Source organism: Clinocottus analis, unplaced genomic scaffold (assembly GCF_023055335.1).
Source record: "Clinocottus analis isolate CAN_PGR_092001 unplaced genomic scaffold, fCliAna1.0.p SCAF_17, whole genome shotgun sequence".
Taxonomy (NCBI): domain Eukaryota; kingdom Metazoa; phylum Chordata; class Actinopteri; order Perciformes; family Cottidae; genus Clinocottus; species Clinocottus analis.
This window is the reverse complement of record NW_027175898.1, coordinates 15,587,825-15,728,142: the sequence shown is the minus strand read 5'-3', so window position 1 is coordinate 15,728,142 and position 140,318 is coordinate 15,587,825. Positions and strand designations below refer to the sequence as shown.

The window sequence follows — 140,318 nt, the reverse complement described above, 5'->3', positions numbered from 1 at the left end:
TACATATATATATTTACATATATGTATGTATAAATTATGTAATATTATATGTATACATTAATATATAATAAAAATATATATAAATATACATATATGTTAGATATTTATACACATAAATAAAGGTAAATATATATACACATAAATAAATGTATAAACATATATATATATATATAAATTAATATATATACATACAACACACACATATATATAAAAAATAAATATATATTAAAATATCTATATATAAATATATTTATATAAATAAATTAATATGTATATATATATATATATATATAAATTATATTATATATAAATATAACAAAAATCTCTATATAAATACATATATATATTTAAACAATAAAGATACAAATATATATATATATATATATATATATATATATATATATATATATATATATATATATATATAAATTAAAAAATATATATATATATATATAAATTTAAAAAAATATATATATATATATATATATATATATATATATATATATATATATGTATATATGTATATCGATATAGATATAGATAAAATATAGTTTAACGGACGAAACGGGACGTTGACGTTCTCTCTCATCGAGGCAACCCCACGCGACGTCGCAGGTCACGTGCTCTCTGACACGCCCACCCCCGGAAGAACAACAACTCCTCCGGTGAGGCAGGTCTGCGCTAAACTAAACTAGCTCACCGGGAAGAAAAAAAAACCGAGAGCCGCGCTGTCCCGGCGGCGTAACGCCAACACACCTCCTCCTCCTCCCCGGAGACGAGGCGAGAAACGCAACATGCATGACGTCACCAAGCCCCGCACGAGCTATCCCGCACGAGCCCGCTTCAGCCGGGACTGTTTAAGTGCAAGAAAACAACAACAAAAACACCACTAAATAGAGACTCCCATGTCTGATAGCGCCCGCTGCCCGGGCTCCACACAGCGGCGTTACCTCCCCCCCGCACGGGAGACGAACAGCCATGTTCTCCGGTCCCGCGGGACGCTCACGCCGGCGAGGATTTGCCCCGAGACATGACACGAGGAGCGGGAGTTGGCGCGAGCCGGTGTGTCTGTACACCTGTGACTTTACCGACGATGCCCGGGACCGAGTTCCAGCTGCTGGACGAGGGCCACAGCTGGGCTGCTGAGCCCCGCCATGCACCAGCAGTCCGGCATAAACCATATCATGTTGCAGTATATGTCATGCGTTTTGCGTTTACTATCATATTTACCTGTATGTTCTGCAAACTTCAGTTTCTACGACAGTAAAAAAGCTTGTAGATTTGAAGTAAATACACTTGTAATAATTATGCACATATATATTTGCACAGCTGAGTATTGTGCATATACTTAATTATTAATAATGTGTTGTATTGTATGATTTTTTTTAGCTCCTATCTGTTTCCCACCTTTTTGTTGACCTGTTTCTTTTACTGCAGTGACACGTTAGGCATCTATTAAGTGTTATATACAGCGATGATATATATATATATATATATATATATATATATATATATATATATATATATATATATATATATATATATATGCAAAGTTTACCATTTTGCCTGTGGCACATCATAAAAGAGAGATATCAAAGAGTAACCTGCAACCTCTTGTATTGTCTGTAAATTGTTGGTATAATGGTTGCAATAAAGAATTAGTGATAAAAAAAAGTGGGCTAAGTTTACTTTTATTACCCACAGCTTTAAAAAAAAAATCAATGCAGTCTAAATATTTAGCGCTTAAAAAGTTATATTTTAACCTCTTCAGACCTCAAAATCAGCAAAAAAACAAGGTTAAACACAGCTAAGTGAGGTCGTAGTTCACCTGGAAGCGAAGGATGATGGTCCAGATGAGGCCGAGGATGAGGCGGTGGTTCCCGTCCACGATGTCGTGGGAGCCCATGTTCTCCAGGTGGACCCTCTGCTCTTTGAGGAACTGCAGAGCCTTGTCCACGTTCTCCAAACAGTGGATACGCATGCGTCCTTTGGTGGGTTTCGGCTAAAGACAGGAACGAGAAAGTGACCATAAGGGTGATATATATATATATATATATATATATATATATATATATATATATATATATATATATATATATATATATATATATATATAAAGATGTCAGAGTGAGAGACTTGGCCAGGGAGCTTCTTACGAGTCGTTCTCCGGACAGAACCTCCAGCAGCTTGATGAGCATGCGTCCGTCCCGCAGGTCCAGGTAGAGGTCGGAGATGCGACAGCCGACCCGGGACAAGATGGAGTTGACCCATTTAGTGAAGGTCTTCTTCTGAACCGCCTCGCGCTCATCTGAAGGGGAAAAAAGAAACACCATGAGCCCTCCATGAATAATGAAATAACTTCCCATCTATGGCGGGGGATTAACTGTCCTGCTCAAGGGCTTCTTCAGATAGACGGTGGACCCCTTGAGTTGAATTTACTCTGGAAACTGAGCAATCTTACTGGTTAAATTAATCCTCGGTGCAGACTTAAGCTGTGCACTTCTCGCCACTTACTGAGAAAATACAGCGCGGATATCCCCAGATATCTGTTATATTAACCAGCGAGCTTCGGCGGCGGCGAAAAAAAAAACATAAAAATCTCAAATTATTCGGCGACTCCACTCACCCAATAATAGTATTTCTAACCTCACATCCAAGGATTACGCTTTCCACGTCCATGGGATGGTTATGAGATGTTTCACATCAGTGCAAAAAAAAAAAATCACTTTTAAAAGATATTTTGATCGTAACTATGAACATCCAGCATGATACATGCAAAAATCCCCAAAAATGCCTCCTAGAGCGTCGATAAGACACCTTTTTGGAAAGATTAGGACCTAAATAATCTGAATATGCAACAAAAATCACAATAAAACAAAGTCTTGTCCTGTTAGGAAGGAGTTTCAGTAAAAAAAAACTGTGTCGTTCGTTTACAAAATGGAAAAAAAATTACGTATTTTATGCTGAAAGATTGTCTGAATGGGGCATGCTGGGACTTAAAATGGGAGTGGGAGGATTTTCGCGCACGGTTTCCAAAAAGGTTAATAGGAGGCCGCTCAAACACAAGATCTGGACCCTTCGAGGTTCGACACTGAGCACCAAGAAGTCTGCGGCGCCTGAACTTAAGTATTTACTTTGCGCTGGAGAGAGAAGCAGCAGAGCCGCTCGACACGGAGAGCATACGAAATACGACCAGAATATTATAGAAAAAACATGAATGGAAACCATCGACAGGAGACACGCTGGACATCTTACAGCCGAGCTGCTGTTCTTCCTGTAACTGCAGCGTCAGCACGCTGTGATGCTGGATGACCATATTAAACGACTTCACTGAGCCGTGACCTTCAAACTAAAAAACATGAGCAGTCGCTTGAGGTTCTGCATCCGCTTGATCCTCCATCACAATATCGGCCATTATACATCATCAAATAGCATGTTTGCTTGGAGTTCAAGAAGAAATAAACACTATTTTCTGTACTCTGGCTGTTGCTACTTGATACTTAAGCGTGAATATATAAAGAAAAATACACAAACATGTGTCCAGCTGTACACTGTCAACATGCATGCACACATTGCAGTTGTTTCATTTAACTACATTCAATCGAGATATGAGTCCGTTGACGGAAGATCAACTATCAGACTGAGGCGATTTATCAATGTCCAAAACTAAAACTTCAGCTGAAAGTCAGTTCGATGGTGAAACCTCGTCTCGTTAAAGACGAGGCCACTTTTCCAAAGATGTGCTCCACGTTCTCCTCGCTGTGTGTTTGCTCTCCTGTTGGATTTACAGCAACATCCCCATCAATAAAATACTGAAAAGTTTTGCTGGATTGTCGCCTGCAGCGCTCGACACGATTACTAATAAGAACCTGAGTGTTTTCTCTGCATGTCTGAACCTCCCCCGAGGGGGAAGAAGCTCGACTTGAATGATCCTCATCCTCCTTCAGAGAAGCCGAGCTGCTGCTGCTGTTGCTGTTGCTGCTGCTGCTGCTGCTGCTGCTGCTGCTGCTGCTGCTGCTGCTGCTGCTGCATGACAAACACCACGTGCACAGGAGCTACACAAGGCCTCTGCACGAGCCGAGCGTCGGCACATCGGCGTACAGCGCTGAGGCCGAGCGCCGCTGCCCCCGCGGTGACGCATCCCGCCGGGACTCACACTTAGAAACTCGGCAGATGCGCCTCCTACTCGGCAGCGAAAAATAAAACCCCCCCCCTTTTTTTTGTGTGTGTGTCGATGACACCGTACGTCGGCGTGACCCGATGTACTATGCGGTGTTTGTTTAGTTTGCGGACACGCCTGACGTGGTGGAGGGAGGTGGGCGTGCGCTGGTGACGGTGTCTGGGTTTAGTAGAAGCGTGCAAAATGCAAAATGGTGGAAACCGTCTCTTGTTACCAAGCGAAGCACCGAGGACGAAGCAGTGGACGTGTGGGACGCTCTATAATTAAATCAACTCGCCTGTGAACAAACTATTTTTGCAGCAGCACTGTTTCTAAATTAACCTTAAACGTATTATTGGCATTTCTAAAATGCAATTTCTGGTTCCCCGTTGGCCTCCAGACGCACACACACAAACACACACACACACACACACACACAGCGACGCGTCTGTGATGAGTTTGGTTATTGATCCATCGCTCTAGAAATGAGACGCAGAGACAAAAACATCATCTGCACGTGATCTTTTAAACATATTTCTGTGCAACATATTAAACAATTCTCATTGCCATATCGATCATGTAAAGGTGATTTAAGGGCTGGCAATATCGTTGAACTATTAAGCTATAATGATTATAAATGAATGTATCGTTAAACTGTTAAAACAAGTAATGTGTGAAATGAAAACTTTATTTTATTTCTTAGTTTATCGAACCAGCATCAAAAGATAACTTGCAGTTTTATTTCAAATTAGCATCAGAGTTTTGAACGTATCACGATCATATAAACATGACTCAATGTCAATAAATGACAATATTACACTTATTAATGATAATCAATATTAAATCACCACGTCTCACACACCTCATCACTTTAACAGTAAGTTTTTTTTACTATTTTGGATATTAAGATCCGAAATGGACATAAAATTCATCAGAAAACATAATATATTGGCTATTTCATGTAATTTCTTATGCAGAGATTCACTGCTCCTCTGCTTAAAGATATTGATCAGAACAACAGGACGTCGCTGTGACCTTTGGCTCTAGAAACTCAACACTTTCAACAACTTTCTGACATTTATTCACGACAACAATCACGAGTAGTTTTTTTGATTGAAGCTCGTCGTTGAGTAGTCTAGAATAATCTGGAGCAAGGACGAGGGAAGGACGAGGCCGACTCCGGGATGGCAGCTCCAGCCCGACACACACACACACTCACTGTGTACACACACACACACACACACACACACACACACACACACACACACACACACACACACACACACACACACACACTCTCACTGCTCCTCAACGTTTATCAGGTCAACCGCTGGCGATGAGACATTTTCCCCTCCGCCGTCGCATCTCGCGACACGTGACTTCCCTCCTGCTGCCGCTCGCCCTCTTTACTCCTCAACCCAAAACTACGGAGTGCAAAGGATTGCATCCTTAATGACTCGTGTAATAAATGATTCAGGCCCCCGAGGCCGGTGGAGAACAAGCAACGAACAGGCTGAAGGGGAGGAACAGAAGAGAGAGACGGAGATGAAGGAAGGAGAGAGAAGGAGTTAAAGGTTACAGAAGGAGGCGGAGGAGGAAGGAAGGAGGAGAGACTGGAGCAAAGGTGACGAAGGATGGAGGGCGAGATGGATCAGCAAGGGAGGTAGTCGCAGGTTTTCAGGTGTAATCTGCAGAGACAACTAGGAAAATAGAACAAGATATATTACCTACAATATCTAAAAAAAAAGCTCCAGCTTTGTTCTCATCACAGAGAAAGAGAAACCAGCAGTTATTGTATGTAAAACACACGCTGCAGCAGAGTACGGTAAATAAATCATGCCGGTTCTGCTCCCCTCAGCAGAACAACGGCACGCAGCGCTGCAGCGTCACGGGTTGCCACGCCATGAAAAAGTAATGGCAATTACAAACATGCAAATAAATCAAAAGCTGCAACTGGAGTGTCGGAGTAGATTCAGCACAAAGCGCCGTAATCTGTCGGCAAGGACGCAAAAAAATAAAATTAAACCAACAAGACACAGCTCAGTGTGTGCATAATGGTTTGCAGTGCAAGACAGTGGAGGGCAATTAAAGTGCATCCTTCAACAAAAAAAGAAACACATGGTTCTCCGGTATCGTCTCACATGGAGACCTTGAGTGCACATCGATGCTCGTGGCCTTTCAGGAGGCCTGGGCCAGCAGAGGGGGGGATGCGTCCCGCCGAGCCGGCTCCACACGAGGAGTTCAACAAGCTCCAATGTGACAACGGCTCCGTGTGTTCACTCGCTGCTGAACAAAGCCTTCAGCGGTAAGTCTGAAAAAATAAGTTTGAGTTAAAGCTCAAAATGACTTGTTCACCGTTTGCTGCTGTAATCCTGCAAATGTCCCCACTGCGGGAATATTAAAGGAATTTCTAATTATTTACCGTGAAAGTCGGGTCACAAGCCGCTACTACCTTCGGTGGGTGTCCCAAGCTAGCTCCCCGCTGCAGCCAGCTAGCGCTGCTGCTAACTCTTCTGCTAGCTCCCCACTAGTTTCCCCACATCCACCGAAGGTAGCGGGACCAGCCTCGACTTGACGCCCGACTCGGGCAGCGGGGACGCGGACAGTAGCAGCAGCAAGCTAGCGAGGAGTTAGCAGCAGCGCTAGCTAGCTACTGCAGGGACGAGGGCAGTGGCAGCTAGCGGGAGCCGCTAGCAGGAGCAGCTAGCGGGAGCGCTAGCTTGCTGCAGCGGGGATACCCACTAGAGGTAGGAGCGGCTCGTAACCCGACTTTTACGGTAATCTTTAATTTAAATGAAAGCTGAAATGTTTTTTTTTTTTAACTTGTACGGTTTTCACCTCAGTTGTGGTTGTTTTTTGTACACGTTGCATATTTAGGTGCGGTTCATAAATAGGAAAGTAGCGGGAATATTTCATACGAAGGGCTGACCGCTAACTTGACTCGATGTTTGATGTTCGGTTGTACTTTGTGTTGCGGCAACAGAAGCTACGATTGTCATGCAGCCTTTTTTTTCACATGAATTAAACATTTTGGAGTAAGTGCAGCAGTCATACACAACTTCCAACTTCCCGGACGCTGTTGTGCTGCTTTTCCAGCTTCTTCTCTCTGCATATCAATGCCAGCTTTCCTAAACATTCCCCTGTTTCACATGCTTTTACCGTGTAATCCCTCCTTCACTCCGACTCCAGTAAAAAGCCCCAATGACTTATTCATGCTGATGGATTTTCCCTGTATACCGCCCGATCCGTCTTTTCCCACAATCAGCTCGTACCGGATGGGCCCCCGTGGGTGCAGCAGCACCTTCTGTTAAACGCTACCTGAGTCACGGCGCTGTCTGTCAGAGCCACCTGTCCTGCAGCCACGACACCACGTCTGTATTAACGAGCCGGAGCTTAAATGAAACAGCTCCTCTGTCGGCTTTGTTTACACGCTTCCTCGGGATGAATTGCACGAGCTTTCGCTAAAACGCACTCGCGTTCTGCAGCGGATAAACATCGGATCCATGCACGTTAGAGGCCGTCAAGGTTTCCTGATGTTGAGCCAAACATACCAGCGTTTTGACCGGTGCGGATTAAAGTTGAGCTCCGTTGAGCCTGTTTACGCGTGCTGGAGAGCACTTTTTGCAAACATGAAGGAAAGAAACATGTATGAACCCTAATCTGACAAACTGCCTCGAATGATGTCACTCGAGTCAGTCGGGGGCGAAGACTACAAGTTTGAACAAAGAAGAAAAAAAAGTGCTGTTAGGAAGAAGTGAGTGGACCAGGCCTCTGGAGCCAGCGCCATTCAAGGCTACATTAGCCGCTACTAGCGTAACACACCCAGATCTCCAACTAAACGATCAACGATATAGTTGAATTGTGGGTAATGTAGTCGTCAAAGTTATCGAAGAAAGAGGGAGAATGCGTGGAATGAAAACAGCTTCTGCTGCATCAATTTTGATCCAACAATCTAAAAATGGTCGCATCTTTTCACAAGAGTTCTTGTGAAAAGATGCGACCATTTCAAGCTAGCGCTGCTGCTAGCCCCTCATTAGCTGCTGCTTCTACTGAAAGGGGAAGGTTAAAGGTCAACGACTGTAAACACAGCAGAAACCCTCAACACAAACCAGTGTGTCAAACTCCAAGAAAGACATAAGAAATGGATGAACGCTACAAATCAATAGACGCAAAGCGCCGACTTGTTTTCCCCGTCGTGTTGTTTTTTTTTTTCCTCTGTTATTGTTGTTCTGTCTAACTTCATTCTGCTGCAGTGAGTCGACCGGATCTCCCCGATAACGGGGTGAAAGAAAAAGTAAATAAAATTCCATGACATGCGATGGGCGGATCAATACGCTTGGCTCCGAACAAGCACTCTAATTTGGGAGAGCTTCAGACGTTTACCGCTTCCACGTATCCGTTGACTCTGCAGTCTTCAGAAAGCGTCTGTACTTATAATCTAGCAGAGGCAGGAGAAGAGAAAAGAGATGGGAGGAAGGAAAAAAAAAGCATGTTTCCCTCTGTTCCTGCACCGTCTCCTCCATTTTCCTCCTCTCGCTAATGCACTCCTGTCATCGGGGGAGTTGGATAGCATAGTGCAAGCTAACGAAGATCCACAGTGACGGCGAACCTCTCACTTAAAACCTTAATAACGTACTCGGGGAAAAAGAAGTTAAACCGCCAGAGAAATTGATTCTCTTTCAGCGCACTTCATTCAGGTAAAAAAAAAAAAAAAAACAGGAAAGAAAAAAGGAGGTTAGGATGAAAACACACTTTCTGCTTTGTTCTTTGGAGCAGTTTCTGAAGGGTAAGGGCCAAAGTAAGTAGAGGCGACAAGCGAGGATGATGAATATGTTTGTTACTTTAAGGAAAAGAAGCACGCGAGTGCACAACGCTACCTTGTGGAAGGGAAAACATCGCAACCTTTTTAGGAGTTTGCCTATGAATTATTCAAAGGCAAGTCAGTGAACAATTGGGGCAGAGCCACGGCTTCCTGGAAATAAATAAATGACTCCTCTATACTACACAGTCAACAAAAGGGACACCTCTTTATGGAAGCTCAGACTCTACTCGCTGGGACCTTTTTTCTTCTTCTTCTCTCTCTTTTAGTTCTCACAACGAACGCTCGCTGGCGTCTCAGCTCGAGCGGCGCTGCGATCGCGTCCCGAACAAAAAGAAAAGAAAGACACAAAGTTGGGGAAGGGAGGGGCATGATTGGAAAAGTGTTATCTCTCTTTGTCTCGCCAGTGAGGCGGCGGAGGGTGGACAAACTCTCACGGACGCACAAACACACACACACACAGACACACAGACACACACTGCTCCTCCGTCAGGACCCCTTGTACCTTGCAGCTGCCTGAAGCGTCCATCCAGGATGGAGTTGAAACAGATGTTGGAGGTGCTGTAACTCAGCCAGCGCGCCCGCTTCATACTTTTAGCTGAGGAGGAGGAGGAGGAGGCGGCGGTGGTGGTGACGGAGAAGGAGGAGGAGGAGGAGAGGAGGGCGGGTGGAGGTGGAGGGTGAGAGGGCCGCTGACGGCGGGGGGCGCAGGAGGAGGGCGACGAGAAGGGGCAGAGCCCGCCGGGCGCCGCCGGGATGTGCAGGAGGCTGCCGTTCCTCTCCGGGTGGCGCTCGGGCGTTTGCTGCTTCCTGCCGCCGCCGCCGCCGCCGCTTCCCCTCGCCGCCTTCCTGCTCTCGGTCTTCTGGGTCCGGTGGTGGTGGCCCGGCGGGGTGCTCCGGCTCCGGCTGACGCTCACGCCGACCCGAACGGCGGCGGCGGCGGCGGCCTCCTTCTCGGCGGCGGGGCGGCCGGCCGCCTCCTTGGTCCCTCCGCCGCCGCCGCCGCCGCCAGCGCTCCGGATGACCGCCGGCTCCCTGCCGCCGGCCTTCAGGCTGATCTTGACCTCTCGGAGCCGGGGTTGGCTGATCGGGGTCGCGCGCAGCAGACACGGGCTGCTCATCTTGACCTCCTCTCCTCCACCTCTTCCTCCTCCTCCTCTTCCTCCTAGACGACAACAACACAGCCAGGAGCCGGCGGAGGAGCTTGGCACGTCTCTCCTCTTCTCCGTCTCCTGGCACTCTGTCCTCCTTTCCAGATCTCTCTCTCTCTCTCGTGTTCCCTCCCTTCCCCTCCCTCCCTCCCTCCCTCCTTCCTTCCTTCTCCCTTCTTCCTCACTCTCTCCTCACTGCTGCCGTGATGATGCCATGCCTCCACTCACTTCAGAGTGGTTTCTCTTCAGCCCCGTCCATGCATACAATATGTTTCAACATGTCCACGTGCTCACAGGACGTGCCTCCTCCTCCTCTTCCTCCTCCTCCTCCTCCTCCTCCTCTTCCTCCTCCTCCTCCTCCTCCTCCTCGCGGCGCTCTCCCACTCAGTCGTGACATCACTGGAACAGGGAAGTGTAACTCCCGTGACAATAATCCAAACACTCGCAAAAGGAGCGTGTCTTTCTCAGGTTTGTGTAGCAGGACGTCATGAGCTTTGAGGGCGAGCCGGCTGCACGTTTCAGAGTTTCACGAGATGCAAAAAATCGTCACGCAGAGGCTCTCTCATCCCTCTCATCCCTCTCATCCCCCTCTTCTCTCTCTGTCTCTTTTCCTCTCTAACAGGAAACACTGATTGCATTACAGAGACATCAGCGCGGCAGCACTCTAACACAATATCACCAGCACCCACACAGAAGCCTCCATCGCTTAAAGAGACAGCGAGAGAAGCGCCGAACGCGCAATAAACGCGACTAAATATTTGATGCCAACCTCCCCAAAAAAAATGTTGTGCTGGATATCAAACCTCAATACTCTGTGTGATGTCTTCATGGACAGAGATGTGCTGAAAGCTCTTTAATTATACTGTCTGGCTGGCACTTTTTTTAAAGGAATACTCTTGTAGTCTGGACCTGCTTCTCCAATTTCAGTCAGACACTTTTACACGTCGAGTTATTGGCCGTTAACAGCAAATCTCTTAATAAAAACAAAATAGAAGGTGCAGATCTCTGCCAGGTGTGTGTGTGTGTGCCAGGTGTGTGTGTGTGTGTGTGTGTCACCAGCACTGCCGTGAGGTTCGATTGAATGAAGACACTAATGACTGAACCCGTCTAGACTGAGGTTGATGCTCAGTAATAAGTGTGTGTCTGTGGCCACAGAGCTGCACCTGAGCGGCGATGATGAAGCAGTCAGCAGTGTGTGTGTGTGTGTGTGTGTGTGTGTGTGTGTGTGTGTGTGTGTGTGTGTGTGTGTGGTTGTTTTAGTGGTCTGACAGCAGTCAATCAATGGCCTCTCAGGTGTTTTTGAGAAAGCGTGAGTCACCGCGACCCGGGAAAAGGTCCTCGAACACGCGAGATCTTAAAATATCCGGCGAGATTAACCTCGATATCACACGCGCTCGGCTCGCTCGGCTCCATCCTGGAGGCTGATTGGATGACGCCAGTCAGCTGACCAGTGACGACGAGGCACGACTGACGTGCAATCAGTGTTTTCGGGGCCTGAAGCGACGTAAATGCTCCATAAAAAAATGATCTAATAGAAACCAAACCACAAGGGGACTCACAGGAAACCGTGCATGTGTGATTTCATGTACAAAGTAAACAGCAGTCGCTGTTTTTGCAACTTCACACACCTGAAACATCCTCTCATGACCTCAGGAAACCACCCAAACGATCAGATTGTGTTGCCTTCATGCTTATTGCTTCCTAAAACAACTCGGCGCTGCAGGGTTTTGTTTTAGCAAATGTTACACAAACAAAACATTTTTTATTTCCAGTGGGAGACGTTTGCCTTCTGGGCTTTTCCTCCAGAAAAAAGGGTTTTACGTTGACCCAGACGATGACCTTTACCTTTCTCTTTACCTTTTCCTTTTCCCTGAACCTGAACCTGAACCCAGGCGGTTTGTTGCTGAAAACCCAAAAGAGATTTACGGCACTAAAAGCCCCTGAAGGCAACGCTCCTCCCGTGTGCACAGGATGGTGTGTTTGAGGTCAACTCAAAATAAACCACAGCGCTCGTGGTGATGAAGGAACACGCCACTCAACGGGCTCATTGATGTGTGTGTGTGTGTGTGTTTAAGGACAACAATGCAGCTCCATTGTTTTCTCTCAGGTTTCACTCGCTGGAGGTGTTTTGGTCTTTTTAATATGTAGATTATCACCAGAGATGTTGCTTCTTTTGCATGTGGAGTGGACTCAGGACTTCTGCCTCCCTCCTTCCAGAAACACATCATCAAACTGTAAAGCTCAGCGGCTGAAAATCTGCCCCGAGACAGAGATATAAACAAGAAAATGAACGCAAAACCACTGGAAGTGTGACGTGAAACCAGTGCCAGCTGGTTAAAAAAAAGGGGGTCTTGTAGGAAAACAAGATTAAATATCAAAACTCGAGCGTCACAGCCGCACCGGGTATGAAAAGTCTCCGACCTCTCTCGTGTCTTCGGGTTGAAGTATTCGCGGGTTCGACCCTGGACTCCGTGTTTCTGCAGAGAAACGCTGCTATTTAAAAACCTCCACCAGCAGCCGGCTCCACAGGTGGAGCGGCGCTCGGCTCACCGGCCCTGAAATGCCAGAGATCAGCTGTCCAGATCGGTCAGTCGCCGGGCATTCTGGGAATGTGCAGTTGCTTGCAAGAGGGTGCGGTTCTCAGCAGCCGGAGGGCAGGAGGAGGGAGGGGGGCGGGGGTGACACCACGAGTAACATGTACACACAAACACACAAGCACAACAACACCTGCAGGGGTGGAGCTGAGAGCGTTGGAGTGAAATCAAAAAGGTCACCGAGAGAGATTTTGTCGTTTTTTTTGTGCGCGCAAGTGAATCGACGTGAAGGTCACGTGACACACACTCCAGCTCGTTCCAAAACCTGCCGAAAGTTTAACACACACCCGTTATAGCTCGACCTTTCCGCCCCCTTTTTCTAAAAATTCCCCCCCCTGCGAAATGCCACGGGGGCGGGGCTAAGCCTGCGCGTGCACACACACACACACACACACACACACACACACACACACACACACTCTCTCACCTGCGAGGGCCTTGATGCGCGAGCGCTCGAACAGCCGGGCGGAGCAGTTGTCGTTGTCCAGGTCGTCGTCGGTGAGGTCGAAGCGCGTGTTGATGCGGCCGTACTGCTGCGCGATCTCCGCGTTGTCGAAGTCCGTGGACGTCATGGCGGCGGCGACGGCGGCGGCGGGCCGGCGATGGCGGCCGGCGGGGCGAGCGGGCGGCGTCCTCAGGTGGTCCGGTGGTCGGAGGGGGGAGGGGCGCTGCAGGTCGTCTGAAACAGAGCGAGAGGAAGAGGTGCGATGAGGATGAAGAGCCGGAGGTCAAATGAGACTTTTACAGGAGTTTTGCATTCACAGATTTTGGAGTCAAAGTGTGTTTTTTTTTTTGCTAGATTGTGACGGACAAACCACATGAGACACAAATCAATAGTCCAAGCTGCAACATCTCAGTTGATTCATGAGAGATTCCAGCTAAGAAATTGAATTTGCTTCATTTTTAACTGAAAAAAACTGCATTTGAAGAAATGATCTCGGCCTCAAAAGCATCGTAATGCACATTTTCTCACTGTTTTAAAGAAATATTAAGAACATACTAGTACATGATAAGTACTTGCTGCCCCACTGGAGGGAAGATGGTGTGAATCCAGCTTCTTCTGCGCTGAGACTCAGGTTGTAATTCGGTGTTAAAAAGTGACCTCATGCCAGCAGAGTTGTGTAGACACAATGTGTAGACATCTATGATCTCTGATGTGGGTGCAGGTATATCTTGGACACGCCTATCCAAGCTTTTTAAAATAAAATTGGACCCCATGAGCTCCTGAGCTCCGCGCTCACAATCTCCATTTTGTGCGCGTCAACTGTCACCCTGCAGAGTGTGTGTGTGTGTGTGTGTGTGTGTTCTTTGTAATGGCGGGTTGAAGGGGTAGCGGCTCAGATAGCCGTCTATCTGAGTGCAGCACAGCTCTCTTATCGAGGAGGAGGAGGAGGAAGACGAGGAGGAGGAGGACACATCGAGAAACCGGCGTCTTTTGAATGACGCAGCTCACTCCGTTTGAACTGCTAGTGTGTGTGACTGTGTGTGTGTGTGTGTGAAGAAATGAGGCGGGAAAATACAACTTGTGTTGACGCCGTCCTGCAACAAGGTGCCGGAAAAAAAAAAGGAATTGGCGTCACGCGGTCGCTGAACACCACGAACTCTGAAGTATTTTGATTCAAAATGGCGACATTAAACTACAATTAAGAGATAAAAGTAGACAATCTGCATTCATACACACATTTCTAAGATAAGAGTGGTGTAAAGTAACTAATATTTTAGTATTATAGCGGAGGACGAAGCAGCAGAACGTCACAATACCACAAAGGAGAGTCCAGGTACCTGAAACGTGTACTTTAGTGCAGTACTTGTGAGTAAATGAGCTGCTGATCTGCATTCAGAGAAGAGGCCCTCAGTGATGGGCCCCTCCAGGTCTCCCCCCTCCCCCTCCTCCCCCCCCCGCTCAGTATCAGCGCTCTGCAGAGGGCTCTTATCGCAACGCTCCACCCACCACTGGGGATCCCCTTATCACACACACACACACACACACACACACACGACCTGCACAGGAACCACCGCACAAACCCGTCTTTACGCGCAAACCACGAACCCTCTGAGAACTTTGATCGTATCGATTGAAGCTGAAACACAAATGAGGTGTGAGACGCCGGCGACTCCATTTCGGAGCCGGGCCTCTCCCACTTATAGACCGGCCCGTGACAGGAAGTTCACCGCCTGCCACAGCCAGTGTGTGTGTGTGTGTGTGTGTGTGTGTGTGTGTGTGTGTGTCTGTCAATAGGTGTCCTCTCCCGGCGTCCTTGAGCGAGAGACTCTTGCATACCTTCTACTACCAGAAGGTCACGCTGCTGCCGTAACGCAGAATGAACTTAAAAATACAATAAAAATCAGTGTAATTAGAGTAAATGTTGCGTCTGCAGATGTCTAAAATAAATAAAAACATTAGTGATCACTAGAAAACTGGCATGACAGCTGCGGCTAACACTTATTCTCATTATCTATCAACCTTTCAATCAGATTCAATGCAAAGTGAGCGGATTAAAAGATTAGTGCGGCTCCGTCAACATGAAGATAAATACATGAAATATCATACAAATAGTTCTATAGAGTCCAGCACCATGTGTGCAACACACAGGAGGGAATAAAAAGCAGTCAAATCCTCACATTTAAGAGGCTTAAAACGCTGCGTGTGGTGTTTTATTTCCTTGATAAATGACTTCAACGATTATAATTGATGATCAACATTTGACAATTAATATTCTGGCTCATAACTCATCCATTCAGCTCTAGTTTCAACGGGTCTGGATCCCGTAAAGCGAAGGTCAGTAATGCAGAGAAGTGACGTCATCCTGTTAGAAGTGATGTCATCATTGTTACTGCTGTGAGGTATTAGGACAAATAATAAAGCTTTAAGTTTTTATTAATACTTTGACTGCAGCACATCGTCCAGTAAGAGCTGATTGACCTCATTAACCCTTTCAGTGCTGCAATGACAGTGCGCCTGGTTCCTTCTGTCTTTTTTATCATTAAATATGTCAAAAAAATGTCCTTTTTTTCAGGAGAAATGTGACTTTTTAAAATTTGTCATTATTAGAAGTTATAAAGGCTTAAGACAGAGTTTGAAAACTACCAAGTAAAGAAACGTATTTTAATTTGTATCATGTTTATCTTAACCCGAGCAAAAAAACAACATTTCTTCTAATTAAAACTCTTCATTAATAAATAAAGGGTTGTAATAAAGTGTTGTGTGTCCACGGAAACGCTGTAAGTGATCTCTGTGTTTACACGTTCACTCTGAGGAGAGGAAACGAGGAGAGGAGGAGAGAGGAGAGGAGTCATGAAGATGAGAGGAGAGGAAACAAGAGGAGTGGAGAGGAGAGGAAACGAGAGACGGGCGGGATGAGTGACCTACAGAGAGTTTGTGCATGTGTGTGTTTGTTTGTATGTGTGTAACTGTAGCAGCAACTGGACTAAGGGGAGAGAGAGAGAGAGAGAGAGAGAGAGAGAGAGAGAGAGAGAGAGAGAGAGAGAGAGAGAGAGAGAGAAGAGAGAGAGAGAGAGAGAGAGAGTAAATCTGAGACGTCTGTACAAAGTGGACAGAGATCAATAAGGAAGGATAGAAGGGAGGAAGGAGAGAAGGAAGGAGAGGAGGAGGAGGAAGGGGGGCTGGGTACCGGACTGATTGACTCTCAAAGTCTGCAGCTTCATAAAACATCTCCTCATCAGACTCCTCGTGTCCGTTGAGCGTAAATCTCGTTCAGCATAATAATCCATCCTGATTATTGATTATTGGTTTTCTCCTCCAGCTCCTCCGTCCTGGTCAATAGTGTTTAGACTGCGGCGACACGGAGCTTTGGTTATAGTGAATCAATAGTAAACGGCTTCTGGAGTGTGTTTAGAAGTCCTGGCTCGTGCAGACATGGACACACACACACACACACACACACACACACACACACACACACACTTGTCCTTTTAAGGGGAACAAGAGGGGGGAGAATGTCTCTGTTATTCCATTAAGAAGGAATATGCATGTTCGGGTGCTTTAAAGAAGGAGAAAGTTGTGAAAAGTACACAAAGTTAACATCAGAGATGAAGTATGACAAAGTAAAGTAACTGAATACACATTTGAGGTACTTTTACGTGAGTATTTCCATTGTGTGTGTAACATTTGAGAGGGAAATAAGTCAGATTTGGAGTCAAATTTGACATAAAAACACATAAAATATCCACTAAAACTGTAAATGCATCAGTTATAACAATAGTAAATAGTATTATTAATAATAATTTAAAATAAATGCCAGCAGTGCAACATTCTTCTGGTATTAATACTCTCATGTTGGTACTTTTTAGTACATTTTGACATCTAAAGTGAAGTATATTTAACACATATTGCAGTATTTCTTGACGCACTGACTCTTCACTGGAGTAAAGTATCCACATACTTTTCTCCGCCATCAAGAGGCAACTTTTGGAGCGCGCGCAGTGACGTCAGCGTGCGCATTTTCCGTCCAAGATAACGCACCGATAACCTCGCAGATGCGCGTGTTCTCCCACTGACGTCGTGTTCAGCGGCATTTCATGTCAAACCAACAATTAGAAAAGCGAAAAAAAAGCTTCTCAGAGAACGACGTCATTGTTTAACACACGGCGGCGCCGCGCGCGCAACAGGTGGAGGAAACTTCTCCAAACAGCAGCCTGGAGGAGCGCGCGCCATTCCGCAAACTATTTGGCCAAAGATCAATAATGTAATTTACAACAAGCGATAGCTCTGCACTCACTTGCTTCTGGATGATAGATCCCGTCCCGAAAGTGTTTATCTTGAGTCTTCTCCGCGCCAATAAAGCAATTATAATCCCATGGAGGCGGCGGGGGTCCCGGTCAGAGCGGACGGAGGTCTCCGCGGTGCTGCGCGCGTGGAGGGGGAGGACGGGAGAGGAGGAGGAGGAGGAGGGGGGCCGCGCGCTCCACGCGCATTCCCGAAAAGAGACTGACCCTCCCAGCAGGGTTAAAAATAACGTGGGCGCGCATGCATGTGCGATGTGTGCGCGTGGGAGACGGGCATTCCTGACTGGAGCTGCTGGCTGTAAATGGCGCAGACACCTCTGGGTGCGCCACCCCGCCCAGACCAGACTGTAGAGACCCCCCCCCCCCCACACACACACACACTCCCTCCCCGGAAATGTCATGGGGGAACAGAGGCCTGTTGCACGCGGGCACGAGCCTCCCGTTATAACGCGCGTGCACCAGAGACACCAGAGAGAGGGTGAGAGAGAGAGAGAGAGAGATAGAGAGAGAGAGAGAGAGAGAGAGAGAGAGAAAGAGAGAGAGTACTTTATCGACTCGTGTGCTTTAAAGGTTCTACACACACGTTATGACTCAACTTCACTGCGTCTTAGAAGGAAATATTGTACTTTTAGTGCATCAAAGTATCTGACACATGTTGACCAATAGAGTTCATGATGACTTTACAGGACTTTAAACCACTTTTCCATGACTTTAAACCACTTTTATATTACTTTAAACCAAATTTCCATGACTTTAAATGAAATTTCTATGACTTTAAACCAAATTATTTTTTTCAAGGACTTTTCCAGGCCTGAAAATAAACAATTGTATTTAAATTCCAGGACTTTTCCAGGTTTTTAATGACCGTGAGAACCCTGGGACTGATTTAATTAACTTTTCAGATGAAGATTCAGATGAATAACAACATGCCTTAGTTTATAAAATATAAAGTATTGTTTAAATCTGTGTCAGGATTCATGTCTTTGAGGCCAGAGAGTTGTTATTTTGGGGTGAAATGTTGTTTTGGCCTTGAAAGCATCAACGAGAAGAGAAAAAGAAACACGTCGGGGTTAAACTCTGACTAAAAAAACAAAACCTTATTAAAAAAGGAGGCAGATTGCTTCGGATGAACAGCTTTTTTATCCCATTTAGTGAAAAAGAGAACAAAGACAAATCTGATCGTCTGTTCTTCAGACACGTTTAGATCCAGAGGTTCAACTCCCACGCATACTTAGTCTAACTGCAGAGGATTAAATGACGCTTCAGGAGATGATTGTGATTAAAAAAATGCAAAAACAACAATTCACTTTAAATATGTTTTGTATTCATATAAAAACAGCCACATAATGACATCGTATTAGCATCAGGAAGCAGTTTATATAAAACACATGACACATCACCAAGACATAAATAACAAGGCTTTTTTTACAAAATGAGAAAGGAACAAATAGAAACACTTAAAACAAAATAAAAAATCAGTACAAAAAGTTGTGTGTTCCTTCACTATGTGTGTGTGTGTGTGTCGTTCTCTTTGGTTCCTCTGGGAACATCTTTTAAAAATCACAATCTGATGCCCGAAAACCTTCAACTAGGGAAACTAATATGGCTTCATATCAGGATGCAGCGCCTGCATAGCTTCATTCATAAATGCACCGACGGCTTTCTGTGCAAGCGGCCGTAAACAAAAGCACCGCTGCGCCCCTTAAATATTAAAACACAACACATGCAACGGCATTTTAAAAAACACACAAAGAAGGCAAAAGAGGAACAAAAAATAAATAGAACAAACGTCAGAAACAGGTGAGAACAAAAAAGGCCATAAAACTGAGCTTATGCAGATTCTGGGTACCATACTGCGTCTTCTGCAGCTTTAATAATAATAACAATAATAATAATAATAATAATAATGCATAAAGAGCGATGTTTGTGGGACAGAGCGTCACTTCTGGAGCGTCGGCGTCTTGCTCAAGGACACTACGGCAAGCCAGATGCTCTGGCGAGACTTTTGAGTTTCTATATCCCAAAAAAAAAGTCCAGTTTTTTCACTTCTTTAACGGTTTTCTCTTAACCGTTAAAAAGTATTTAATTGTGACAATTTATGCTACGAAACAAATATACTGCAGAGAGAGAGACCTGGAATAAAAAACCAGGACAAAAAAAAGAAACTGTTCTTCATGTATCAAGGTGTTTGAGAGGTTAAACTTTGCAGTGCCTGAGGAAATACGTTCAGATGTGCCGACTAATCAGGGGTTAAACTGTTTCCTTCACGTTTCACCTCATCGGGGTTAAATAAACTCAACTGACCTTCAAATACTTTACGTACGTCTCACTGCTCCAGCTTTCATATGATCGTCAGCTGGTGAAACCGCCCTCACCCTCCTGATCCAAGTGGGCTGAAACAAAAGCATTTACAGGCGAATATCTGCAAAAAAAAACCCTGCTTGACCCAGAAACAGTGTTACCGCCACAAAGATGGCGGCGTGCATCTATCCACCTGTCATGGACGGATAGGAAGTAAACACAAGGCGACCTTTATTATCTGTTAATCGACTCTTTAAATTGAATTTAAATAAGGATTTCTAGCTGCGACGTCGACCTTGTTGACTTATTTGGCTGTCTACTTCACAATAAGGAAGAAATCAATAGAGATTAAGGGACTTAAATGGCGGATACTCAGTTTATATTAACTCCGTTTTGTGCGATAGCTTCGTAGCCTCTAATAATTAATTATTAAGCTGCCTGAACGTAGACGCAGAACACTAATAAATGTGTCATGGCAAGTCATTCCCTTGGACTTCTAATTCATCTTTGGTTACGATAGCATTATGATCGCAAATGTAAAAAAATACAGTCTCAATATTTTATCAAAAAATATCTTGTATATATTTATATATATATATATATATATATATTTAAAAAAAAAGCTGCTTCTTAGTTGCAGGGAAACAGAACAGTACTCTTAGAATTAAACATAAAAAAAGTCAAGTAAAATGAATTTCAGGTGCAAACTCCTCGCAGCCCGAGCTGCTAACGCGGCGGCGTGAGTCGAGAGGATTCGGCGAGGAACGCGTCGAGGTCGGCGATGACGGCGGCGTGTCTTCTGGCGACGGTGTTCACCAGTCGGGGAGGGAAGGACGGCGTCCCCAAGTCCACCTGCAGGAGAGCAGAGGGATGCAGCCGTGACCTCGACGCTCATGAGCGCTGGAGGAAAACCACGAACTCGGAAAGACGGATCGTCAGTTAAAGATGGAATTAAAGAAACTTTTTCACTGTCGGGGAACTTGTTCCCTACGCAGTGACACATCCTGACCAACGGGTTTCCACGACTTTAAACCAAGTATACATGACTTTAAGCCACATTTAAATGACTTTTAACCACATTTCTATGACTTTTAACCACATTTCTATGACTTTAAATCAAATTTATAGGACTTTTGACCAAATTTCCATGACTTCAAACCTAACGTCCATAATCAAACATTGTGTGAAATGTGTGTGTAAACAGTAAAAAGTGATAAAATGTAGTATTTAAACTAACAATGAGGATTCAAAGCATACAGTAAACCTTAAATGACTCAAATGAATGAGACAATAGTTTGATTAACAGAATAAACATTTATATAGATGCCTGTATGTATGCTGCTGATATTTTGAGCCTCTTTCTTTTAGAAGCAGATTCATTATTTATAACTAAATGAACGTGATGAACACATGAATATAACACATTTACACAACTTGTAGGGATTTCTATTTTTTCAAGGACTTTTCCAGGCCTGTAAATAACATTTTAAATGACCTTTCCAGGTTTTCCATGACCGTGAGAACCTTGCTTATAGCAACAGCACCTCACCTGTAGCAGGTAGATGACCCTGGTGGCTTCCCGTCCATCGCGTCTGATCGGCTGCAGGATCCAGCAGCTCGGCATCATCTCCCCGCGGACGGCGTCCACGCTGGGACGCGGCAGAGACTCCTCGAACACCGACTGCATCGCCAGCACGCGCAACCCTCCCTGAGGCCCGAGAGCAGAAAGCATCCTCCATGAAACAGGCGGCGCGGCCTTTTGACTGCACACCGACACGCTAGCCGAAGCCTCGGGGTCGCTGTTGTTTCAAAATGGCCACGCTGTTCATCATGAATTAAGATTCATTAAAATTAAAATAAAGACAGCGCTGTCTGATCCTGGTTTTCCTGCGAGCAACAACGCTAATCTGACAGTAAATGGAAATTTTCTCCTTAAAAACTGAAGTGTGATTTTTGCCGATGCTGGAAATGCTCAGTGGACCTTACACAAGGGCGACAAGCAGTAATCATCAGCGCCGCCTGGTTGATTCTGCAGCTGTGCTCTCGTACCTGTTTGGACTCGGTGCTGATGCAGCAGAAGTCGCGCGGCTGGCTGAGGTGGCAGGTGGACGGATCCGTTAGCACATAAACTAGACAGAAATACAAAAGACAACGTGTCAGATGAAGCAAAGCAGCGGGTGAAAACATGGAAATAAAAAAGGTACATTTTAAAGAATTACAGCAATGAAACTCAACGGTTATGTCTGAACACGTGAGGCCCGATGACGTCACAAAAGGTATTAAATGCTCGTCGTGCAGCTGTGAGAGCGGAGTTAGTCGTGCACGAACACAACAAGCCAGTCGGTGATGAATGTGACTGTGCACTGAGCTATACATAGATATCCAATGCACACTCATCATTTGAAGCAAATGCATTTGCAGTATCCGGAAATGCAAACGTATAAATAGTTTTGCAGAAGTGACAAAATAAATAAATAAATAAATACTTTTCTCTATTTATATTTTTGCAACAATATAAATAATATTTGCAAGGTAAACTCTTCCGTCACGTGAAGCTCACGATGCAAACGACTCGTATTTTGCCGAGCGTCCAGATGTTCCAGGTCTGCTCAAGTCAACATTACTATCTTAGTCTAAGTAGTATTGGCACAAATACTCCATCACACGTAAAAGGTACTGCGTCGTTTGCAAGTATAAACAGCAAAATGCACAGAAAATATGAAAATTAAAAGCGTTAAATGCAGAAAACCGTAATATATATCATAGAATTAATTATTACTTTTCTCGCGATGGAGCTAAAGTCAACTATTTGATAAACTGTTGCATTATGCATTATGTTCTCATGTAAAATCAAAATGTATTAAGTAGAAACTAGATTTGTTGGAATTTACAGTGAATTGTAGTAGAGTAGAAGTATCTAAAGTGTCATAAAACACGCTTGACTAAACGTCCAGCACAGGTAATGTAAAGTAAAGCGTGTGAGGAGGACGTAGACTGAACTAACTGGTCAGCTCACCCAGCTGAGTGCTGTCATCTAGTGGTCGCGTCCAGACGGAACGGACCGCCTGGTTGTACGCGTGGCTCTTGGACAGCTGGCGGACGGAGCTCCACAGGCCGTCCACAGGTCTGAGCAGCTCCCCGGCTCCGAGGAACCCGTGCACAGACGGGCTGAACGAGGGCTTGTAGTACGCCCGGACACCTCGTTCTTCTCCCTGGAACCTAAATGCACACGAGACTCGCGCACGTTAGCGGCGCTGGTGATGTTTGTGACGACGTGAACGTGTCGCTTCGCAGCTCGTTAATGATCTCAGACGGTGATGAAGTTTCTCGGCCTGAAGGGTGGAGGAGTTCATGAAAGAGAATGACTGAGCTCACCTCCAGCCTGCTGTGGCCTCGCTCATTAGCAGGTTGCTTAAATCCCCGGAGGAAGCCAGTCGCACCTGCGAAGGAAGACATTTGCAATTCAACCCGATGCTCATGTTTGAGGGAGTAGAGTCAATATCATTGGCATTTAAAGGGCTTTAATTGAAAAGTTATTTTAATCTGGTTTTCAGTATGTGAGCTCTAGGCTCAGGTGAGCGTTACCTCGGCCAGAGCGCGACAGAGGAGACTGGATGTGATGTCCTGATAGGTTGAGGTTATGGAAGAGGAGGAGCCAAAGGAAGTGGTGCGTTGACGTGAGGGTGACGGAGACGACGTCATCAAGGGCTCAAACAAGGCGACGGGAGGCTCGAGGCGGACGTCTAGAGAAACACAGTAACGTGAAATAACACAGAGAACGCACCAGGGACAGAAACATACTTTATATTATATTTAGAAAGATGTCAGTGGTCTACACAGCGGATTATGTGATAGCACAACTGCAAATGAACATTGCACATGGACTTTTTTCAACAAAGATGGACTGTCTAAACGTGAGACTGATGTGGACAGATGAAAGAAAAAGCCCTGTCAAGTTGTTTGATGTAAAGAAGAGAAAAGACCTCAGTGGTTCTTTGTATTTGAAGGGGTTGTTCTTATTCTAAAAATGTAGCACACTCTTGAAGATGTGTGCGTCATCCAAGCTGGTTTTGTGTTTTATCCTCACCGTGGGCCGACAGCCAGGCTCTCTGTGACTTCGCGCTTTGAGGACCGCACATGGGCGGACGGGTCCTGACCTTCATTCCTTCGTCCTGGAACCCCAAGGTCTGAAGGGAAAACAGTCACAGCGACACGGTCACGCAAAAGATTAAATTACAACAAACACGCTAAGATGCGGTGTAAAAAAAGAACCCAAAATATAGATACCGTAAAAGTCGGGTCACAAGACGCTACTATCTCCGGTGGGTGTCCCCGCTAGCACCCAGATGTAGCCAGCTAGCGCTGACGCTAGCTCTCTACTAGCTCTCCGCTAGTTTCCAGACAACCACCGAAGGTAGCGGGACCAGCCCCGGCTCGACGCTAGCAGCAGCGCTAGCTCGCTACAGCGAGGGACAGCCAACCGAAGGTATAGGAGCGGCTTGTAACCCGACTTTTACTGTGTACGTGGCCGTATTTTCATTCCAGTTATTCGAATCTCCCGACCTGTGCGGTGAGAAGAGGTCTGCTGCCGTGCTGCAGCGCGTTCCCGCTGTTGTAACCCGACGTCGGTCCAGAGGAGAGACTCAGGCTGGAGCCCGTGCACAAGGTGCTGTTACTGATTCTCGTCCGATGTCTGAGGTCATCCTGAAATCGTACAGCAATTCACTCGTTCACGGAACAATTCACTTCTCGTCTCTTGTAATAGATTTAAATCCACATTGAGAAACCGGTTTTGATTCGGCGAGACTAGAACTGACCGTGACCTCCTGCGACAGCGTCTGCTGCTGCAGCCTCTTTTTCTCCTGCTCAGTCCGTTCTCGCAGTCGCTCCCGGGCCTTCGCGATCTCCGTCCTGGCCTCCTCTCGGGCTCGGCCGTAGTCCCGCAACAGCTGCTCGATGTCCGACGGGCATCGTCCTTCTCCTCTCCGGGGGTCTGGTATCCTGCCGTTTGGATAATTCAGTGAAATGCATCCATCTTTCAAATGTAGGGGGGCGTTAACACGGGTACGGAGTCTCACCTGCTGCCATCGATCCCCTCTTTACGCCTGCTGGCCGTGGCGGCGGACACCTTGGAGGAGGGAACGGCGTCCTGGGGCGATGAGCGGCGGTGTTTGCTGGGACTCAGACTCCGAGCTCTCCGGTGAATCTGCAGACGTTCCTCCCTCTCCTGCCTCAGACCCTCGATGCTCCTGCGGTGTCTGAGAGGAGGGATTGAAAAGAAATGAAGCCGATCGATTTGGTATTCACGGTCAAGTTACATCGTCAGGTTTCAGGGCTGAGCATTGGACCTCAATACCTGATATAAATTAGGAAACTTTACAGTTTGAAAGTGGCAAAGTTCACTCTGCATCAGTATTGACAACCAAGCCCAAATCAGAAAGACAATTGCATCATAAATCCATTCAAATGAAGCGTTTGGGTTGTTTGCATCCTCACCTGTCATACAGCTGCTGTTTGGTAGACGTGGAGCTCGGCGGCTCCGGCTCGTCTCTGGTCCTCGGGGACAGCATCTTCAACAGCGTGTCCGTCTCCCCGAGGCCGTAGTGCAGCTTGGCCTCGGTCAGCTCCACGGTCAGAGGCGTCCGGTTCCTGCTGAGGCTGACGGTCGCCATCACCTGCTCCCTCTCCTGCCGCAGCCTCTCGATCTCTCTGGCCCTCCTGTCGGACTCGCCGTTCGAGCCGGAGCTCTCCATCTCGCACCACTCGGCGGCGGCGTTGTCGTCTTTGGGAGGGAATGCGCCCGGCTCGTCGCCGCGTTTCGATGGCTGGAGGTTGACGCCCGACCAGTCGGTGAACTTGTTGTGCATGGGCAGGTCCTGCGGGGCCGTCTGGCGGCGAGACGTGGACGCGCCGGCGACGGCTTCAGTGTTCACGAGGACGTCCGTGTTGCACTCGCTGGGCGCCAGTGACACCACGTCGTCCTCTTGGGGTTGAACAGTCCCAAAATCGACGTCAAAATCAAGGGAATCGACTGCGGGCCTTGAATAGCTTGATGTTTTCCCATGTGTCTGCGCTTTGTGCACATCAGCTGGTCTCAATATGGGAGAGATGTAGTCCTGCATAGTCCTCCACTGCTGCCGTTTGGAGTCGTTATAGGTAACATTTCTCCCGTCGGTGTCCGCATATCTATCCAGTGATGCGCTCACAGAGCCTCCAGGGCTGGAGCAACTCATTTCACTCACCTTCTCAAGTGATACAGACTCTGACGCGCAAGAGGAAACCTCACAATCGCGTCTTCGCTCGTCCTCTGATCGTTTGCTAGAAGACGCGGCGGCGATGTTGCCTTTCTCTGAATCGTGGCGCTTACCGAGCGCCGGTTGGTTCCCTCTCGGCTTCAGGCGTAAACTCGTTCCCACGGTGCGAATGGGAGACGACGCGCGGTCCGTGTACATCGCCCGTTTCTTTAAAGAAAGCATCGGGTCGTTCCTGAAAGAGGGAACGTGCGTTCCTCGATGGCCGTTTTGCGATGACCTGCGAGACGCTTCGGATGTTGTGACGCTCCTGCGACCCGGCGGCTCGAGCGTGCTTTGCTTGGAGCCTCGAGAAGAAGCGGACCTCACGCGTCTTTGACATTCGCCCGCCGGCTTCGCGGGAGGTGCTTTACCCCCCGACTGCAAGGCGGCGGCGTTAAAGCCCAAATCGGGCGTGCTCTGCATCTTTTCATCTGCACTCTTTACCTCATCTCGAAGCACGTTGACGACCTCGGAACCGATCACTTTGACGATCACGTTGACCTCGTGGGATTCGGCTGTCCGGTGAGCGGCCACTTCCTTCGCGGCCGGCGCCGAACACCTCCTTTCCGTCTGCATCCCGACGTCGATGGCCGTTTGAGTCGAGCGGTCCCTCCCCGTGCGGTCGCGAGACTCGCCGCGAGAGGCACGGCCGTACGACGCGTCGCCGCTCCCGTTCAGACCGGACGCGGCGACGTCGCCCGCCGTCCTCATTCCCTGGACGTCCCCCAGCAGGTCCGAGGTGCTGTCGATCAGCATCGAGAGGCGAGCCGACATGCTTTCCATACTGGCCCACGTCGGAGATTCTTCTATTCCCGCTTTGGTTTTCTGCGTCGCGGGTGCATCGGTGTTGCTCCTTTTGTGGCGCTCTCTCCTCCTCGGAGCGCCGCTGCCGCTGCAGATAGTCGCCGTCTGAAGGCCGTGCTCGGTTTGAGTGCCGTACTCGCAAGTCCTCCTCCTATGGGCTTGGACTTTGCTCCCCTGGGCCTCTTGCTCCGGCGATTGCACAAACATTACATTCATCAGACCGGAGTTGTTGCCACAACTGGCGTCGTTACTTGAAGAACTGTCGGTCACCGTCAGATCGTCCGAATAACCGACGACGGCCGCGTGTCGACGGGGCGCGAGCCGGGCGGCTTCCTTCCCTCGCTCCTTGCAGTCCTCCATACTGCTGAGCGTGCTGGAGAGCCCCTTGTTGGTGGCGTAGGCGCTCAGGTGGGAATAGAAAGGCGAGTCCTGCCCGTTCAAACCGTCGTCCACGCTGCAGCACCTCGTCATGCGCTTCTCGGCGCCGCTCAAAAGCGGAGATTTGCAGGAGAGGTCGGCGGCACTCCCGAACGCCGGGTTCCTGTGACACTGCGGGTTTGAGTCCCCGCCTTGCCGCTGGTGAACGAAGGGGTTGATGTCGCTGGAGGCGAAATGCATCGGGGAGTCCGGTTGCTGCGATTCACGTCTCTTCGCGTACGGGGCGATGTTTTCTACATTTGTGCGGGGCAGGATTTGTAAAGTGTGTCTTCTCGGGTTGTAATCTCCACTAGCGAGACAGATAGCAGACGCATCTGCGTCCGGACTCCTCACCTGTCTGACTTTGCCGTTACTCTGAGCGCCAAGCTTCACCCATTTCAATGCGAGCCGGCCGTGATGCACTCTGGCGGTTTGGTCCTCCTCCTCGCTCTCATCCGACGACTTAGGAGAGGACTCGGTGGAAGACGCGGGATGAGGCTGGATCTTAGTCTTTCTCAACCTCTTCGGCTTCTTAGACAGAAGAGCGGATCGACTCTGCTCGTCACCGGCTGCGTTAAGCTGAGCTTCTTTTGACATCTCGGACCCTGAGCTTCTATGTTTGACGGCAAGTGCTAATGTGCGTTGTGGCAGAATAAAATCAGAAACACTCGCCTCGTGTTTCGACTCTACACAAATCTTCGGAGTCTCTTTGTCATTTTTTATAATATAATTGTGTTGGCTGTCAATTTGAGTATCCTCAACACATTTGCACATTGAATTCGACACGTGCTGTTGGTGTTTGTTGCAGTGATTCATATTCACCGCACAAGTCTGAACCGAGGTATTTGAACTGAACGCATCCAGAGGTTCATCTCCTCTCGTGTTGCCCCTTTCGCCATTTCCATCACGGCCGGGAGAAACCGCCAACCCTTCCGTTGAGGCGCCGTCGTCGTCATCGGCGGACGCGCTTTGGCTGCTGCGGAATCGAAGAGTTTCTCCATCAGATAATAGTTTTTGCATGCCAGGACTGTTTTGGAAATGACTTCCATCGTCAATACCAGATGTGGTTTCCACACCGACACGCTTTCCATGTTCACAGCTGCGGCTTTCTTTTGCGTCAAGATTCACATCCAAAAAGCTCTGTGTGTCCGCTTCATTCAGGCGCGTGTCGATGACAGGATTCAGATGGGGTTCTACTTTTTCTTCACATGAACCATTGGTTTCCTGACACAAAGCATCGCTCACCACCGTCTTTCCTTTAGAGTCAACGGAGGATCGGGTAATCGGGGTCAAAGCGGGGTTGTCAGCGGAGCGCTCGGACTCTCTCACATTTGATTGGTCGTTGTTGTTTATGGCGGGGGACGTTTGAAGGCTTGACGATTCGTTTGATGTCACATCAGAGACGTTATGCACGCGGCCCGTCTTCACCTGCGTTACTTCAGTAGGTTTAAGCACGTCGCTCTCGCGGCTAGCCCTTAATTCGGCCGACAGATCCGCTGCCAGGTGTTCACCGTCGTCCGCTCTGTTTTCAGACTTGATCCTTTCAAGTGCAAGGTGTCCTTCGAGCATTTCTTCTTTTTTCACCTGATCGCTCGTTTTATCCCCCACATCTTTTTCTTTCCATCCCTTTTCATCACCCTCACAGCCAAAATGACACGCGGCGGAGGCAAACATGCTTCGACTCCTGCGCTTACCGTCGTCCTCGCTGTCAATCAACGACAGTTTCCCGTGCTCTTTGACCACTGCTGAGATTCTCAGGTCAATGGCGCTACAAATAGCATCTGACTTGCACCTGTGTTTATCAAATGGTGAGTCCAACGCTTTTGTTTCCGCTTCCTCTATCGTTACATCTCCCTTTTCGACTGCTTTCCTCTCTCCTGCAGAGGATCCACTCTTCACAGCACATTCAGAGTCCTCAGAGATCTGTCCGAGTTGCCTTCTCATGGGATCAGACACCGGCGACGCCTCTAAAGCCACCGCGTCTCGTCTGACGCCGCCATCGCCACAAACCGAATCAAATCCGGCGGAGCCGTTGGCTTCCACAGCAGATTGTTCCTCTTTTGAGTCACTGTTATTATTCCCATCGGGCCAAATATCTTCACGATTGTCAACCGGTTCGGAGCAGAAAGTTAGTAACTCACTGCTGTTGCTCCTTTTTGGCATTTTCAAGCTGCCCGTGAAAGCATCTCGCTGGTCTTTGTTCCTCTTCCTGGTATTTTTAAAAGCTGACTTAACAAGCTCCTGCTGTAGTGCAATAAACTGCTCAGTCAGAGCTCCTTTGGTTTCAGCCTCATCCAACATTGTGTCCCGTGTAGAAGACACATGTTTGGCGTCCCCAAGCTCATACTGGGTCCACTTTCCTGCTGCGCCTTCGAGACTGCATAGCACTTCCTCCTCAGTGGACGGTTTGAGGACATCGACAGGGTCAGACATCTTTTTTAACACTTGACCGTGGCGAGTATTCGAGAGATGCATTCCTGATTGACAACCAGACGTACATATCTCAGTGTCAGGGGACGTTGCGGCGTCAACGGCCACCACTTCAGGTTCATCCGCTAACACCTGAAGCAGTTTTAGTTGTGCCGCTTGTGGTTTAGTGCAGTGGATCTCAGCGGGTGACACACAAGCGGTTTGAGGGTCTACGGTCGGTATGATCGCTGGACTTTTGGAGCTGCAGTCTGGCGTATACATAACTGCGTTCAATGTTTTTTCTGCTTTCTCCACACAACATCCTACTTGCTCTGGTGTCGCAAGAATCTGAGAATTTAATGTGTCCGATGTGCCACTTAAACCGTGTACATTTACGCCCTCATTGCTGGTGGATGTAAGTCCACTAAGTCCACTCAGACAGTCTGAGAGGTTCATACTGACTGGACTTGAATCGCTGCTGCTGCTGCTCTCTACGCCTCTGAGCATCGTTTTTCTTTGGAAAGGCAGAGAATCCCTGTGAATCCTGGGACTGTCTGCCGCGTCAGTGGAGGACCAGGCATCGGTGAGCGCCGGCATGTTGTCTGGCTCCCTCGGGGAGCAGCGTGGGCCGATGGTCGGCGTGGTCTGCGTTTTCCCAAAGTCCTCTATCAATTCGTCTCCGCCTATGGAAACTGCTAGTGACGACTCGTGGGAAGGAGGCGTCGCTGTGGCGCCACCGTGTCTTGATTTGGGGGAACCTTGCTGGCTCCGGTACGTCCCAGCGGGGACTATCCGAGCTTTCTGACTGCCGTCCCAGTCTGTGGACGGACGCGAGCAGTCTGTCACCAACGAGTACGCTGGCACCACGGTCCGGCTGAGTTTCCCCGCCGTCGAGCATCTCCCGCTGCTCCCCGCGGCCAAGGAATCTTCAGATATCCGACTGTCGTCGCTCTCCGCGTCGCTCTGAGCCGCTTCCTCGAGCCTCAGCTGCGTCGCGAGGGCCGTCGCGTAAGCGGAGGACAGGGAGTCGACGGAGAAAAGGCTCTCGCGGTCCGACGTCGCTTCCTCTCCGTCCTCTCGCTCTTCCTCCCATCCCACCAACCCCCGCTGTCTCTCCACCCATCTGCCGGTCTGGCTCATCAGAGCCTCGGTGCTGTGCCAGCGCTTCTGCTTAACGTCCTCAAACACGGTTCTTTGGTCGAGCTCCTCGCACGAGACGGACGCCTTAACGGCACATTTACGTCGGCTCATCTTGGTTTCTTTAAGGCTCTGGTCTCTTCTTTGTCTCCAGTGAAATTTGCTTGTCGTCCTCCCCAGAGGTTTGGGGTTTCGTCCTCCAGTCACACTCGATGGCGGTTTCCTGGAAACTTTGGAAAGAGCCGTTTTCAACCCGGGCCCGACAGAACAAGAGGACGTCTTCCTCGTGGTTTCTAGTCCATTGTTACCTGCGTGTGGTTTATTTGTCTCATTCACGCGAGGGACAATCTGAGAACTGGTTTTGCAAGCTGCGGGTGTGTGTAGTTGTATATTTTCTTTGCAGACCGACTGCAACGTAGTCCCAAGCGGTGACTTCAGAGGAGCCGCCGAGTTCTGATCCGATCGGTTCTTGAAAGACAGCTCTCGGTTCGGCAGCAGAGGTTTTCTTTCTGGTCGTTCCCGGGAGGGCTGAGCGTGGGGCTCCTCCTTGGCCGTTGGTCCGACGTCTTCAGATGAGTTCACTCTTTTCCGGCCGGCTTGACTTTGTCCCGAGAAGAGCGAACCGGAGCAACTCTGGGTTCTTTCCCGAGGAAGACACTCGTCTGAAACCCACTTCCTGCCGCCGATGGAATCGGAGGTTGCGAAGGAATTTGACGTTGGTTCTGTTGATCGGTTTCTCTTGAGGAAGTGTCTACGGGCGAGAGAGAGAGAAAGAAGACTTTAAGATCTAAATTTAAGAAGAAAAAACGAGAACATATATATAAATAAGTAGATGCAAAATAGATGCAACCAACCACAAACCAGCCACATAACATAAAACAGTTGAAACATTTGGGGATTAATACAGTAAAAGCCCCTGAAGTTTGCGTCCTGCCTTCTTAACTCTACAGGTATAATTACTATGTGCTTACCTGAAGATCGGGGTGTTCTGCGGGTAGAGCCGGGAGAGAATATCTACCGAGAACGAGTGTCTGCGAGAAACAAACGATCTTCCCCTGAGCTTCGGGGGCGAGCCCCGATCGGGAGACTCGGGGCTGTCCGGCCCCGGAGGCAGGGTCCTCTCCAGCCGCTGCAACTCCCTCTTCGCCTCCAGAAGGTGACGCTTGCGGGCGATTCTCTCCAGCTGGTAGTGCAACTTTTTCCGCCCGACGCGGCTCTCGGCGCGGCAGAGGGCGTGGTGCCTCAGCAGCTCCTCCTGCACCGCCTTCTTCCTGGCCCGCGTCGCCCGGCACGGCCGATCCGCCGCCGGAGCTTCCCGATCCTCGGACGCGCGACTCGGCTCCGCCGGGATGGTGGAGGCGGAAAGAAGGTCCGTCTGAACCCCGGACTCTTGGGTGATTCTCAGCTCGAGGCGGCGTTTCTCCTGCGTGATCCACTGCTGGACTGTCGGGTGAGGATTTACAGAAGGGACTTCTTAGACGTGGACATCTTACAAACGCATATTTATACACATTTCGACTCTTTATGAAGCGCTTATCCAATCTTATACAAAACTATCTAGACTTTGGGCTTGAGAAAGTTTTTTTTGCGGAGGTGGAAAGACGACTTACTCTCGGTGTGCTGGTGTCGGAGGTGGGCCTGCTCCCTCTCCAGCTCTCTCTCAGCCCTCCTTTGTTCAGCCTGAATCTCCTGTCGCAGACTCTCCACGTAGCGCCGCTGCTCCTCCAAGCGCTGCCTCGCAGTCGGCTGCTCACCGGGGGAGAGACAGGCACCCTGCTGGCTTTGGAGCTTCACATCTTCGACACTGTAAAAAAAAACAAAAAAAAAAACACATACAGTGTAAAATATACAGAAAAAAGGGCAACTGTGAAAACCAGGAAGTAGAAGAAATCATTTCACCTCACTTTGGTAGAGTTTAATTTCTAGAATTTAGCAGTTAGGTAGGTGGCAGCAGGTTTGAAGTAAATGCAACTGTTGTCGGGTTTTTCAGTTCAGTGTATCGGCAGTAGCCGAGCAACGAGTTGAGCAACGAGCCAAGCAACGAGCCCGTCTGGTAAACAGCTAACTGGGGTTGTTCAGGAGGGTGGGAGCTTCTAGAAACACATATCGTCTCCAACTAACTGAACAGAAAAGACGCATGAAGCGGTGGCCTATTTCTGCAGCATGAATATGACAACACATGTACCTAATTATAAAATATGTATGCCGCATGTTGGCGGGTGAAAAAGAAGCTCTCTGTGCACAACACACGGTATACACAGAGGGATGGATATAGGGCGATACATGTATAGATCAAAGTCCTTTAGAAAATCTGATTATTTTATACTAAAGTTGTTAATTGAATCAGAAAATACTTATTTAAGAGTATAGAAAACCAGGTGGTGATTTAATAAAGACCGTATGTATTGAATTACCAGAGACCATGATATATTGTGATATATCATATATATACATGATATATCATATATATACATATATACATGATATATCATATATATACATATATACATGATATATCATATATATATATATATACACATATATACATATACATACATACATAACGTTAGAGATGAATGATTGATGAGTTTTTGGCCCCGGGTGGATATTGTGTTGTTCTGTGAATGTATTTTTGGCGGCAGTGTTTACCTGTGGTTATCTTTGGAGGGGCAAAGGTCGATGTAGGTGCAGGTCATGCCACCTTCACTGGCCTGGGAACATTAAAGAGAAGACCAACTTCAATATTTCAGTAGAAAATAGAAAAAACAAACAATCGCAGCCGATCGAATGATCTGAAACAATGTTGTGTTATAACCACACCAGCTTCACAGTATGTCAATGACAGCGTCTCATTCATCTGCTCATCATCAATATCATCACCACCGCCTCCGCCGTTGTCATAACCAACAGCATCCTTTTCCTTTTGCACCCACCCGTCTGCGCTCCCGCAGGACGGCCGCCTCGGCCGGGTGGTTGAAGCGGAACTTGTGCACTCCTCCCAAGGTGATCACCGTCCCTGGAGACCCAGAGACATTTTCCTTCATCACAAGCTGTCCTCACCCGGTGTGCTGCGTGTGCTGCAGTGTAGGAGTAGGACGGGTGTATACGAGTGTGTGTCTATACATTTACCCTTGGGAAGAATCTATCTGTGCACTTTTAAGTGTGTGTGCAAGTATATAATTGTCAATAATCAAATATATTCTGTTTATAGTGGGTATTTAAATGTAGATTAACACATACATACATTTTTGATATATATGCATAGAGCAACAATTACATGACTTTATGCTTTTTTATCCCTTGGCAATATATCATAACTTTCTTTTTCTGTTGTTGTACCCAAACTAAGCTTTTAAAGGCATGAAAGTGACAACAGTTGCCTCAGGATATATATAAAAAAATTAAATAACAGATATGTGTTAGCAGTCAAACAAAAGTTATATTCAAGTTGCATGTCTGCAGCACTCAGATCAGATCTCTAAAAACACACTAGGACTATAAAACGCAGTGGGAACAAGACGTTCGGTTGAGGACAGGAGCCGACCTTGAGCCAGCCTGCAGGGCTCGGTGACTTCTCGGTCGTTTAGCAGACAGACGCGACCCGGCAGCGGTCTGAGCGTCACCACACCTCCGTGGTTTTCAATCTCACAGCTGGCACTGCCCTGCAGAACTAGGAAGAGGATGCAGAAGAAACACAATCACACATAGTGGTGAGAAAGCTGCGCAGCTCCTGTATGTCGAAATATGTCCAGCGATCAGTGCGGCATTTAATTAAACGTAGACAGTCCATTTTATGATATACAGTTATATATATATATATATATATATATATATATATATATATATATATATATATATATATATATATATATATATATATATATATATATATAAAAATAATGTGAGAATGCATAATACAATATTACACTACTACTTCGCTCTGGGATGAAGCATGGTTGCAAGAGGCTTTAAGAATTTCCACTCAAACAGTCAAGAAAAAATCTTATAATATTAAAAAGAAATATTTGCAGCTGGATGAGGAAACATGGAGAACAATGAACAAATAATACCTATTTGTGGTTTTTCAAACTGTTCCTGAGGTCCTATCTGCGTAACTCCTTCCTGTTAAAAATGCATAAAAACATGGCAGCTGTATTTAAAAATATACATAAACATAAAAACATATTTTGTGCATTCTGAATTATTAGCCCATTGTGCTCAAAACACAAGCAATAGTGGATATAATGATGATTTTACACAATGATCTTAAGAAAACTATTGTCCTTTCACTTCTAATCTCACTTAGCCGACAGAAACACATAATTTGTTTACTTTGAAGTCTTATCTAACGGGATTGAAGGCTTTCCTATATGGTGTCAGGACCACATGCGTTCCCAGGTGGCCTCGGCTCTTCACATGCAGGAAAGTGTAATTGTCAGGCCTAAGGGTATGCTTGTCATTGTCAGAATCAGGACAGCTTAAGCTCCCCCGAGTCCTAGCCTCAGAACTAAGAGCCTCTTATCCAACCCGAGCTTTATGCATTGCGGAAGACACACATACACGCAAAGACGGGAGATCGACAGGACAGTTGGAGGGTAGAGAGAGAAAAAAAGACAGTAGAAACGCACCTTTTCTCAAGAGTTTTTCTAGCAGAACAAAGAGAAATAGTGGGAGGAGGAGGAGGAGGAAGAAGAAGAATCTAGTAGGAAAAAAAACAGATCGTTTTAGTCAAGACAGCTGACAAAATCAGTAACTTGAGAGTCAGAGAAAAGTAGAGCAAATGCAGAGAATATCAGTTTGTGGGAGTTTGCATCATGTTGTTCAAACGAGTGACGTGTCGCTGGGGATGAAAAGAAATGTACAAAGAACGAGAGAGTGAAAGACTTGACACCTTCCAATACAAAAAAAACATGAATAACGCTATTAATATTATTATTGAGTGCTACACTCGATACTCAACAAAAGTGTATTCTGATATTTACTAGGAAAAAAAGCAGGAATGGAATAGAAGATGAACACAACACTTGTGTTTCCCCGTCGTACCCTGAGGTGATAGAAGACGACCCCGGTGCTGAGGACGTCTCCGTCGAGGGTGACCAGGTGCGGTTGGAGGGAGTCGATGAGGAATCCGGCCCGGTCTCGGTTGATGTCCACGCTGTACGGCTTCAGCAGCTCCTTCTCGTCTCGCCAGCTCTCCGACCAGTCCTTCGTCAGCTGCTCCACCTGAGGATGATGAAGGAAGGGAATTAAGAGACGGGGGGTTGAAACCAGGGTGTTAAATATCTGTGGGCAGGTAGATAATTATCACTACTGCCGCTGCTATTTCAACTACAACTTAAAAACAATTCTTCACTAAATGTAGCTCTCTTACATGGTGTGTTTGGACAGTGTACAGATGTTTTCCTTACATTTCCCAAAAAGTTTAAAGTCGGAGGAAAAAGAAATACTGTGACATCTTCTTTTTTTTTTTTTTTTATTTAAAAAAAAAAGGCAAAAAAAAAAGAAAAGTTGATGATTTTTTTAATTTACAAATAAATCTGCATGACAACAAGGTTTTAGAAAAGATAGAAATATATTCCATCTTTTCTAAAACCTTGTTGTCTAAAATTGAATACCTGCAAATAATGCTGACGGGTTAAAAAGGTGAGTGAAGATGTTAAAGATGTTAAAGAGTAAACACTGCAGGATGAGACTTGACAAAGTTCCTCAGCCTTTTGATTAATATTGCCCTGCATTTCTTTACAGTGACATTCAAACGTGTGATCCGCAAAGTGATATGTACCAGGCAGCTCTAACCCCGTGTGTGTGTGTGTGTGTGTGTGTGTGTGTGTGTGTGTGTGTGTGTGTGTGTGTTCAGCCCGCGTTACCTTTAGTTCGTTCTGTAGCACGATGTCGGAAATATTCCCGTCCCTCTCGTCGCTCAGGGACGGGCTGGGATTACGCTGCTGTCAATCAGGAGGGCGAAAATTGATCAGTCAAAAAAATACTGTGCGACAGAGAAATGTGACTTCCATCCAGGGGATCCATCGTTCAATCTTTACCGTCCAGGGGATTACAAATGTCACAAAGACACAAAGCACTGTATTAAGCCTTTGCTACAAAAGCATGTAATGCTGGATCTCTTTAATTCAAAGCCTTACAGCAGCAAGAGGGATTTCTCTTTCTTTCTTTTTTTGCAGGAGGGAAAGCCCATAGGGTGTCCCTAGGGAGTCAGCTTTCATGATGAAAAAGGTGCCCATACCATTTCAAAGCTGAGCAGCATGCTCTTCAGCCTGTCAATCTCTTCTCTCAGTTCCCGGATGAGCCGCACGCTGGCATCCTGCACACAGACCGAGCTCACATCAACCTACTTAAAATCATTCAGATCGAACTACTAAGTCTTGAGGTCGGACTCCAAGCGGCCACTGACCTCATTGACCCGAGGCTTGTTGACGATGTTTTTGGCGTGGGCGGCGTAGCGCAGCGTGCTGAGGGTCTCGTTGTAGCTGTTAGCGGAGGGCGAGACGGCTGCAACACAAACGCACAATGAAAACACATAACAGAAAATACGTTTTCACGAGAGAGACTTAAAAAGGAGCATTCCAGTGGTTTTACCAGAGCGGTCACATTACTGCAAACTATTTTCCAAAGTCAATTTTTAGACTAGATTTACAACCTCCACGCTAGCTATTAAATTACATTCCTTATTAAATAGAACAATACATTGCAGACATTTATCTTTATCACAGTTACATTGTTTTGTTTTGACAGTGCAGCATTTACAATGAGTTTCATGCAAATCTTCAATAATAGTGAGTTAATTTTTAAATGGTTGACATTCAAAATAAAACACCATGTGCATTTTTTCCCTTTCATATGTTCCATGTTTGACTTTTAGGGTTTGATATTGATTAAAACAGCTCCTGATTGCACACCACTCAACTTTAAACATTCAATTAAAGCTCATAGATATAAAAAAAAAACATGCAATTTATAGTTAATGAAAACATGTAAAATCCCAGCCATTGTATTTTCACAGGACTGCCACTGACTTGCAATCATGATGGTCTTGGAGTTGCCGCCCAGGCTGTCTTTCAGCAGCCAGGTCAGGACTGAGTCTCTGTAGGGGATGAAGCAGTGCCTCCTCCCCCCTCCTACTCCTCCTCCTCCTCCAGACAGGGAGCTGCTGTGGCTGCCCACCGTGCTGCCATCGCCCTCAGAGGCCATGCTGTTGATGCTCTGACAGCTGCTGGACATCTGGGAGTTCTGGGCTGTGGAGGCAGTGGGAAAAAGAAGAAGGTTGATGGATTTATGAAAAGGCGTGTTTCAGAAAAGAAGAGGATGAAAGGAAACGTGGAAGGTAAACAGGTATTTGTGTCCAAGCTTGATTTAATTCCTCGCCGTCTCCGTTTACCGAGAGCAGATATGACGATGCCCAACGTGACGAGCGACTTGTTGATGTTGGAGCCCTCCGTCAGTCTGTCCCTGCAGTAGTGGGGGTCCGCTCGCTCACTGTCAAGACACAACATACAAAACAAACATGAGGTTCATGTCATTTGTGCAATGACTAAAAACACAGATTATCCCCCACCAAAAAAAAAAAAAAAAAATTAACATTTTCGAAAATCTCAGGGCAGTAGCCAAAGTCCACAAGGGGGCAGTTTAGTCAATGACTTTGACTCAAAAGAGGAGACACACACACACACACACACACACACACACACACACACACACACACACACACACACACACACACACACACACACACACACAAGAAGTAAATAACAGTTTCACCTCCCAGCCAAGTCCACCAGGTTAATCTTGCTGACTGTCTCTGAAGGAAGGTTGTTCTCCAGGATTGCCTTTGGAGAAAAGACGAGCGTAATCAGACAGGAATATGCATGAACGTCGCACCTGGAAATAGATAAGGACCATATGAACTGAATAGAAAGAGGATCATTAGCAGGTGGATTGATTAACAGAAGAGTGTAGCTGTGTGTGAGCTGACTGGAGAGCTAAGAGATCATGATGATGATGATGATGACGACCTGTGTGTACTGGATGGTGAAGATGGCGTGGGATCGGCTGCTGGCGTCGTGGTTGTGCGTTGCGGCGGTGATTCGGTTGGCGACGCCTTCCTCCAAAAGGTCCATGGCCTGCTTGCAGTCTGACACCACGTGCTGGGAGAGGTCTGACGAGAGAGGAGGAACAACATGTTGAGACGTCTAAAGCAGAGGAACCAAGAGCTGTTCACTTTCATATCAACCTCAAAATGTTTGATCATTTACTGGCACGCTGGGAAGGAATTTGTGTGAAACTGAGGTTGGAAAAATCTCTGTAAGAATAAGACTAGTATACTTTGTTGTGCATCAAGATGCACAATATACAGTTGGGAATATTATTATTTGTCATTTTAAAGAATCTTTGAGTTATACTTATGCAGATAGCTCTGAGAAAAAAATGAGAAAAAACACATAAAAGTGACTAGCCAGACGAAAAGAATTATAAAAATTAAAAAAATGTGTGAAAATAAAATACAAACAGGAAATGCGTCTCATCAACGTTTGCTCATACTTGAACGTGTGTGTCATGTTCAAGAGGCTGTTAAACACAAACACATAGCTATAACATGGGGTCACTTATTCTTGTTCTAACAGGAAAATTTAACACACATATGTATATATATATTATTCCAAAAAGAATAAGAGTGACAGTGAAACAGTGTTTGATGGCCCAGAAGTAAAAGCTGGAAGCCTTTAAAGCGCTCTGTGTGAGCGGGGAAGTGTTGGAACCACAAGGAAATGACTTCACTTCCTTTGGTCAACTGGGATTTCACCAGATTCTGACAATGACTGGATGTTTAAACACGGAGACACGGCCGGATGAGAGGGAGAGAAGGAAAAGAGGGGAGGGTTGAGGAGACTGAGGGGGGAAAAAAGAGAAAGAGAGAGAGAAAGTAAGAGGTTTGGAGCCAAGTCTGCATCGGCTCAAAAGACTATCAAGAGATAAAAATGTCCTCCCTGACCACATAACAGTGACTTATAAACTAAACCTACAAGCCATTCGCATTACTTATTAAAATACTGCAGAATATTATACACATCCAAGGCCCTGATTTGACTAAAATACTCATCTGAGAGTTAAGAGAAAACAACATTTAACCTTTGGTGTCCACGCTCATCTCCACTTTCTTATTGCAAGACAGATTCTTCGAATAAATTACCCATTGCTGAGTTTTTGCATATGAAACTCTTAAGAATTAGGATCACCATTTAAATATGCAAAGTCTCACTGTGTGTCTGAGACACACCGTCGCTGCGAGATTGTTTAAAAGAAAGTTCTTCCCATGCACAGATGTTAACTTAATCTCAGTAAAATTACCATAGTAATGAGAATGTGAAGCCTCTAGATCTCTACTTAATCATCTAAAAATCAGCCAGACAGAGAGGAAAAGACCAAAAAAAATGAAATGATCTGTTGATTTTTGAGCTCATCACTTTGTGCAAGTACACCAGTGACTGTGGGGTCATGTTTGGATAATACACTTAAATTATAATTCTTGTGCACGCAGGTTTGTTATGTCTATGAGTGTAGACACATACGAAGGTGTATGCATGTAGAGTAAACAAGTAAAGTTGATGAAAATAAAGCAAACAAAACTAAAGTGGAGAATCTGCATCTCACTGAAATAGCAAAGAGAGGATGCCTCTGGAGTCCGGCCCTGTACAGTGCGTCTTTTCCCCATTTGTGCGGAGCAGGTAGAAGGGAACTGAGCACTCACCTTGTACATAAGGTCCTTTCTCGGGGTGCTCTCGAACTCTCAGGGAAGCTTTCTTCTTCTGCTCTCCTCCACTCAGCAGGTCTCGCACACGCTCATTATAGATCTCCAGGAAGCTGCAGGGCCGGAGGGAACAGACCGCCATCAGGACACACACTTGATTGGCGGGTGTGTGTGTGTGACATAACACAATGCAGCCTGGCTCTCTGTGAACCGGGTCACAGTCATGGTTACATGCTCCGGGTCTGTGCCGGTCCACCCCAAACGACCCAGACACACAGTCTACTATGGTAATCATACGAACGCGTAATATCTGCGTTGTCAATTCAGCATTCGCCTGCAAGAAGTTGCAGCCGACAAGGACGTTTAGCTTTGGATTTGCATTGTTTTGCCTGCGGCTTTGCAGCATAATCGTTCTGTAAGTACTCGTGTAGTTTGAACGTCAACGTCAGAAAAACCCCCAATTAAAATCGCGGCGGTTACACAAACAAACAAAAAAAGAGACAGTCGCACGCAGTTTATAAACACAATACCTGATCTCCACTCTGCTTGAGTTTTGCTCATCGGGAAAAGTGTCTTCAGACCTAAAGAGACCCTGCAAAGGAAGGAAAAACGCACATTACTTCACACGACAACAACCGACACTCCTGTACAGTGTGCTCTCCACATTGAATTGCACAACACGGGGACATACCTGACAGATCCGAGGGGTCAAGCCGATGGAGTCCTGACATCAAACAGGAGAAAACAATGAATGTTTGCTTATTGTTTGTGCAGCATGATTAGGGTTTATAACTTTGCATTGCCTTAAAATGTGCCTGGGCGAGTGTGTGTAGTGTACAACGCCGCCGCAGTGATTTCCTCCTCACCGGTGTGCCCATCATGGTGTACGTCTTTCCAGATCCTGTCTGTCCGTATGCAAACAGACACACGTTGTAGCCCTCTGACGCTCCAGACAGCACCGACACGCCCAGGTCCTGGAACACCTGAGGAACATGAACACACACCCTGAATCACAAATACACAAAGAAAGGCTGACTCACAGATGTCTATGAATAACTGGGTGGAGTTGCCCCAAAGATAATTAATAAGGGTGCCGATTCAGGACTTCAAAATATACATAAAAGTCTTTTTCAGTGGGATTTTAAATGCCTGCAGACGCATACGAAGCCTTGTTTTACGAGAAAAGCTGATTGGGTGCAAACAGTGTAAGCCGAAGACCTTGATCCTACTCGCATTGTGCGTTTGTTTTTATACACGAGTGTCGATCTGAACCAAGGTTTCACGATAACAATGCCGTGGCACCGGTCCAGTGCTGGGGGAGAGGAAGTGGTGGTGTTGCTTTTCCTGCTGAGGTGTTTGGGTACGGAGCAGGGAGGTCAGCTTAACGCTCTGGCTCAACAACTCTGCAGAATGTGTGTGTGTGTGTGTGTGTGTGAGAGAGAATTAAATGAGACTCTGTGAAGTGACTGGGTCAGGAGAAATAAACGTTGCGTTAAAAGCACGGCGGTGTGACGAGGGACCAGGGAGAGTCCCGCTGAAAACAATCAACTGAGGAGACTTGTTTTGCTTCTCTACGTCTGCTGAGCCGCAGTCTGGATGATTATCAGCACGAGGGCAGATCTCACACACACACACACACACACACACACACACACACACACACACACACACACACACACACACACACACACACACACACACACACACACACACACACACACACACACACACACACACACACACACACACACACACACACACACACACACACACACACACACTTTAGAGAGAATGAAGCACACGCTGGATAGTGGATAAGATGTAAGCAATAACTAATTATCACCACGATATCATACAGTAACTCATGATGCTCATCACAGATTCACTGCTACTGACAGCCTTATGATGGCATGCATATCAAATTAGTTTTGTATAAATGCTGTAAATGAGAGGAGATTGTGTTTTGAAACGGGTTTTAATGCCGTATAGAGATAAATATAGGATCAAAATCAGTTCTTTTAGACAAAATAGTGTGTGACAAGATAGATAAAATAGATTAGTTTGTTAAATGATGAATTCCTATAGATCAAGATATACATTTACTGGAATATGCACTCATTTATCAACGTATTATTATTTGTTACTACTAATACAACGGTCCTGCAGTAACTGCCGACCTAAATGACATCTGCAATGTTCACTTTTTGTTGAAATTGTCTCAGAAGAAGGGCGTCGATACAACTTTGGGATGATTTTTGGAGGCTGCAGTTCGGGGTGCTGTTGACGGATGGTCTCAGCTCTATATTTGGTACGCGAGTCAAGCATTGTGCCGCGTCTAGAAACCACTTACAGCGGTGCCAGAGGAGAAATATGGACCTAATTCACTTTTGGGAGCTTGACAAAAAGCCAACCGGCATATTAAGTTCCCTTGTGTAAAAAAAAGTGTCAGCAAACCTGTTTTTCCAGGGGATCGTCACACAGGCAGATATTTGCAGATACTTGTCTTCATGTGAGTGGCTGTCAAGTATCTTGTGTTAAAAACCAAGAATATTCTACCAATTAATGGAGGAATCGGATACAAAATACTTAAGGAGCAATAGGAAACATACAATAGAGAACATTAGACTGAAGTAATTGGTGTCCGTTTTATTACTTAAATTGCATGCAATGATAATATTTGTCAAAACTAACCCAATGTACTGCATTCAGGTGCCATACTACATCCTGGTTTCCTGATCATTTATTTAAAATGAAAACTTTTTAAAGATAATTTGCATGAATAATTTGTGTATTTACCAGTTTCCACCTCAACGTAAATGTCTCAGAGTTACCTAGAGAGCAAACATTCATCCGTAGTTTCTGTCATTCAGGTTGGAGGAACGGTTACAGACAGTCTGTGCATGTGTTGCTGGTGAGAAGCAGAGCGGTGAAACATTGTTCAACACCGATGAACAACAAGATTCGCCAGAAGAGTTCCCGCGGACATGTGGCCCCCAACCGGCCGTCCAAAGGCAACACATGAGGCAACTTGATCTCGATCAGACCGAGACACAGCACATTCCTCCCCCCCAAGAAGCATAACACACCTGGAGGGATCAGCGAGGGGTCCACTCCCTTGGCCCCCGGGCCTGGACCACAGATACCGACCGGTGGGTAAGAACACAAAGAAGAGGGGGGAAGAACAATCTCAAAGCTACCACGACCACCACGGATCAAACACGGGAATCGTTTCAACAAACCTCCCATGTGTGTGATGACCGATCACTGCTATGAGAAGCAAGAGCCTGGAGGTAAGCCTGTGTATACTATGTGTATATATACACACACACAGTATATATACACATATATATAGGCTTAGAAAACGGTGGGAATAGGTTGAGGTGCGATGTGGCTGATCGCTCTTGTAAAAAAGGCCCCGGCCTTGTAAAAGCAATCTTTAAAAAAAAAAAAAAAGGATTCAAAGGTCATCTGGTTGTACTGAAGGGTGTGTGAATCTGTGTGTGTGTTAATATTCATCAGCCATGAGATTTCTCTGAGTAAAGCAAAATGTTAAACACTGACTCTGTGGAGTGAAGCTCACACAGGGAGAAAACCAACATCCATTCAAGGGCTACTAACAATAATTTTACTTATTCATTAATCTGCAGACTATTTGTCAGATTATATCGATCTGGGGAGTCCAAGATGATGATTTTAAACAGTCCAGACTGTCTAAAAACTAAATGTATTCAACACATTTTCATAGAAGATGATGAAAATCAGCAAAAAAAACAGCAAATGTACAAGCTGTGATTGAAGCTGCAAAGTTGAATTATTGTCTAATGCTTTTAATGCATTCAGATTACTGACATCATTTCAATTTTCCTTTATTTCTTCACAAACATACGAAGCAAAAATGAAGTTTTCTGCGACTTCTCTCCATTACATGTATCATTGTAAATTGAGCGTTTTTGTCTTTTGGACAAAAACAAGACATTGAAAGACGCAGTTATGACTCTGGAAACATTTTTCATCGCTTCCTGACAGTTTGAAGACTAAAACTATTCACCAAAAACAGAACCGTACAGATTAATCAATACAGAAAATAGCTGTTTGCTGCGGCCCAACAAAAACACATCTTTCATTTTTAACGTATTGTTCCGTAGCCGAGCCAACGGCGTGCAGACAAGCGCCACGTGTAACTAGTAAAAGAGCCGTCTCGCTCTGTGACCTTATAAATCACCCAACAGGCGCTGTGGAGAAGACGTCCAACACGACAGGATTCCTACGGATGCAATACCTTTTAAAATCTGTTTTTTTTTCCTAACTGAGACTGCAACCAAGTCTTTTCGTTATTTATGAATCACAAGATTTTTTTCTGGTTAAATTTGATTAAATGTATTTTTTCTAAAAAGAAAAACTGCCCATAATAATTTCTCAGAGCCCAACCTGACTTCTTTAGATTGCTAACTTTATCATTAAAAGCCTGAAGATAATACATTTACCATGATACATGAAGAAAAACATCAAACGCTCATATTTCAGGACTTCAGATGTTTGTTTTTTGTGTGACAAAGGTTGCTGATTTGTTTTCTATCAACTGACGTAATAATATGAACTAACTAACTAACTGCTGTTACATTTATTTCCACAGGGACTTTGGTGAAAAATAACCTATTTGAGACTAATACACTGTCAATAAACATAAGCCTGGAGAGAAAGAAAACCTGAATTGTAACCAACAAAGTTTAACCAACAATGTTCAAGTTTCCCTCTGTCAAAGCAAATTGAAACCGTGAGTTACTGATGTAACTTTCACCCAATAAATAGTAATGTGACAAAGTGCAGACCACCGAGATGCCCCCCTGCCTCCTGGCTGAATGGAGGCTTACAACATGAAGACACAAAGCAGCGCCGCCCCCCCCCCGTCTGTCTTGTGCTCATCCTACTATTCAAAAAAACAGACACAGGCAACCTCTCCTTCCTCAAAGAGAGAGAATCAATACGGCTCTTGTTAAAATTGACCCTCTTAAATTCACTCTTTGGGTGCTACGTCAAGGCTGAGGGTCCCTCCAGGCTCGGCACAAAGACCAGGAACTTCCCTTCAAGTCTCTGCACTTGACTCTCTGTACACAAGCTCTTTTGTTTTCTTCTTTTCTACTTTGTTTTGGACCTCTCTGAGCTCAATGCAAAAACAAAAAGGAGATGCAACTTTCTCCCAAAACATCTGTAAAATACTTCAAATAACCGCAGAAAAAAAAAAACACAGTGAGAAGCATAAACCTATTTCAACCTGTTGAGAAGTCAAACTGCGTGTGCATGTCCGTCAACTTTAACCTTTTAGAAACCGTGCGCAAAAATCTACTAATGCCAATTTTAAGTCCCAGCATGCCCCATTCAGACAATCTTTTGGCATAAAATACATAATTTTTCCATTTCCAAACCGAACGACACATTATTTTTGACAAACTCCTTCCTAACAGACTAAGACTTTGTTTTATTGTGATTTGTGTTGCAGATTCTGATTATTTAGGTCCTGATCTTTCCAAAAAGGTGTCTTATTGACTGCTCCAAAGGCCATTTTTGGGGAATCTGGCTCATATCATGCTGGATGCTCATAGTCACGATCAAAACATCTTTTTTCCAAGACTGTGCTGAACAAATACATACAATAAACACAAGTACAGTATTGGAATAATGTTGGGGTTCCTACAACACAGGGGAAAAGAGGTCTGGACCCAACATTTGTTCCACAGTTTTAAACGGGTCAAACCCTCCTGTTGTTTGTCGTCATTGTCACACCAACGACAGCAGAAGTTTGTAATTTGTCCCACTTGTGCTCCGGCGGCTTAAATGGACACGACGGCCCTCTGTCACACAACCTACTTTCACCGTTTCCCCTGCAGCATTGGGAGGTATTTTTGGACGAAACAAAAGCAGTTGGAGTTCGGCGGCAGATTGCATTGTGGGAATGGAAATGTACTCCGGGATCAAATGAAGCAGGAGGGAAAACAGCCTGGAGATAAAGAGAGACTGGGCCAGAGCCAGAGTAAGCGTGCGGGCCGGTCGGTCGCCTGAAAGCACCCGGGGGGGACAGACTAAACACCTCCATTAATAGGAAGGCAGTTGTCATCAGCGCGCCGCTGCACATGCGTGTGCGTGTCTCTCTGCTCGGTTAAGCCACTTAGAGGGGGCAGCATCCACAACAAGGACAAAAGCTTCAAGAGTGTGCGTCCCTCTCTGAGAAAAAACTATTTGCAAAATATCTAACAATGAAAGAGGAAAAGCAGAATATAGATTTCATTCTTCTGCAGGAAATGCAGGTTAGACTCATCCGGTCAAAACAGAGAGAAAGGAAGTCAAAGAAAAGAATGGTTGGCGTTGGCTAACATGCATGACATAAACTGCTGTGTTTATACGAAGGTGCAAGTTGTAATTCAAACATGACGTTTTGCACACGTTACCCACTTTCTCCCATCTTTGCCTCGCTCCAATACAAACCATATAATCAAGTAGAAAAACAGCTTTCAGAGAGAAGAGATGTTGTTTTATAGCATGTCACAGGCTGCATTTCCTCAGTTTAACAAGTCAGAAAACAAAATACTCTCCTCCGCTAACACAACACAATCGGCAAAAACAATTGCCAGTCTCCCACGAAGATTCACATTTCAAGCTATGCAACGTCAGGAGATAGAGAAAGAGAGATTGTGCCACATTAAATGAAGTGGTGACATCCAAACAGATGCCGTTATCTTGTAAAATCCTACTTTGGCAAAGTTGAAATGGCATGAATGTCTCACTAAGTTGGACCAGACCTCTCAGAGGAAAATTAGGTCTTCAAAAAAAAACAACGGAGAAACCAGCTGAGTTTCAAGCCAGAGATGGTAATAAAAAGAAAAAAACTGTGATTTAAAACACTTTTTCCCCCCAGAGTGGCAGCCTAGTTGCTGGCCTGGAAAAAACAGGAGAGAAAAAAGGAGAGAAAGACAGCAAAGTGGGTGAGAAATGTTGAAAAACAGCGGCAATGGTGAAAGAGAAGGACAGCATGAAAAAGACAAGCTGACAAAGAGTGAAAAAGTAATGATGTAATGCCTCTGTAATGAGGCAAGTCCTGTAATCACTGGCTGTGGAAAATGCCAATTTCTGCTCTGGTTTTATGTGGCCGGCTCTACGCTAAACCCTGGAGAAGTATTTATGTGTAGTGTGCATGTGTGTGAGGGAGAGAGTGAATGTGTGTAACATGTAGTCAGGGGTGATGGCAAAAGGCCAGACAAGCACAGTGAAGCACTTTGCCACATTTAAAAACTTGAGCTTCTCGCTGCTTTTGCCAGGTTTTGACGCAACCTCGAGGACCCACATTCATTTTCCCCCCTCCACAACAGTGAGGACCTCTCTGAGCTCAATGGAAAAACAAAAAATCGGAGATATCCAACAAACAAAAACTATCAACGCCTCCTCCAGGTCCAGGACTGCACAGCTGCAGGCGAAGAGGCGAGGGTCGCCCGGTTCAAGTCCCACGCTTTTCCAACTGGGTTACACAAACAGCTGGGCTACGAGCAAAAAAGTTAAATGCTTTTGTTTGGATACGGGAGGGGAAAAAAATTGTCACTGGAGATCCTCGTCACGAAGTCTGGGTTAAAGATTCCGAGGTGAAAGAGATGTGGAGAGTGGACTACAGGGAGGACGCAGACAGGGAGATATGTGCAGAAGGAAGAAAGTTAAGAGGAAGTTGTTTGGCCGGAGTTCAACAATGCTCCCGCTTGTGACAGAATTTGTAGGTCAAATTAGTACGGGAGTGCAGAGAGGCTGCACGAGAGGGGAGGGGGGAGAGACGGAGATGAGCAGGACCAACAGATAGGCTGCTCTTCATCACTCAGGCCTTCCTCCACATGGGAATGAAGGACAGAGCGGGGGGGGGGGCGGGGGGGGGGGGGGGGGGGTTAGAGAGAAACAGGGATCAGGAAAGTCTCTCCGGCAGAGCGTTCCATTTATCAGTCTGCACTCTTGTTGCGACTGGGGCAAAGGGCGGATTTAAAACAAACACATGACACCGTATCTGGAGAGAGTTTGGGGATTTATGCTCCTCCTCCTTCCCCCAAATCCTGATTAAGAGGGGGCCAAAGCTGTAGAGTGGAGCTGCATGAACGACTTCTTCAGCCTTCAGACTGTGTGTGATATCCATAGGGTACAGTGGCACCATATAGGGGGATAGACTGGAGCAGTGTTACTGCAGATTACCAAGAGCTAATCACGCCCATTTGTTACTATCAAACATGATGTTTAGTACACATTCCTCTGAAATCTGATCACGATATTTTGAACACAAAACACACAACCTCCTTCCTATAAAAATAGAGGAAGACAAAAACAAATGGGAGGTCACTGAAAGGTGGTTCCTTATCACTGATGGTAAAGGCGAGGTGCAACCGGCTAAAATAAAGATCAGTCATCTCTGGTAGTGGTCAGATAAAAGCAAGCCATCTGAACTCATCAGAGTGGACTCTGGGACATTTAAATTGGCATGAAATGAAATATATACAAGGTTTCAAAAGTTTTGGTGTTTTAAGCATGTTTGTATGGAAGCCCATTTCCGCAACAAAAAAAAAAAATTAGGACCAAAAAATAAAAAATTATAATATTATGACCAAAAAATTAAAAAAATTATTTCATTTAAAAAAAAATTAAAAAATAAAATAAAATTAAAAAAAAAAAAATTGCCTTCTTTTCCGTTGACTTGAAAAAAGACAACGAAAATAACTTTTTTTTATTGTCCTCATTTTTTTTTTTTTGTCATAATTTTATTTATTTATTTTTTGGTCCTCATTTTTTTTGTGTGTGTGGTAGAAATGGGCTTCCATATGTTTGTGATCTCAGGTGGATACAAAAAAAATCCCCAGTCTAATAATGTGCAGGCTCAACTCTTCTTTCTAACTGCAGTTAACTGGACTTAGATGCACTTTTCTAATATACATCCATCGATCCACTTTCAGTCTCTTTCACTGCTCCTCTTGTCCCGTCTTCACTGATAGAAAGCAGTAAGTCCATGAATGCATCACAGGTGCTTTTCCTGTACCCGTATGGTGGAGATCTCGTATTTCTTTCTGACCGCATGTGTTATGCGGTGACCTGTTTGTGGATAATTCAATCCAGGCCGAACTGTGTCGAGGGGGGGTGGAAGCAAATGCACATGTTTTGTGTGTCTAGAGGATCCTTCTCCAACATAGAGAGGCTATTCTCTCTCCAGTCTGTCGCACCACTGACACACAGACCTAGAAACACTGCGAGCAGAATACAATCTCACAAAACGCACACAGTGGAGGAGAAGAGGGAGGAAAAAACTCCGTCAAGCCGACTCCTTTTGGCAATAAGAAAAAAAAACAGCATTGTGCTCTGAGATTAATCCTCAGCAGTGACGTCTTTGCGCTGAGATTTAACTGTGAAAAATTACTTAGCGAGGCAGCTGTGAGTTTGGCAGGCGTGAGCTGGGGGGCTGCTGAGGCTCCCCTTCCCATTTCCCCTCCTCCTGCTCCTCCTGCTCCTCCTCTACACGAGGAATTCACATTTGCACTCTCTCTCTGTCTTTCTCTCTCTCTCTTTGTGTGTCTCATTGGTTTTCTCTTGCCGTTCCCCATCTCAATCCTCCGCTGATTTTTCACTTTCTTACTGTCAGAAGCAATAAACAAGCTGAGAGGTTTGTGGTATTAAATAGTGGGGGGAAAGAAGTTATTTATTAGCTCGATATACAGCCCCAAAACAAAGGCGGCATTCAGTCCCGACAGCTGGCTCCCATTATGGATGATGTTTCTCTTCCAACATCTCACTTCTTATCACCTGGCTGAGCCCTACTCTTTCCTCTCTGCTCAACTTTCTTCACTCAAAAGATACAACTTAAAAGCCTAAGCATGCCGTAAGTTGTGTTCACAACCGCATCTGCACCCCAACATATAGTTATAGATACCGCATGTGTATGTCTACTCTGTCTTCCGTGTACGAGGACGGAAAGCCTCACGAGTATCTGGTGTAAACTATCAGCGATACACAGACGTGCACATGCATCACTGGGAGGGGCTGGGCCCGGTCTCTGAGGGGCGCCGGGTGTGTGTTGGGATAGCGCCAGATTGGAAAAGCAAGAGTTAAGTTCCATGTTCCCCGTGTCTCATTCCACCAATGGCTTAGATAGTCTCATGGGGAAGACAGTGCAATCCAGAACAAGTCCCTCTTCCTGCTCTGAAGCGAGAACAGCATGCGAAAAAGAGATTTCGAAAGTAGAAACCATGAGAAAATCCAGTGCCGACGCAACAAAAAAAAAAAAAGCATTAACTCTAAAATATATGTGGTCGGATCCCAGATGAGAGCGGAAGAACTGAATCCCCCGCTTGAGAACTGCTGCCTAAACGTAATGCCATTACATGAAATGATGCAACTTGACAGTGTGGGAAATTAACATCAAGTCCCAACATTGCTGTACAAATTTGGGTTGTTGATAACAAATCTGCCTCTTCAACACGCCACTTAGACTAAAAAAGCAATTTGTCTGGTGAAATAGTCAAAGTGGCTCTTGAGTTATCGTGTCCACCTGCCACTGTTATCCATTAATCTGGCACGCCGCCCTGCAACACAAACATAGTATAGTTTCTGCTTTTTACATGAAGCGCTGTGTCGGATCCACTCGAGAAATGCTGTATTCAAATAAATTCAAGTATGATGTGATCAGTTAACGGGCTGACGTGCTCAATCTACAGTATTCTTTGTTAAAGAGGGACTTATTAGCATTCTGGTGCAGGAAAAGAGGTCACATTTAAATCCTCTGTCCTTCAGTGGTGTCCTTTCGCCCACTCTGGGGCAACAAAGGAATGTCTTGTGGCAACCCAGGGCTACTGTGACTGGACACAATTCTGCTGAGGAAAGCGTCAGCCAAAGCCAGAGAGGAATTTTAAAAAAAAAAGAAGAAAGTGCTGTGTTGTCTGTTATGGCGTGTAGGCCGTCCTCACAGCCTGGTCTTTCTCAAACACGTACAAAGACATCTCTAACAAGAGTAACGACAGGCAGTGAGGGGCGTGGCTGAGGAGAGGAGAAGCGACTGTAGCACTAAAGGGGCGCAGCTGCTGCGTTGAACGACGAAAGCCCCAAGTTGATAACGAGAAGAACTCTGTATGAATATGTTTTGGAGAGATTTTGCCGTCCTGGACTTGGGGACCACTTCCTCTTGATCTGGCGCCTGTCTCTGGGGTTCCAGCAACACCCCTCCAATCAAAGCAACACAAAGATATCTAATAGCCCGAATCAAAGCCGGGACATGAAAAGCGAGCCGACTCAAGCCATGCCATGTCTGAGGCAAAGAGACTTCTGGGTAACAGATGGAGCTGATATCATATCCCACGAGTGGCCATCTGTGTAAAAACATGCACAACACAAACACACACACACTCGTCTTGTTGTGGTTTGTCTACTAAGAACTGGGTTTCCTCTGGGCTCTTTACTTGGTACAGAGCTTGTGTTTGCCCGGTGTCATTTTGTGGCCAGAGGCCTGGATTGGCAGGCACACAAGAGGGCATACAACATGGAATGGAGAGCCAAACAAAACTTAAGATTGCGCTGCACAAATGGCTACGGGTGAAACTAGTTCTTAGCAAATCACCAATCGCATTTACACTCATACGTAAAGATGATAATAATCTCACTCACTGTATTAACACTGACTGCACTATTCAAGACGTCATCTTAGGAAAATGCAACGTAAACCCCCAGGAGAACCCTCTTGGTTCTGGTCCTCCTTTCACAATGCACTGATGCGTCTCTCTGTAAGAGGATCTATCAAAAGCATAAAGTTTATTTTGCCATTTTTCCCTCAAAGATAACCACAAGGAGGAACCACAGCAGCAGCATCACAGAACAGTTGGGTTTGAGGCTGCATACTGAATGTATAACCTCTGATGTTGTAATGTGCTGTGGGGCCCCCTTCGGTCATTATTAAGGCTATGCCCCATAACGCGTAAATGTGAAAATTATGGACATTTTGTAATAGCTCGTGAAGCAAGCAATGTTAAAAACCTATCTTTTTTTTTTTTGAGAGTAAGGTCAAGTTTTAGGTCGTTACCTCCTCCTGCGAGGCGTAGTGAGGCTCTGCCGGGTCCACAGACCAGTAGCAGTAGTCGAAACAAAACTCCAGAAGCTTCTCCCGCGAATCTACAGCGCCGTCGGTACGTCCATCCAACTTTAGGGAGAAAAGCAGAAGCATAAAGCACACGGGGATTATCATTTTTTTATACTGCCAGTGAGTCAACATCCTAGCAAGGCGAGAGATGCAGCATAATTACTTAATTTGGCAAGGACAATAAATAAACAAGAATTCCCCCCAATAGCTAATACATTGCAGGCTGCAATTCAAAGTATAAAGACAGCATTTAAAGACTAACAAAATAAGTTAAAGTAAGGAAAAATAAGGAAATAAGCTTTTTTTTTGACAATGAATCATTCACGAGGTGGCAGCCCTAACCTGCTTACATTTAATAACATAATAAATATTGCTTATTGAACTGCTCTTCGGGTGGAATTTGCAAGCGAGTTGTTTCCATTCATTAACGACGCAATCAGTCCTCCAGTTCTTTAGTCGCCTCGCTGCATTAACAGTAAACACCTTTTTGCTTGCTGCGTGTGAAGCTGAGGAAAGACAACGCGGCAGCATGTGGACTTGTCCAGGCACAAACAGCTAGAAAAAAAAAAAACACAGACCGGCATCTAAATGTTTCTTCTGAATCATTCGACCCGGGACCTGAAACATATTGTCCTCACTGAGCGCTCCTGACTTTGAGGGAAACCCTGAAGACGCCTCTGATTGTTACACTGTCGCCTTCCATTTGTGACATCCAATGCATTTTGTTTGAGACACATAGGGTTATAAATCTCATCAGGTGGATCCACTTTATCCAAAACTTACCCCCATCTATTTGCATATAGAGGAATTCACTCTAACCAGTGGGGCGTGCGTGTGATCGTGACCTTACTGTAAAAACAAGATGTCTTCTAGCTGCGGTGAATCTTTTTCTATTGAGGTAAAACAGGTAAAAGGATGTCTCAGCTGAGCAATATACAAATATATATTCTTGTTTAATACTCTTTATCCCTTTCTCCTTAATTCTGAAGACCTCACATTCACCATTTATTTTTTTGAACTCAAGAGATTGTTATGTTACTATCAGATTCCAGTGCAATTAAAAAGAAATGTTTGAGATGCCATCAGGGTATCGTGTTTGCATGTGCAGAGTGCCGAGCGCAGGTTCAGTTGCACGAACGGCATCGTTGGAGCTGGGAAAGGTTAACCGTCTCGCTTAAGTACACTTCATTGGCAGATTCGTGCCAAGGAGAGGGTTGGGAAACAGGTTATTTAGTTATTGTTGTGCTTCAAACCAAGCAGTTAGTCCATTAACAAACTCATTATCCAAACCATGGATCCGCCCGGCCGTCATGTAAATAGCCTTTTTTGCTTTCGCCGACTGCAGTCATGAGGCAACACAGAGCGTTGGGTATCATGATTATTTAACCACTCAGTACATCTAGGATATTTTACAATGAAGGATTAGCCAAGAGCAACTTCAGCCACAGGCAACTCTCGTGGCCAACACTGATAATGACTTGAGTTGTTTGACTAATCAAGTTAGAGGGGGAGGGAACAAACTAAAGTCTATTTATTGTTTCACACTTTTTAATCAAGTTCAGTAGTTCTTTATAGCTTGTATTACTTGTGGTTTGTTAGTTAGCTTTATGTTTATTGCCCTTTAAAATCCATCCTTTTTTTTATTTCTGTCTTGGATCTTCCAGAACTGTCCCACTTTCCATAAATAAGTATTCCCACGAGACTCCCATGAGCCCATGCGAGGGCCTTGATCTTTTTCCATGGCAGAGGGAGGCCATATGTGATCCGTCTCAATCACATCATTTGTAACAGATTCTCTCCTCCCCCACCCAACTTCCATCTATACATCAGATCGTAAAACAGAAGTAACTCATAATTCGATCAACAAAAGGTCGTCGTATACGTGTGACTAGGTTCTAACTAAACCCAAATTTGAGGTGAAAACTGACCTTTTATCTTATTCTATGTTAGCGTGTTCACTCGTACACGTTATAGGCAGACATTTTGATAGATAGATAGATAGATAGATAGATAGATAGATAGATAGATAGATAGATAGAAGGCTGAGTCAGGCAAGCTGACTCAGCCTTCTGACGCAGCAGGTTGGTAAGTTAGAGAAAGTATCATCTTATAAGAATGTGTAACTCACAATAATTATTTCCAAATGTGTCCTTGAAACCTAAAGTAATAACTAAAACCAAAAACTAGCCTTTTCAGGCTAAAAGACATTATAAAACAACTTTTCACACTGCCATTTTCTTGCAAATATAACTATTATTAAGAAGGCCTAAGGCAAGAGTCTTGTAAATAAAGCAAATTTAACATCAAAGCTAATATACATTACATTTCATTTACTGTAGTGTATTTTTGTGAGGTTCAAATCTCCATCTAAAAATAATGAAAGATATTCAGTTTGTAGTATCTGCTGTTGCTGTTTATATGTTGACAGAAAGTGTCTCTCAATCAGTGTGTATGTGTGAGGTCAACACGTATAATAAACAACAGTAACGTCAGGCAGGAAATGGCTGATGCCAGGCTGTAAACATCCTGTTGCTGTGATAAGAGACCCTCTACTCTCAATCCACCCAATCCTCCTAACAAAAGATACACAATAATATTGGATATATATAATGCAGCAGTTGGGGACGTTTTCACACCAGAACTACTCACCTTTACATTTTTGACGCTTACAAGCTTGTCCTCCACCTGAACGGCCAGCCTTCCTTCATCCGCCCTTTCCCTGTGAGCGAGAAGAAGGCAACAACCGCTTCAGTCAACTCGGTAAACAAATTTGTAAGCATAAAGAAATGTGACAAATCCTTAGGAGAAGTGAGAGAGCTTCGATTGGAGACAACGTTAAGACTTCCAATAGAGGAGAGAGGGTCTAGGGGACGCTCTCAGTATTAATCAGTGTCTCCTGCTCCAAAAGGGGAGACTCACACCCGAACAGAGATTTAACAAAAGGTTTCACTTTCAACACTCTGCAGACAGATTCAAATAGGTTTTAAATCTTTTTGCTGATGCAGATGCAATTGAAAGGGTCTTCAGATGAATTTAGACCAATTGACTTGAGGCTGTCACATGACAGTTAACACAAAGAATCGTTGTGCGCGTGTGAGCCACGAAATCGGCAACGGACAGTTTCAGATTTAAATGAAAACACTCACATACTACAGAGACGTGACGCTGATGACGCGTCGCTGGGCTGTTTCCATAAATTTGAGCGAATCGCACACAGCTGCATATATCTAATGCACACACACTGGTCCCAATGGAAATTGGGACCATTGTGTGTGTGTGTGTGTGTGTGTGTGTGTGTGTGTGTGTGTGTGTGTGTGTGTGTGTGTGTGTGTGTGTGTGTGTGTGTGTGTCCTTGCATAATGTGTAAAACAAGGTCAGCTCAGCTTTGCATGCTTCAGCAGCTGGACCAAGCACATCTGATGCAACACACGCACAACTGGAGGCAATCACAACATGAGAGCTGAGAGAATTTTTCGATCTCCCGGAGCGATGATGATGGCGACTGCTGCCTGTAGTGCAAACGCTCCTTCTCTGTGGTAGTGGGCTAGGGGTAGACGAGGACGGCGTGTCGTAACAGTGCTTCAGCATGCGGGACTCATCTTGACAACCCCAGCAGTTGGCCCAACCCAAAACCACCAACCTTCAATCGCAGGCCACGAGTAAGTAGCATGGAGGAGAGGAGGGTGGTGGTGGAAAATAGTAAAACCTCATGAAAATGGGTGTTGATACAAACCCAAGACGAGCAATTTCACAATGAGCCTGACTATTATTTTCAGCGCATGCGAGTGGCAGTGAACCCCAAAACAAAAAAAAGGGCAATACACAACATATAGCTGACCAGGCTGGTGTCAGTATCATCTCTGTCTCTCAGCAGGCCCTCATTCAAACATAAAAATAAGGAAATGCATCCTTTCAGAAAAGAGAAAAGTGAGACTGACAGAATCAGGATGCGGAGATTTGCATGACAGTGAAGATTATTTCTTATAAATGCTTTTGTTATGTAAAACACCAGGAAGACTGGTTGAAAGGATCATTGTGCAACCCTTCATAGCCTGAATAATGCTTTGTTATGGTACTGTAGTGAGCGCCCCCAACAGAACACCCTGCAGGAGTTCAATTAAATTCAACATGCTACTATACTTTATATGTATTATATCCCCAGGTCCAGATGTAGTAATTTACCTCTTAAAGTTCAGGGGCGCTCGAGTGGAGACATAACTTTACAACCCCCACGTGTTACTCTGCTACTTAAACAGCAGATGTAACAGCATTGTAAAGTTAGTTTTTCCATAAATTAATCTCACGTAACGAAGGGAATAGCTTAAAAGTACAATAGGCAAATTAGAATTAAGACTTATTTTGTATATGGAAAATGTGTGTAGAAGTACGACTACACTAGCTGATCAACAGAATACATTAGGAAGTACATACACAACATGGCTGAACAACATAAATTGTTCAGGCATGAAATACTAATTGTTATTAGATAGTTGATCTGTTACACATTATGAAATGAACAAAAACTATAGATAAACAGCAGTTACACGTGCTTGATTTTTATAAAAACATTAACCAATACTGTTTCATACAAGAGGAAGGCATACATAAAGAAATAGCAACGGTGTTCTTGAATAAATCACAATATATAACTTATATATACTTTATGTTTTACCCAATTAGCTTAATGGTTGTTGTGTAAAGATAACTTTAAACCGAGCTTTATGTGTATTACTCAGCACCACACACGAGCTGCTTACTCAGACAACAGTGCTGACAGCCACAGTTGTCATTTCCCTGCATGTCCACGAGTTTTTAGCTAGTTAGCGAAAGTTAACCAGCTAGTATGTTTACCAGCTAACTTTATATACAAAAGGCGACACGAGAAGCTTAATGTCATGTAGTTAACAAGCGTTAAGCGATAGCTAAAGTATAATTATCGACTACAACAACAGGTCTGCGATGAATTGAAATGCGGAGGCGACTAAATTGGCGAGAAGAAGCAATTAAGGTCGGGCAACTTACCTCGCGTTGAGAGGGCGGACTCGAACGGCAACTTTAACGTTTGCCATGATTGCGGACCACAACTTCTCAACAGTCGACTAACTCGCAGCTGGCGCGAAATAGCAGCTCCCGTTTTTTTGGAGTCTTCTTGGCTTGCATATTAAATCCGATAAATAACAAAAATAAAAAGGGTTGAAGAGCGGGAGGTAACCGTCCATCCGTCCAGCCGTTCACGTCATCTCTTTAACGGCTGGCCGCGGGTTCAACCGTCCGCCGCGTCTCAACGGACGTTTAACTCTCAACCGGAGAAGTCCAACTTCCTGCTGGACGGAGGGGGCGGGGCCATGCTGTTGGACACGCCCCCTACAAAGCTATTATGCAAATCACCCTCTCATTTTTTTGTGGCTTAATTATTTAATTCCACTATTTAAAGTGTTACACTGGAGATTATACCTTGTTTTGTTGGCAGATAACGATTATAATCCGATTAGTGGATTGTTCCAGTGATACATTTCAACCAGCCATTATTAAATAAAATCTGCATGACAATCCTGTATTTCCACTTGTCACTTCCACATTACAATTGTTTAAAATGTGCTTGTCTGTGCACTTTATTAACGTTATATTCTATTGTAAACATCTAATGTTATGCACAAAGTCATTGTATGTGACACAAACCTGGCAAATAAACGGTTCTGACACACCAAGAAACATTTAAAGCAGAATACTTCTTTATTATAATTATTTTTTGAGGCGACATAAAAAATATTTCGATTTAAAAAAAGCAGCAGGGAATACGGCGCTCGTTCAACATGAACTAAAAACCAATCACAAACGCTGTCTCTCAAATGCATTCATGGAACCAACATGGACTCACTAGTAGTGGCGGTCAAAGGCAGTGTGTGAAAGTGCTATATACTAAAATTAAACTTTGTATTTTCTCTGGTAAGTCTAAAAACCAGTCTAAAACTCTGTCACTGTCTTTGCCAATTCTCTGCAACGGTCTCGACTGTTTGAAATGTTTTATCTACTAGTACTAGTATTTCTTTTTTGGACACAATCATATACCACGTTTTCTTGCAGGAAAGTTGAACAGATCTTTAAAAAAAGATGTGAAAAGGTGTGAAATGGTGTGGTCCTTGAGCTCCTTCTGACTGGCAGGGCTCTCTGGTTCTCACCGGCACCTTCGCAGAAGAGCAGAAGAGATTCACGGAAAGGCTGCTGACACTTCACATGTGGAGAATAAAAGTCTGGAGCGAGCTTGCAAAGCTTTCTCGGAGGCAGACTGGTACAGCTTTGATGGGCTGTGCAGTGTCAATTTGACAAAAAAAAAGGTCACCAACAAGAAGTCACAGATCTCTCTTTGTCTCCTGAAAAAACACACTGACAGATGTGACATAAAACACAGTGTGGAGAACAGAAAGTGTCGTGTTATTATTGTCATGTAGCGCCCTCTACTGTCTGTTGTGCGACCTGCAGCATGTCCAAGTGGCTCTGCAACTCCGCCAGAGGCGATGGGGGTTTAATGCTGCATGACTGCAGCTGGAAATTCTCTATCAGCTCCTAAAAAAAAAAAAAAAAGAAATGACACGGAATTGAGAGAACAAGTGGAAAGAGTTGAAAGGGGTCAAATCACGAGCAAAAATAATTCATTTTTTCTCCGAAAAGGAATATAAGACGACTGAAGAATGCGGCGAACCCTCACCGCCGGCAAGGCCAAGGTTGTTAGCTTCTTCCAGTGAGATACGACCTCTTCCTCGCTCAAAACTCGTCCGTCGACTAGCTTTCTCACCAGAAACAGGTAGTTCTTCCACTAAGAAGACAAAGAAATGTGAGACAAAAGGTTAACAGACAGTCAAACAACTTTCAAAGAAATTACCAGTCATGGTTTGCAGGATTTAACCTTTTTTTTATGTCATCAAACATCAGTTTTGGAGAACTTTTGGAACATGCTGTTGGCGTAATGATCATAATAAAGTCAGGTTAGGGGCTTTTGTTGCATGTCCTCTCTTACTGTCTGTCTCTATCAGCTGTTCAAAAGTTTTCATTAAAACTAAAGTACAATATCTGCAATAGATAATGATTTTTTTAAATTTTTTTTTAAACTGACCAATAAGCTAATTTTGAGTTAATATGTAAAATAAATCTTGGGCGAAAGATGCCAGAACACTTTTTAAAGATGCAAAAAAAGATCTTTAAAGCGTTAAAGTTTCATATATTTTGCTTTCAACCCAGACGATGGCATCATTTTAGGTGTTTTGCACACCTGTTGCTGTACATCCTTGCTGTGTAATGCGCACAGGTGTATATAGACGACCATGCAGTGAGGCATTTGAGAGGTAGAAGCGGTTGTGGCAGCATCATGAATGCGCGTGCGTCAGTCCGACAGACCTCAGTGTCGCTGGCCTTCAGCACGGCGGTGACGGCGAGCGGCGTGAACAGCAGGTGGAGCGGGGCGGAGGACCAGCGGTCTCCTCGCCACAGCTCGACGAGCTGCTCCAGCAGCGCTCTGACGGGAGGCTCTGACCCCGAACCCCCAACAACTCCTTCTTCACCTCCGCTGCACCCTGACGAAGGCAGTACGGGCAGCTCTGCAGACACTGAGCAGACACGCACACACACACACACACACACACACACACACAGGTCTGTTACACGGCACAGTAACTAGACTTCATGTTGAGTTTTTTCATTCACAGGACAAAGCGCACAAGTCCCAGGAACATGTGGACCAGAGAACAACTTCATAACTACATTATTTATCTATTTTAAATCATGTTTTATGGACGATTCATCAGGTACATTATATCGACGGTAGTGATAGCGGTACTGTTTTTAACGTCTGTGTTCTAGAGTTTAGCGTCTCTCATCCACAGACTCTCTCACCCAGTTTGCAGGCCAGCAGGACGGTCGAGTTCAGCAGCATCTGCTCCGACACCACAGTGGAGAACTAAGGGACGAGGAAAAAGAACAACAATGTGACGACTACTGGCAAACAAAAAAAAAATCAATAAAGCCACCGCAAGTTTTTGTTTTGTTTGCACCTCTGTGCCCTGCGTACCTTCCTGCAGGCCAGCGTGTCCACCACTCTCTGCAGCAGCGTCTTCATCTGAGAGCCGGTGAGCAGCTCCTCATCCGTCCGGGGGCCGACTGCAATGCTCAGCAACTCCTACAGTCGACACAAACCACTTTAACTCAAGTAAACAGTGAGCTATACTCTGTAAATACAAGCAATTCCTGTATCTCCTGGGTAAAAATCGAGGAAAACTCCACCCGCAAAACTTAAAACGGACCATTTTTGCGAGGGAAGTTCAGTTTAGCTCCCCAACATGTGTCTGTTTTCCCTCTCATGCATGAATACCTTCATCTCAATGATGATGTCAGAGGGCAGCGAGGCGCTGTGGTCGCAGTGCAGAGGGCAGGATGTCGCCCTCTCGCTCCCTTGTTTCCTCCTGGGAGTCGTCGACTCCTTGGTGACGAGCTCCAGCGCCGCCTCCGCCGCCGTGTCCCTCGAGTCCGGAGCCGGCGAGCCGCCCACGGCCTTCATCACGCGATCGCACCTGCTCTTCCACTCCCGCCGAATCAGGGCTGAAAAAAAGACGGAAAAAAACGGAAAGAAAATCTTAAATGGGTGTCCTGAGGGAACCTCAAAATGGTGCGGCTTCAGTTTTTTTTTCCACCTTTCATCTACGATGGCATTGATGTTCTGCAACCAGATAGCAGCAGCGCCCAGAGCTTTACGGTTCTGGATCTTTTTGCATGTTCACTTCATACAGTATCATGTATCCTCGCATAGTTTTAGTGAACAAGAAAGAAAAAAAAATCCTTTGAGGATTCATTCAGTCCCGTGCAATACGCTTGCAGACGATAACAAGGGAATATTTTGCATGTAATAGTGTTTTACTTTGAATAACTGAACGCTTTCTTTCACATCTTTATGGAAGCCAGCAGCTATTATTCAGTGTGGCATAAAAAATCAATTTGCAGCGATGTATCCAGAAATATGGATCCACTGACCCGATACGCAGACAATTTTTTGGCCCCGACACGACCTTGTTAAGCAGATCGGGTACGAATACATTTTTAGTCAACTCTCGGATACAATCATTCGGCCACCAACTCAGTTTCACTACGACCTCTGGCCCCGTGCTGCCGTACATATTAATAACTTCAAATTAAATTGGAGGGGAAAAAGTATTGGATCAGCAAAAAAAAGTGTCCTGGTGTTAAAAAGCTGGATTGGTACGTCCCTACAGTCGTTCTGCTGCGCATGCATATCAATTAATCATAATTAATCTCATCACAGAATGTCTGGTTTCAAGTCATAGACTACTTTTTTACATATTTGAACACAGAGAACAAGCGAGAATGGTAATATCTAACTGGTTGCACATGTCAAGCAACAAAAACATGAATGAATCTAAAAGATCGGCTCCTGCAGTGAAAACGTGTAGGAACACAAGCGGCTACCTGTGATGTTGGCGGAGAGCCAGCTGCAGGCTTTCTCTGTTGCAAGGCGTTTGTTGATGTTTTCAGATGTGGTCAGAACCTGCACAGAGTCAAAAACATGGAAACAAAAGTTTATTTGCTATATAAAGAAACACTTATTGGTGTGTTTGTGGGAATTCTTTTTGTTGCAGGAGGATTTAAACGGGACGTACACCAGGGGACGTCTCGTCGGGGAGCAGGATCCGTACGGCCTCAGGACTCTTCTCACTGCAAAATCTGCAAAAACCGCATGGAGATTATTGAGATTAGCAGAGAAACACTAAGCAGGGTTCATAGACATTCTGACCAATGCATTTCCATGACTTTTTCATGACCTTTAAGCATATTGTCATGACATTTAACCACATTTTCATGGCTTTTTACCAAATTTCCATGATTTTTAACCATATTTCCATGACTTATAACCATATTTTCATGGCTTTAAACCATATTTTCATGGCTTTTTACCAAATTTCCATGATTTTTAACCATATTTCCATGACTTATAACCATATTTTCATGGCTTTAAACCATATTTTCATGGCTTTAAACCAAATGTCCATGAGCAAAAAGTATGTGAAATGTGTGTGTAAACAGCAAAAAGTGATAAAATGCAGTATTTAAACTAACAATGACGATTCAAAGCATACAGTAAACCTTAAATGACTCAAATGAATGAGACAATAGTTTGATTAAAAGAATAAACATTTCTATAGATGCCTGTATGTATGCTGCTGATATTTTGAGCCTCTTTCTTTTAAAAGCAGATTCATTATTTCAAACTAAATGAACGTCATGATCACATGAATATAACACATTTACACCACTTTTGGGGATTTTATTTTTTTCAAAGACTTTTTCAGGGCTGGAAATAACCATTTAAAAAATGTCATGAATTTTCCAGGTTTCCCACAGCCCTGGCTAAAGGTGTTGCATAGAGCAACGCAACATTTCTAATGGCCGTGCGCTCATGCATGCATATAGGCTGTTAAAACCGGGACCAGGTGCTAAAAATCCCATTAAATCTACGGACCTGAAAGAAGCCGGCTTGCAAAAAAAGAAGCCCTCGTACCTGGTGGCCCTCGCCAGGGCCTCCAATCCTGCGACGCACAGCTGAGCACAGATGGAGTCGTTCAGCTTCGAATGACTCGAGTTCGGCGACTTCAAACCATCTCGCAGCATCTTCTCCCCTCGCTCCACCAACTCGCTCACTAACGTGGCCCTTAAGCAAAAATAAAAGTGAAAGAAACGGTTCATTTAGAAGTGTGTTTCCACACCCGACCTCCCCCTCCCCTCTCCATCCCCGTGACACTAACTTCATGTGCTTGACGGCGTTGGATCCAACTCTCTCGGCCACGAACTCCACGGTGCGACGCAGCGACGGAGGCTGGTTGTGAAAGAAGGCTTGCTCCAGATCCACCTGTCACATTTCAGTGGTTTCAATACAACTGCAGAGCGATGTCATTCTGCGCGTCGCTTCACCGCCTCTCGCTCACCGCTGACTCACCTGGAGCTTCTGCTGCGACCGGTGGCCGGCTCCGGTGTCCTTGAGCTCGGCAGAAGTGGGAGTGATCTTGCGGATGATTCCTCCGCTTTTGGCGGCGCTTCCGGACACAAAGGCAGCGAGAAGTTTACGGAACTCACCTGGACCGAAGAAAACTTACTTTAATCTCCTTAATACACACTGCACAGTTATTTGTATTATTTTATGGATATATATATATATATCTTTCATCCCTACCTACCTCCCTAGCTACCAGCATGCTAAATGTGAGCTAAGCTATCCTACTCAAGAGGCTTTTTACCTCTTCTACAAACGTGTCCTTAATCCCTTAATCCCGTAAAAGACGTTGTTCCACTCACCAAGAAATGGACAACATGTGTAGAGAAGCTGCTGATCCACCAGGAGAATGCCGTCCTACACAAAATATATCAAGAGAAGCCTCAGTGTAAATGAAACAAACAGCAGAAGGTCATTTTATGGACAAACTACTTAAATGAACATTTGACTCACGAGGCCCGCTGCACTCGTGGCGCTGTCGTCCAGCTTTGCCACCTCGGTGAACTCATTGGTGAAGAAAATGTCCTCGGGAATCACTGGGATCTACACACAAGGCACACAACTGCACTTCACTATAACACAAAAGAAAGCACACTCTCCCGGTTCCCCTCTCGGCAGCCATGTTTTTTTTTTAATCTACAAACTCAAAATGTGATCCACGAGCCGTGCCTCACCTGGAAAAGCCAACCCAGCACAGACACCATGAGGAGCTTGTTCAGGTAACACATCTCTCCACATCTGCCCAGCAGCATCCTCCTGCAAGCACACAAGAAATAACCAAGACAATAAGAAGTCAAACAATAATAAAGGAAGGAAAAAAGAAATATTGTTTAACGGCAAATCTCCACTGAATGCATTTGACATCTATTTGACGTTTTACAATGGCGTGCCCTTCTAAACAAATATTTATGGAACAAATGTGCAGAAAATCGGAGGCGGACCTGTACAGGAGAAGCAGTTTGCCTAATGCCGTTCTGTAGCAGAGCAGGAGGGGACCAATGAAGTCCATCATGGAGAGGAACTCCACCAGCCAGGGCACCGTCAGGACAGTGCGCCTCCTCTTCATACTGTTACTCAGCACAGCGCACACATCCAGCACCGGAGCACTCTGAGAGGTTGTTTTTAATGACATTGAAATACACATTTAACTAACCTTTTAGCCTTTTAGAGATGCCTTGATGAGCTACAACACACACACTTAGAGGAACAAAGTCCCTCACCTTGCTCCGCAGGGCGATAGCAGTGTCCTGGATCTCCCTGGACGGTCTCTCGGTCGTTTGGTACGGCAGAAAGGAAATGAATCCCAGAAACTTAGCCAGAAGACGCGCGAGGAGCAGCACCGAGGTGAACCGCTGCTTCTCGTCCTGAAAGGAGGCGGACGAAACCGTCAAAGTCTTTTCTGAATCTGGTTTGCAACGTCATGGACGAGCCACACCGAAACCGAGAGGTATACCTGCTGCTCCATGTCTCCGTCTGCCTCCTCCTCTAGCGCCGCGACGGACGCGGGAGGACTGAGGACGGACACCTCGTCCAGCTGGAGGAGCTGCTGACACAGGCTGTCCTGCAAGTGCTGGTTCAGCTGGCAGCTGGGAAACAATACAGTGAGTGAACATTACCGCCGTTATGAAATGGACTCAGCGAGTTAGCGATGCAAATGTTGGATAGTTAATTAAAAACATCTTCAGCTTGTCAGGTTAAGCAGCTCTATATTTAAAAGGTCACTTGTATGTTCATGATATGATGCGGTGTGATGAGCGTGTGCTCACCAACTGGCCGTCTGCAGGAAATCCCTGAAGAACTCCTGGTGACCGGGAAAGGACGGCGGCGGGCAGGGCCCGACGACTCCCTGTGGCTGAATGAGACGCTCCTCCAGACGCTTCAGGCGCCCGAGGCTGTCAGCTCCCAGCATGCCGAGCAGGTCCGCGTCGGGCGTGTCTCCAGGGGAGCTGTTCACGCGGGGGCCTTTGCACATCTGCGGAAAACACAGATGGATTTAGTGGACCAACAGCGTGCAATGTGCCACTCCTCTGTTTGCTCTTCTTCTTAAAAAAAAACATGATACATGGGTCCTAATATTGTATCATATTCAGTTACACTCAGCCAAACCTCTGGAGACGCCATAGTCTCGATTTTACATAATTTTACCTTTTAAAAGGCACTTTTAAAAGTGCCTTTTAGGAATAAGAGGTTTGAGATTTATACCCATGTGTTACATCAAAAATTGCAGAACAATCTTAGCTCTTTATATAATAAAAGGAGACATGTTATTTGCTGTAGATAAAAGCCCATTTGATATAATAAAAAGTATGTTTTAACTGCTTTGTCCAGTCTACCTGAATAAGCTGCTTCAGGAACAGACGAGCAAAGTGCGAATGGTTCCCTGCAGAGGTCAGTTGACTCATCATTCCTCTAAAAGAAGAATAAAGCAACACAATACAAAAACAGATCAGATGTTATGCTATGCATTAGACATTTAAATAACACCTAAATGTCAATGGGACTTGCCTTATCCTGCTGCCGAGAGCGGTGTCAAAGCTCCACCGCTGCTCTTTGTGAAAGTCCTCCCATTCTCGTAACACCTCGTAAAAAATATCCCTGAGAAAAGAGCAAAAAAAAAAGTAAAGGCAGTGAAACAGTGACGATAAAAGTTTAATTCAGCAGTTTCTTGTCGTGCCGAGCCTGAAGCCCGGTTGTAATGATGAACCCCGTTAAAGTCTTGAAGTTGTCCAGAGAGGGCAGCTGTGTAAAAGAACAAAGACGTTGAGAGATGCACCTCTGTTTTTTAAAGGTGTGGAAGGCCTTGTCACTGATGAAGTTGGACCGGTTGTCAGTCGCCGGCTGGAATGAGACCGAGTGGATGAAAGTGGAGACTGAAGGAGAGAGCTGGAACAGATGGAGGAGTAAAAACACATCAATTAAACAAGGAGTAGTCTCATATACACACACATTGTGTTATTAGTTACTTTATTCTAAAAGGTAAAGGAAGTGGCACATACAATATATTACTCCTGTTATTTAAATGATCAAAATAACAGAACATTTTAATCTTAATCTAATATTCTAATCTTAGTACAGTGCGTTGTGTTACCTTGGCGGTGCTTCCCGCCTGGGCCTGAGTCAGACGGTCTCTTAGGTCCGGAGAGAAAGACGCAACCCGTTCGTTCTCTGCCAGTAGACGCAAGGTGCACTTGTCCAAATGAGCCACCAACCTGACAAGAACGCATGTTTAGGATTCAACTCGGGGAGACCAGGACGAGCAGTTTCACTTAATTAGGGAGCAAAGTGCGTATATCTTCCCGTCCTTGTGATGTAAAACAACTCACTGAAACTGATTCTCCAGAACCTTCACGGCAAAATACACACAGTTGTGTATTTGTCTCAGGTAACATCTCTCCAAAATTTCTGAAAATGTGAAAAAAAGGAGGGCTCAATGTCCATTTTAGTTGAAAATCCCTAATAATTTGATGATATAAAAAGGTAAAGTAACACAAATACTAGTTACACACCTAAATTCACTGCACACAAACCTCCCTGTTCATCGTCATCATCATGAGTCAGAGGCGACTGAGATGTTAGCAACTGCACCACAAAGAAAAGCTCCAGGAAAATGTTTGGCACCAGGTTTTCTGTAAGACACCACAAGACAAACATCTTAAATACTTCTGCGGCTTTGTATCTTTAGAATCACTTCTTACATCGTACATACGTTTGTATACTTACTCCAAAAGCACATATCTTAGTTCAGACTCAATTTATTGTTTGCTATACTCCTTCTAAACATCTTAAGTGTAATATATAAAAAATGCATTTTATTTAAACAGTTTTCCTCCATGTAGCACATTAGCACCACCTTGTGGTCACTAACCAGAAATGCAGGTACAGTACAGCTCTGCCAGGAGATCCAGTTCCAGAGAGAAGGTGACTTTGGATGGTTCAGGACCGGGTGTCTGCAGATCTGGTGTAACTTTAGATCCCGTCCGAAGCCCTAACTTTGTGGGGGTGCAGGGGTCCAGAGAGGACGGCAGAGGAGAGCCAACCTGCTGAGCACGCTTTGTCCTAAAAAAAACAGAAGTTTCCGATTATGAAACGACTGAAGCAATGCTGTGGTGGAGCCAAAAAGAGCAGAGGCTCTCATCAATAACAAGAGAAATATACGTGGAAAACTGTAAAAGAATACCAGCCTCATAATGTGTATAGAATAGACATTTTTACAAATCCTTCAGGACTACAACCAGGCACTTTCCAACAATAATGTAGCACTGGCAAGGTTCAAAGTATAAACAAATGCATCTGTGTCACCTTTTCCTCCACTCATCAAATAATGTCAACTTCCATGTCAGCATAAGTAGAATAATTCTGCATGTGCACTCACTTTTCTCTCTTTAGTAGCTCCCTCTCTTCCTGCAGGCCCAGACTACTGCCTACGGTCATTGACCCCTCGAGGCCCTCGCCACCAAACGAGGGACTAGAAGATTCACTGAATGGCGTGGAGATGAAGCAGGTCTTTGGTTTGGAGTGAGGCCTTTCCGCACCGACCGGCGTCGGGTTTATTCTTCTCGATGGTTTGGATACCCTGAAAGACAACGGAAACTCTGTTAGACAAATCTTAGAAATCAATGTTGGAGTCAGCGTTGACTTTTGCTTGAACCGAGAGCTGTTTGGACTTACGCAGGTGAAATGAGGGATGACCCGACAGGAGGGAAGTCCTCCAAGTTGTTGAAGTTGAGCTGCTCCACCAATGGAGGTGAAGCATGCTCGCTTATCCGACTGTTCCCCCCTCCTTTAACTGACCTTTTCCCCCCGCTTTCCCACCGTCCGATCTCATCACTGTGATGTCCTCCCCTCCATCCTCCATGTTTCCCCTGTCCCCCCGCTGCCGTGTTGGCGGCGCTTTTCCTGCGACCCTTCTGCGACTGGGTGCCGGGGCTTTTCTGGAGGTCGGGAGGAGAAACCATGTAGTCCCCCAGGCTGATCCTCTGGCCGGACCGGCGTTCACCGCCCAAAGGCCTAGAGGCGGGACTCCACCCTGAGGCAAAGGACGTGCTGCTGAAGGCGTCGACGCCGCTCAGGGAGTGGGACCCCGACTGCCCGGCGGCATCCCACTCGGACCCATGTGACATCGACGGGAAGGGAGAAAACAGCTGGACCCGGCTGGCGCTCCGAGAACCAGCCGCACCGCCAGCGGACCTGCAAGCCCTCCTGTCAGTGACGGACTGGGTCTGCGCACCGGGTCTCGGGCGGCTGGGGGTCTTGGCCGGAGTGGCGGGGCCATGAGTGAGCGCTCGACTGCTCTGCTCCCTCAGGAAGTTCAGAAGAAATGGGACAAATTCTTGTTTGTGCACTGTCACCTCAGGCTCTCTGAATGACAGCCTCTCCCCTTCCTGTTGAAAAGAGAGAGAGACACGTGTGGCAAAACAATGAGCTGTGACAGATATATAATTCATGAACTGAAACGATCAACATCCTTTAGTGCATGAAGAACCCAAAGTACAGTGCAACTAGGTCAATGCATGCTTTGCTAGTCAGATACAGGACATTTCTGCAGAAAGTAGCCTGTTGACACAATATTAGCTAACAATGCATTGACTAACATCCGCTAAACTGCGCAACCCTCTTCGGGTAGTAACACTAACTATAACAGGAGCAAACGGCGGTGGTAAACTTTGTTTTTAACACTATATTTTCTGGAAAGATAGTCGACAACATAGCGTCTCGTCTGAAGTCCCATTCGGGCTACAGCTAGCCTAGCACGTTAGCTCTCCGGGCTAAAAGTTTTGTTTACAATCAGTTGTGCGCCATGTCATCTCTTAAAACACAGTACACAAGAGCGCGCGCGTATGACGTGTCCCGCGCGTGAGGCACGTGATCGTTTCGGACATACCTCATCGTTCCGTAGCCAGTCCAACACCGTTTTAATGTCCACTTTCTTCCACAGAAGAGATTCCAAAAGAGCCGCCATTCTGCGCGGCTGAAGGACTGAGGGGAGGGGGGCGGGGCTAGCGAGTACGCATGCGCGTAATGCGTATGACGTAGGTCAACCACGTGGCCAGCCAATGGGAGCTGAAAGTCGTTTAGTTTGAGATGAGTTTTCTTTTTGTTTGACACTTTATAAATATATTTAAATATATCGCTAGTAGAAATAATATATATCGCAATATTATATTTTTTTAAAACTGGCAGATGACTCAACTTTATTCTTGAAAAAGTATTTACAGGTGAAACCAGCAATTCAAATTATTTATTTATTTAAACGTCACGTCTCTAAATACAAACATTTAACTTATTTGCCTTAAAAAGTAGTGATTTAACTTATAATGACATACCTATAAAGAAAAATGGCAATTACTAAAATAAAGGTAGAAAATAAATGTCATCTTTAGTTACAAAGAGCTCTCTTATCTAAAGCTGAAAGCATCTGTTTGTTCATGGTGATGTTTGTTTAGTGGAGTAACTTTGCCAAGAATATTCTTTGGATAAAAGGTTCATTCATTGCACAAATATTACATATTAGGAATAAGAGGTTTCTTTTAAGATTATTATAACGTTTTACCCCAGAAGAAATGTAAAAATAATTTTGATATAAAAATTGACTTTTTGCACAGGTTGACCTGAAAATGTGACTCATCTTTTTGCATGTCTGTCTGTCAAGGTATAGGATTCTCCTCATTACTTTTCTTAAATGTTTCCCTGTTAAAAATTTGTTTTTCCAAAATTGTAGACGTTTTTGTGTTGCTTGAATCATTTTTTTATTTTATTTTGCATCTTAATCTGATATTTTTGTTCAATCAGTGATGTCAACAGATGATAAACGAAACAGTGCAGTAAATTATAATTTTTTTTAAAACTATACAACTGACTATTACAACCTTTATGTCCTGGTCCGGCAGCCAACATTTCAGGATGACAAAAAAAACCCTGAAACCTTTCACAAGATTCTGTCTGCATGCGGAATGAGTATTTTATTTATAACCAGTTTATAAAAATAAAATACAAAATAATTTTAAAACCAAAACCAAAAAAAACACTGTACAAGGCATTGATATGATACAAATGATAGAATAAACATAAATAATTACAGTTATATACAATGCAAAAAACTCCCACTTGTTACATTCTTTCCTTGGAGACTGTACAGTTACATTTCAAAAACCATGACAAACAGTAAAACACAAAATATCAACCATTAAAAAATCCCGACAATCGAAGTCAAAAAAATGACAGATGGGCAAATTAGCATATGTCACAATAAATCATTTATAAGTTACTAACAAGTAATCTGAAGTTATGCCGTGAGAACCAAAGCGTTCATTAGTTTCCATCTCACCTTTCAAAATAAAATAAAAACATCTTGGTTTGTCCTGTTTGGCCTCCGGTATCTGTTCACACAAATATTCGGCAAAGCTACTATAAATATGACACTTTTCTATGAGCTGGCCACTTTAAAAAGTGACAAAGCAAATCTCATCTGGAGGCTAACACTAGCACTACAACGTCACACCACTTATGTGCAATAATGATTTTTTTTTAAAAACCTGGGAATCTGATTATCTTTTCGACGCCGCAGCACCGTTTCACTTTAGTGTCTGCTCCTCCCCTTTTTCACTGAAGCCTGTTAAGAGTATATAAGTTATGGTTTTTATTTAAATAATGACTTCATATTTTACAGGTATATATACTATTAAAAGTCTGCACTTTGAAAGCTTGAAATATCTTGAAATAGTGAGTTAAAAGAGGGAGGATTCAAAGATCGACCGCTGGCGGGAAAACACATGTAGAAATTGCACGCCCCCTGTTTTCGAGTGCAGACGATTATCACACCTCGAAATGCTGCACTTTGACATTTCCCTCCGACGTTGCTCGACTAACGGCCTCCACTCGAGCCGCAAAAGAGCCGGACGGCACCGCCTTCAGTGGCTTCGGTGTCGGGCTTTGAACCCGATAGTGGGAATGATGTCCAACACAGACAAGGCTCAGTCATCCCTCGCTGATGCACAGAGGGGCAGAGAGGAGACTTTAAGGCGACTGACTGACTGAACGCTGTCTGCCTTCAGGATGAGTCATCATAGCTGCTCCGCGAGGCTATATTGAAGGTAACGGCACACTTTAAACATTTACAATACGCGCCCCACATGTATCGCGTCTCGATTCAAAACCACATCCGCGTTTACTTTATTAAAATATTTGGCAAATGTGCAGCCACACGTACTGCTAACGGCTATTATCAACTGGCGCGTTTTCCTGCGATACAAGTGCATGAAACGCGGTAAAGTCTTTCCTCCTTTGTTATTTTACTGGTTGATTCTTTTTGTGCATCAAGTCAGTTAGTTATAAAAGCCCATTTCCGCCATAAAAAAGAAGAAAAAAGGTCATAATATGACAAAAAAATAACATAATTATGACTCAAAAAATGAAAAAGATGAACAAATAAATAAATAAAAAGTATGACAAAAGATTTTTTTTAACGCATGACAACAACAAAAGTAGGAAAAAAAAAGTCAACTTTCTTTTTTGGGTCATAATGATGACTTTTTTGTGGCGGAAATGGACTTCCATACTCAGGTATGGAAGTTCATTTTCGCTACAAAAAAAGAAGAAAAAAGTCATTATGACAAAAAAAAAAACAATTATGACAAAACAAATATAAATAAAAAGGATAACAAAAAATGTTTTTAAAGTATGACAAAAAAGATTTAAAAAAAAGTTGACTTGAAAAAACAATTCTGACAAAAAATAAATAATAAAAAAAAAGTATGACAACTTTTTTTTTAAAGTATGACAAAAAAATATGAAAAACAATTCTGACTATTTTTTTGCCATAATTATTATTTTTGTCTGTGGCGGAAATGGGCTTCCATAGTTAGTTGCACTAAAAAAAAAAGTTCCAGCGACACAAAAAGTAACGGGGTCGTTGCAGGAAGCGCAGGAAACTAGTCACACATGAGGCGGGAAGACGAATATCAGAGGTGGGAAAGATGGATGATGTCGATATTAAAAAAGTAATGAAGTCACTTCCGGGTTAAAAACCTTCATGAGAATAACACGACGTGTGGAGGGAAGTGCGATGCGGCTTCTTTTACTCACGAGTTGAATCTGCGTTTCCTCTGTTGTGCATGCAAAGAGCAGCATGGGATGGAAGCTGGAGTGCAAGTATCTTACAAGCAGGACGAGTGGGAGGAGTCTCGCTGGGGAATCCTAACTAAATCACACACAAACAGTACTCTGATTCCTTTTCCCTTTGTGCACAAACACACACGTCATCGTTATAAAAGACATTCTGCAGCGCAGGAGGAGCGAAAACAAAAATAAAAACAAAAACGTTCTTGCACTCGGAAGCATGGAACATCATTTTGGTGTTGAGAAATATATATATATGTACATATGGCCTCCGTTTTTCAATATAGCGTTTTGTTTGAGGTCTGAAATTCACATTTCTTTCAAGGTTTTTTTTTTAAACTCAAAACACTGATCGGGTGTGTACACACACACACACACACACACACACACACACACACACACACAGGACAGCAAAGACGTGGTTGTACTTGAAATATTTCCTTTTGTGATTACAAATAGTAGCTACTCAAGTACTTGTCGCTCAAATTGCGGTTGATTTACAAACATTTGTGTTGCTACCTTTTTCTACTTAGAAAGAACACGGGTGAAAAGGGTCGTCGTTTTAAGTCGCTGGCACGAGTCTGCTGTTTTTTTTTTGGCTCCTCTTTTTTTTGTTAGTTTTTGTATGTCTCATTAAAATCAAAAGGAAATCCTAAAAGCTGCCCAAAGTGCCAAGGCACACGCTGAGACAAAACGTCCGTGTCTGAACATCACTCGTCGGTAATGCACCTTGTGTTGCTTTAAGCTCGCTCCTGCTGCCGCCACCGAAACATCCGCCGCACTTCTCGACCCCGCAAAGCCTTTCCCGCCGCGTCGGGACGCGGGTCCGTTCCCTCTCGGGCAACACAGTAGGCACAAAAAGGCGTGCGTCCTCGCGCACTTGACATGATTGATTGTATATATATATATATATATTAAAAAAGAAAGGGAGTAATCCCCCTTATTGATTTTTAAACATTGAAAACGAAAAACGCGAGTGACACGAGAAAACACACACATCCACTATCACGCAGAGGAGGGTGGGAGTCGAAAAAGCGTGGCGAAGCATCAAAATAAATATCTTAATAAATACAATACTGCACACAAATATTCTGGCTTTATGCATTCACGTGTAGCATAAAGTTAATTATCATACCCTGCCCGCAATCTCCGAATGCAGAGGAGACGACCCGAGTTTAGCCTCAGGCTAATATTTAACTTAGCTTTACTGCTATTCCATTAGCATCGTCCAAGCGCATCAATACTGGGGATAAATAAGTCATATTATACGGCGGTGCAGGATGCGTGGAGATAAACAGGGAAGGGATTTATTTATGTGCCCGCTGCCGCAGCTAGCTACTGATTTACAGATGTGCATCGGGTTTAATTTTACTCCATGACGTGATAATATGAAGAAAATGGAGGATGATAGTAAGTTATCTTAAAAGGCGCCATGAGGTTCCGCTGACTCATCACAAAGAGGAGCGTTCAGTATTCAGGGGGTTTTGAAAGACGTTGCTATCGAGTTGCATTCTGGGAAATGTAGGAGCCAACATTTTTGGAGCTCAAAGGACTTAAAAGTAGGTTTTTGATCGGCCTTTTTCCCCTCAAATCTGTCTCTGGGTCCAACAACTTCCTGGAAGTGCAGTACTGCGTCGCTTTGAAGCCGGGCACATGTACATAAATTAATCTGTGTGCAAATAGGAGGAGTGACGGGTGGGAGCACAGCGGGACAAGTGTAAGGTTCAGACAACAACAAAAAAGGCAACTATCTGCTGAGCTTGCTGGAGCACTTCCCCTCCCGGCTGCAGCTTTTCCCCCTGGACAGGTGGAAGGGGCCGGTGCGCGCCTGGCGGCTGCAGCACGTCTCCTGGTGGTGGGCGTGGAAGCGGCGGGGAGGCGGCGAGCCCGAGAAGCTGGGAGGCGAGCGGCTGCGGCCGAGGCAGCCTCCTCCTCTTTCTCCTCCTCCTCCTCCGACGCCGCTATTGCCGCCATTGCCGCCGCCGCGGTGGTCGTGGCGTGAGGGCGAGGAGCTGACGGAGCGCTGCAGGGAGGAGGAGCTGCGCGGCGAGGCGCTGGAGCTGCGGTGGTGGTGGTAGTGGTGGTGGTGCGGGGAGCTCGTCAGGCTGCAGACGCCCGTCCTGGAGCCCCCGTGCTGGGCGGAGGAGCGGTGGTGGTGCAGCGGGGACGAGCCGCGGGAGCCGTGCATCAGCTGGGCGAGGCACGTGAGCAGGTCGGAGTCGCTGTTGCTGCCGGCTCGGATGCGGAAGCGACGAAGCCTGAGCACAAAATGCAGACAAGTCGTGTGTTTCATTATTCTTTAACATTATTCATTATGTTTAATGTTATCAATCAAGGGTCTAATTGTATGGAAGCCCATCTCCGCCACAAAAAAAAATAATGATGTCATAATTTACTTTTTATTTCATAATTACAACTTTATTATCTCATAATTTAGACTTTTTATCTCATAATTAGGACTTTTTATCTTATAATTTAGACTTTTTATCTCATAATTTAGACTTTTGATTTCATAATTAGGACTTTTTATCTCATAATTGGGATTTTTTATAGTTTTAATCTCATGATTTAGACTTTTTATGTCATAATAATGTGTTTTTATCTCATAATTTAGACTTTTTATCTCATAATAATGTGGTTTTATCTCATAAATGAAACTTCTATTTCATAATAATGTCTTTTTATCTCATAATTATGACTTTTTATCTCATCCGCCAAAAAGACGACATTCAACACTCTACCTGCCCTCCGCTGTGGAGCGGCCCGGTGGCTTCCCGGGCGGCGGGCGCGGCAGGAAGTGTGCCGCCAGCTGCTCGGCCGACGACGCCGCCGAGTGGACGGGCCGGGGGATCCTGCTCTTGCGGGACAGAGGGCTGGAGGAGGAGGAGAGGGACGGGGCCTCGTCCGCCTGCCGGTCCGAGCGGGAGCCCATGAGCGAGTCCTCGTCCTGAGAGCGGTCCGAGGCCGAGGACAGCGGGTCCCGGGCGAGGGAGGCCGCCGCCGCCATGGGGCCGCCGCGCCTGTCGGACAGCGACGGCGAGGCGGTGGGAGACGGCGCCGGGCCCTGGTGGCTGGCCTTCTTCTGCAGGAGTTTCTCCTTGGCGGACCCGGCGGGGGCGAGCAGCTCCAGCAGGCTGGAGGGCTCCAGCACCGGGATGCGACTGTGCCTGCGGCTGGGGTCCTTACGGGGGGCGACCGGGGAGGAGGAGGAGGACAGCGGCGGTCCGGCGGTCTGATCGGGGGCGCGGCTAACCACCTCCCCTCTCAGCCGAGGCTCCGGGGAGCCGAGAGCCGGGCCCGCCGAATCCGTCTCGGGGTCTCTCATCAGCCCGGGGAGCGGTCCGTTGCTCGGTTCCCGTTGGCTGTTGAAAGGAGGGGAGGCGTGGCCGTTGGCGAACACGGGGCTGCGAGGGGAGCGCGGCGAGGAAGGCGAGCGCGGGGGAACCGAGTGAGGGGAGCGGGGGGAGGAGGAGGAAGAGGAGGAGCGGCGCGGAGCCGGGCTTCGAGCTCGGTTGCGGGGGTCTCCGTCGACCGGCGTCTCGGCCGGCGGGGGCGAGTCCGCGGGCGTCCCCGGGCGGGACGGCGAGTGGGGGGAGCCGATGTCCGCCGTGCGCTCATGCACCGGCTCGGCGTCGGCCTCGCTGCGCCTCTCCAGCAGGAGGCACTGCGGCGCACTGTCCGATCCCGACTGGGAGGACAGCCCAGAGGGACGCTGAGCCGTCAACTGGAGGGAGGGGAGGAGGAGGAGGATGGGGATGGAGAGACGGGAGGGGAAGGGGAAGAGAAAGACACACGGGTGTTATTTTAAAAAAAAGGCCAACCATACTAAGAGTGGGAATAATATTCTCATTGTCAAGGGCCTGTTGCTGATAGACTACAACATGTCGAGTTGTGCTGTAGTTCTGTAGCAAGAGCCTGATGCAGATGTGTGTGCAAAAAAAAAAAAGAAAAAAGAGAAGTATTTTATAATGTGGGGTAATAAAAAAAAATGGTGATTAGTTTGGCAACAGCATGCAAATACCATAGCTACCGTTATCGGACCGAAACACACACAAGTGCTATGGCAGTGTCAAGTCAAGCTGTGAGTACTAAACCAGCAAGTAGGACAGGAAACGTTCACGCAACTTCGCAGGGGGCTTCAGCGAAGAGAGGGTGAGGAACAAATACAGGGAGAGAGAGAGAAAGAGAAAGATAGAGAGGACAAAGACGATCTGAAACAAAAGAGACCATGCGACCTGTAGTCATGACTCGACATTCCAAACACACATGCCACAATCAGACAAAGACTCCTATTCAGATCACAAGGACACAAGTCCAGACACAAGGACACATCTGACCCCCATGCTCTGTCTGGCCTGCACATATACCCCCCCCCCCTCCACCCTCCACCCTCCACCCTCATGGTTTTCTGGAGAGATCTGCCTGACGACAACACAATAAAAAAGCAAGCCAAATGGAAAACGAAGAAGCCAAAGGAGAAATGGGCAACAAAAACAAACAAAAAAAGGAAACGTCGGGACAGCCGGAGTGCCGCTCCTGACGTGGAGGAAGCCTTTTTGTTTGTTTGTTTGTTTGTAAGGAGGTCGTGACGGGCTCATCACCTGCTGGAGCTGGGCGCGAGTGATGCGTATGACAGAGGGGAACTTGGCGTTGGCGGCGCCCGCCGGGATGGCCGGCAGTTTCCTGCGAGTGGGCGAGCGGGTGCCGGGGGCGGGGTTTGGCGGGAGCGGTAGGGAGGCGTGGCAGCAGGAGGAGGAGGAGGATGAAGAGGAAGGGCGGCCCTGGTTCTGCCGATGCTGCTGCTGCTGCTGCTGCTGCTGCTGCTGCTGCTGCTGCTGGGGGTCGACGGACTGGCTGCGCCTGATGCCCGGCGGGTGGCGCAGCAGGTGCAGCGGGTCCGACAAGGTGGTGAGGAGCGTGTGAGGGCTCGGGGAGCGCAGGGGGGCGGGGCTGGCGGTCCGGATGGCCACCTCCTCGGGCAGGGACGGAGGAGAGGTGGGGAGCTAAGAGAGGGAGGGAGGGAGGAGGAGGAGAGAAGCGGGGAGGGTGGAGAGAGGAGGAAGGGGAGGGTCGTGAGACTGGTGAGGGAGTGAGAAGATGGAGGTGGTGGAGAAGGTGGAGAAGGTATGGCGGAAGTGCTTTTGAGGCAGGACAAGCAGGCGAGGAGCTCGATGTTGAGTCGTCTCCAACGGGTAAAGCGACTCGGGGGAGGATTATAAATATGAAAGGGATGATTTTAGGGAGCCGGGTAGATTTCGGGAAGGCCGAATACGTTATCAACTTGGAGGCAGTTGGAGGAGAGAATGAGGGGAAGGTTACTCCTCCTGTTGCGTAAACAAGCTCCAGGATTACGGAGGGCTGGTTGTAAAAAAAATGTTTTTTAAAAAAAAGGAGCAAAAAAAAGTAATTTAAACGAAGGAAACCAAACCATATTTTGTACTCAAATGATTGAATTTGTGACGTAAATGAAACCAACCAAACGCATAGCAAACGTCTGCAAATGAGATCAAATTCTGCGTGATTATTTAACGCAAATCAATGTGCATTTCAAAGCCAAAAGCTCTCTTTTCTCCCTCCCCCATGCTGTGATCTGATAAAAAAAAATCAAAAAAAGCTCTGCAGTTGTGACACAGATATATATATATATGAGCGGAATAAGCCAGAAGACATCAAGCGGTAACATTTAGCTTTAAACAAGATGCAGCTTGGTGGCGCTGTACTGTATAAAAGCATTCAAGTCCTAAAAGCTACAACTCTTGACTCTTGTACAGCTTTTTAACTTTGTAAAAACGCTGACTACAGTCAGTATCCTGTACGCCATGTATATGTGAGATGGCCTTCAGATGAAAAGGGCCTACCTGGGTGAGGACTCCCTCGGCCAGAGCTTCGGCCGGGCTGGTTGGCGTGGCGGGCGGCAGATCCCCGACGGGGCCCACGCTGAGCTCCAGCTTGTCCGCTTTAGCGCTCCCCTTGGAGGACGCCGCGCTTTCTTGTTTAGCTTTAGCGGGGTTAGCGCTCGCGTAGCCGCGCTCCCATGCGGGTGACCCCGGCTGGAGCACCTCTGGCTCCTCCTCATCCTCCTCCTCCTCCTCCGAGGGGCTGGTGGTGACCTTGTTTCCCGGAGAGCCGCCGGGCCGCTCCACCATGACCCACTCCCTCGAGTCGACGTCCTGCCTCTCGGAGCTCAGGTTGAGGGCCACGAAGCCGCCGCTGATGACGGCCGCCCCGTCCCCGTGCTCCTGAGACCCGCAGGAGGCCGGTTTGGGCGACCCGCCGCCGGACAGGAACTCCTCGTCGTAGTGCCAGACGCGATCGGGGCGCTCCCCGGCGGGTTCGGCTTGCGGGACGACTGGGGCGCCGCCGTCGGCCTCCTTCTCCTGGTGCTGGACGGCGAGCGGCGGCTGCTGCTGCTGCTGCTGCTGCTGCTTCTTCCCGGAGCTGAAGGGACGCAAAAGATGCAAACACTCACTTTTTTTTTTAGAGAAACTGATGAAACCGATCGGGGGACTCGAGAGACGTACCAGGCCTCCAGGAAGCGCTCCGGACTGGGCTTGGCCTCGAGGGCAACCCTCCTCTCCTGCTCGAAACTGTGAATGTTGCGCAGCTTCCTCAGCAGGGCGCCCTCGCGGTCCGAACACGCCACCTCGGACTGCAGTTTGACCGGGGAGCCCAGGCTCGGCCCAGCGTAGGGGCTCTGGTGCCCGAGGTTGCCCTGGTTGTTGCCGTGTTCCTCCTCCGCCTTTTTTTTTTAAGGGGAAAAGCAGTTCGGAGTTCGTTAGCAAAAAAAAAAATAATATGAAAAAATAAACAAATTAAAATGTATGAACTTTTTTTTTTTTTTAAAGTATGACAAAAAATAAATATGAAAAAAATAAATAAATAAGAAGTATTTAAGTATGACAAAAAAATAAACATGAAAAAATTAACTTTTTTTTTTTAAGTATGACAAAAAAAGAACTTTTTTTTTAAGTATGACAAAAAAAGTATGAACTTTTTTTTAAAGTATGACAAAAAAATTTTTTTTTAAAGTATGACAAAAAAATAAAGTATGAACTTTTTTTAAGTATGACAAAAAAACATTTTTTTAAAGTATGACAATTTTTTTTTGAAAGTATGACAAAAAAATAAATAAATAGTATGACAAAAAGAAATTTATGAAAAAAAAGTTGACTTTCTTTTTTATTGTCATAATAATGACTATTTTTGTGGCTGAAATGGGCTTCCATACATGTCACTAAAAGAAGAAAAAAAACATATTTATCTGGTTCTCTATTGGATGCAACACACAGCAACAGGAATGTGAGTAGAAATAGAATCACTTTCATAAGTTTTACTGCTTTTAAATAGTTTGAGAGCATCTCGAGGGGCCGACAGAAAACCCCGCCCCGCGCCATACCTTCCAGATCGCCGAGCGGATGCGGTTGCGGTTGCGGTCCAGCTCCTCCCAGACGTCGGCCTCCTGGTTGCGGTGCGGGTGGAGCGGCGAGCCCGGCAGGCGCTCCGGAGCCGGGTTGTTCTCCGCGTCGCTGAGCTGCTCGTCCTGCAGGACCTCTTCGGTGTTTTCCCTCGCCAGGTCGCCGGGGATCAGGGAGGCGTTCGCCATACTAAAGGGAAAAGTGTGGAGTTTCAACCCGCTGCCGGAGTCCATATACACTCCATACTTTACATTATATTACATTACATGTCATTTAGCTACATAATAAGTGCATTCAACCGTGAGTGCCAACTCACTTACACGTCTATTACTGTTTCTGTTGCGCCCCACTTTGGAGGAAGCAAAATGTTCGCGCCCCACCGCCCCGACAACATGGGAACAAAACGGTCCAACTTTTTGAGACTCCTCCATCCGTGCTTTTTTAATTAATACATTAAAGAAAATGTAAATCCCTTTCAAGTAAACCAGATTGCTCCATCTGACAAAAACTAATAACATGTGCAGTCACTTTATTAAAACAATGCAAATAAAGTTATATATGTGCAAAAAATAACTCATATTTGGCAAAAAAAGATGACCAAGGAAGCCGGTTGGATCCCTGTTTTCTCCCCATAGTTTCATGTTGAAGTGCCCTTGAGCAAGACAGTGAAGCCCCAGAGCTTTACAGCAGCACAAAGCTCCTTCATTACTAAGGATGATGGGTAAAATGCAGAGAATAATCCCCCCACTGTGGGATTAATAAAGGATTCATCTGCATCTGCCTGCCTGCAATACCTCTGCGCCCCACTAGAGGGCCGCGCCCCACAGTTTGAGAACCACTGAGCTAAAGGACGTTTGTTGGCGGTCCAGCGTACCCCATGTGCGCCGGAGTGAGGCGCGTGTGATGCTGCGGCGTCGTGGCGACGGCGATGATCGTCAGCGTGCCGTCGGTGCCGGTGCGCTCCCAGTCGTAGGGGTCGTTCTCCACCACGTTGTAGGTTTTCATGCTGTTGTCGAACACCGACATCAGCAGCTGCGGACGACACGGAATAAACGCGTTTTTAAAAAAAAAAAGGGTCTCGGACACGTATCGACCTTTCTTCATCCCTCTGAATTGTCCACCTGGTAGTCCGGCTTGGTGAAGTAGTCGAGGCTGGCGATGTGCTCCAGGAACACGCCGAACTCCGCCGGCAGGTGTTTGAGCATCAGGCGGTGGTCGTAAGTATCCTTCAGCTTCCCCACATGTTCCTGGGAGCAAACACACACACACACACACACTCTCCTGTCACATCTCATCACCCACAGCTGCACAGGCGAGGCCGGTTTAGTTCCCCGTGGAGGAGAGGGATTATTGTCCGTCCTCACTTTGTCCTTGATCTTCCTCCACGGCAGCTGACCGACCAGGAACTCCACCAGCATGTAGAAGAGGGACCACAGGTCATCGTGGCGGCCCATCTCCTGCAGAGTCAAACATTAAAACATTAAATCAATCAGTTTCAAATGGAGGAAAAAAGAGAAGGTTGTGTAACGCACTTAAAGGGACACAAAACTGGTCACGCGACAGCTGTGGCGCAGGGTGGAGGGACACTGACCTTATTCTTGTGCGCGTTGACCGATGCGTAGCGGACCGTTCCCCTGAACCCCGCCACCGGCCGCGGCTGGCACACAAAGACAGAGAAAAAGGGCATTAAATGCTAATGTGGATGTATTTGAATTTATAGATTTTCAGCCAAAAATAACACACAAATGGAAAGAAACTAGGTGTATTTTCACTAAACTCTCTCAGCCTTAACATTTAACCTGCAATAAATAAATCAAACCCATGATTAAGCATATTTTTGTGAACTAAAAATAAATACTTAGAACTGAATATTTTCTATTTTTATTTGGAATTTTAGTGTTTAAAACTGTTTCAAGTGAAAATGAATACATATTTATACACTGTGTGTGTACACTGACTACGTTTACATGCACATATTCTCTTCAATGTCTTTTTTATGTGTATCTTCTTTATTGTATATTGTGTATGTATATAAGTATGAAGACACACATGGCCAATAAAGCTGATTCTGATAAATACATAGTAATCAGATTCAGGAAATAGTTTCATTTTAGTGAGATTGATCACATTTTCTGAGAAATTGTTATCAATTTAGACAATTGTGTATCAGGATGTCGATGAATGATCACACTGAATCGTACCTAATACATCGGCATTGACGAGTACGGCTTTTAGCTCAGTATATCATATATATATATATATATATGTATATATATATACGTAGTGGAGGAGGGCACTTACGGGTCGGACCTCCTGGCAGGAGTTGGTGAACTGACGAGCCAGACCGAAGTCCAGCATGTAGCAGGTCCGACAGGTGCTCGGGAAGCGACCCATCGCGAAATTGGACTGAGGCGGTAAAACAGGAGGCGATGGTTAAAAATACTGACTCGGCAAAACGATGCGAGAGGCCAGTCATAAAAACAAAGCGCTAGAGTCATAAACGCCGGCCCAGGCTGCAGGAATACACATATTCTCATTACAGGTGATGCAATCAGAGCCGAGCAGCGACTCACCGGTTTGATGTCGCGGTGCAGGAAGCCCACCGAGTGGATGCTCTCGATGGCCTCCAGGATCTGGCGGCCCAGACGCAGCGTGGTGCTGATGCTGAAGGTCCCTCGGGTCATGCTCCTCCTCAGGTCGGCCAGGTTACGACCCTGAGAAGAGCACGTGTACGACGTCAGTTAGTCCGATAAATAGTCCCCCCCTTTAGTGTGTCTCACATACATGGAAGCCCATTTCCGCCACAAAAAAAAGAAGAAAAGAAATTATGACTCTTTTTTTGTCATATTTTTTTATTTTTTGCAAAAAAGTATGACAAAAAAAATATGACCAAAAAAAAAGTATGACAAAAAAAAGTATGACCAAAAAAAAAGTATGAAAAAAAAATTATGACCAAAAAAAAGTATGACCGAAAAGAAATTATAACCGAAAAAAAAGTATGACCCAAAAAAAAAATTATGACCAAAAATAAATTATGACCAAAAAAAAAGTATGACCAAAAAAAAAAATTATGACCAAAAATAAATTATGACCAAAAAAAAAGTATGACCAAAAAAAAAGTATAACCCAAAAAAAAGTATGACCAAAAAAAGTATGACCAAAAAAAAGTATGACCAATAAAAGTATGACCAAAAAAAAAAGTATGACCAAAAAAAAAAGTATAACTCAAAAAAAGTATGACCAAAAAAAAAGTATGACCAAAAAAAAATTATGACCAAAAAAAAGTGTGACCAAAAAAAAGTATGACCAAAAAAAAATTATGACCAAAAAAAAGTGTGACCAAAAAAAAAGTATGACCAAAAAAAAAGTATGACCAAAAAAAAAGTATGACCAAAAAAAAAAGTATGACCAAAAAAAAAAGTATGACCAAAAAAAAAAGTATGACCAAAAAAAGTTTGACCAAAAAAAAAAGTATGACCCAAAAAAAAGTATGACCAAAAAAAAAAGTATGACCAAAAAAAGTTTGACCAAAAAAAAAAGTATGACCCAAAAAAAAAGTATGACCAAAAAAAAAGTATAACCCAAAAAAAAGTATGACCAAAAAAAGTATGACCAAAAAAAAGTATGACCAATAAAAGTATGACCAAAAAAAAGTATGACCAAAAAAAAAGTATGACCAAAAAAAAAAGTATAACTCAAAAAAAGTATGACCAAAAAAAAAGTATGACCAAAAAAAAGTATGACCAAAAAAAAATTATGACCAAAAAAAAGTGTGACCAAAAAAAGTATGCCAAAAAAAAAATTATGACCAAAAAAAAGTGTGACCAAAAAAAAGTATCACCAAAAAAAAAGTATGACCAAAAAAAAGTATGACCAAAAAAAAAAGTATGACCAAAAAAAAAAGTATGACCAAAAAAAAAAGTATGACCAAAAAAAGTATGACCAAAAAAAAGTATGAGAAAATAAAGTATGACAAAAAAAAATATGACCAAAAAAAAGTATGACCAAAAAAAAAAAAGTATCACCAAAAAAAAGTATGACCAAAAAAAAAAAAGTATCACCAAAAAAAAGTATGACCAAAAAAAAGTATGACCCAAAAAAGTAAAAATCATAAATTATCACAAAAGATGTTTCAATGATTCATAAACCAGATGAAATCGAGCGCTCGTGAGGCTCTAGGTTTTCTACGTTTGCACCGACCTGCAGCTCCATCACCACGTAGTTGAAGCGGTCGTTGCGGCCGCATCCCACAAAGCGGCACACGTGGTCTTTACCTGAGGAATGAAAGAGGAGAAGAAGAGTTTCAGGAGGAGGAGAAGGAGGATAAGGAAGAGGAAAAGGAGGAGGAGGAGGAGGAGGAAGAGGGGGAGGAGGAGGAGGAGGAGGCGTGGTCACTCCCCAGCCTGCCGTGTGAATCAGGATGACGTGCGTGTTCATATTCCTCTGCCCTCTGCAGCATCACCGGCCTCCCCGTGCGACCAGCATGATGATTTATAGGCTGCAGCAGCTTTAAACATGTGCATGAATTTGGCATGTGTGTGCGTGTGTGTGTGAGTGAACAAATGTGTGTGTGTACTCTGAAAGGACTTTGCTGCACTGGCAGCTGGACTGCAGCCACACCCCGAACCCTCCAGCACACAGCGAATGCAAACCGATTCCATCGGAACCTCCACGCTAAAAAAAACGCTACTTTTTTTAAACGCGACATTCCGAAACGATCCAATTTGACACAAAGAAGCTATTATTAGCTCGATGCTACCCGCTAGACTTCTTATAGAGGCCCTTAAGGCTGATGTTTACTCTTTAACAGCTGGGCGGGTTCAGCTCGTCTCAAGTTACAGGCCGGTTCCCTCAGGAAGCAACAAACCCGTGGTGCCCGAGGCCGCGGCCATTAGACGGCAAACATGATCCCGGCACATTGATTTTCTTCTCGGGAGGTCGACAGAGAGAGAGAAAACATGGAGGCGTAGTGGTCAAAAGGCAGGAAGGAAGAGGGGAGGGGGAAGAAGATACGGTTAAAAAAAAGGAGATAAGAGTGAAGCTACACAACCCCCTCTGGAGGAGCTCTCTCGTGTTGGACATGTACTTCCTCTGGCACTGCCATCTGAAACTTTTACACTCAAACTCACCATATTGTACTTTCAGATTCGTCGGATAATCTATAATCGATGCACAAAGGCGAGGCAGATGTATTTGTATTGCACCTTTCAACAACAAGGTGACTCAAAGTGCTTCTAAAAGCATCAAAACATAAATGCAGAACACATTTAAAAGCAACAAAACGTTCCTTGTGTCCTTATTTCCTCGACTAATACTGTGAGCGAGCACGAGGAACCCGTGACTCCGGTTACCAGAGGCATCAACGGACCAGACGGATTAGAACGATAAGAGTCCCACGAGTGTCCCTTTGTCCTATTTAAACTCTTTATTCTTTCATCTAAATCCCTACCAGTGGACACTTATTCTCTTCCCCCCCTTTACAAACACCGTCCACAAGCACGATATGTCCCAGAGAGAAATTATTGACAGAAAATGTCTTCTTAGCATTTGCTTCTCTTCCCGGGAATCGATCCAGCGGGTGTCCTGTTTTCAATAGGTCAACGGGCCGAGAGGTAGAGGGGAGGGGGGGGTCGATCGATTCCCAGAAACGTAACCGAATCCCAGCCGAAAAATCCATTTCGGCGACTCACCCTGGAGCTTCTTGAGCACGGCGACCTCCATCTTGAGCACCTGTTTGGGCTGCTGCGCCGACTCCACCTTCAGCGCCACGCTGACGCGCGTCAGCAGGTCCACGGCCTCGTAGATCTCCCCGAAGCCGCCGCCCCCGATCTTCTTCGCCTAAAGGGGGGGAGGACAGTGAGGAAGATGAACATGTTCAGCTCGCTCTCCTCAGGGAGGTCTGGGGGTCAAGGTCAGCCACAGAAGCGCCGCGGTACGGTTAGCATGTTGCTCTGAAACTAGCCAGTGAGCTTCAGTGTTTATTTCATATCTCTCATTAGCTCATTAAATATGAATATGAAGTTCAAACCAGTGTTTTTCTACCTCTAAATAGTTTGTGCACGTGTGAAATCCAGAAAGATTCATGCACTTTCTCAGTGGGATTGCAGCAAATGTTGAAAAATTACCGTGCTGTTTTTGTTTTTGACTAAATCCTGAATAATTCAACTTTCTTTTCAGGTTAATAGCAAGGCTGCAACAAATACTTTATTTTTATTTCAGATTAACTAACTATTTTCTTTGTTTGATCTGTTTAATGCAAGAAAAAAAGAAAATGGCTGATCATTTACAGTCCAAAAACCTAAAAAAAAAGAAATTTACCATCACAAAAGGCCAAGAAGAAAAGCAGAAAGCATTGTGAGACCTTTTAGCTTGAAAGATGACCTTAGACATTAAATATAATCTGCACCTATCAAAATATTTGCAGATTATTTTTCCTTCTGATCGATAAATTGACGTGTCGCTTCATTTCCACCTGAGCTTCCACCTCTAAACACTTCCTGTGCAGATAGCGTTTGCACAGACGAAGGCCTAAAGCCGGAAGAAATGCTTTCTTCTCCTTCAAATTGCCCCCTAACAGTTCTACCTTTTACCTCTAAAAAGATGCTAGCGGAGCTTTAATTCCTCCCACGTGTCCTTCACTGTCCTCCACACACACACACAAACACACACACACACTAGCTGTCTTGTGTCGCGCTACTGGGCTAAAGTCGTGGGATTATCTGCGGCGTTCTTATGTAACTCGGCTTCTCAGAAGGCAGGAAGTGTTGCCAGGTTGCCAGGAAGGAATAATGGCCTCGCGTGCCACCCGTCGGGCCAGCTGCTGCTGCTGCTGCTGCTGCTGCTGCTGCTGCTGCTGCTGCTGCTGCTGCTGCTGCTGCTGCTGCTGCTGCTGCTGCTGCTGCTGCTGCCTATAGCACACTGCACCGACGCAAATAGCCACACGAGCTATTTTAGGATCCCCTGTTCTGCAGCAGCCCGACCTGGACCGAAAGAGGCACATACACCCCCCACCCCCTCGCCTCCCTGAAACTGTCCGTCCCAACAGGTTAGACAGAGGGAAGGCATTGTTTGTGGTGTGGACAAAGAGATGTTGTTTGTGGCGTTGGGGGTCGGTTGGCGACGGGGCCGGGGACAAACACACACACACACACACACACTCCGCCTACTGTCGCCCCCCCACCGCCCCCGAATGCGCCGTCACTCACCACTTTCCATCGCTCCTTGACCAGGGAGAGCACGCTCAGGATGTCGACTTGCTCCGCTCCCCCGCTCATCCCGCCGTCTGCGGACCCGGGACGCTGTCCTCACTGCTTTTCCTCCACCCTCCTCCACCCTCCTCCCTCCACCCTCCTCCAGCAGCCTCAGACTGGGCCGGGCATTTTTTGGGCCTTGATGGAGAACCCTACGGAAGACAAAAGACGCACAAAAGCTGTCAGAGATCATTGGACCACTTTCAAGGGATCTTGAGATCATGTTTCAAGGAAGTTTTCATGAAGTTGAAGATGTAAAAAAAATTTTTGGGGTGGTTTGACCATGTGAAAGTTTGAAAGTGTCCCCATGCAGTTGACAGACAACATTACCCCCCCCCCCACCACCACCACCACCACCACCACCAAGGATTAGTAGCTGGAGCGTTGTGATACTCGGCTATCGCTGCAGCTGCCACACCTGCTGCCGGCAGCTGCCCCTCCAGACACACTCGCCACGCCAAAATCGCAGGCGAAAGTCTTGAATTACATAAAAAAAAGGCTTCAACTCGGTGTCATTTTTCACAGCCGTTTATCTTCTGTGTCAACAACCAAGAGGCAGGTCTTATAAAGAAGTGAGATATAAGGAGACTGTTTACTTTTGCATCAGCTCTAGTTATGGGGGATAATTTAGATATATATATAATCCCATACTGTGCCATATGTGTTGTATAAGTACACCGATGTTCATCATTTACTTGTGATCTTAATTCAAGGCTACAGAAACGTGAGGTAACAAGAAATATTGGTACCACTTTTTGAAAAGTCTCCTGTTATGAAAGGTTTGTAAGTTGGCTGATTATTTGTATGGTTTATTAATGGTTAATAGATTATTTACTAACGCTTTATAGATTCATTATAAACTATAAACAAACTCCAGATGGTGAAGTTCATATCCTTTCTATTTAGTCACAGATGGATATCACATTAATAAATACTTGTGGGTTACTTGCTCTCCAAGAGGCCATAAAGTCTGCATTTAAATATGTTAATAAATTGGTTAAATTGGTTCATTTTGGTCCAGATTCTCTGCAGGTTTCTTTTCCAGAAGGCGAGGAACTGAAAAAGCTCAAAAAGACATCTGTCCTGGCAGATTTTTCTGCTACCTGACAACCCAAAAGTTGTTCTTATTCATTAAAACATGAGTAAATTGTTCATAATAACGCATAATTTTAAACTTTATAAAGGTGTTTCATCAGACTTGTTGTCATTGTGGTTCAAGCGGTCTGCACAGCGAGCATCAAATGGAGTTTCCCCTGCAGAAGTTGTGTTTGTTGTGTACTACACAACGGATGAGCGTTCCTCTGAGAGCGCACGCCACGACAGCGTCCTTCAGTCTGGCTTCAAAACGCTCAAAACAAACCCAGCAACCCCGACTCGTCATTCAGCGCACGGCGTCCGCGGTTATGCAACCGGCCTTCAAAATCACTATTCGGTTACGGGGCATGATCCCAAGACATCAAGGAGGCAATCAATCCCATCATGCACCAGGGGTCGAGGTTCGGGAGATGGCAAGAGGGAGCAGAGCGTGGTTAGACTGGATAACCGTGAGATGACAAGCGTGAGACATGACCCAGGGTGAGAGTCGTGGACGAGGAGAACTCTACGAGTCTGTTGGACGACATGTCTGCTCGTTATGAATCTCTCCTCCAGACATATTGTTACTCCGACAGTGTGTGAGCTGTCTCAATGTCTAGACGTGTGTGTGACTGTGAACAAATGTCAACATATAGATGTCATTTAATGCATCTGCATAACCAACAACCTGTTTATATTTTCATTTTCCTTTTAAAAACCTGGCAGAATGAGCGATCGTTGTAAAAAAACTGTAAATCATAGCTTGTTTTATGAAGAAAAAAAACAAAAAAACTGCTGTATGTGGATGTATTGAACACCATAAGTAATAGTGAAATAAATGGTTTGGAAAACTCAAAGATGCGCACATCTTTGAGTTTTGTAAAAAAAAAAATGCTGTGGTTAAAATACCGACAATGCTAGCAGCCATGCTACTTAGGGACACTAGTGCTTTTGAAGCTAAATGCTAACGTCAGCGTGATGCTCAGAATAACAATAACATGCTAATGTCCAGCAGGTTTATGTACACGGTTTAGCATGTTAGCATACCATGCTAACATAAATAGATGGACGTTTTTAGAGTGACAGAGATTCCCAGAGGAGACACGAGGAGCAGAAGTTGGATTTAATAAAGTTTTTTTTCCAGCCTAAACTGAACCAAACTTCTATAAAAGTCTCTTTTGCGTCAGTGTTTCTCCTCGTGTGCGAATCTTTATTCCGACACGGAGAAACCGAGCGAGCTGTCTTCTTGACGTCATATTTATCAGTGAAACAGCAGAAAACATGCTGTATACAAGACTATTTTTGACCACAGAGGGAGGAGGGAGACTCGTTTAATAACCTCTGCTGCGAGCCGGGCGTCCAAACTTCAAGGTCACCTCCCGTTCCAGTGTTTTCCTTCTTCCACGGCGGAAAAAGAAATACGAGTTCTGTCACTTCTGAGCTATCAGGACACGATGAGACATTTTCTCCTTCTTGTTTTTTTTGTTGCTTTTTTTTTTTAAAGGATGAGAGAGACGGCTGACATTCAACCTCCACGCCTCAGAGTGTGAAGGTGAGAAACACTTCTCTCGACAGGAAAAGTGGGAGATGGAGAGGAAAGGCGCTTCCTTCTTTTAAGGTCAAAAGTCTGGATGAGTGAGTCGAAGCCGCCTCGTGTGTGCGTCCGAACAGCCGGAGATACAACCTGTCAATCAATCCGGCCCTACACTGCACATAAGAAAGCCACTTTCCCCAACACACACACACACACACACGTGCACTCCAACACAAGCACACTGCATGGCTGCACACACACGCTGTGACTAATATCACACCTCACAGAGAGCCTGTTCTTCCTCCTCCTCCATACGAACCACCATCAATGAATAAATAATAATAATAAAACACAGCTCAGGAGGAGCAGACTTGGGACCAGAACTGAAACCCATCTATGACGACCGGCTGCCCGTCTCATCAGGATGAATCCCCCCCCCTCTCCCTCCTCCTCCCCCGCACACCCCCACTCCATCCTCCTGCATCTCCACGCCGACGATGCTGCAGTGCCTTTTTCTCCCCATTTGCTGACTGCAGCTTTGTCGTCGCCTCTTGCCCTTTTGGGTCTTCACATCATAAAAAGCATTATGAAAATGTCAGTGCGTGATCCCCCCCATCGCTCCAACAACGACACGCAGCGTTCCTCCTCCTGCTTGCTGGAGATGTGTTGCCTGTAAATATTGACAGAAAGCACACAGAGCAATCTCGTGCATGCACGTGCAACTACACACAGCTCCAGTGAGGTTATGCCTCCGACTGTATAAGAATCAAAACGTGCGCCTCATTTTCTGGCTGGAGGGTTTTGGACTTGTTGGGCTGCTGCCGGATGCAATGAGTGTCATGGTCTGACGACTTGTGTTTGCAGGACGAGCCCTGGAGAGGAGCCAGCGTGGGGAGGCCCTCCACACACACACTCACAGTCACAGCTTGGATGAAACTGATCCCGTCTGCAGAAGCTGTGAAGGACGAGTGTGAGTGCATCATGGCATGAAGGCTGCATGAGCAACTTTAAACGTTGCACAGCCTCAAATTCAATTCAGAAGACATTTGTGCAACGACAAAAAAAAAAAGAAGCAAAACATCTGATCTGTTGTTTCCAATGGGATGTGACAGGTACACACACAAGCTGCAGCACTGACTGTCACAATCCAGATACATCTGTGGAGGCAGCTGTCACGCTGGTCCCCCCGCGTGAACCCGCCTGGCCCCCCCCGCGTGAACCCGCCTGGCCTTCCTTTCCTGCAGTGGACGCGGGGCCGGTTTTTGGAGAGCTGTTGCATTACAAGCACAGATAAGATTTACTCAGGCGCGTCCACGCACATCACCCGGCCGTCCACGCGACCTCATCCGCTGGCATTAAAAAAACCGCTCATGACAGCAGCGTGCGGGGTTAACGCAACGCAACGCACATATGCAGCCAGCCTGCAGGCGAGCATGCGAGTCGGGTTGGGTAGGGGGAGGAGATTACCGCACGGCACGGCACGGCACGGGTCGGCCTCCGGATTTGTGGATCCTTACCTCGGGTCTTTGCTGCCGATCCTGGATCCGAAAGGAGAGCCCGGGTGTGGTTACAAAAAAGCCTGCACGTTGGAGGGCGGCGAGGACGACGTCGAGCGGAATCCCATCTCGCGAGCGAACCCGGCCACGAAGAACAGTTTTTTTTTAAAATTGTCGCTTAGAAATAAATAAATGTGTAAAAATAATAATAATAAAAGAGCGAAACACGTCCGAGTGCGATGGGCCGTCCCTTTTCTCCTCTCCTTCTGCCTGTCACCTCAGCATCTCTCTCGGTCGCTGCGGATCCGTGACGTGACGCTTCTCTCTCTCCGTGTGTGTGATGATCATCAGCCTTCCTTGCGGGCGCGGGCACGATTCGATCGCCCCTCGCAACAAGCCTCGGGAGCGCGCACCGGGGACTTAAAAAAAAAAAAAAAGCTCGTTCGCATGCAATGCGCGCGCCCCCTGTTCACGGTCACAGATCGTTTTTTTTTTTGTTTTACAGCTTTACATATTTTGACAAATGTTATATTAAATAGACGAAGCAACGTGTTTCCTTAAAGGCTTTTTTTTAAATTTTTGGATTGTTTAATCTTTTTTTAAATTTTTGTTTAGAGCGTTATACTTTGTTTGGAATGCGGCCACAGGAAAAAAAATACACTTTTCACAAAGACCACTGGGTGGCGACATTGAGTTAAAGATGGCGTACGTAACTGATGGCGTAGTCTTCACAGGGATATTAAAAAAACATTTTTTTAAAGGTTAATTTTCTATCTATCAGTCAATTTTAACTATATATACTATAATAATATTAATAATATACATATTTATTTCCAAATATTTACTCTCACAACCATTTGGTTGGAGGAGTTTCGTCATTCTCGAAACTCTTGGCGATGACAGCTGCAGCGGTCTTGCCGTCGATTTGGTCCCGAGAAAAACTTGTAAGAGTGAGCCCTCTTTCACCCTACACACACTTTTTTTTTCCTGTCAGAGTGCTCTTCCGCTACACACACACACACACACACACACACACACACACACACACACACACACACACGCACACGCACACGCACACGCACACGCACACACACGCACACACACGATCACACGCACAGTCAAACACAAACGCTCTTTTTGCTGTCAGATTGAGAGCTCTTCCGCCACACAAACGCTATTTGTCCTGTCAGAGTGAGAGCTCCTCACCCACAAACACAATCTTTTTGCTGTCAGAGTGAGAGCTCTTCCGCCACACAAACTCTCTATTTTCCCTGTCAGAGTGAGACCTCTCCCCCATACACACACGCTCTCTCGCGCTGGTGACGTCCCGCAATCCAACCGGGCAGTTATGCCGTGTCGGTAGCTGGTAGCTAGCTCGCTGCTAGCTAACCTGCCGAGCTCCCTCCTCCGCCTTCAGAAGGGCAGCTGAGTGAACCCTCCCTCCCTCTCTCCCTCCCTCCCTTCCCCGCGCGCCTCAATGCATCTCCCGCGGCCGCGATGGCAGCGACAGAAACGGTCTGAGACGGTTCACGACATCCGTCGTTAATGTCCGTGTGATTCGTGCCCGTGGCGGATTCCACCAGTTAGTTACAGTGAGCTAGCTGTTTCTTCTTCCTGCGCGGGACAGACGGCGGCGGCTAAGCCCCCCTCTCTCGTCGCTTCAGGGGGGGGAAGAAGGATGCTGAAGCTGTTCGGGGCGCTGGTTCTCCTCGGACTGGCCCTGGCGTGCATCACCTCCTGGGTGCTGGACAGCTATGACACGGCGTGGCACCCGAAACGCAGCGTCCGGCACCCGACCGCCGGTGATGGAGACGAATCCAGAGGGAGGTCTCCTCCATTCCCCGGCGGCGAGTTGGGCAATATATTCTGGTTTATACAGGTGGGCTGGCTTTATGGTGATGATCATGCTTTTTTTTGTTGTCTTACATTTTTTACATAAATGTAGAAATACCTACCTGTATTACCTTTTTTGGCTGTGGAAAGCCAGCTGAACTCTGTGTGAATGATTGACAGAAAGGGGTCAGTGACACCAGAAGTGTGTCATTGTCAGGTAAAAAAAAGAAAGATAAAGGTGCTTCAGCAACACTGTAAGACTCAGTACCATTCTGTTTTACAACTCTAATTCCTAAAAAGGCTGTATAAAAGCCAGATTCACGACCATTTTATCTAATTTATCCATCCCTGATTGTGTTTGTCTGCTTCAAGGTCTCTGACATTCACATTAGCCGCTTTCACGACCCGAGACGCATTCCAGATTTTGAAAAGTTCTGCACCGACACAATCGAAGTGATCAAGCCCGATCTAGTGCTCGCAACAGGTACGGTCCACCTGTCACCCCCCCCGCCCCCCCTCCTCCAAAACCCCCTATGTTCAACCACAGTCCCTTGCAGAGTCCTGTCATGAGACTGTGGATGTGGGCCATGCTTTTTTCTTCTCTCTCTCAGATGACTGTTTTCCCACTCCACAGGGGATCTGACGGATGCCAAAACCGAGAGCAAGGTGGGCTCCCTCCAGCACGAGGTGGAGTGGCAGGCCTACCACAACATCCTGAAGAGGTCGCGCGTGATGGAGCGCACCAGGTGGATCGACATCCGTGGAAACCATGGTGATTAAAAACAATTCATATTTTCTGGAGAATCCATTAACCGTAGCCGCTTAACCCCCCCCCCTCCCTCTCCTCCTCTTCCTCTTCGTTATTGGATCGCGAGCTCTTCGATTAGATCAGATGTGAAAGGCGATATCTTTACTTTGTAATTGTCGAGAGGGGAAAAAGAGAGCTAGTTATTGGGTCTGGAGATTTTCCGCGCTCATTGATCGCAGTTGTTGATGTCAGTTTAACTGTGACTTTGTCTTCCTGTAACATGAGGAAATCTGATTCCTGGAATAAATGTGTATCGTCCCACTGGGAATTTCTTCATTAGACGTTCAGTAACCTCATTCGTCGTTGATGTATTCTGCTCAATCTCACTCATTTTTTTGTTATTTCTTCCGACAGATGCCTTCAATATCATGTCTCTGGACAGCGTCAACAATTACTACCGGTCAGTATGAATTGGTCGACACAGTGCAGTGAACTGCCTGCTTTACTTTACGCCCAGTCCCCGTCCACACCTGCGTGTCTTCCAGCGAACACAGTGTGAAGTCGGAGTGGGAGCAAATAGTAACTTCAATGCCTCTGAAACACGAGCAGTCGTAGACCTATTTATTGACAATATTCCAAGCCGTGTGAGCTTCCTGAGGACTGAAATAGAAGCAGGATCCGCATGAACAGACGGCCGACTCGCTTTTCTTCTCGACACAAATTGTGTTTTATGTGCCGTCGCCGCTTCCCTTAATGCCGATTGATCTTTTACCTCCTTAATATTCTTAATGTCGTGGTGTCGTCCTCTGCCAGCCAGACAAAAATCTATCTCCTATATGCGAGCCTGATTTATGTCTGTGCATTGAAGTGTCTCCGCGCTCTATTGGAGCTGCTGGCTCCATCCTCCAAAAACAATGTTTCTTCTTGCTCACGTTGCCTTTTTTTTTACCTTTAATTTCCTCTCCAGGAAATACTCGGCTAATCAGAAAGTAGGGTCCTTCCACTACGTTCACGAAACACCTTTTGGCAACTACTCCTTCGTCTGCGCGGACGCCACACTGACCCCGGGACCCAAGAGGCCGTACAACTTCTTCGGTATTCTCAACCAGGTACAGCTGTCGAGCACCTTCTCGCGAACAGAAAACTGTCACTGAATTTATGTCAAAATCCACAAAGCAGCAGAGAAGCTTTTAAGTACGCACATAGAAGGGTGTACTAACATGTATAACATCACAAAACGTGCAGTATCCTCGTACTTTGAATGATAAATTGCTCTAGATGTGTCTTCAAATGAATAATTAAAGCGCTCACACGATGTAGAAAAGGAATGGAGTGGACAGGTCTTTCCTATCATACTTTTCTTTACTCTATATACAGACTCAGATGGACTTGCTGGACACGTTCAGAGTCGAGAGTCTGAAAAGCAACCAGTCGATCTGGTTCGGCCACTACACCACCTCCACCGTCGTCTCCCCGTCTCCGGGAGTTCGGGACGTGATGAGGTAAGAGAATGATGAACGTTAGAAGCCTGTTTGTTTATAAAGAAACAGGTTGTGTGATTACAGTCAATTGTGTTGCTCTTTGACACGCACAACCAGATTTATATCGCACACTCCTTGGAACGAGGAAACCACATTTTTCATGTGTTTTGAGTGGCAGCTTGGTTTTTAATTTTCGTTACATTTAATGTACTTAAATCCAAGAGATGAGACATTTTAGATTCATTTTTCATTTAAAGTATTTTTCGAGTGTGTTATCACAGTCTGCCTCTGACATTTGGAGCTCCTCCTTGTGTGTGTTTTAGATCGGCCGTTGCGTATCTGTGCGGCCACCTGCACACGCTGGGCGGCCTGATGCCCGTCCTGCACAGCCGACACCCTCAAGGCACCCTGGAGCTGGAGCTGGGCGACTGGATGGACAACCGCAGGTATGGAACACACACACACACACACACACACACACACACACACACACACACACACACACACACACACAGCTTTTCAGTCGTCTGCAGAACTTGAAAAGTCTTAAAAAGCATTGAATTCAGTTTTTCATACATAGTATTTCATTTAATTCACAAAATAAAAAAAAGGTGTCCCTGCTTTTCCATTGCATTTTCATACTGTGAAAAGGTTATTAAACTGCCTTCACGTGGTATCAAAGCCCTTAAAGACCTGCAGCATGACCGTGTCTGTGTGTCTCCAGGTACAGGGTCCTGGCCTTGGACCACGACCTGCTGAGCTTCGCTGACCTGAGGTTCCAGCAGTGGCCCGCGGTGCTCATCACCAACCCCAAGGACGCGCAGTACCTGCACCCCGGGGTGGAGCCGCTGGGTCGCATCCGGAGGTCCACACACATAAGGTGTGTGTGTGTGTGTTGACTGTGTGTTGAACCATAAACACATCGACTGCACGTGATACCGCAACACTTATGTATACAGAGCACCTGCACCTGATACGTATTATTATTACATCACTGTTGAATAAACCACAGTTACTTTGGCCTCGGGTTATGTTTCTGAGTTTACTTGTATGTTTGATTGCTACTAGTAGTATTTTATATATGTATGTGTATTTATATATATGTGTGTTTATATATATATATATTAGATTATTTTATATTTAGTTATTTCTTGGGTACATTTATCACAAACTAGTGCACTTATTTCAATTAAAATAACATGCGTTCCTGCTGCACGTCTGGATGCAAATGTTTGCCGTAATAACAATAAAAAGCTTTTTATCTCATTTTCGAGACGAAAGCATAAATTTCCCGCGTCTCTCCCTCTCTTTCTCTCCCTCTCTCTCTCTCCCTCTCTCTCTCTCTCTGGACAGGATCCTGGCCTTCTCCGAGGCCCCGATCACGGTGGTGCAGGTGAGCGTGGACGGGGAGCCTCTGGGGAACGGCCGCTCTGCCGGAGGTCCTCTCTACGTGCTGCTGTGGGATCCGTCCCTCTACCTCACCGGGCTGCACACCATCACAGTTAAAGTGGAGGTCAGTAGCAAAGTGTTCAGAGACTCTTCATTACATTTGTTGGGTTTGTTTAATCACGCCTCTGTTGATGGATCTGCTGTCTGCGCACCCACCGACGCTTTTAATGCGCTCTTCCTCACACTTACATTACAAACTCTTTCAGGACTCGGCGGGCCGGTCGTCGGTGCGAGAGCAGCACTTCACTCTGGAGGAAGACCTCACGCCGAGCTTCGGCTTCGCTCAGTCCTTCATCCTCCTCACGGACCACTACGTCCTGGCCCGGGCCGCCTTCGTGGTCGCGATGCTGCTGAACGTCGGGGCGCTGCTGACCTTCAGGTTCCTGCGGGTTCCCTCTGGGAGAGGTGAGCGCTCACCGAAGTGACAATGATCCGAAGGCCACAGTCGGGCTAACTCACTTCTTTATTTAGTTTTCAACAACATAACATTGCGTGTCAATATTACGGCATTCATGTGTACATTTCCCAGTGGTGTGTGTTGGTACACATGATATTCAGGTACAGTGTACAACACACAGGAAGAACAAACAACATCTAATGGTGCTCACGCCAAGACAAGAGAGAAACAAGAGGAAATGAGGATGAATAGATTTCATACATAAATAATTAAGTACAAGTAATAATTTAAATAGGATGAAGAATGTGTGTGTGTGTGTGTGTGTGTGTGTGTGTGTGGAGAAGGTTAGAGTGTGTGTAGAGAAGGTTAGCGTGTGTGTGTGGAAAAGGTTAACGTGTGTATGGAGAAGGTTAACGTGTGGGTATTGAAAGAGTTAACGTGTGTGTGTGGAGAAGGTTAGCATGTGTGTGTGAAGAAAGTTAACGTGTGTGTGTGTGGAGAAGGTTCATGTGTGTGTATTGAAAGAGTTAACGTGTGTATGTGTGGAGAAAGTTAGCGTTTGTGTGTGGAAAAGGTTAACGTGTGTATGGAGAAGGTTAGCGTGTGTGTGTGTGTGTGTGTGTGTGTGTGTGGAGAAGGTTCATGTGTGTGTATAGAAAGAGTTAACGTGTGTGTGTGTGGAAAAGGTTAACATGTGTGTGTGTGTGTGTGGAGAAGGTTCATGTGTGTGTATAGAAATAGTTAACGTGTGTGTGTGTGTATAGAAATAGTTAACGTGTGTGTGTGTATAGAAATAGTTAACGTGTGTGTGTGTATAGAAATAGTTAACGTGTGTGTCTGTGTGTGTATAGAAATAGTTAAAGTGTGTGTGTATTAAGAGAGTTAACCAGCAGACTCTGATTTTGTCAACATGCATGTTTGATAAATATTGGCATACATAATTGTTTAAATAATGATTGTTCACACGTTAAAGCGTCTTCGTGTTGTTTCTGGCCTCCAGGTTTGATCTCTCAGGTGTGTTTGTCGCTGCACCTGCTCAGCACCGCGGACTCCTTCTACTACTCTCTGCTGCTCTTTAACCTGTGCACAGCCTTCGGTGGGTCGATGGTGTCTCTTTGTCTGGTGCTTCAGGCAGAACATGCCTCTATTTTTAGAATAATGTTGTTCCAGCTAATCTACACAATATATCTGCATTCAAGACTCAAATCTCGCGTCTGTTCCCGTGTGATTTAACTCTCTTCCCGACAGGTCCGTGGTTCATAGGAGAGCTGATCGACGGCCACAGCGGCGCCTGCTTCGCCTTCGGGGTGTTCGTGGATGGACACTTCCTGGAGGGCAGCCTCACTTATGTCGTGGGAGTCGTTCAAGTAAGAAAATCCATTTTATTCAGCACATCTATGTCTCAGTTTGGGAGAGGGTCCCTTTCATGGGTTCTACGGTGGCCTAGAAGAGACAAACACTGTGTCCAGAGAGGGGCTTCAAACGTTTTCACCTGTTTTTACCTCTCTGACACTTAAAAATGAGGGGCGAGCAGAGGGGTGTTCAGTTGGTTGCAATTTTAAACCTTACCACTAGATGTCACTAAATTACATTATACATACTCCTCTTTTAAATGAGCGTTACCCCATCGTGTTCTGGACCCTAAAAGTAGAATAAGGGGAACGCAAGAGAAGTATAAAAGGGAAAGGAAGTATTTGTTATCAAAAATCTGGTTTATTTTATACATATATACATTTATTATTTTAGTAATTTTTATTTATTATATACATTTATTTATTTATGTATTTATTTATTTTTATTTTATCTATTTTTTATTTTTTAATTACATTTTTCTCTTCAGCATTTAAAAAATCCTGTTTGTTTGAGCATGTTCACTCCAACCTGAGGAGGGTTCACATGTAAATATCGGCATTATTTTTAAGGGGTCACAAACCAAACAGACATACACTTTCATTCATAAACACGGTCTATATCTACCCGCTCATATTCTGTCGCTGCAGTATTTGGCTCCTTGTCAATCGAGCGCTAATCTCACCTAACCGTTAAGTCGTTTCCCCTCCCTCCAGCTCCTCTTCTTCAACACGCCCCTCACCTGTTACCTCTGCTGGAGCCTGCACCACCGCTGCCACGGAAACACCCTCCGATCCCACTTCCTGCGGCCGGGCCGCCGCTGGCGGACTCTGGCGGTGCACCTCCTCATGCTGCTGCTGCTCACTTGGCAGGCGCACTCCTGCTACTTCCTCCTGGAGACCTACGGCCCGACGGCCTTCTTCCTGTCTCCGGTCCGCACGTGGGCTCTGGCGCTCGGCCTGCTGTTGGTCTACCGCGCCTGGACAGGCCCCGCCCTCCCGCCCGCTCGCGACAACGGCAAGAGCGTCTCTTCCTCTTGACAGTAAATTTCACTGACTCACAGATATATTCTGCTGTCTCTATCCACCCCTCCCAACTGGAAAAAAAAAACCTACATTCTCCCAAGACGGCAGCCCTCCTCCTTCAAATAGTTACTTCATAGTACACCACTCACTATCCTGTTTATAGATAGCATTGTTTGCTTTAATATGCATGTTATTGTACAACACCGTCGAGCACATTTCTGGCCATATTCATAGCAAATGTGTTAAAAAAAAAACAAAGAAACGACGCCGTGCATACACTGGAGGGTGAAAATGGCCTCCTTGAGCTACGTGAAGTAGTCCACAGTTAATGTGGTCTAAGCTCATTTACTTGAGCTTCGACACTTTTTTTTTGAAGTGTTGCCTTGGCCGGATGCCACTTCACCACTGCCAAAAGGATGACTAAGAAAGAAAACCACCTTTTTTTTATTCTTCCGTCTGAAACTCATTTTCATTCACTAATGAAAGAATGAAGGCCGGACGTGCCAAAACCCCCAGCTTCATGTTTAACTTCCGACACACAACCTGCGTTGCGTGGATGAGAAAAAAAACCTCATTTTGTACACTGTAAGCTTCCCTAGCTCCCCACGGCATGACAGAGCGTGGTAGTTATAGTACATTTGGGGAAGATGACGCCGATTATGTGACCTAGACAATTATATTTTAAGGTTTTAAAGGAAAAATCTTGATTTTAAAAAAATGGAAAATGAAGGGAAATACAAATTTAAACTAGTCGATCTGTGTCCAATTAGTAAGTAGTCAATGACTGAAAGTGTTTTTAAATAATATTCCATTGCACACAACTGCCACATAAAAAAAAAAGTATATTTGCATAAATATTTGCGTTGAATAGTCATACGGAGAAAAAAAACAACATTAAAGCCGGTTTTCACCAAAACACAACAAGCTTTGTGCTCCTTCAAACGCGACGACAGGAAGCGGCTGTTTGTGGCAGGAAGCGGCTGTTTGTTTCTCAGGAACGCGAGCACTTGAACAATAAGCTGGTCCCGGTAGTATTTCAGGACAATGTTTTTATACTCCCATCGTAGCTCAGTGAACTAAACATCCATGTTAAACACTCCAGATGTGTGGTGGCTAAAAAGAAGACGAAAAAAAAAATGAATGTGTTATGTGGTGAAATGAGATGAACCAGTTCTATGCTTATTTAATTTATTCTTTCTGATTGTATCGAGTGGTTGCTTTTTCCCCTTTTCATGTTATATGTCTGCACTGGTAAAGGGCATCCCTTAAGGTGGAAGTTAATTTGACACCTTTGTGTGTGAAATCAATGTGTGTCTGTATTTTTTTTACCACCCTCCCAATATGTTTTTGTGAAGGTGTGAGAGAAGTACTCTGTGTCTGTTGCACTTTAAATTTCAATCCTTTTCTAGTCTGCAGGTGCTGGAAATCCACTAGAACAAACTGATCTATAAAAAGAAGAAAAGAAAATAGTGGCGCGATCAGATTTATCTTTTAATAGAATGTTCCAACAATTTTTTTTCCCTGGTTGTTGATGTTGTTTTAACCCAAAAGCCAGCATGAGTGCAGAATAATTGGTCACTGCTTTTGATAAGACACGCAGTTTAATATTAGAACAGCTGCTAGACAATGAGACAATTAAATTATGTACTCTTACTAGCTTTGGTTTAACAACTTCCTCCCACTCCCTCTTTGCAAATGTATAATTCCACTATCATGACGTATAAAAAAATGTATGGATTTCTGCTGCTGCAGGATTTATTCTCTAAGGATTCTCAGTACCTCTCACGAACTATGTAATTTGTCCACAAGGAGGCGATATCGAGTTGCATTTCACTTCCATCCTCCACATCATGCATGAAACAGTTTTTTGTTTTTTTTGCAGAAAAGCACCAATATCTAAAATACCATATCTGGATGAGATGATTTTGATAGTTTATAAATTCTCACTAATTCTGTTTAACTGTGAATCTGGTTGTGATTGTTCTGTACTGTACACTGATTTGACTGTTCACGAGAAAAAAAACACCCGGACATCCACCACCACTGTGTCTCCGAGAGGAGAAGTGATGTACTCGTGTTCACTTATTGACTTGTTCTGCATCCCCTCCCATGTTCAAACACTTCAGTATATGAATGATGAAACGGTGATGATTTTACACCTGCCATGTGTGTGTTTTCTGGTGACAACTGAAAATAGAGCCAACCACTTTTTATTATTATTTTATTAATGGTTTATAGTGCCGTGGAATAAAATGTTCATTACAGTAAATCATATATGTTGTGTTTGTCTTCACGTCATTGTCACACAATGTCACAAAGGGATATATGTAGCCCAAGGCTGTCAAAAAAAAGGTTAAAAAAAACAACCTAAGTTTAAAAATGAAAATGGAGAGTGAAAAGAAAATATAGGCTTTATATTTCAGCTGCACCCTTCTTTATTTTTGTTTTTATCTTGGGACATATTTAGTTTGCAGCTTAACTGGAACATTAAGTCTTTCCTGCCAGTTAAAGCTCTTCGTGAACAGTTTGTTTATCGTCTGTACTGATGAAGCTTTGCTCTTGTTGTCTTTGTAGCTTTAGCTTGAAGGCTCATGCAAACAAAATGACTTAATGCTTTTTTTAAAACTTTATTTTACCAGTATGAAAAAGGAGACATTAAGTTACATCTACACAATGACAGACGACACAATAAAGTGGTTTTATTCCTAAAACTAAGCCACCTGTGATGTTAATAGTGTGCACTCTGCTGCTCTGTATAAACTCAAGCACTTTAGTCAGCAAGCTAGTGCACACAGTTAGCTAGCTAAGCTACTTCAAGATATATTTATTCAGTTTAAAAGGTAAATAAATCACATCTACACAAAAGTTCAAAGTCTTGTTTCCATTGTGGTGAAGATAATATAAATGCAACGTTACTTTAGGATGACTCATGTTTTAAAGGTAAAAGTAGTGTTAGCGAGCAACTAGTAGTCTTAGCTAACACTAGTTGCTTAACACGTAGCAAAGTGCTGACAAGCTAACAACACTAGTAGTGTTAGCTAGCAAATAAAGCTAGCTAACACTACTGTTATTATTAGCTTGCCAGCACTTTGCTACGTGTTAAGACAGTGAAGCTAATGCTAATGTACCTTCAGCACAGCATCTGCATGAATTACATTAGCTGTGCTCTTATGAGTTAGCTTGTTTGAGGTTTAAAGCTAACAAGCCACAGATGTTTTCATTATTCCACTGATTTTCGCAAATGAAAATAAGCTCTTTATTTTACACTCCATTTAAATTATTTCACTATTTTGTCTGTCCTTTATGGGGCTCCATACAATAAATACAACCTCTGCTGATGTCGTATTGTGGCATTAATATTATCATTTTCTCCACCAGAAAGATTTAAAAACCATGACATACTGTTGCAATTTAGAAAGGCAGTTAATATCATGAGGTAGTGTTACAATTTTGTACTCTACATTATTAAACTGCTGTATCAATCTCCAAAAAGCCTACAAGTATTACAATTCTAGACTTATGTAACCTCAAAGCGTTCTTTATATTTATTTGTCACAAGGACACAATTTCAAAGAACATCGTGTGACTTTTTTCATTCACGGCTCACATTTGTAATCGACTGGTACTAGCTAATTAATGCAATATCTCATTTGAGTTTATTCAGTTAGTGGTAATGGCACTGATAGAAACTGGAGGTTAATTTCCCCTGGCGAGATCAGTGGATTTTCTTTCACTCGGATATCTTTATAATTTGCTTGCCAATGTTTCCCCCTGTCATCATGGAGCAAAATGCATCTGCAATAACAAGGGAAAAAAAGAATGATTCAACTCCTGCCCAGTTAACAAAAAAGACATGTATTAAAGAAACATGGAATAATTAAAGCTTACATACCTCCCATATTTTCTATGCCATTAACGACGGTTTCCAACACCTGCAGAGTGAAAGCATAAATGGAATTAAATGATGCGAGGAGACGGAGGGCGAAAAGGTATCCATTTAGCCAACGAACACCCACATACTCAACGCATCATCATCATCCTCCTTACATTGATTTGGCCTGACTGAACGAGCTGGCCGAGTTCACAGAGGGAAGCTTCGGCTTTGCTCATGTAGTTAAGCACCGTGAATCGCTCCCGCGTGATGTTCTTCCTTCGCAGCGTTTCCTCTATCTCGTCGCTCAGGGGCGGAGGATACGGCACATCCTTGTTGTACTGCGAGATCTGCCCACACAGGACCACATGGCTGTCGCTGTTCATCTGGAAGGTGAGAAGAGGGACGACGGCGTTCAAGTGTGTGACGATCAAGGAAGCGCTTCAGAAGCCGCGGCCACCGCTTCTGATTCTGCACAACGTACAAGTACAACATCCGCTACATCATGTTCTGCACACACAGACACAACCCAAGCAGCACCTGTGCGATTACGCTATCACTGATGGCCCCTCCCACGTTGTCAAAGTAAACATCTATCCCATCAGGGCAGCACTCCTTGAGCCTTGCAGGGACGTCCTCTCGGCGGTAGTTGATGGCTGCGGAGAAGCCGAGTTCATCCACTAAAGCTCTGCACTTCTCGTCCGTACCGCAGATTCCAACCACTCTCACGCAGCCATCTAGCCTGCCAATCTGGAAAAATGAAAGCACGGTGAAGCGATACGATCAGGATTCACATCATCTTCTTTGTGAGCCAATCTCTGTTTATGTTCAGCCAGATTAGATCTGCCACCTTGAGTATGGTTTTCAAAAGGAAAGAAAAAGCGGTTCTAGTTATCACAAACCATCTTGCCTTTATCTTTCTTACATTATAAACCCATGAAAGATACAACATATGTAAATGCATATATGTTTCTGTGCATTTTGCCAGTATCTCAGATAGCTATAAATACACTTCATTAAAAGGCTGAAAGGTGCTGTAGTTACCTGTCCAGCTATGGATCCACAGGCCCCGGCCGCGCCGCTCACCACCATGGTCTGATTGGCCCCTTTGGTCACATTACCCTTCTCCCTTACGCCCAGCAGAGCAGTGAGGCCCGTGATGCCAACTGCACCCAAAAAGTAGGACAAACGCCCGTCAACCATCTGCGGATCAACCTGCAACAAACAGAAAGTATCGTTCATGCATGCATTTCAAAAAGCGTTCTCCAAATATGGAAATATGCTCTACATCCTAATGTTGTTGACACACTGCAATATGCCACACCTTCCGTAAGGCACTTCCTTCCATGACAGCGCTGGTCTGCCAAGGCCAGTTGAAGGAAGTGACCACGTCTCCCTCGCTGCAAGTGCTGCAGAGGCTGGACTCAACCACGCCGACGCCTCCACCGTCCACACACTCAGATAGTTGCCATGGAGTCACGTAATCAACACCGGTGTCTTCATTCATTCTGCATCGCTGAGGAGCAAAAAGCAGGAAGACAAGTGAGACCGGTAGAAATTGTTTCATGCTCAACTCTTTCCATACCACTAGTGAAACCAGTGGACCGTCGTATTATATAACTGTGGTTGTCTCATTGCAGAGACAAGAAGAAGCTTGAGTATTTGTTTCTGTTTTGTAACATTTAGCGAGCTTAGAACCTATTTATGCATGAGCAGATGCAATAACTAAAAATGGAGGTTCATTCAGATTGTACTATTGCCACAGACTGGAGGATTAATACCATGTAAGGGTCGACTGACAGGCAAAGCGTCCGCACAAGGACCTCCCCATCTTTCAGGTTAGGTGCCAAAGTCGTCTGCTCGAGACGGAAGTTTTCCGGAACTGGCGCCCCTGCATTACCTGTCAGCAAAAATAAGTAGTTTTATTAAACGCAAGTACCACGTGCACGGTAATGGTGCAGCACGAAATACGAGAATAAAGTTATCTTATGTATGAATAATAGTGAATATAATAATAATAAATAATACTAAGTGTTCTACCTGGTCGTGAGTTCAGGACAACCTTCTGAACCTGCATCCTTGAAAAGTATCGTTAGCCTTGAAGTCTAACTTGTATAACCGGACCTGGCAACGAACATCCGGGTTTGAATGCGTTTTAATTATCAGTGTTAAAAGGTGCGTGCACCTCGTGAAAGTTGCCAACTAATTAAAAAACGCTTCACAGGACTTATGATAATTCGTTCTGAGCTAGCAGAAAGTCAACAAACCACTGTAACGGTCACACTCCGCTCACAGCAAGACGGTTCCCTGTCAACAACTTCCTGCTTCGTTTAAATTCCACTAGGCAGTTAGACCGATCTTTCTTAGCTGGAGTCGGTTAGCGTCTCATATTTGGTTCCGTATCTATTTAAAAAGAACACATTTAATCAGGATAGTGACGTCCTCGTGTGACATCCACTGCGGATATGTCTTCAATTTAATTACATTTAAAACAGGCACGTGTTACATTCAGTGCATGCTTAATACAACATCAGCCGAATTAATGTACTAGCCACCATTAACTATCCATCTGTAAACATTTTTAAAGCTCTAAAAATGAAAACGTGAGGTATTAAACGAAGATGCGCCATTGTTTCAACGATGTTCCGGTATAGCGGGGGTTTACTATCTCGCCGTTCATTGCTCGTCTTTACAGCGCCCCGTTGAGCCGTTACAGCAGCTACAGCAAATCAGAAACGGAACGCGCCCTCAGCCACCTATTTATTGTTAATCCGTTCATCAGCACTGGAGTGCAGCCATTAACTCTTTTCGACAGTCAATCTAACGACAGCTACGATCGATGCTGACAATGCAACCCAACCGTTTCTCATCCAAGATGGTAAATCGCAGGGCAGGTCCCACAGATGGGTTGCAGTATCGATCGCTAGCTTAAAAAAAAGTGCTTCAAAGTGGGAAGTGACGCTTTGTGGAGGAATCTCAACAAAAAAAAAAAAGTTTAGCGGGGTTGTTTTTATTGTTATAGCTGCAACACAACATCGTCAACGCAGGGGAATGAAGACGAGTGCGCCATGGAGGGACCGAGCTTCATGTAAGTACACTTACTGTCGGGCTAGTGGACTTGTGTGTCCACTTGACACACCAACGGTTGGCTCTCACTTCATGTCATGATTAGGCTTAGTGACGTCACGCCGTCGTCGGCCACATCTCGAGCTTCACCTGATAACCCCCCACCACCCCCAACGACGTGTCATGACTCCACGTGTGTCATTGTGCAGTGTTTCGTCTAGAGCTGAAGCGATTACTTGTGTCGTCGATACAATCTGCATACGTCATGATGTGCTTAACTCCAATGTCAGCTCTAAAAAGAAAAAGATTGCCTCATAATTACCATGTCTAAAAATAGTCACCTGTTGTGCATTCAACTCATGATTATAGGTTTGGACTGAAAAGGGCCACAGGTGTGAAATTTTAAATTGCTTGTTTTGTCTGTGGAAAAACCTCAAACACATTATCCTCACAATGAAATAAAACAGATCATTGTAGTAAATCGTCAGTTTGTAGGAGCTGCAAACATAAAATACTGATAAAATAAAGATTAATCAATAATCTAATCGGTCATTACTCATCTGTCAATCAACATGATTGAATAATCCTTTCAGAACTACTGATATCAGCTTCAAATAAACATACTGGTGCAGCCTAGAGAAGAGGCTGTTTTACACTTACACACACACACACACCAATTCCCAGTGCAGTGTCATCAGTGGCAGACATGTCAGTCTGACTCGAGTTCTTGTCAACGACATTGGTGAATGTTTTCAGGCTTTGCAGAGCTGCAGAGCCTGGCACATGTCTGGTCGTGTCCAATGCCACGATATGGCAACATCTTCCCAGTATAATAACTCTTTTTTCCTATGCATTGTCCTGAAAAAGGTACACGTGTCACCAACAACATTAACAATGGGTTCTATTCAGTGAAACAGACGAATTAAACTTGGCCGTGTTTGCTTTTGAAAAATTATTTACACCTGTGTCCCTAAATGCCTGCTGTGAAAAGACCGACGCAGTAGTCTGTCACTCATTCATCATTTTTATTTGCTTGACATTACGTCACAGAGCTGTACACAGATCACCTTGCAACATTTGGGGCCTGGTTAAGGATTCACTGTATTATTTCCTCTAAAACTCAAGTTAAGGCCAGTTCACACTAAGATACGGCTGTTTGCAACTATAATAAGGGACACATGTTGGGTTTGTGTATTTGATAATCAATATAAACCAGTTTTTTAATGCAAACATGGCAGACATTTTCTGGGTCAATCGGAGGATTTGCTGTTTATCTATTTTATCTATTTAAGACCAGTCTGCTAAGAAGGAACTGCTCTCCAATTATTTGGAAATCTGATTTCCTGCAGAAAATACGACCAGCATCACCATGAAACAAAAATGTGTGCTCATACATATGATCCTTGCTGCTTCTTGCTGTGTCACTCTCAAATACATGTGCATGCTATTCAAGAAGAAAGAGTCATACCTCAAAGTGTATGACTTAGAATTTAAAACAAAAAGTAAAAGTGAAGAAGGAAAGTAGTCCCGGGTGCTTCCTTCCCCCACTTTAACCCCTCGTGTGTTGGAATTTCCCGCATGGACTGAGAGGGATCTTGCCCCGTAAATTACAGCGCCCTGTGTGTCAGAGGAAAGCCTTATATGGGCATGGAAGTGGGTGTGGCCACCGAGCTGGTGGCGGCGGAGGGGGGAATCACAAGACAAGCAGAGAGACACACAGAGATAGAGGGAGAGTCGATGCACAGCAAAAAAAAAAAGGCCGCATTGCCAGTGAGTTTGTGTGTGTGTGCAATCCAAATGCAATAATGTGCAACAGACAGCGGCGGCGTTGCGCCCGCGTTTCCGCACACTAGCGCTCCGTTTCCGAGGAAAAGGACTCTTGTTTACGCATCGACCTCCTCTGTTCCTCCTCACTTTTTTTTTAAACGTGGAGGAGAGGGGAGGGGGTAAAACTCGCAGCGAGTGAGGTCAGCAGCCATAGCGTGAGTCAACCTTGGGGATGCATGCAGTCATCCTCCGCACGTCTGTACCGCGCGGGCCTGCTGCCGCGCGCCGCTGCCAGCGCGCCATCCTGCGGGCTGAGCCGCCGCTCCGACAGCAGCTTCCATGGAACCGACACAGTGAGTACCGGGACGGATCAGGGGGGCTGCTGGAGCCGCGGGGTCGGGTGTCTGTGGCGCTGCTGGCTGCCGTTGTTATTGTTGTCGACAGTGCCGTGTTTATTGTCAACCCAGAAAACTTTTGTTTACCTCGCGCGAGACAACGCACGCCGCTGTCGGTCGCCTGAAGGATGTGTGTGTTTTTTCTTCTTCTCCATGTCGCAACAGCAGCGGATCGACTGCACAAGAGAGCATGTGACGCGCTTATAAAATAGAAAACAACCCTCTTGTTGACAAGTTGAATCGATCCGCGGCGTGTTTTGTGTTTGTTTTCGTGCGTTTGGGTTGGCAGCTTGTTGCAACGGGACATGACTGCTGGATAATCTGGAGTCTGCAACAAAGGGTTTGCTCGTAAATAGCGCTGAGCTGGCTGACCACAGAAAGTGATGTTGGGGAGGAGGAGGAGGAGGAGGGAGTGGGAGTCCTCTCGTGGTCTTCTTCCCCATATTAGTCTGCGTTTGTCGTGTGTCTTGCACGCGCGCAGGGCCTCGCATGCCACCCGGGCTGGTTTTAAATTAGGAACTTGCGATGGATTAGGGTGGCTAATGGTGTCCCTTTTAAGCCAATTAAACGTGTTACTTTGCTTATTAGGCTAACCCCCCCCCGCCCCCATGCAGGCTTGTGTAAGGTTTTGCACTCGCGATGCGTCACCGTGATGATCCCTCACCTCGGATGGAGTGAGTGCTCAATGCACAGACACACAAACACAGTGTGTTGTTTCTGTGTGTGTGTGTGTGTGTGTGTGTGTGTGTGTCTTTCTGCAGACAGGCTGTGCTGTATTGCTGTGCACCTTTTTCTTTCACGGAGGATGTCTCATGCGTTTTGACAACATGGCTATAGGCATGCGTAACTTTGCGTGGCATTGCTGGTGCACACACACACACACACACACACACACACACACACACACACACACACACACACACACACACACACACACACACACACACACAGCCACAGCCACATAGCATGGTCATCCAGCTTCCTCAGTCAGCGATGCCCCTGAGCCAGTGCAGGATCTGAACAGCTGCAGCTGTCTATTTTAGGAAGCCTGTGTTTTACTAGGCCACCAGAGTAAAGGGTGACAATTATCGTTCGCTTCCTCAGGTTGTCAGAGATATCCACCTTGTAGAGATGCTGGTGTTCATTTTTGTAAACAGCATGACATTGTTTGTGTGAGTCTGTGTCCTGCAGGTTATGGTGATTCTTCTTCTTCTTCTTCTTCTTCTTCTTCTTCTTCTTCTTCTCAGTCATTACAAAGTCTTCAGTGTTGCGTTACAGATGGAGCGGGGATTGCGTTTTAACAGAAACAGTCGGGATCTGCTTGGTGAAATCTGGCAGACTGCACACGGTGTCAAAAATTCTGCTCCCAAAACAACGACGGCGTCGGATACTAGTTTTGATACTCTCCGCGGGGGTTACCATGGCAATTGTCAAGAAGCAAGCTAGCAAAGCTTGCAAGGCCATTTTGACTTTTTTTTTTTTCTCTCCCTCGCATGGATGCTTTCATCCTGAGTCATGCTTGCTCACTTTCAGTTGCCCTTCCTTTTTTGAGTCTGCAGCCGCGGTGCAAAGGGCACGCAGCCCCTTTTTTTCTCCTCTTATGAGTCACACAATCATAAAAAAAAGAGGTTTTCATTACATTCAACCGGCTTTCTCTTCTGTAGTTTGGCGGGAAAAGAGAGCGTATGTTACAGGTCAGCTCAGCAGGCCTTCAACGGTTGTTTTTTTTCCAGTCTGTGTTTGTCATCCAATCAAAATCAAGGTCCATAATTTATGCAGTAATGACATTTCCTGGAACTATTGATTTTGCATACTACCTTCCAGTAGTGTGTATGCAGGTCCGGTATACGCGTTCGCCTGGCTGCTGGACCGAATCCCTGTCACGCGAGCTGAGTGAATAATGACACCGTTTTAGGCCGTCCCTCCTCTGTTCTCACAGCCGATACCTTTTCAGCGGAGGTCTTTTGTTTAAAAAGCAAAGCGCAGGTTTTTACATGACTGTGGGGACCTCTTTAGTCTGGTGCTTGACCTCCTTTCTCCTTCTCTCTATACAGGGTGTTGCCCATGAATGAGAGAAACAATCCTCCTCCTTTTAGATCTGCTCGTCCCGGGCCCGCGACCTCCGAGTGGGCCACGAAGAGCTTCCGAGGGGGAAGAGGAGATTATCTTACTACGACTCACTCTGACATCAATGTAGATTGAGCATTTTGTGTGTGTGTGTGTGGATTAATATATATTCAAGCGATCCAGCGGAGCATCGATCGCTGGTTCTGGTCGAGAACATTCGCCCCCCCGGCTCGGCTTCTTCATGCCCGTCATGAGCGTGCCAGCCCAGCAGAAACCCAGCGCCAAAAGAACCGGCAAACGCATCACGTTTTTCAGCGATCAGAGCGTCGCGATGAAGGAGACTTCTCAGCACCCCGAGGGGTCCTACTACGTCGCCGGCGGCCCCGCCTCGGACCCCGGACAGAGCGAGGCGGCGAGCACCGTGACCTCCAATCCAGAGGCCCCTCACATGTACATGAACTCGGTCATCTTCAGCCCCGACAAGGGCGACCAGAGCAGGGGCCACTACCAGCAGACCGTGCCCATGAAATGGACCCAACAGGAGCCCAGTCAGCAGCAGCAGCAGCAGCAGCAGCAGCAGCAGCAGCAGCCGTCGCTGTCCCAGCAGCAGAGGGCGGCCTCTTGGAATACCGTGTCCAGCTGGGGGCAAAACTTTGTGAACTACATCGGCGGGGTCAACGTCGCGGACTCCAGGACCCAGAACGCGTATGCCAAGTCCATGCACGAGGCTTCCGGCTTGCAGCCGCACCAACAGCCCCCGAGCAGAGCCGCGGACAAGCAACCGCTGGGGCCGAACCCAGCGGTGGACGCGTACAGGGACGCGGTTAAGGCTCGGGGGCTAGACTGGGAGCAGCAGCAGCAGCAGCAGCAGCAGCAGCAGCAGTCGTCCCAGGCCTTTCAGGAGACCTTGAAACCCGGGGCGCTGAACACCCAGCAGCACAGCACATCCCACCCAGGAGGAAGCTCAGTGTTGCAGCCCTTCCAGTTGGCCTTTGGTCAGCCCAAGCAGCACCTGCCGGCGTACTACCAGGCCTTCCAAGGCAACCGGACGACCCTACCCAACCCGCCGAACTACCCGACGCAAGCCAAACCCTCGCACCAGTTGCAGCAGCAAGAGCAAATACAACGGCATCAACATCACATACTCCAGCAGCAAATTCAACAGCAGCAGCAGCAGCATCATCAACAACAACTGCAGCAGCAACAAATCATTCAGCATCAACAGCATGTACAGCAACAGCAACAGCAGCAGCTTCAGCAGCAGCAGCAACAAATGCAGCACGAGCAGCAGCAACAAAAGATACAGCAACAACAGCAGCAGCAGCTTCAAATTCAGCAGCAAATGCAACATCAGCAGTTGCAACAACAAAACCCTCATGTGCTGGACTATTACCCTGCTGCACAAAATGCACACGCGCACCCACAGCCCGCGGCGCTGCACTCCCAGGAGCCCTCGGCTCCAGCCCCTCCGAACATCCAGGAGCCGATCATCCAGGACATCACGCCGGAGCCGCAGCAGCCTTCGGATCTGCTGCTGCCGCCGGTTCTCCTGCCCGAGATCCTGACCCAGCCGCAAACCCAATCCCAGTCGCAGCGTCGCCGATCGCGGCGGCTCTCCAAGGAAGGCGACGCGCCGCCGGACAATCCTTTTCTCGCCGTCTCTTCGGAGCAGACCGCCCCGGGTCCGCTGCAGCCGCCGCCGCCGCCGCCGGGCTCCCAGAACGGCGGCCGGGACGTCCAAGCCGCCCCGACGGGCGTCATCCAGAGCACGCGGAGGAAACGCAGGGTGTCCCAGGAGGTCAATCTGGAGACGCTCGCTCAGAAGGCCTCGGAAATGGAGTCTCTGCCGCCGCATGTCGTGAAGGTACGTACTCTGTTTTCATTTAACCGCAGAACCGTTCTTTGTTTTCCTTCTTTGTTCTTCTTTTTGCGCCGTCATCTGTTTCCTCTCAAGCGAGATAACCTTTAGCACAATAGGACTGAGTGTTCTGAATCCCTATGATTTTGCATATCACTTCATATCTTAACTCATCGCCGCGAGCCTTAATTTTGATTATCTCTGCGAGAGCTAAAAAAAAATCTATTTTTCTCGTGTTATCCGAGGGTATAATTGCAGTGGGACTGCAGCTCTCCCCCGAACGTGAGCGGGAACTGGAACAAACTGCCGGGCGGACTGTGCCAGCACTTGTGTTGTTTTGTGATTTAACGTGTTGCTGGAAGAGATGCATGAATGTAATCAACGCCATGCAAAGTTTACACCGCGGAACAGGGGGGGGGGGAGGGGGAGAAGAGAGTCTGTTGGTAAAACAAGACCGTGCATTGTGAATCCGGTCACAAGGTAAATATGTACTCCACGAATGTGTGCGTTTTGGCTCTCACGAGAGGAGTCGGCGCAAACGGGGCCGTGCTTATCTGTGTTAAGGGTGCTGAATGTCTTGCATTGTGCAACGCGCTGTTTTGCCCAACAGCACTGAGTCAGTGTGTCTGGATCCGCCTCACGACTAGCTGATTATACAGACACTGTGTTTGGTTACATGCCTGCACCCCCTCCCATCCCATCCCATCAAAGGAGAGAAACTCCAGCCTGGCCTCAACTGCCCCCCCCTCCCCCTGCCCTCCTCCCCCTCCCCCCTCCTCTCTATACAGGGAGGGGTGCAGGGTTGCCCTGCCTGCAGTGCTCAGCAGAATATCTCTCTGGTGGAGCGACTGGAGTTTTCCACCAGCGGTAATGAGCACAGATCCAGCGTAACCACACTGCTGCATGCCCCCCCCCCCTCCTCTTGCCCACGGAGAGAGATGCATTGTGCAGTGACAGAATGCATCTGTCTTCAATGATGTGTGCAGCTTTGAAGTCGCCACCACAGTTGCTCCGAAGCAGCTCACTCCCCACTCATTATGGGTTTTCTCGAAGAGGGAAAAGGAAGCAAAAAAAAAAAATAGTATGCGGGGAATGCTTTCGGGCACGGTTTCCTTTTGACATGTAACGACGGTCTGTCACTTGAGTGCCGCTTCTAACACTTTACTGTATCGAGGCGCTTGTTCGATAAGACTGACTCACCCGAGACAGTCGTGTGAATTCTTCAGTGACTTTTCTTTACTTTATGTTCAGGGTTCATTGTTTGTTTGAGGATTAGGAATACCCCTCCGGCTGGTTTCATACTGTATCCACTGTCTGTTGAAGCTCCATTTTAGCATTGACCTCATTTTCTCTTCAGTCTGTGTTTTTTTTGTCTGAGGTAAGGAACACGGTTTCTCCTCTAGTTTGCCAGCCTTCCCCCGGCAGAATCAACCAATATCTAGCCATAAAGGTCTCCTTTTTAGTGAATCAAAGTGTGCAAAGCTGGAAAGCAAAGCTACAATAGCAGCTATTTAAAGTTGTTTTAAAGGTTTGTGATTTGTTTTTGCACCTGTTGCGTGTTGCCATGTATCCATTACACAAGTTGATGCATTTAAAAACCTGTCACCTGAGAGTCTTAATAAGATTAGCTCCTGAGTAAGTGTCGCAAACGGCAACAGATACCAGATTCTTTGATAACTGCATCATCACACCCCCTCCCACCCCCATCTTTTGAGGTGCTCCACCTCAAAGGATGTAATTCAGACTTTCATTGCAGCGCTGCAGCTGTTAATCTGAATGAATTGTTCGGCCCATGAGGATTTCCTCAAGCAGACAACTTGTTTTGTCTGACCAGGAATCCAAAAGGTGACATAATGGTAGAAAGCAAATACTACATTTTCAAATCAAAATTGCAGCCGATAGATTTTCTGCGTGACCCTTTTGAAACTTGTGGGTTCACCTCTATTTTACCGTCTGCCAAAATTTTCACATTTGCACTTTTGCATTCTCTCTTCTCCTGAATTCATTTGACGCAATGTTTCGTAACGCACCTCACCAGGAGCCCCGCAGGCCGTGGAGTCCCACCGACGCCGGGGGTCTGAACGCCAAGCGGCCTGGAGACGACAGCCTCCTGCCGCTCGTCATCCCCGTGTCCGTTCCGGTGCGACGCCGGGAACCTTCCTCCTCTCCGGACCGGGAGGAGGACGACGACGACGATGACGCCGCCGCCGCCCTGGCCTCCGACTGGCCCCCCAGGCCGCCGCACCCTCTCGGCCTCGGCCTTGCCGGCCACAAGCCCTCGGTCATCGTCACCCGGAGGCGCTCGCTCAGGAACCCCTTGTCGGAGAGCTCGGAGCAGGTAGCTACACAATCGCTCGCTGGTGCTTTTGTCTCCCCTCCCCCCTTTCACAAGACATTATTCCATTAACAAAGAAGGGCAAGGCAGTGGGGTTAGTGTCGACCGTCTTCCTTCTGTTTTTCTAAACCGCAGCTTTTAATTCCTTGCATTTGCCCCCGCTAACATACATGCGCTCCCTTCCCCCCATCATGCTCTGCGTCTCCCCTGCCCCCATTTCAGTGCTCCACACTTTTCTCTCTCCCTTTCCCTGTCTCGTTCGCGGGGGGGTTGGGGAGAGATTTGGTGACCCGGTTGCCCTCTTCCCAGATCAGGCAGATTATCAGGGTTTTAGCGCTGCCATACTGTACATTATGTACCGTACAGTCGAGGCTAGCGGCGCCTCGTTCTTCCTCTTTAGAAATGTATCTGGATAAATGCACAAAAAAAGCGTTTGACTCTACCTTCCCCTCCCGTAAAAATACTTTCCCCCCCACCAGAACGGAAGAACCGACGGGGAGAAAGACGGCGACGGCAAAAAGTCCAAACGGCGCCCGCGGCCGGAACCCCTCTTCATCCCGCCGCCCAAGCCCGGTTTCTTCGTCGCCCCTCCCGTCTACTCCAGCATCATGCCGTACCAGAGCCACCTGCGATCCCCCGTCCGCCTCGCCGAACACCCGCTCTCCATCCCCCCGTACACGCCGCCGCCCATCCTCAGCCCGGTCCGCGAGGGCTCCGGCCTCTACTTTTCTACTTTCCTGTCGTCCGCCGCCGCCGCCGCCAGCGGCCAGGGCCTGCCACCTCCCGCGACGCCCAAGTCGGCAACGCGCAGCCTGTTGCGCTCTAGTAAGTCTGAGTTATCGACAAGACATCTAAAGACACTTCTGGCTTGGCTATAAACCTGACTAGATATTCTAGTTCATGCTAAGCTTTTTATAAACATTTGATAAAGTCACTGATCACATTTTGTGTCGCTGCTCTTTTTTAGACAGCTGTGACATCACACCACCAGTTCTGTCTGCTATGAGCGAGGCCACTCCAGTCAGCATAGAGCCGTGAGTATTTCCCTCTCAACGTCGCCAAAATATCTGAAAGGTTTTGGGATTTTGTGGGGAGTGCATGTGTGTGTGTGTGTGTGTGTGTGGAGGTGGGATGTCTGCCGTGTGTCATTTCCAGAGGGCACTCAAAGCAGAGCATGCATTACCAAAGCCAGAGTAGTAGCTCATCTATTTATTATTCAGACCACAACACCGGGCTGCATCATGAAGTGTCTTAAAAAGAGAACAAGGACTTCTTGAAATGCTAAACCCGCCCTTTTAAGCGGCGGCCGTCCTCTCCGCCGCTGGCTGCTTCCGCCTCGTCATCCGCTGACCTGACAATCTGCAGTCTTTAATGTCTCTCTCGACAGAAGCGCATCCTGTCGTAACTGCTTCACATTCGCTGTCAAGTGAAAACCTTGAGACCTTCAGAGAGCTAATGGCAGTGAGTGAATCAGAGGACGTGCTAAACAGGATGTAGCGTTTTGGTTATAAAGTTGTGCGACGATTCTTAATTAAAACCATCTGATTCCAGCGACCTTGCCGAGGAGGAAATAAAGAACAGTTTGCATTCTGGATCATCCTGATGAACAGATTCTGCGTTGTAGGCGGGAGTCGTATCGACCAATCACGTTGCGGCAGGCTTCGTGTTGAACTGCAGGTTCACGGCGTCTGCGCCGAGAGCAAACGGAGAAAAGAGGAAGAACCATTTTGGCCAAAATGCAAAACCGGGAACTCGCCAAGTCACACGACGAGTCTGCGTTTCTATTGGTTCAAAGTCAACTCGTCATCCGGCTATTTGGGAGGCGGGGGGGGGACAATCCAGCCGTACCCGTCGTCTCCCATCTCTCAAGTTGCTAATCTGACAGTTAGCAGCGCTCGGAGGGGGAAAAAGGAGGCGGATATATATAGTTACCGGTTGCACCGCAACCCCCAGAAATCCAGCCTGCGGGCCCCAAAGGCTCATGATCAGACCGAGAGCCGATAGGCTTCTGAGATTGCTTTTTGATAACTGATCGTGGTTAACCTTTATGTCAAATAAACAACGTTTCCTGCGGCTGCAGACTAGTTTGAACTCATGTGAGGCAGCAGCAGCAGGATGTTCTCTGTTTGTGAAAGCTGTGCCGTAAACAGTGACGCCGCATCGGGTACATCGGCAATCTGACGACAACAATGAGAAGGAGACATCTCGAGGCTTTGAACTTTAAGACCTGCAGTACCCACACGGTCAACAACAGCCGCGTTCCCGCTGAAATGTAAACACGGCCGCTGATAACAACATGGATGTTTATGGAAGTGAGAGCAGCGGGGAAAGTGGACACCGTTTAGCTTGACTTTGTTGTTGCCGTTCTTCTTGGAGTTGCAGCAATGGCGAGGGTGCAGTTCTATGGAACTTGCATTGTGCAACATGCACACCCCCCCCTCCTCCAGACTGGTGCCCGCTGTTCAGCGGTGAGTCAGCGAGGCTCCCCATAAATCACGCTTCCAGCCCGTCCTGCTGTACTCCTTAAAACACACGAGAGGCATCGCAGTTCAACTATTTAGCAGCCCACCTTCCCTGATGGAGGCTGCCAGAACACACACACACACACACACACACTCAGCTGGAAATACTGCAGGCCTACTGGAAATGCAGGGGTGGGAGGGGGCATGCTGGAACAGAGTCGCCTGTGGACAAAACACGGCAGGATTTTCGCAACTATAACACCGAGGTGTCTGGTTTCAGTTGACATCCAGAAGGCCTCCAGAGATTCATGCATTCGTTGAATTACGAGTCCTTTTTTTTTTTCCTTCCTACTCGAACGCGACCTCTGCCCCACGGCCGCACGAGGATCCGTTGCCTTTTCGGTTCAGTTTGAATACAAAAAAATAAAAATGCGAAAAGGGATTAGCATTTTTATTTATTATGCCGAGCGGACAAAAAGAGAGCTGTTCAACAAGCTGGGAATCAAAACAGGGCAAGGATTGTGCTGCCGGGAGCCGGAGAGCCTTCAACAATCCTCCCTGTTGCTATTTAAAGACCACAGCAGGGAGAAAAGCCAAGTAATCAAAATGTGATCCTCTGAAATATAACAAGAGCTCATGCTCTTGCACGTAATCCGATATTGATATATGATGTCTTAAATATATATACCGGTTGAACCGACGCCTCTTTTTTTTATCGGGCAAAGGCCAACGCGTCGCTCACATTTGACTTCCCGTTTCCCAGACGGATCAATATCGGGTCGCGGTACCAGGCGGAGGTGCCAGAGCTGAGGCAGCGGTCCGCCGTGGAGCTGGAGCACCATCGGGCGGAGCTGCTCTGGGCGCCGCTGAAGGAGCTGGAGGAGAAAGCCGACTTCCAGCTGAGAGGTACCGAATGCAGCGTCTCACAGCTGTTACATCACCTCGAACCGAAAGTATAAATACTGTCAGGCAGGCTGTGGTTTGCAGAAACAGGATGTGTTGATTATTCAGCGTGAGGCTGACCTTACTGTTCCTAGAAGCAGTTTTATTCTCTTTTTTTTGCTTATAAATCAGGGAGACTTTCTTTCTTTCTTCTTAAAGCTAACTAGTTAAGCATTTTCTTGTTTATCACTTTTTTTTATCACTTTGAATAGAGTGTGTTCAATAATTAATTACCAAGCTGTGGCAATTTAAGATGTCTCCAGCAGCAAATTTGCTTCTTAATTGCCCTAATATTGCTTTCAGATGCACGAGTGTCGGTGAGGAGACGCCATTTTAATTCTCAGGGGGGGATGAAATGCAATTGAATGTGGTGAAATAAACGTAATTGTCACTGCGGGGGAAGGTTTTTGTTTTGGATTGGGAGCGCTCTTGATCTCGCATTATTAAAAATAAATGGGTTTTCTTTTTTTTTAAATAAATAAATAAACAAAGCAAGACGCGCGATGCCGTTTCATAATTAAATAAAATGTCTTCTATTACTAGAAAAACATGTTTGTCCCCACTGAATGCAAAAAGCAAAGCTCTTTCCTGTCTTGCAGTGGGAGACCTCATGCACCTGGCCTGCTCCAGCGTCCTGCGTGGAGGAGGAACCAACCAGGAGCTGGCCCACCACTGCCTGCACGAGTGCAAAGGGGAGATCATGGTGAGCGCGTTTAAATAATAGAACCGCCAACATGTTGTCTCGACACATAGAAAGTGCAAAACATGAATTCCTATTAAAATAATTCGTCATAATTAGATTTTTTTTAACGATTTTGTGACATCTATCACTTGAAGGAGCTGCACGAGTGATGAGAGCTTTCATTAACACGGTATTTAAGTATATTAAGATATGTTTTTATGTATTTTGTAAGAGAGAAACCTCCTTTGCTCTTCCTGCTGGTTTGAAGTGAGCAGGATTCAGTTGGTTTAAAAAAGGTGATGACGTACTGTGCTCCCATCAGGATTCACACGCCTTATTTGGGCAATCAAATTATTTATTAATTAATTTAAATATTTTTTTAATTATTAATTATTTTGTCAATCAAATCTGATGAAAACAAAATGCAAACTGCTGATTGAGGTGGTAAAATTCTGAATACATATGGTTTATATAGTCATTAATATGTAATGTTATGTCTTTTAAACGATGATTCGAAGTAAAAAAGAGTATTTTAGTTGTTTTTAAAAGTAGTATTTCAGTCTTTAATCATTTTTAAATTGAATAATGAATCAGTTTCAAAAGCATTCCCGTCTTGATTGACAGGAAATATAAAGCCTCGTGAACATAATTACGTTCTTTATTTCCTTAGCAGCATTAATATAATAGCCTTTGATTGTACACAGGATCAGATTCAGCGGATCGTTTATACTGCACTTAAGTAACCGGGTCATTTCTAACCATGTTTCATATCTTCAAGGAGAAGCTCAGTTTCCTTCATTGGCGTTCGAGATTCATAAAATCTCAGTAACTCTTCTTTTTCCAGATCTTAAATGCTCAAAGTTAGTGGCGTTGTGAAGGTGGCATGAAAAGAAAAGCTTGTGATTCAAAGCGCTGCATCCTCGTATCCATAATAACGGAATCCAAAAATCCAACCCGGAGTCAAAGTGTAGCTTCATATCTCACAAAAAAACATTGATTTCGGAGCAGCGGCACGTCACCGGCACGTTTTTAAAGTAATCAGGTCGTTGCAGCGCCGGCAGCTCGCGTGCTGTTGACTTCCTGCCTGACATCGGTATCTTCCAGGCGCCTCGTGCTCCTCGTGAGCAGTGATTGAACGTCTTCATCCGAGCGCTCGCTGATTACCGAGCGGAAGTGAGCGATCTGCAGACTCTCAGCGCGCTCTGTACTGAAACTGGTGTGTGGTGGCTTGAGATGACTGAGATAGAGTGTGTGTGTGTGTGTGTGTGTGTGTGTGTGTGTGTGTGTGGAGCTGCAAAGTCAGGTGTGAGGCCAACGGACAATCAGTCGATAGAGAGTAAATTAAATTAGTTTCTACTTCTCGGATCTGCTTTTCTTTGTCTCTCGTGTGATAATACATTGAATATTTGAAGGTATGGGGCTGATTGTCAGACAAAGCAAGACCTGGAAGATGCTTTTAGGAAGCTGTGACGGTGCTGTAGTGTTGTAGCTCTGCCTTCTCTTGTCCCGAGGTGAAATGTACAAACATTTAACACGTAATTATACTTAATAATATACTAAATATACATATTTTCTTTGCTGCACTTCAAACAAACCTGAGCAAACGGGAAAAAAACCCTCTTAAGTTATGAATCTGTCTGCTGGTCTCGCTACCTTCGGTGGTGGTCGGAGAGCTAGCAGGGAGCTAGTGGAGAGCTAGCAGGGAGCTAGTGGAGAACTAGCAGGGAGCTAGTGGAGAACTAGCAGGGAGCTAGTGGAGAACTAGCAGGGAGCTAGCTAGTGGAGAACTAGCAGAGAACTAGCAGGGAGCTAGTGGAGAACTAGCAGGGAGCTAGTGGAGAACTAGCAGGGAGCTGGCAGGGAGCTAGCTAGTGGAGAACTAGCAGGGAGCTAGCTAGTGGAGAACTAGCAGGGAGCTAGCTAGTGGGGAACAAGCAGGGAGCTAGCTAGTGGAGATCTAGCAGGGAGCTAGTGGAGAACTAGCTAGCGGAGCTTGTAACCCGACTTTTACGGTATGTAAATGTTGCCAATACATATTCTGTCAATCGACAAATCGCTGCAGCTTTAATAATAATAATAGCATCGATAATAATGCACTTTATTGATGGATCTCTTTTCTAAACAAAGCTCCCCAAGGGTTTTACCACGTAAAGGCAAAAATAAATGTCGAGCAATGTCGAAAAACTAAATTACAAAGTGCTTTTTTTTCACACGTGCAAAACATGTTTTAGAGATCAGCGTCGGCGTCTAATCTTTCTGAATATGAAGATATCCTTCTGAAGATAAAGTTACAGCAGATCTATGAAAGAGGAGTCTGTAATTTCCCACAGAGAGCAAATCAGTCCAGCGTGCGTTGCTGCGTGTTCACAGCGGCTTTGGACATTGATCCCGAATCAATACTTTGGTTATTGAAGACGTACAAGCCGGAGTTGACTACGGCAGAGTAACAGCAGAGCGCTTTGTGGCGCTGCAGCCTGCAGGCCAGCACTGGTCCAACGTTGTCAGGGAAACCACGAGTGTGTGTGTGTGTGTGTGTGTGTGTGTGTGTGGGTGTGTGTGTGGGTGTGGGTGTCAATGCGCCCACTCTCTGCTGCAGCAGTCCGGCTCAAACTGCCGTCCTTCAGCATTCACACACAGTCACTTCTTCTTCTTCCTCTTCCTCTCAAAGAGCACAAAGTTGTTTGTTGTTTAGTCGATCGTGCGCTCGGACACCCGATGCGCGTCGGGAGGAACCGGAGCGGCGCTTATCTCTCTCTTCCTGGTTACCTGAAAAGCGGGCGGGTTGATTGTTTTGGGCTCGGCGTGTTGTTTCATGAAGCCCAGAGCCGCGACCCCCCGCTGAGTGACACAATCACCGCTGTGCTCTGCTCACGTTGGCTCTCTTTAAAGCTTTTGTTTAACGTGTTGTGTTGTGTTGTTCCTCAGGCCGCTCTGTCCCTCCTGATGCTGAGGAATCCCGTGTTCCCTAAATCTCACAATCTGGCAAACTACCACTACTCAGGTAAGTCCTCTACTTATGTAAAATTACATAATGTATTACCTGTAATAACACATAGGTGTGAAACTTGTGGATGAAACAATTATTTGATGAAACAGTTATTTAATTAGTCGATTGCCTGAAGCAATTGATCGATTAGTAAAAAAAAAAGTTGGCTTTCCATCATTTTTCAAGACCAAATTCTCGTCTTATGTGATAATAAATTAATAATTTATTTAATTTTTATCCTTTTAAGTGGGTAAACAAAGTTATTTGAGGATATCGCCGGTCAATATTTTACAATTTTCTGAACCAAGCAATTAATTATCGGTAATGACAATAACTGTAATGTATTAAAAATATGTTTTTTTTTTATTGAAAACATGTACAAATATGATAATCAAGCGTCTCTGAAAACAGTCATTTGTACAGTTATGGTTACAGGCTCTCTGAGTGCCATTCAGTGTCAAAACGCACAATAACAAAGAGATAAAAGATGAATTTGATTGGTTATTATTATAAAATTCTCTAGAGATTGCGATAACATCGTACGGCCAAAATAATGGTATGAATATCTGATCATGTGATCGCCTTATAGCCATTTTAAAACAAACATAATCCGCAGCTTTGCTGCACCGACGTGGTGAATCATCTCAGAAAGTTGCCTGAACTAACAGGAATATTCTGCCGTCCGGACCATGTTTTCTCCTCATCTGATGAACCTCCACCCGCCTGCTGTTCAGACGCCCAAAACAAACGCACATAATGAAGAAGAAAGAAAGAAAGAAAGAAAGAAAAAAAAGTTGAAAATCCTGATTTTCATCAGTTAGAAACTCTGCCGCCATGTTTGTGTTGTTAATAAATGAGCGCGTCAGCAACCGTTTTCCTCCCTTCATCCATCTCCCAGTGACTCTGCCTCTGAGCCATGGCAGCTGCAGTAGTGAGGGTGTCGGGGCTGCGGTGTGTGTGTGTGCGCGTGTGTGTGTATGTGGGGGTGGAGGGAGCTGTGCAGGATTGTCAGGGTCAGCGCGATGAGAGAAGGAGGGGGTGTACAGCATGTGGTTAATCCCAAGCAAGAAGACAGGAGCGCCATTGTTTATCGAGTGATTGGTGTGTGTTAGTGTGTGTGTGTGTGTGGGGGGGGGGATTGAACTCGTCAGGGTCTCCACCCTCTCAGAATATCGTCTGCGAGCAGATACTTGAGTGTTTTTAAAGCGCTGTCTCTCTTTTCTAAACGTCCTCCCTCAGGATCAGACAGCTGGAGCGCAGCTGAGCGCCGCCAGTTCAACAAAGGCATCGCCGCGTACAAGAAGGACTTCTTCATGGTGCAGAAACAGGTATGTTGTGGTTCTCCGAGGAGCGCCATAAAAAGGGAAAATAAACTCTCTCTCTCCATTCCAGCGAAGGCCACACAGTAGCTGTGGGCTGATGGAAAAAAAAAAACCTTTCCCGAAATACAAAAGAAAAATAAAACATTTGCACACAATGTTTTTCCTGACAATGGGTGGGCTGAGAAGGGAAGTCTAGTCTCTCTCTAACAATGTTTTCCAAGTCGATTATTATTATTTCTGCAGAAAAGCCATTTCGTTTTCTGTTCATCGATGATAGAGGAGGATAAAGCACACACGTGTTGGCTTTTCTGTGTTCGTTGACCCGATTTTGAAGGCTTTTAAAATGTGATTTGTCGACGTCATTTAGGCTTTTTTTGGCGCTCGTGGCCCCGTCTTCTCTAAACAAATCCCATGTTGTTGTATTATCTGAAGGACATTTGATATTCGGAATAAAAACAGACGATGAATATATAAAAAAAAAGGAGCTTGAACCTCATCTGAGGCTGCACCGGCGGCTCCAAAATGCCTTAAAAAAAGTGGCATTTTGTGTCATTTAAAGGTAAAGGAGGTAGAAAGGAAAACTCCATTAAAAGGGAGTGTGTGTGTGTGTGTTCTTCACAGGTGACCACTAAGTCCGTGGCGCAGTGTGTGGAGTTTTACTACACGTACAAGAAGCACGTGAAGATGGGCCGCAACGGGATGCTGGTGTACGGCGAGGTGGATCCTCTGGAGAGCAAGACCACGGAGGAGGAGACAGACCACAAGGTCAGTGTCGGTGCTGCAGATACAGATGTGTGTGTGTGTGTGTGTGTGTGTGGGAGGAATGGAGGGGTTGTAGGCGCAGGGGGGGAGCTAACCAATCACAGCCGGCATTTGTCGAGGACAAGTTAAAAATCTTTTTGTGCAGTGAAGCTACTGCGAGCAATTTACGGTGTTGTAGTCAGCTGAAGCTAGCTGTTAATTACCCCGGCTAACGTATTTGCGAGGGTTTTTGGTTGCATCGTAGCGGCAGCAGAGCAACCTCCCGAGCGCCTCGGATAGAAACATCCTCACTTTTCTGCAACATGTGGAACGAACACGAGACACACGAGCTAAAACGTCATTTTTAGCAAAAAAAACGAAGATCCTGACTGAAAGCAGAACACTTCTCTAAATGTCTGTTTTCCAATAAGAAGATCCCACAAAAATATAGATTTTAAATGAAATTTTAGTGCCTCCGTGGTCTTTTTTTTCGTCGAGCAGACGGATGGAGCGATCTGACCGACTTCAGGGGGGCGATCGGATTTAAACGTGAAACTATTTTTATTCAGTTTTATTTAGACGTGAAACTAAAAACCAAAGTGACGCTTCAGAAATAACACCGCTCTGTGTTTTATCCACGGAAACACAGCCGCCACAGTCTTGCGTGTTGATAAAGAGCGAAACTACACGCGTGTGCAGTTGCATGTTGAATGTCTCTCGTATGAAACTCGCCGCAGAGCTTTTCTGCGCCGCCACCCAGCCGCTACGTTTCCCTCTGCTCTTGAGTCTTTGACACTTCTCTTCCTCCCCGGGGGGCCAGCAGGGCTATCACCGATCGGAGCCGCAGAGGGAAGAGGACAGCAGGAAGTGGGAAGGGTCAGCTGACGGGAAACAGGAAGTCGGCCCCACCAGGGCGACGCACACGCTGCCGCCCGCCGATAATGTGAGTGTGAAGTTAATTAGCGGCCGCGCATGGGAACGGAAAGGAGAAGCCAAATGAGTAGCTCAGAGGAGGAGAGCGTCTTCACCCTCGGAGAAGACGTGGATCCCATTTTACGTTGTCTGTCTGTGATCAGACATGAAGTATTATTTTGTAGTCATAAAATGTCTTTGTCTCTGCATGTTGCTTGTTGTTGTATAAAATGAAAGCTGGTGTTTTCCTGAGACGCTGATTACAACCAGTCGTCTCCTTTGAAGCCTTTTCTCTCTCGTAAAAGTGAAACATGAAATGCTGTGTGTGTGTGTGTGTGTGTGTGTGTGTGTGTGTGTGTGTGTGTCAGGTGCAGTTGAAGCTTCATCTTCTTTATGAGTCACACACACACACGCACGCTTTGTTTTCGAGCTCCTCGTCGTGAATGTCAGCAGTAACCTTTGACAGATTATTCGGTTCCTCATTTGTTTCTGCAGTGAAGTAAACGTGTGTTTCCTCTGTGACTGAAATACACGAGATATCTGCAAACATCAGAAACTCGCAAAGCTTAAACTGGGTTTCTAGAACTGGCAACGTGTTAGCTTGTGTTAGCTTAGCGCCACGATGGCTCCAAACAAACCCTTAAAATAAGATTAGACGAGATGGACCTTTATTCTTCCAGAAGGAAATGTTTGTGCAAGAAACAAAACAGTGAAAATGTAAATGTATGTAAAGAATAGAGTATTAAGCGTATGAGACACCTGTAAGTGTAAATATAGTCAAATGAATTCAACTTGAATACAAAAAGTGAATGTTAAACTCTGTGTAGGAGCCAGTTCACGGCGTTTAAAAAGAATATCTGCTGTTGTAAATATAATAAAACATTTATTAATAATGGTATTGAAAAATGTAAGCATGCAAATTCATAAAGTAGGTCAGAGCTCCAGAGGGATTACTGTCAATGTTGTTTGTGTTAATTAATACTGCCGTGGTTCTATTTTAATTACCGTACGGTGGGCTTTCTCTTACTCCTTCCAAATCATTTCTTAAAGACATGAAAGTACTTTGATCATAGAAGTCTTTTGATTTAAAAAAATACATGTAATGAGTTTACTCAGATATAAATGTATTTACAGCAAACTAAAGCCTGTGGAAAAGGAGACAGGAAGTTAACGCAGGAACATCCTCATTTGACCTGATCAGGGACACGTTTGACCTTTTGACCTCTTAATGTCTTGTGCCTCCGGCTGTTGCCTTTGCTGCCCCCTGCTGGTTGTTTTCGGGGCGACAACTTGGCTGCTGTCCACCTCCCTGGATTGTGTAACCCCATTATGTCTGTCAGCAAACAATGACTCGCCGAGGAACCTTTTATCCTCGCCGAACGCGTCGCATTTCGCCGTTTAGCACACGTAATGGGTTGTTGACGAGCGAGCCGAGTTATGTGTGTTTTTGTTTACCCAAACCGTGTGTGTGTGTGTGTGTGTGCGTGTGTGCTAAATGCCACATGTGTGCATGCCATTGTAATCGCAACCCACATAAACAGCCGCTCATGATTCTCCGCTCGGCGACGGCTTCTTTTCATGTTTTAACGACACCTCTCACTTTTATTGTCGGTGTTTGTGTGTGTGTGTGTTTGTGTGTGCAGCCGGGTACCGTCCTCATCATGAAAGGCCAGGAGGACGTCGGGAGGGACCAGCTGCTGTCCCGGGTCGCCCACCACCACCCCCCGCCTCCGCTGCCGCCGCCGCCGGCCCCTCCCGCCTCCAAACCCCGCTGCGACGGCAACGCGCGCAAAACCAGCCCGCCGACGGGCAACAAGGCGCCGGCCGGCCCGGAGGGAGAGTTCCCCTGCAAGAAATGCGGCAGGTCAGTGATCCCGACAACACCCCTCGACGGGGCCTCCGCCGTTGTGTTGGAGACGTTGGCATGGCTCTGTTTACTTATGCAAAAGAGTTACACACACACACACACACACACGCGCAGTCGCCTCCGACTGAACCGGCCGGACATGAAATACGTTTCTGCTGCAGCGAGTTGTCCGCTTGCGTTTTATTGTCATTATAACTGAATAGAAGGCGAGTGTCTCGTGGTGTGAAATCGTCCCGTCATGCTTTATTTAAATGAAATAACAGCGCGTCCTCTGGTCAAGCTGTTGTTGCCAGCTGTGTCCTAGCGACGGAAACACAGCTCAGGTCACTGGGCAGACTGGGAGCTCGCCCTGCTCACAGGCTGAGCTCTATAATGTAGATTATCCTCCACACCGGAGTCCCATGGTGTATGTTTACAGGCTCACAGAGCCGCTTAACAGCCGTCCTGTCACGTGACCGCGCTGTGGGATGTCGTTGTTGTTGTTGTTATTGTCAACCTTTATTTCCATAGGCCAGGCTGAACTTTGACCCCTAAAGATTCTACAAGTACAGAGAAACGCCTCCAGGATTATCTCGATGGAATATAAAGAAACGTAGTGAAACGGCTCCTCGTTAATGTTTTCCAGTCATTGATTTTTGTGCTTTCTATCCGTCTCTTGGAATAATAAATTACACCCGAACAGCACTTATATTATTATTATTATTTATTTTTTTGCATGCGTTGTTTCATTTCAGAGTCTCGCAGATGGACGACGGTAAAGTTGAGTTTTACAGACGATTAAAAAAACTCCATGAACTCAGGAGAGAGATTAATATTTTGCTCCTTAAGTGCATTTTGCTTTTTCTTCGTAACGCAGACATGCAAAGGAGGAATAGACAGAGATTAAGAGCTCTGGAGTAAATGTATCTCTCTGTCATCTTCACACAAAGAAGAGAAAAAACAACTTTAACGTTGTGGCAAAAGACAGAAAGCTTCAGACCTGCTGTTTCCCTCTTTCTATGTTTAGTTATCCATCCAAACCGCATACGCTGATGAAAAGCTCTGTGAGTGAATAAAAATGATGAAAGAGTCCCAACTGAACATGTCCCTTAATGCTCGAGTGATCGTCCATCTTTGGCGTCGTTAAACTGATGAAAAGGTGAAACGTGCTCTTCCTTTGCGCCCGCAGAGCTTCATTCATTAATTATTCGTGAACCCAGCGGCTGTGAAACGTCGTTCCTCTCCGACTCGGCCGCGGCGCCGCTTCCTCTGGCGCTCCAGGTGGCAACAAGTAGAGTCTAAATGGAAGAAAAAAACAGCAGCCGCGATGCCGCCGGCGGTCTAACAGATTCCTTTTCTTTAAGAACATTTAGAAATATGTGCTTTTGCAATAAGCTCCTCCCCCTTCTGCCCCTGCAGGGTTTTCTCCAAGGTGAAGAGCCGCAGCGCCCACATGAAGAGCCACGCCGAGCAGGAGAAGAAGGCGGCGGCCCTGCGGCAGAAGGAGGCCGAGGAGCGAGCGGCGCTGGCGAAAGCGGCCGCCGACGCCGCGGCCGCCGCCGTCCTCCTCGCCGCGCGGCAGCCCAACGGCACGAGGCAGCTCGGGGGCGGAGCCGGCGGCGACAGCACCAACGACGACTCGTCGGGCGGCGAGGACGAAGACGACGAGGACTGGCAGTGAGAGAGACGCGCACACGCGCACGCCGGCTGACCGCCGCGCGCACACGCTGACTGCAGCGCAGCGGCCGCTACAGCGCTTCTCCGGGGACGCGGGTTCGAATCCCTCCCGCGGCGGACCTCATGAATACCTTTCTGTGGAACAAAGACTTCCGTTTGCTCGGCACATTCAGGGACAGATTTACTCCTGCGTGTTTTGTGAATGCGCTGACTGACTGAGTGTGTGTGTGTGTGTGTGTGTGTGTGCTTTCAAACAAAAAACGGCCCCTTTACTCTGCTGGAAGAAGCGTTTCTCCAGCGTTACACCTCCCTCCGTCAAATCAAAGCCATGCCGCCGCTCTCGGCGCCCTCCTGCTCTCCACGCCGGGCCGCGGCCTTCCTTTGAGCTCCTTCGCTCCGACGGCGCGTACAAACTGTTGCTTTTTTTTGTTGTTTTTTTTCGACGCTCTTCTGCACTCAAGGCTGCCAAAAGCTTTCTCAGACGCATGACGTGCACCACGCGAGTTCTCCCTCCTCTTCATCTTCGTCTCCAGCGTTGTTCCTCCGGGCTTCAGTTCTGTGAATCCTCCTCCTCTTCCTCGGCCCTCGTCACTTTTTATAGTTCCCAGTTTGTTCCTCACTGTTGATGCCTTTGATGTTTTGATGCTTTTTATCTTGAAATGACAATCAATTTTACACTGTTTTTTTTCTTTTTTTTTTATAAATACATATACAGGTAAACGTTACTTTTACTTCCTGTGTCGCTATATATGGTTATTGTTGTTGTTTCTGTGAATATTCTTGTTCATGATGACTATTATTATTAATATTATTATTATTATATCATCCTGGTTTGGGCTGCAATTTAATTGAGCGCTTTCCCCTTCTTGTCCATAGCATTTCTTTCTTTTTCTTTCTTTCCTTATTATTTAAAACAGAAAAACAAAAAATAATGCTACTTGCTGCCTGTTTTATAACTGTGAGATTTGTTTGTTTTTTGGTTGGCGTGAGGAGCCAGAAATGAAGGAAAGGCAGAAGCGAATGTGCAATAGAACAATTTGACCCCCGGTTCCCCGAGCGTTCTCCAACGTTCACCAGATATTTGCAGGTTTTAACCCGGAGACACACGACTTCATATTTAAGAACCGGATATCAAACGCCGCTAAATTATTAACTTGACGTGAGACAAGCGCTCGTTAAGAGAAGCCGACGCGTTCTTCACTGTAAACACAACTCGACCTCGTCTGCTGGTTCAACAGCAGGGTTTCCTGTGATGAACGCTCCAGACTCCCCACTTTCCCCACGGACTTTAAATAATTCAGCTGATGATTTACTGTCCTCTACAGACTCTCGTTAAGAGGGAGAATCGTTCTTTTCTGCAAACTGTACTTGACTATAACGTTGCAGGTTTTCACAGAGGAGCCTGAGTGTCGTTTAAATTGAGAAAAAAAATGGATGACAAAGTTTTGAGAGTGGATTCTGTCTCGTGTCTCGAACTTAAGTTTCGATGGTTGACGCTCTGTTGAAAGCGTGACTGTGTGAGTCAGCAGTTTACTGACCTCGCAAACAAACCGAAAAAACATTTTACACAAATATGGTGAACAATTAAATGCAGTTAAAGGACAAACCGCAGTGTGAGAGGGGAAGTTGGAAGGGGAAACGTCTCCAATTACCAGTTAAAACCGGGGTCTATGCACGGACTATGTGTGTGTGTGTGTGTGCGTGGACATACTGTTAAGTGTGTGTGTGTGTGTATGTGTGAGAGGTCAAAAACTGTACGCTAGTCAATTGGGGGAGGAAAGAAAAATAGTTTTTTTTGCAAACTGTTCACATTTGGTATGTTAATTTATATTTCCTCTTGTCGCCACGAAAAAGTTTTTCCAATCTGTTTTTCAAAATACAAAACAAAAAGCAGAATGATGGATGAAATTGAGGCTGTGGACATAAACGCACAGCTGTAAACTTTCCTCATTTCATCCAGTTGGTTAAGGGAATTTTAAGGGGACAAAAAAAATGTTTATTTAGCTAAAAAAAAATTAGAAAAAAAAATATATATGAATGAAATTCTATGTTTGCATACTTTCTATGCTATTTTCATATATGGGGTTCACACTAATGAGGAAAAAAAGGAGTTTTAAGTGCTTTTTACTACAGTGTAACTTATTTGTTTCGATTTGATTTTTACCACCTGTGTTTTTAGTAATGATTTACAAAGCACTGTATATTAAAGTTTTAAAATATTCACGGAGCTTTTGGTGTGTTTTTTATTTCTTTGCATTATCTAATCTGTGTGGTGATGGTGGTGGTGTTTCTAATAAGCGCCACCAGGGGGCGGCATTGCACCAGCAGTTCAAGCGCTGAAGTACCTGCAAGCAGCAGGAGAGGGCGCTGTTGTAGCGGCAGCAGAGAGCCACGCTGGGCTAAAGGTGTCGAGTAACATGTTTTTATGTAGCTCATAACCACGAACACAACACAACATGCAGAAAGTAATATTCACAAGACTCATGTGGGGTTACAATTGTCTTGAAAAAGAACATGCATCGGTTTCACTACTAAATTAAATTATGAGAATAACTGGGTGACAACATGCTAATCTTCATGTCTTTGTATCTATTGTGGCCCAATATTGCCATGCAGATCATGAGCAAGATTCTTTCTTCAAATACACACATCATACATCGTATTGTACCTTATCGTACCTTAAAAAGACCTTTTGCCCTAAGAATATCTGTCATTTAGAGCAAATATAGTTAGGCAGTCATTCTGTATTTTCGTGTGATCGTTAAACAACATTACGTTGCCCAAATTTGAATTAATACTTGGAAAACTTACTATTTTCTGACCATTAATGTGATTACTTATATGGGATTTTCATGTATTTTGCCATTATGTTTTTAAATGAGAAAATAAACGTTTGTAATGCTGTGATAACAATTACAACCACATCACATTTAGAAAGAAATGTTAGAACAAAATGTCAACCGCCGCAAAGCTTTCATATCCGGCTCAGTCGAGATGCACATGCAGTGTGTGTTTATTTTTAATGTCAAGATACATATTTCTGGTAATTGAAGTTCAAATTGAAGTTGCCAACATGCAAAAACACTCTGAACAAAATAATGCTGCCTTACTGTAAGATTACTCAGTTTATTGCTTCTGTTTTCTTGTATTTCTACCCGTCACCATGTTCTGTACACCCTGGTGTGTGTTTACCTGCTTCGGCCGTGTGTGTGTGTGTGTGTGTGTGTGTGTGTGTGTGTGTGTGTTTGTGTGACCGTTTAGGACGGTTAAGAGGTCACTGTAGTGCTGCAGCATCTAAATAAACTGATGACGGGAACTTTTACCGACTCCCACGAGCACCCGGCCCAGCAGCAGCAGCAGCAAGGCATCCTGGGAAAGGCAAAGAAGAACAGCATGCGGCTCAGATGTGTCCTCGCGTAGGAGGAGGAGGAAGGTAGGAGGAGGAAGAGGAGGAGGGATGGGAGTTGAGAGGATTCCTGAGTGTGAGAACACGACTTCATCTCGCTGTCGAACACAGCTGAAGACAATCGGGGATATCAAAGCGAGCTCTTTCAGTGGAAAACACTGACTCACAAACTTGCACGAAAGCTCTTTGGCATCTGTCTCTCATCTCAACGACAAACTGCACTCGTCTTTCTACGCTTCTGAGAAATTTCCCGCAGCTTAATGATGACTTATATTTGCAATGGTTTTGCAGAGAAGAGCAGAAGTTATTCATCACGGCCGGAGTTCAATTAAACTGTCTCCTGATCCCTCAGGGCTTCATGCAACGTGTCCAGAGAAAACCTCGCCATCCAGCCAGGTGCTGCAAAAACAAGTGTGTGTGTGTAGGAGGTTAGGGAGGAAATGTGTGTGTTTGATTTGACACATGCAAGAACACTCATGAAGCCGTTATGACGCTCAACCTCGATGTGATGCATGTATAAGACATCAGATCTGAGATGTGTGATGTGAGGGCTGTCAAGATGCTGCCAAGTCCAGAAGGAGGTGTCTGCCTCGAAGATAGCTTCTTACCATCCACGATTATTATGGTTTTGTTTGGCTAGCAGTCAAAGAAATGAAAGGCAATCAATTAAAAATGATATGAAACAAAGAAAAATGAGCATTTTGACTCTGATCCACCTCTTTTGGTCCAGACTCAAGCAATTACATTTGAAGCACATTGTTCATATTTCCCAGAGGATTCATTGCAATAACTTATTCTTTATTAGCTTCTTTATTAGCTTTTAAATGTGTATGCGGCCGGCGCCACCGTTGGCTCAAAAGTTTAAAAATGTCTCCAATACTTTTCCAAAATACGCATTTCGCAAACGTTAGCATGCTCACAAGGTAAACTGAACATGGTGCGTGTTAGCCTGAGCAGCATCTGCATGTTAGCATTGCTGTTGTGAGCATGCTGGTGTTAGCGTTAGCTGAAAAGCTCATGTTGGTGTTAGCGTTAGGTCAGAGGCTTATGTTGGTGTTGGTGTTAGCGTTAGCTCAGAGGCTTATGTTAGTGTTGGTGTTAGCGTTAGCTCAGAGGCTTATGTTGGTGTTGGTGTTAGCGTTAGCTCGAAAGCTCCTCAGTACAGCCTCGTCGAGACGCTTCGAGACAGGATGAAACACTTGTCCGATCGTTTATTCAATAATAAAATTAGCTTTCTGTCGCTCATCCAATCTCTTCAGCGATGAGGTGCTTACATGTTAATCACAGACTCTGGGAGAGAGGAGGTTTTGACTCATTTTTAATGTTTAATTGCACTGTAAGAAAGGGAGCCTCTTGTTATTGAAGCTGCTGGACGCCTAATTGGAGGAGAAGGAAGTTTACCAGACTCTTGCCCTTTGGCTTGGGCCATGATTGATTCTCCAGGATCATTTTCTGAGATGGCCGCCTCGTTATCTGCCCCAGCGCGGAGGCTTCCTCCTGGGCTCGGAGTCGCTGATGAATACAAAACGCTGGCGGCTAACACGCGCGGCATCCTTATTAGCAATTACAACACCAGAGGGCCTATTTATACACATGTGCTGAGACGAGGCGCCGCAGTGGAAACAGATGAGGAAACAGGGAGGATGGAGGGAAGGAAGGAAGAGAAGGAAGAAAGAGAAGGAAGAGTGAGAAGGAAGGATGAGAAGGAAGGATAAGAAGGAAGAATGAGTAGGGAGGGATGATGCGTGTCATCTGCAACAGCAAGAGGTTGTGCACGGGCTTTTTCCCAGTTTTTACACACTAAATTTCCGTTTTTCATTTTTAGCCATTTTTTTTGTTTGTAGTTGTTGTTTTGTGTCTCTTTGTTGTCTTTGTGAGTCTGTTTGTGGTCATTTTGTGTTCGTTTTAGGTCATTTTGTGTCCGTTTGAGGTAATTTTATGTCTGTTTGTGGTAATTGTGTGTCTCTTTAGTCATTATGAAGTGTCTTTGTAGCCATTTTGAAGTCTCATTGGATGTGTTTTGAGTCTCCTTTGTCCTTTTTTTGTGTCTGTTTGTGGTCATTTTGTGGTAATTGTGTCTCTATAGTCATTATGGAGTCTTTTTGTTGTCATTTTGTGTCTCGTTGTAGTCATTTTGTGTCTCATTCTGGTCATTTTGTGTATCTTTGTTGTCATTTTGTGTATCTTTGTTGTCATTTTGTGTCTCATTCTGGTCATTTTGTGTATCTTTGTAGTCACATTGGATCGGCTTTGTGTCTCTTTGTAGTTGTTTTGTGTCTTTAGTCATGTTAAGTCTCTTTGTAATCATTTCGTGTAAATTTGTGGTTGTTATGCCTCTTTTCATAGTTGTTGTGTGTGTCTTTGTGAGTCTCTTTGCAGCGGTTGTACCTCTCCTTGCTGTTGTTTTGGTCTCTTTGTGTTTCTTTGTTGTCATTTTAATCATCAAAATTATTATTTTTAATCTCTCTATTACAAGAATTACTACAGAAAAGTAGAAAAGCAGCGACCCATTCGAGCATGGAAGCAATCACGTATGTTTTATTTAACACTTCAACAACCTTGTAGAAATTATTAACCGTGGCTGAATTATTACTAATGGGAAAAAACTCCTCTGAATTTGTGTTAACAGTTATAATTATTTCTTTTGTCATTTTAAGGCGAGGCTTTTTAAAGTGAGGGGAAAGCAGACGGTGGATTTCTTGCTCACGTCTTTCTTTAACGCTCGGAAATGACTTTAATATGTTTTTGGGAGTGGAAACTCTCAGAGCGGCCTGGTGAACGTACAGATTATTTACACAAATTAACTTTATTATTTTAAGTGGTCTGCTTTTAGAACGTTCAATCTCGTAGGAAAGACAGATGTTAAACAATAATAAATGCCTGTTGGCATAAAAAGCACGCGTGTGTCCGTATTAAAACTGCTTTTATGGCTTCCACCGTTTCACACATGTGATTCAGTTTAAAGTCCTGCGTGTTCGGCCGCAGGATGTGAAGTATTCTCCCCGTTCTTCGGTCCCACTTATTGTCTGTTAGAAAAGCAGGAAGGTAATCTCTTAATGGCCCACAGATCCTCTTTTACAGGAGCTAAGTGTGAGTTTAGGAGAAGATCCATTCATAAAAACGACAAACGACTTGTTGTCGTAACTCTGACGTGCAGATTTTAAACTGCGTTTCCAGATGTGAACACAACTGTGCAGGTTGAACACTAAAGCGGATATTAGTCCCATAAATGCTGCGGCGCCTTTCTGTTTCTGGGCTGCCAGCAATTTTGCCTTTGAACGTTAAAGAATATACTTTTCTAAAGCCGATATGTTGTAAAATATTAATTTAATCCGACATCATAAGTTCTGTTTGCTCCTCAGTGCAGTGTTTTATATTCACCCTCCTCCATGTTGTTTAAATTATGAAAGATATTCACATTATTGTGCTCTGCAGTGGTGGAACAAGCATTGAGATCTTTTAATTAAGTAAAAGTATCAACATCACAAAATTGTACTTAAATACATAAGTATTTGCAAAATAATGGGCCTTGTCAATAAAAATGTTATTTTATATAATTCTAGCATTATTACTATAACACCAACACTTAATACTAATAATGTTACAGTCGGTTGAGGAGGTGCTAATTTGAATTACTACACTTTATATACATTAATATTTAGTAGCTCAACTTTGAACAAAACTTTAGGTTTTCTGCGTAATTTTGTAATCTGAAAAACAAGTTAAGCTGTCGGACGAATGAGGAGTAAAAAGCACAGTATTTCCCTAAAATATGTGAAAGAATGAAAGTATTATAGCTTTAAAGAGAAGTACAAAAGTACATACAAAGTGTACTTAAGTACAGCACTAAAGTTAATGTGTTAACTTACTTTGCAGCTATGAAAAACTTTCACAAAATGAAATATCCATAACATTTATATTGCTACTCTTTAAAACAATCCCACAATGCAATGCTTTATATAGAGTAAACCATTGAGTGTGTAGGGAGTGTTCAATGAGGCGTATCAGTGTGTCTTTATTAAAATTACCACCAGGAGGCAGCAAAGTCAAACAGTTTCAAACGTTAACGACTGAAAAAAAAAGATGAATTTTGTAGTTTGTTGTTGTTGTTGTTGTTGTTAATGAGCATGTTGTACTCCTTGAAAATGCGTAATGTATTCTTGTGTGTTTGACCTGATACTGGAATGAACAATATCTGGTTTCACGTTTGTAGATGATGATGTTGTTTACACCCTCTCATAAATAAAATGTTAGCATTGCAAGGCAAGACCGTCAAAACATAATGCAGTGAGTAATAAACTGAAGTAATATGTAATAAAGTTAAGTCAGCCACACCCTTAATGTCCACTGGACTCGCTCCATTGATCTATTCCTCATACGCTTGGCTGCATGTAATAGCTGTGAGATACTCGGACACTTATTTTCCGGCCCTTAATGGGTTTACGAGTCTAATTTTACGGTTTTCTTGACTGAGGGCCTCTGATTCACGCTGACCCAGCAGGTCGGCGGCTTCCCTCTCCTCTCGCTCGACAGGGGAAAAAGAAAAAACTGGCAACGCTTCACTTTAAGTGCAGTGTAAGTCAGCGTGTAGGTGCTTCACTGCAATGCGTCCAATGGGGAAATTATCCTCATTAGGGTCTCGACCCCACGGACCGATGCTGTGAGAATATTATGAGATATATCTGCTCGGTACTTACTGTAAGTCCACTGACGCACAATCACACCGTGAACTTTTATTTCTCCTGCTGAGGTTTTCTACGCAGATATCTGGATGACGACCGAGATGTTGATGTTTTCTGTGCCAAAAAAAAGAGTGATGGAAAGATATTTGCGTTTCTCAAAACTATTATTATCAGAAGAGGAATCTGAACACACTCCACCAGACCGTCTCAAAACAAGGAAACACGTTAACCCCCTCGGCCCTCACATTTCTACCCATAAAAAGGACATTTTTTCTCTTTATTACATCCGTCTCTCATGTAGAAATAAGCCCAAACGATTTGCTACTACATCAGAGTAATAACTATAGCATCGACTTGCTCTGATGCTAGCAAGCTTTTGTTTTCTGCTGTAAAAAACATAAATATGTATGTTAGGGCGTAAACGATACCTGTATGATTTTTACGCTTAAAACACTATATGACCAACTGTTTCTTTATTTCCGTGGATCAGAGGAGGAGGATCACTTTTTCGCCTGGGAGTTGTTAGCTTTAGCCTCCGTCTTTTACAAGAGTGCTACGTTAGCTCAATTAGCTAGCTAGCTATCTAGCCTGAGTTGATAAAACCTGCTAGCCACAGCTAGGAGCTGTTAGCTTCAGCCTTCGTCTTTTCCAATATTCATGTACGTAGCCATTGAAGGCATATTTAGGACCTACTTGTCATTTATTTATCTTTATACAGGATTCTTGTTTTAAAACAGATTCTTGTTTCCAATCGACTCGAAGTGCAACGTCAGCTCAATTAGCTAGCTAGCTAGCTTGAGTTCATAAAACCTGCTAGCACACCAGTTGTAATTTTAGCTAAAATCGGCAAATGTTGACTAGCAATGCTTGTTTTGCCTAAAATCAAAAAGTAATTGTTTCAAAATGACTATAAATTCTTAGTAGAAAAACTGTGGTTGACCACGCATGTATTAATACAGGCGTATGCAGCAGTAAACATATGTTTGTTGTCTATTTCTACTCATGTTCTTTCATTTTAAAGGTGAAAAAGTATCATAGTAATCCTCTTAGCATTGTGTTTCACTGTATTTTAATTACATGCAGCTTTATTTATGTCTTTAAGTTAAAAACCAGAGTTCCTAAACACAAAATAATGAGCAAATGTCCAAAACAAATGACAGCAATGACTCAAAAGGTGCAGGCTGAAACCACGGGTCGTGTTTTAGGTTATGCATGAACATGCTTGAGTTGTGTTTCAATACACAACCGGTTCAGAGAAAAAAATGAGAAAAATGCCCCGCCAAACATCCTCTGCATGTTCTCATCAGTCGCCTCAGTGTCAGTGGCCTTGGTTGTGATTTCCCCGTGACAGTGAGTGTCTTTGTTACGGCCAGACAGACGGCCGGCTGGGCACGCCGTCTGTTGGGTCCTTGTTTGTGTGTGTTGCCGTAGCAACAGTGGGGCTGGGATGGCGGAGGCTTGGCGGTGGGTGTGCGGCGGCTGCTCGGTGATTCATGGGCATCGAGGGCGACTGAACCCCTTCAAAAAAAAAGCCCAAAAGAAGGAAGCATCTGGTGGATCTGGAAAAGCTCTGTCTACCCACGATGCAACAGCAAAAGCGCGGGTGACAGAGTCCTCCAAATGCATGCAAAAAAAACATTTGAAGGTATTTTTAGCGGCATCAATCAAATCAAACGTTCACAGCGAGATTTAAAGTTTCATTCGCTGACCTTTGAAAACAGTTGCAAAATAATCCCACAGCACGAGGTCCCTTTAGTTTAGTCGCTGTTCTGGAGCTTTCAACCGTGTCCCAGTGCACCTCGGCACTGTTAACAAGGTCAAGAATACACTTTCACCCTCCATACTCCATGGTTTTAACATCAGGGCCTGTATGTGTTCATGTGTGCTGCTCTAAGGGAATTTAGGTTTACTCATTCAGCGTCGTTCTGTGTGCTTTTGTCATGTGGATTGTGTAGATTCAGAAAGTGGTATCTTGCTGGTTTCATAACCCCTCTCTTGTCGTGCATTTCCTGTCTTTCTAAACTGACATATTCTCATATTCATTCATCTAATCATTACTTATTGTTTGTTAAGAACAGCTGGACACGAGGAGAACGACGTGCAACGAAGGTCAACAACTTGACATAAAGAGAAAAAAATCTTAATTTCAATCTAAAATGTTGGGTCACCAATGGACAAGACAACCTTTCCAACCTCAGAAAATCCTGAGGAAGATCATGTGTTTCGACTAAAAGCTCCAGAGCTTTTTTCCCCCTGATTTGTACGACTCCATTTTGCTTATGGTCACATATGAATGAAGCAATATTGTCCTCGAAATTTTTTTTTTTTTATGATTATTGAGATAAAAACTAATGACCACTGTAAAACTTTTAATTCACTCTAATCTGATAAAGTAGGAAGGATTACGTAACCAGACAACATAGCACTCAAGGGTTTAAACACTTGAGACAATCATATTTATGTCAGTAGTTTTTTTTGCTCAAAATCCCCACATGCCATGAGTTTCATGTAACTTGAACGTCGTCATCGGCAAAGAAGTTGCTCCAATGAAAAAGTGTTTCACACAAAAGACGCAGAGGAAATAATAATGCAATAAAAAGGTGAAGAATGACACCAATTTAAAAAGTTTAATCAGAACAGAAAGAGACGAGAGGACAGCCACTTCGCCGCTATATCATGGGAATGATACACAGTCCTCCTAAAAACCAGGAGAAAACAACGCGACAATAAAAACACACGCGCACAATGTTGTCTTCTGAACGAGAGCACAGTTTTGTTCGCCGGTTTTTATTGGTGAGCAGTGCTGGCTTCTTCAATCCAGTTTCCAGGCAACATTGAACCTGACGAGGAAGCGGAGGAAAAACACACATTAGGCACGCAGGGCAAAGTACAAGAATGGATTTGCTTCGAGTCACAATCTGTGTTTGTCTTACAAATAGGATGAAAATGTAGGAGATGAACACGCAAATTAATGAGCACACACTTCCTACCTGTTAATATTTGTGGCTCTCGGCTCCACCGCGACCAAACCCTGAGAGGAAAGAGACAGGAAGGGATTATACCGGTGAATTAACAACGACATTAGAAGTTTGAGGCTTTTACTTTGAAAATCTGGAGAGGGAACTTATTCTTTCACGCAAGGTTAGACTTCAATAAAATGTTACCAATCATGTAAGGGCTGGTTTATCGAGTGTGCAGAGTGTGCTTTGAGAGGAACGTTTACAGCCTCGACGCTGTCGGGCGATCGGCTTACCTCCAGGTCCGAACAACGCGGCGTAGCAGGGGTTGTTGCAGTACGGCTTGCCATCGTGCTGCAAGGCAGAGGGAACTTTATTTGTAGAGAACATTTAGGCAATTCAAAG

The 140,318-nt window shown here is 45.4% G+C and overlaps 8 protein-coding genes across 12 annotated transcripts in view; 2 read left to right on the top strand and 6 right to left on the bottom strand.

Moving 5' to 3' along the window:
* Positions 1-17,560, bottom strand: part of sptb (spectrin, beta, erythrocytic) — a 47,804-nt gene extending 30,244 nt beyond the window's left edge. The window contains exons 1-4 of one of the 2 annotated variants that reach the window (XM_068580370.1): positions 17,463-17,560; positions 13,151-13,402; positions 2,157-2,308; positions 1,829-2,002 (exon numbers count right to left, since the gene is read on the bottom strand). In XM_068580370.1, coding sequence (XP_068436471.1) covers positions 1,829-2,002; positions 2,157-2,308; positions 13,151-13,295 — 471 coding nt within the window. In that variant the 5' untranslated portion in view covers positions 13,296-13,402; positions 17,463-17,560. Of the gene's footprint in view, positions 1-1,828; positions 2,003-2,156; positions 2,309-9,483; positions 10,229-13,150; positions 13,403-17,462 lie in introns of those variants that run through there. The other variant, XM_068580369.1, reaches the window with a different exon arrangement.
* Positions 17,561-18,771: 1,211 nt separating this feature from the next.
* On the bottom strand, positions 18,772-58,014 carry stard9 (StAR-related lipid transfer (START) domain containing 9). Of its 2 annotated transcripts, none has more exons than XM_068579933.1 (32): positions 57,746-58,014; positions 55,373-55,442; positions 52,667-52,783; positions 41,457-41,573; positions 41,282-41,314; positions 41,121-41,182; positions 40,591-40,703; positions 38,858-39,000; positions 38,604-38,671; positions 38,224-38,321; positions 37,862-38,080; positions 37,240-37,337; positions 37,072-37,149; positions 36,698-36,775; positions 35,874-36,053; positions 34,901-34,952; positions 34,375-34,500; positions 33,764-33,846; positions 33,480-33,541; positions 32,441-32,634; positions 31,802-32,273; positions 25,267-31,581; positions 24,849-25,028; positions 24,588-24,771; positions 24,334-24,474; positions 23,858-23,957; positions 23,356-23,513; positions 23,146-23,210; positions 22,787-22,989; positions 21,820-21,899; positions 21,320-21,478; positions 18,772-20,622 (listed from the first exon to the last, which is right to left on the bottom strand). In XM_068579933.1, exons 1-32 carry the CDS (start codon positions 57,790-57,792, stop codon positions 20,497-20,499), a joined length of 10,221 nt encoding a protein of 3,406 aa, XP_068436034.1. In that variant the 5' UTR covers positions 57,793-58,014; the 3' UTR covers positions 18,772-20,496. The 2 variants fall into 2 exon arrangements, with proteins under 2 accessions (XP_068436034.1, XP_068436035.1); XM_068579934.1 differs by having other exon boundaries at positions 36,698-36,772.
* A 468-nt stretch (positions 58,015-58,482) lies between these two features.
* On the bottom strand, positions 58,483-69,746 carry cdan1 (codanin 1). Its single transcript, XM_068581077.1, has 28 exons — positions 69,655-69,746; positions 68,442-69,154; positions 68,146-68,346; positions 67,639-67,829; positions 67,280-67,399; positions 67,097-67,175; positions 66,862-66,982; positions 66,547-66,656; positions 66,279-66,368; positions 66,107-66,182; positions 65,540-65,745; positions 65,227-65,359; positions 64,994-65,137; positions 64,715-64,881; positions 64,448-64,529; positions 64,227-64,316; positions 64,076-64,130; positions 63,720-63,856; positions 63,529-63,632; positions 63,285-63,434; positions 62,386-62,449; positions 62,195-62,273; positions 61,086-61,312; positions 60,786-60,893; positions 60,611-60,674; positions 60,116-60,324; positions 59,430-59,537; positions 58,483-59,287 (listed from the first exon to the last, which is right to left on the bottom strand). Exons 1-28 carry the CDS (start codon positions 69,730-69,732, stop codon positions 59,165-59,167), a joined length of 4,029 nt encoding a protein of 1,342 aa, XP_068437178.1. The 5' UTR covers positions 69,733-69,746; the 3' UTR covers positions 58,483-59,164.
* An 812-nt stretch (positions 69,747-70,558) lies between these two features.
* ttbk2a (tau tubulin kinase 2a) lies at positions 70,559-92,000 on the bottom strand. Of its 2 annotated transcripts, XM_068580255.1 has the most exons (16): positions 91,678-92,000; positions 87,508-87,704; positions 85,993-86,140; positions 84,503-84,576; positions 82,876-83,016; positions 82,604-82,708; positions 81,894-81,959; positions 81,667-81,759; positions 81,424-81,549; positions 81,177-81,334; positions 80,284-80,491; positions 79,409-79,626; positions 78,746-79,325; positions 77,489-77,890; positions 75,629-76,611; positions 70,559-75,145 (listed from the first exon to the last, which is right to left on the bottom strand). In XM_068580255.1, exons 2-16 carry the CDS (start codon positions 87,574-87,576, stop codon positions 74,635-74,637), a joined length of 3,882 nt encoding a protein of 1,293 aa, XP_068436356.1. In that variant the 5' UTR covers positions 87,577-87,704; positions 91,678-92,000; the 3' UTR covers positions 70,559-74,634. The 2 variants fall into 2 exon arrangements, with proteins under 2 accessions (XP_068436356.1, XP_068436357.1); XM_068580256.1 differs by lacking the exon at positions 77,489-77,890.
* An 839-nt stretch (positions 92,001-92,839) lies between these two features.
* Positions 92,840-102,202, top strand: tmem62 (transmembrane protein 62). Its single transcript, XM_068580160.1, has 13 exons — positions 92,840-93,535; positions 93,862-93,973; positions 94,124-94,261; positions 94,652-94,697; positions 95,205-95,346; positions 95,615-95,739; positions 96,042-96,164; positions 96,443-96,598; positions 97,072-97,231; positions 97,374-97,572; positions 98,565-98,660; positions 98,813-98,931; positions 99,631-102,202. The coding sequence occupies exons 1-13, from the start codon at positions 93,335-93,337 to the stop codon at positions 99,952-99,954; spliced, it is 1,941 nt and encodes a 646-aa protein (XP_068436261.1). The 5' UTR covers positions 92,840-93,334; the 3' UTR covers positions 99,955-102,202.
* Positions 102,203-103,572: 1,370 nt separating this feature from the next.
* ptgr2 (prostaglandin reductase 2) lies at positions 103,573-106,110 on the bottom strand. The gene is made up of 8 exons (XM_068580161.1): positions 105,851-106,110; positions 105,592-105,710; positions 105,135-105,326; positions 104,855-105,025; positions 104,351-104,560; positions 103,987-104,196; positions 103,832-103,871; positions 103,573-103,734 (listed from the first exon to the last, which is right to left on the bottom strand). Exons 1-8 carry the CDS (start codon positions 105,885-105,887, stop codon positions 103,670-103,672), a joined length of 1,044 nt encoding a protein of 347 aa, XP_068436262.1. The 5' UTR covers positions 105,888-106,110; the 3' UTR covers positions 103,573-103,669.
* Positions 106,111-106,478: 368 nt separating this feature from the next.
* Positions 106,479-129,588, top strand: mideasb (mitotic deacetylase associated SANT domain protein b). 2 transcript variants are annotated; one of them, XM_068580134.1, is made up of 14 exons: positions 106,479-106,688; positions 106,833-106,898; positions 111,093-112,969; positions 115,002-115,301; positions 115,778-116,123; positions 116,266-116,332; positions 118,524-118,666; positions 119,302-119,405; positions 122,310-122,385; positions 123,610-123,698; positions 124,314-124,457; positions 125,257-125,376; positions 126,989-127,209; positions 128,611-129,588. In XM_068580134.1, the coding sequence occupies exons 3-14, from the start codon at positions 111,347-111,349 to the stop codon at positions 128,870-128,872; spliced, it is 3,495 nt and encodes a 1,164-aa protein (XP_068436235.1). In that variant the 5' UTR covers positions 106,479-106,688; positions 106,833-106,898; positions 111,093-111,346; the 3' UTR covers positions 128,873-129,588. The 2 variants fall into 2 exon arrangements, with proteins under 2 accessions (XP_068436235.1, XP_068436236.1); XM_068580135.1 differs by lacking the exons at positions 106,479-106,688; positions 106,833-106,898 and adding an exon at positions 108,568-108,996.
* Positions 129,589-139,569: 9,981 nt separating this feature from the next.
* The window catches only part of crip1 (cysteine-rich protein 1), a 5,310-nt gene continuing 4,561 nt past the window's right edge, over positions 139,570-140,318 (bottom strand). The window contains exons 3-5 of the mRNA XM_068580257.1: positions 140,210-140,267; positions 139,947-139,987; positions 139,570-139,796 (exon numbers count right to left, since the gene is read on the bottom strand). Of these exons, the coding sequence (XP_068436358.1) occupies positions 139,950-139,987; positions 140,210-140,267 (96 nt within the window). The 3' untranslated portion in view covers positions 139,570-139,796; positions 139,947-139,949. The remainder of the gene's footprint in view (positions 139,797-139,946; positions 139,988-140,209; positions 140,268-140,318) is intronic.

Excerpts from the sequence above, each read along its gene's own strand:
- stard9 (XM_068579933.1), bottom strand. The coding sequence starts at position 57,792 with ATGGCAAACGTTAAAGTTGCCGTTCGAGTCCGCCCTCTCAACGCGAG. Across the intron at positions 21,900-22,786 it reads AGATGACAGCACTCAGCTGG|TTTATGTGCTAACGGATCCG; the intron begins GTGAGCTGACCA and ends ATTTCTGTCTAG. Across the intron at positions 21,479-21,819 it reads TCAGCACCGAGTCCAAACAG|GGAGGGTTGCGCGTGCTGGC; the intron begins GTACGAGAGCAC and ends CTCGGGCCTCAG.
- cdan1 (XM_068581077.1), bottom strand. The coding sequence starts at position 69,732 with ATGGCGGCTCTTTTGGAATCTCTTCTGTGGAAGAAAGTGGACATTAAA. Across the intron at positions 64,317-64,447 it reads TGCTGGGTTGGCTTTTCCAG|ATCCCAGTGATTCCCGAGGA; the intron begins GTGAGGCACGGC and ends CCTTGTGTGTAG. Across the intron at positions 63,633-63,719 it reads GGTCGCAGCAGAAGCTCCAG|GTGGATCTGGAGCAAGCCTT; the intron begins GTGAGTCAGCGG and ends GAAATGTGACAG.
- ttbk2a (XM_068580255.1), bottom strand. The coding sequence starts at position 87,576 with ATGAGCGGGGGAGCGGAGCAAGTCGACATCCTGAGCGTGCTCTCCCTG. Across the intron at positions 81,335-81,423 it reads TCACCAAGCCGGACTACCAG|CTGCTGATGTCGGTGTTCGA; the intron begins GTGGACAATTCA and ends TGTCGTCCGCAG. Across the intron at positions 80,492-81,176 it reads CTCACTCCGGCGCACATGGG|TATGGCGAACGCCTCCCTGA; the intron begins GTACGCTGGACC and ends TTTTCCCTTTAG.
- tmem62 (XM_068580160.1), top strand. The coding sequence starts at position 93,335 with ATGCTGAAGCTGTTCGGGGCGCTGGTTCTCCTCGGACTGGCCCTGGCG. Across the intron at positions 93,974-94,123 it reads CGATCTAGTGCTCGCAACAG|GGGATCTGACGGATGCCAAA; the intron begins GTACGGTCCACC and ends CCCACTCCACAG. Across the intron at positions 98,661-98,812 it reads TAACCTGTGCACAGCCTTCG|GTCCGTGGTTCATAGGAGAG; the intron begins GTGGGTCGATGG and ends TCTTCCCGACAG.
- ptgr2 (XM_068580161.1), bottom strand. The coding sequence starts at position 105,887 with ATGCAGGTTCAGAAGGTTGTCCTGAACTCACGACCAG. Across the intron at positions 105,711-105,850 it reads TGTCCTGAACTCACGACCAG|GTAATGCAGGGGCGCCAGTT; the intron begins GTAGAACACTTA and ends TTTTGCTGACAG. Across the intron at positions 103,872-103,986 it reads TTCAGTCAGGCCAAATCAAT|GTGTTGGAAACCGTCGTTAA; the intron begins GTAAGGAGGATG and ends TTCACTCTGCAG.
- mideasb (XM_068580134.1), top strand. The coding sequence starts at position 111,347 with ATGCCCGTCATGAGCGTGCCAGCCCAGCAGAAACCCAGCGCCAAAAGA. Across the intron at positions 122,386-123,609 it reads GGCAAACTACCACTACTCAG|GATCAGACAGCTGGAGCGCA; the intron begins GTAAGTCCTCTA and ends GTCCTCCCTCAG. Across the intron at positions 125,377-126,988 it reads CGCTGCCGCCCGCCGATAAT|CCGGGTACCGTCCTCATCAT; the intron begins GTGAGTGTGAAG and ends TTGTGTGTGCAG.